Genomic DNA, 144,179 nt, shown 5'->3' with positions numbered 1-144,179 from the left:
ACCTGAGAGTGCAAGCCACATTTAATTCAGTCTTTACATTGTTTAGCAGACAGATAATTTTTTTCTTCTATTAACTTTTCAGCCCAGTGTGCACTATGCAAATCTAATGTTAATCAAGAGGCTCGAGAGATACCCAGTGAATATGCAACTTTATTTTGGTTGAGGGAAAAGGAAAATTAAACAAAGTAATAAAAAATACAAACTGGTGAGTGATCCATGAAGTTTACATGGGGTCTGTAACACAAATCTAATACAACTGTACCTTCCCATAATATTGCCTTCTTGATGTTTAACTACCTCTTCCATAAAGTAGAGCTTTATTATTTCAAGCAGTTATTAAGATTTAAATAGTAACAGAACTTGGTTGGTATTTCTATTAGACATTATATACTATCCAAGTTACAGGGGACACAAATACATCAAAACCTCTATCAAGAAACCCAAATATCAACATTTATGTAAATTTGCTCATTTCCAAGTCAACAGCTCACATCAGACAGCTAAAAAGAAGTTTTCTGGAATAACCTAGGCAATCAAAGCATCTTTTAAGAAGTCACATGTGTATGCCACATAAACATTAATACACAACAGCTCGGTTAAAAAAGTTCAAACTGAAGAAGCTTTCAGAGAACAACCTTAAACTACCAAGCTTACTACTGATTTCAAAAATCAAGAAAAAACCCTTTTAGCATTATCCACTTCACTGCTACAGCAAAGAAATAAAGTGTATAAAAAGCACATGGTAAATCATAGTAATAACTAAATACTAGTTTTTTAAACAAGGGCACTTTTGCAGACTTGATGGTGTCTTTATTCCTTTGTATAATGCACAATAGAACATATAATGCTGAACAGATGTGTCACATTGTCAAAAGGTATTGAAGTTCCCATATCTTATTCCTCCAAACTACACCTTTTGTTAAGAATAAAAAAATACATTACTGTTTTTTAGCTTTTACTAGGAGGCTTTTTAATGTATCAAGACAGAACACTAAAGAAAGCTGCTCAGACATTTGAAAAAACAAACTCAAAAAAAGTACAAATGCTAGGAGACTACTCATGATTTACACTGCATAATGCATCTAGTAAAAATGAAACCTACTTAGCAATCAGTACAGAATTAACATCTACCAAAATGTGCTCATGAAAACACAAGTAAAACCTACCAACACTTCAACTAAACTGTCTTAGCTTCTGTATTCACAACACACAACAGATCAGAAGTTCAGGTCTGATGCTGTGAAGGTAGAAAAGCACTTCTGAAAGTGACAGTGACAGCTGCAATACTGAATAACTTAAAATAGATTTTCCAAATATTACACCACTGTGATGAGCTTATCTATGTACTTCCTGCTGCAGATATCAGTCTTCAGTTCACAGATCTACAGATTTAGGCACTTTTCTTGGCTCAGAAAGAACAATGCTACATTTGAATGCATGAAGATGCTACCTGGAGCAGACACCTGCATTGGGCTGAAAGGCTCAGACTAAACACCAATGTAAAAGTTTGCTGATCTGTAAAAATGTGTTTTGAATGACAAAGTGGTACGTGCACTATGAGTCAGGCACCAAATCATAATTCTTTATAGGTCAGCTATTCTTCCTGTCTTGTAATCTCCATGTTTATTTAGATTGCCTTTAAAAACACAGGGCAAGACTAATTTCAAATTCATGACCTTTTACATGCAATTATGATCAGACTTGGTTTTAAGGCTGATATAAACAATGAACAACTAAGGTAAGTAAAAGCCACATGGAGTAGGGGAACAAAGAAGGAGGAACAAGAGTGAATGGAAAAGGTTTACTATATGGACAAGTGTTTCTTTAATGCTTGGAAGCTTGATGCATTGTAACTGTCACTGTTATACTCTTGACACACAGTGAGAATTAAGACTATGACTGGGACAAAATAGGACTACTGAACGTGATTTACAAGGAGACAGCTTGGATTAGCTCAGGCCACACCGTCAACTTTGGCCCAGCAAAATCTTTTTTCTGTTCCATCAGCCCCCAGTGAAGTGGAAGTTTAATACCTTTCACTTACTCAGCATTCAAGACAGTTTAGCACTGCCATTGCTATAGACATATATTAAAAAACAACACAAACAAAAAACACAACAAAAAAACAAAATCCCAAACAAAAAAACCCCAACACAATCCTCCTCTGACCTTTCCATTCCTTAGCTCTTTGCTCTTTACTGCATTAGTAAAAGCCTCTACCCACAATACAAAGTAGTACACATGATCTTTCATGAAACAGATACATGTTATTTCCTTCACCTCTCATAGGCAGAACTTGAAAGTCATCACCACAGTCACAACACAGAACCACCTGCCTCTCTACCACATGTGCAACTGGAATGTAACTGATTCTTAATGGGCAATTCCTGGCAACATGGGAATAAAGTTACAGTGATATGAATATCAATGTTCTTTGTGCCTATGTAGTATATATATTAAGAGTGGAGTATATTAGATGTTTCAGAGACTCCTCTGTGCCCTTCTGAGTCCAAGAACACAGGCCATGTATCACGCAGAGAAACCTATGGACTTCAAAAAATGCCCTGTTACACTGTACATCCTACTTCTCTCTCACCACCTACTGCTATGTAAGCTACAAGCACATGAGATTTCATACTTTGTATGAATTAGTCATGTCCCTTCTGTGCAAGGATTATTTTTTTCTGTATTGCCATAAATGAGTAGATTTATAAAAGATTATTTAGCACATCACGTGTTGGGAAACATCAACTCGACACTGCATACCTTCTTAGACAAGAAAATTCAGAGCTTCCTGAACCTTTCAGTATCAGTTTCATACCAGTTACCACATTAAATAATCATTCTACAGGACTCCTGCATCATCCCACCCCTTCTCCCTGCTGAAAACAAAGGACCAGATAGTAACTGATTAACAGAAACCAAAATCAACATTATAATGCAAGGTGAGAGAAAATAAGGATAAACATTCTCTCCATCCCTGGAAATTGCATTGCTGCCAAAAGCTGCTTTAGGGCCTCAAATTCCAATTCCACCTCTGCAGACAGTGCCATCTGCTAAAGTGGTGGTCTGACTTTCTTCAAATCCCCTGTAATTAACACTGGCTAACATCCTCAGGTAATGTGAACGTGTAATTAGTATTTAACAAATTTGCTACAAACCAGAGGGAACACATCCCAGCTAGCATTTAGCTCTATGACTATATAAAGATAAATTACACCACAGCATGACACATATGTGCATGCCCACTCCCCCTGTAACGATGGGAATAAACCACAAAGACAAGACAAACATCCAGTATAAACACAGAAATGAACTGCACATACACCCCTGACCACAGCGGAATGGTCTGAGAGAAGAGACTCACTCCAGCAAATTTATTGCTAAATCTTCCCTTTCTCTGTTAACCAAAAAATGCTTCTTATCCACAGTTCCCTTGAGCCCAGGCCAAGCAAGAGGACAATAATAATATTAATTGGAAGACTAACACTGAAAAACACTTTTCTCCCCCAGAGAACTATACCAGAGAAGTTAAAACTTAATTTAACACGAGTCAAAACAAGATGTCAGATAATGCTGTAATTTGAAAAATTGAAGACATGAGATAAGTCAGCCACTGGACACAACATTTTATAACAATCAGGTTACTAAATGATGCACAAAGACCTTCCTTACCTGTTGATATGAATCAATAATGAACAAGGCATTGGCTTTACAGGACTGATATTTTGATAGGCTCCCAATTTATCAATTAGAATATCCATTAACATTTTCCTATTGGTTCCAGATCACTTTGGAGCTTCACACTCCCCTGCCATACAATGATCAAACTGTTACCTTCTGACTGGACTAGTCACACAACATACCCTTGAAGTTAACTCAAAATTATAGCTAGAGGACATTCTGTCCTCATTACATAAACTTACTAGGAGCATTTGAAAGTTGCTCTTCCCTCGCCAGCTTCTCCAGATTTTATTTATACTAAAATTTTCTCTTTATTTTTAAGACACTCTATAGCCTGTACCCCAACTACCTAAAAGCCAGCTAAAGCTCCTGCAGACAGCATTTAACTACCATCATCTACAAGTTCAAGGTCTTTCTACAGTAAAAGTACAGATAATCTGGAAAACCAGGGCAGAAATAAGGGTTAATGTATTAACAACAGCTTTCTCCCATAAAGCCCTGGAGATTTTAAAAAAAACCCCACTGCTTTCTGTTCCTGCTCAAGAGGTACCAATGTTTATCTACTATTCAGGAAATTTCTAAGCATTCTCTCAAAACAGGTCACCTCAAAGGAAATACTTCTCCTTCAGAGGAAGACCATGAAAGTGAATATGCAATAGAAAATTATACTAGTCACTCTTAAACCTATAGCTCTGGTGAAGGTCTTATAAGAGAGGCACTTCATTAGCATGCACATCTCACTTACTTCACACACTTTTTTCACACTGAACAAACCTTACATTACTGATAAAAAAAGAGGAGCTGGCTTAATTTGGTTTTGTTCTTTCCCTTCATACAAACTGAAAGTCAGTTTGACTTGTTTGTTGAAGTTTTAACTCAATGAAATACACTAGTTGCACAAGACTGGATGTATTTACGCTACCTTAATTCCTAACATTTGAGCACTCTAATACAGTATTTGGCTTATTTTAAGACCATAGCATCCTCATCAGAAAGCAGAGCTAGTGCACTAATACTAATCACAACTTTCTTCTAAGAAAGCAGAACATAATCAGCAAAAGGTCATAATGTTTGACAAAGAACACATTATAGTTAAAAAAAAAAAAAAAAAATCATTGAGAAACAGAAGAGTACATAAACTTATCCATAAGCACCTGAAGTATCCAACAGTTTTGTACAAATATACCACTTAAAGGATTCCAATACCTATACAAAACTTCTGCAGGGCTCAAACTCAAGCTGGCCCTTAGCTGTATAAACTTCTAATAAAGCCACAATACTGTAAAATCTGAAGTCAGTTCCTATTTTCTGACACCCTTTTCAGAATCCTTTTTCTTGTACTTCAAGTAGTGAGAAAAATCAAGTATCAAGAAGGCACACAGGACACTTTCTGCTGAAATACTAATGCATGATTTGGGGCAGGGGGACATAGATTTAATACACAGTGAAAAGCTGCATTTCTTAAGCAAAACCATAAATGGATAGGGGAAACCAGGAATACAATTTTTATCACCAGTGTTTAAATAAGTTTGAGAAAGGTGCACAAAACCTTTGACACAAATCTATCTCCTCATATATAAGCTTAGGAAGTCTTCCAGTCAAGCTACAAGATCTCTTAATTAATTTCTATTCACAACTAGGAAGGAACAACCTTGAAGCCATTAAAATGTTGTCGAGGTATGAATGTAAATAGATGTTGGAACACACTCCCTTCCAACACCACCCTCTTTAAAGCTTCCAATTTAAAAAAATACTTCTTAACTCCAGATTAAATATGAAGGAAACAATTCTTTAAGAATGGTACTTCAACCTTCAGTGGATAGTTTCTTCTCTTACTGAAACTACCTGTGCTTGAAGAGACTGACAAAACAAAGTCTTCAAACTTTTATTTAATCCTCATTTCATGCAGTTCACTTTCCTCACAGAACAGTTAATCCTGGAATGCACATACAACTGAATACACACACCAGGTGGAAGGGAGAGCAGTGGGTAAAGGCTCATTAAACAGAAAGAGGATACATACAGGTACAAAAGCAGCAGCCAGCGTTTTTATTTCACTGCATTAGTAATTTGATATATTTCTTGATATTAAAGCTAGCTTTCTCTCGTAAGCAGAAATTGGAAATTAAGTGAAAAAAGAACCAGCAGATTATATAGACCTAAGGCCAGCAAATTACAGTATTCTATTCTAGCAGAGTAAGACTCCCACAGACACACATTCCTTTAAAAAGAAAACTTGAAAAAGTAATGTATTCACTTACAAGTATTCAAAACTCACACTGATTACTCTTTACAAATTGCTACTGAATAACTGCACATACATTGCTGAGAAGTATGATCATACAATTAAGGCACAGTAATTGAGACACTGACAAGCAGAGTGGTCTACTCAAAACATTTACAGATTTAAGGCCTTGCCACATTGCATTTTCTTTCTACATGAAACAAATTAGCATTAGGCAGGTTCCTGTAAACAGTTTAACTGGAACAAAACACAGGATGATACCTATTAAAAGAAAAATAAAGCCATGTCACCTAGATTCTCAAACATTAATCATCCCTTTCCATTCCTAATGTTATTAACACAATTAATACTCAATCCTTTGCCAAAATCCACTATATGATGGATCATATCTGAAAAACAGTCAGGAAGGCAACCTTACAGGGCTCCTCAACACAGACTCTGGAAATTCCCAGAACATGGTCTCCCCACACAAGCCTTAAAGTGATTATTTCTTTCCCTGACATGAGCTCTTCTTTACCTCCAAACCCCTGCCAGTTGTATTCCTCATTGTTTTATTAAGACTACTGCTAATAAAGTTATTTTTTGTGGGTTTGTTTTTTTCCTCCTAGTAAATTTAAATAATTTGAGATATTTTTAAATCTCTTCCAATGGTTAACCTCACTTCAAATAAGAGAGTACTGAGGGAGTCTAACCTTTTTTAATCTTAAGTGCTAACATGAATAATTTGTCTTGCTATAGTTTCCTATGCATAAAGCCAAGTTGTTACATGTCATCTCTTTGTGCAATTACTAGGAAACCAAGAAAAGGTTATATATAATTTGATTATGCATACAAACTAATTCCTTGGGAATGGTATATACTTAGCAAAAAGCTAAGTGGAAAACTTAGCTAGGAAACAGAACAGCTTTCTTTTAGGATGAATTAAATGACTTTTATATACATCTCTAACTTGTATAGATGATAGCAAATTAGAAAAAGAACATTGTCCACATAGAACACAAATGTCCTGACTTGAAATTCTTCCAAAGTGAACTTGCTACTTCATTTCTTCCATCATTTCAAAACAGAATTTGGACCTACCACAGAAGCCTCTGACCTGCATAAGGCACTTACAAACCAGCAATACTTTTCATTATGTTCTGAAACCTGAAGTATTTTCCACATTACTTTAGAGGATAACACATACACCTTCACCACATGTTTAACTGACACTATACACAAAACTAACATCACATAGTCAATCCATTTTCATGGCAGTTCCCTGTTCATGACTTCAAGTTACTGCCTGACTTCACCATAAGAGGCCATCTCATTTTTTAAACTTTTACAGAAAACTGCTAGTTTCTAGGAATGCGTCAAATCCCATGAATATTATCTGTACTTATTGTTCCTAGATCAGCGTGTAAGTTTTGCTTCTTCTGATTTCAAATTAGGATGGGCAATCTCATTTCAGCTTCAAGCAAGCTCCCCTGCTCTGTGACAAAAGTCTATGCCACCGCTATCCCTCTGACTTCAGAACAAAAACAGTGTCAGTACAGGCGAGTTTCACACCACAGAATTGACCTGGTCTTTAGGTAATCAGACACAGTGCATAAACTGCTCACTATAGAAACTACTTATCATCAGCCAGGCTTCCTAACTTGTATGACTGCTCAGGTGCACAGAACACCTCCCAGCATTAAATCCAACAGAAAAGAAAGCTTGGATGTACCTGATGGTGAAAGAACCAGTAAACTGTGACTATTACTAAATAGTTGGGACCTGAGCATGGGGCCAGAAGGGCCAAAACACTTTTCATCTGAGTATTTTAACACTGCACAGTAGTTCTCTTAAACTTGGAATCTGTCCTTTTGTGCTGCAATGTCACTTTCTTTTCCTGTCAAGTTTCTCTGGCTAAGGATCTTCGCTCTTTTTCACACTAGTAGAGCTGCAGAAAGTTACCAAGCTCAATACCAAACTAAGGGGCAAAATCAAGGCTGTCATTTGAGCTCACAGAAAAATCTCTTTCAGCTCTGAACTGAGGTGTTCATTGACTGAAGCCTTAAACAAAACTGCAACAAACTTGTCTCTCTGTTCTCCTTCTATCAGATTATCAAACACATATGCTCTTAGGCATCTAATCTACAAGTTAGATGTGTTTAAAGTTAAGCACAAAAGATTTATTTAATTGGTATATAAAATTAACACCTCCTACAATGAGTGAGCAGAAAAGCTGGACAAAGGGGAACACAACATAAATAGGAAGCAACACTCTCCACTGGAAACTGCAGGACTCCCAAACCAAAGAGTATGCAAAAAAACCTGTCTTTACTGTCCCCATGTACTTCAAGACCCTTTAATGTTTCAGCTCTCCTGGACTAAGAGACTGCTAAAGGAGTTCAGTTCAGCTGCACTTGACTCCTACAGCTGGGGATGGGGGGAGTGCAACAGATAAGGACATGACAAACACCAATTCTCTTGTTAGAAAGCTGAGAACTTTGAAGGGACTTCTCTGACCCTACGCAAAAGAAAAAATAAAAGTCCAGACCTGACACTTGTAATTCAGTTACAGTCTAATTCTAATTGCCCCTACAAGATCCAAAACCACTTAATATCACTAAATATCCTTTATCACTAAATATCCTTAACCAAGCATTGGTTACTAAACAGTATTTAGACACCATGTACACAGTTGATTAATTAGCAGAAAATACATGCTTCTATTTTATAAAAAAAAATACAGTTTCTTAGGCAGGAAAGAATTTAAAGTGCAAAAAAGACTACAGAATCTTTAGTAAAATTTACATATGTAACTGAAGACCATTCACACATTTATTGCTACACCTCACCTATACATTTTCACAAATTTTCAAATTTACCACATCTTAGACAGTGACATATGTATCCTCTTTTGTATATTCCTTACCAGCTTTTTTCCTTGATCAGGTAAAAATAGCTGTTTCAGCAGGAAGAGAATCTGGATATGGTAGCTTCCCAATGTTTCTAGTGTAGATTTGGGAAGAGAAAGGCATATTTTCTGTGCAGCTATTGCTCAAAGTAGATCTATGGTAGCTGTGCTCAAGGCAGTTTTATGGAGAGGATGAACCTACCCAAAATGGATAAATGAGAAATTAACCAAATAGTGCACTGCTAAATTGAGACACATCCTATTAGAGAATACATTTAAAGTGTCCCAAGGCCTCTGAATGAGTATTAGGTTATCTTCATCAGGTCTTCAATAGTTTTAGTAAATACTGACAGGTCTTGCTGATATTAGCAGGGAAAAAAATTACATCTAATAATGAAATATGAATAATGAACCAAATAAGGCTTTTTTAAACAACCTAATGTCAAGGCAGGGAAGCTAACTACAAGTATAGATTTAAAGAGATAAAAAAGACACACCTTAAACTATTTCAACAGTTTGATCAAGCACCAAGTAACAGAGTATGACAGTATTTACAGTTGACAATTGTACGAACTTAATTCTGCCTTCTGTGCAACCTTTTAGTTACATCATTACTGATTTCTTTTCCAAATGTGTTAACTGGATGAACATCTGTACAGCTTAGAATTTCAGACTGGGTGTTGAATTCTTCTATCTGCTACTAGCAACACTAACTATATTAGAAAGCAAGCTTCAATTCTGAATTCTGAACCTTATGAACAGAAGTCCATGTAGTGCATCAGTCTGATGGAAATGGACCACAAGAAAGCTGCTACTCCCATGTTACAATGAGGGCAAAGATTAACCACAAGATGATGTTAGTTAGAAGCAATGAAGAGTAATACAGTAAAATAGCAGGACTTCTCAGCACTTGGTACCCTCTCCCCTGCCTCAAAATCATGGACAGAGACACCAGGATTTAGACAACTTACTTGATGGAAAATGTACCTCTATCCCATATAAACTTGAGCACACACAAGACCAAATATAAATACAGAACCCAAAATTTTAGTATGACCAGTGGTATCACTATTCACATTAGGGTAACAAACTCAAAAAAATTAAAAATGTCAAACCCATGACAATTTCCATACCTACAGGACTGCTATCAACTCAGGAAATGTCACTAACATAGCCATATTTTCCTGATTAAATAACATAATTCTCTGATGTATACCAAGGCACTTGATTAAAAAAATCTCTGCTTACACACCAATCCTTGCTGAGGCAGCTTCAGTTAACATTCACACTTTCCAGTATTTTAAATACACCTTAAAACTACTGATATGAGATGCTTCAAATGCAGAGCTACTTAATAAAGATTTTTTTAAAAAATATATATTCACAATAATCTTATGCAAATGTATTTTTTTTTTAATTATCCACAAAGTCTCAAAAAAAAAAACCCCACCACCCTACATTTCTATTTTTTAATCTAAGATAGTCTAGAGGCTGGGGATGCAGCATGTGTCCTATCTCCTTTAAGAGTAAAGCAGGGAAAACAAGTGTAGTTGTAACCAGACCAAGACCAGCCTTGGGTCTGGTTAGAGGCCATCAAACCTAGGACATCTGTCAAGCTACACACACTTTCTTTCTCAACATGTTCAAAAAGATTCAGTATTTTTTTTTAGTAAAGCATTTTATCTCAAATAATGAGTTACTTATCTTTCACAAAGAATGGACAAATCCAACTCATGTGCAATTTTATTTATGTAGCTGTGAATTAAAATGGACTTGGACAGACAAATGTGCATCACTATTACTAACAGAGGCCTCTTGTTTGGTTCTCAAAATTACAGCACTAAGGTTGTGGTTTGTTCCAATTTTAGATAATACAGGAGGTGTTTAATGTTACATAAAAAGTGCCAATGCATTTTGAAGGTTATTCTTTAGAGATGCATGTTTCCTGATAGTTTTTAGTTTCTTAGATTTAGCAACAGACTTGGCAACAATCACCAGGTGTTTACCCTAGAAACTTGAGAGCTCAACCAACTGACAGAACACAGTATCAGTTGGTAACTTCAACTACCACTGCATGCCAAAGAGCTTTTCACTTTTAACTCCAAACAAAACCACTAATTGAAGTTATGGCTTACTAAACACAGAGGTACACTTGTTAACAGAATTAACATCACTTTAAGACCCTTAGTTGCCACTTCCTTTTTAAGAGTAGTCGGGTCAACTTAGGCTGTTTTTACTTTGTAACACTGGCAGAAAATCATTGCTCCACTCAAGTTTTCAATTATAATAATGAAGATTTACTATCTTCCATATATATTCTTTGTAGGAACAGTATGGGAGAAAGATAAGATGAAAGGTAAGCAAAATAGATTCCTTTTTGTGCATCAAAACACTAATTAGTCATTTAAATATCTTGTGACTTGATGCTTGAATATTAAATCTCTTTGATTGCATTTTTCCCTAGGGAAAGTTATTTAGTCAAGAGAAGTTCTTAAATCCAAGTATGTGTTCATTTAAAATTACATTTATGCAAAACTGAAGGCAATGCTAAAATCCTATCTATGAAATAGTTATAAATGACTGTTCACACTAGTTTTAAACTGCTTCCTCCCCTCATATTCTTAAGGACTCTTTGCCATCTGTTTATAAAGAAATGCACAACACAAAAATATCTACTGCTTTCCTAAGTATTAGGAAAAAATTCTAACTCAATTCTTCAACTGCTACATAAACGTGTGAGGTCTGCCACATCTTTAGTCAACTACCATGTCTCTCTGTTGTCAACATCAATATAAAACTCAAGAAAAAGCTTTCTGGGGCAACAAGAGCAAAGGAAGGAAATTTATCAAGTTTTAAGAAAGAAGGGGGAAGACTTTAACATAAACTATTTTATATAAGAAGATCTAAATGGATCCAGGAAGACACCTGTGTTTACTGATGGCAAACTTCTGACTGTGGAAAGTGTCTACTTACACATAAAGCTTTGTAGTTTAACTCTAAAAGCTAGATTACACAAACAAAAGCATCACAATAGCCACAGAAACAAGTTTTATAACTAACATTTCCAATTTTTCCCTTACCCATGACTGCATCTCCTTAGCTAGGACATACATCTCCAGCTTTATGGAGGCCATATAGTTACCCTATGTAACTTTCTAGCCTGAAAACTTTCTAGCCAGGCAAACAGTGAAAGACAGCAACCTGACAATTCTACACAAATAAATCAAAGCATGCACATTTGCTCACTTTAACTGGAAATAGACTCGGCAAACAAGCATCATAGTAAACATATCAAGTTTAAAATTCAGGTACAAATGAAAGTTGCTGTCACTCATACTCAGAATCTACTGTATCAATTCAGAATGCATCTACTGCATCAAAAAGCACTCCACAAGCACCCAAGCATAAATACATCCTGCTTAAGTACCACTACTAAATTGGTATCTACCTAGCTTTGAGCACCTTCACTTCACAAAAATACAAACAGAACTGTAAAAAAACCAAAACAAACAAAAAAGACCCCCAGCACACCAACAACCCCACCTTTCACCACTTCATATGAATTTTAGTGGATGTTTTAGCAACTTATAACTTGCACAGAACTTAAAAATACTGTATCATCTTTTAAATGGTAGGCAGTTACACTAGAAAAGCCTCGGAGAGTAGTTACTGAAAGACCAGAACATCTAAAGAGTACTACTCTCCAGAATCATTCAGCCTGAAGACATTTCATAAGAATTCAAAGAATCAGTTAACTTAGAATACAACAATGCCAGAAAGGAACTACATTTAAAAAAGTCGTGTATTTTAATCTTTAGAGAAGTAATTAAGTTTGTTGCCCCTAGAAATAAATACAGGAACTTTACAGCCTGTCACCTCGCAAAGGACAAGGGAAGCCTGACAGCTAGCATAACAGTTCTATCAAACTCTTTTGTTCTGATCACTAGATTTCAAAATGGACTTACATAACTGTATTTCTACAGTCCTATTTGCTGTGCTTAATGCACAAATGGGGAAAACTGCTTATGTTATTAAAAATCTGCAAACACTGAAAATAAGCCACTTCAGCAGGCACCTTCAGCAACAACAGCTACTGAACGTCATATCTTAAGAGTTTGCTGAGTGAATGGTTAAATGGTTCTAAAGTTCGAAAAGGTTTAAGCTTCATTCTCCACCGAGACAGTAAAACTGAAAGGAAAGTAGCAAACTTCTGGTCTCCTAACTCTCATTTCCTTACTTTGTGTAGTACTTCAGGCCTGACTTCAGTAATTCCACGTAGTTAGCATCGTATTTTTACCTACATCACGCCTGTTTCTGAAGGCATTTCTCGGCTCTTCCAATAAGCCTATAAGGAAACCCTAACACTTCCTAACTCTGGCAGCAAATAAAATACAAAAGCGGCACAGAGCTAAGTCCACGCTGGAGCAGCTCAGCCGCAGCCCCGGGTTCCCGCCGGGTTCGCGCAGGCTGGAGGCAGCCGGAGCTTTACTGCCCGCTGAGGAGGCGGCACGCCGCCACAACACGTGCGCGGAGACTCCAGCAAAGACAGCAACAACGCTTCCGCAGCCGGAGCCCCGCTCCGCTCCATTGAGCTCAGCGCAGCTCGGCTCGGCCCGGCCCAGTCCCGCACCAGGGCCCCTGTTTCCCGCCCGCTGCTCGCGCTCCCCCTCCCGCCCTACGCCGGCGCGCGCTCCCGCGCCACCAGCCACAACTTCCGAGCGCCACCCGCCACCGAGCGCCCCCTGCGGCGGCAGCCGGCTCGGCAGCGCCACCCGGTGGGGCAGAGCGGGCACGGCGCCGCCGAGGCCCCGCTCCTCTCCTCCGCTCCTCTCTTCGCCGTTGCCGCACCAGGCCCGGCCCAAGAACCAAGAGACAAAATGGCGGTCGCCCGCGGTGTCACGTGACCCCTTTGTGCCTTTCGGGGCCTCACGAACGGGCCGTCAACCGCGGAGGGGCGCGGGCGGGGGAGAGCGGGGGCCACAAGACAGCGCTAGGGGAAGGTGCGGGTAGGGGCCGCCGGGCTCGGCACCTTCCCACCTCAGGTCCCGGCCCCCCCACCCCCCCCTTCCCGGCGGGCGGGGAGAGCGGGGAGAAGATGGCGGCCATTTTGTGCTTGCGCAGAGGCGAAGGTGGGGGCCCCGGGTGCGGGGGGGATGGAGGGACCCGGCCGAGGGGGGGGGGGGGTCTCACGTACCGACTCCTCTTCCTTCTCCATGCCCGTGGGCATCTGCGGCACGGCCCGGTTAATGGAGGCATATTCGGCCAAGTCGGGCAGGTCCTCGCAGCGGAAGACGGGCAGCGGCTTGGACGCGTCCAGCGCCCGGGCCCGGAACGACAGTTTGCTCATGTTAGGCAGCGATGGCGGCTCCGGCTGGGGAGGGGGGGGCGACAGCAAGAGCGCTCCGAGCTGAGAGCCGGACCCCGCCGAGCGCTCTCATGGAGGGACCGGGGCTCCCCCGGCAGGGCGGGGCGCACTCCGACACGGGGCCCGGCGGCGCCGGCTGGCGCGGCTGGGCTGGGCGCTGGCTCCTCTCCTCCGCCGCTCCGGCTCCGCTCAATACGCCACGGCCAACATGGCGGACATTAAACCTCGACTGGCCGCCTCTTTCAGCCAACCCCAGCGCCACAGCCATTCCCACACTGCATCGCGCAGGGGCGCGGGCACAGCGCCGCCCGGGGGAGAGCGCGCGCAGCGCGGGCACGAGAGCGCGGGCTCGGGAGCGCGGGAGAGCTCGGAGCAGCCGGGCAGCGGCACGGGGGGTACCGGCGGGAGGACAGACGGAGCGAGCGAGGGACGCAGTTCCCGGGGGACGCGGGCCCCGACTCGCGGTGACGGGGAGAGGAGGGAAACGGGGAGGGCTTTTCCTCAGCCTGCTGTCGGGACCGCTCCGCTCGCCTGCCTCCGAGCTGAGCCGGGGAGACAGTGCTCTCCGCTCCTGCGGGGGTAAGGAGGTTCGGCTGGCCCCAAATCCCCGCGTCCCCCCCGGAGTGGGAGAAGCCTCCTCGAGGTAAAGGCAGCAACGCCTTTCCCTGACAGCCCGCTACCTACGGGGAACAGAGGCGGAGGAGACCTGACAAATGCCGGCCCGGACCTTTCCGGTCGCTTAAGGGCCGGCCGGGCGCCGGTCCGAAGGACAGACCGCCCCGAGTGCTAAACTTACCCCGACCCGCGGCCGCCCGGTTCCCTTCGAGCGCGGCGCCCCTCGAGCAAGGGCCGGAGCGGTGCCCGGCGGAGGGGTCCGGCTGAGGGGCCGCCCGGAGAGAGAGAGGCTCCCGGCCTCAGAGCTCGGCCCCGCGGAGACGGCAGCGGCCGCTGTAGCGGGCGTCCCGGGGAGCGAGGCGGCGGCTCTGCCCCCGCGGCGGCACCTGCCCGCCGGACTCGGTCCCTCCTTGCATCGCCGGACCCAGTTCACATTTGTGCTAAACGAAGTAGAAACGCAGACACCTCCCTTAAAAAGCTGAAGAACTCTTAAGACCGGCCACCTCCACAACACCGTTTCCAGCCTGTTTCTCTGAACCTTTCGGAAACTTGGTCCGGTAGCTAAGTGTAGACACGTGAACTACCGTAACCCTCGCTTGTTACCGGTTACGCGTTCAATCGATCTCATTACAGGCAAAGGTGAGAACTAATCTGAGCGTGTCTCATTAGGTAAACTCATTTACGTCTCAATAGTTTGATTAAACACAAGCAGTAGGCTGCTATAAGCAAGCAATAGGAACTGAGTCTCAGTTGGTTCCACATGCTGCCCCAGCCATAAAAATGTCAAAGCCCCATCTCCGACAGGCCCTCGCTAGGGCTGTCTGCTTGAGGAACGCTTCCCGCGCTAATTTATCTTATGCTCTTGCATCAAATGTAATTGTAGTACTATAGTTAAATAAATCTACCTTGAAGTAATGTTTATTTTCATTAAAAGTGACAAAATTCTGTTTTGTTTGAATTTAAGTATCCCTTCACTTTTAAAGTAAAATAATGAAAACTTGTTCTTGTCACATATTGCTCCTGAGAAATGAAACGTTCAGAAATAAAACTTAAATGTAACAAAAGCATTAGAAAAGCCTTATCTTACTTATTAAGAAAAATCTGATACATCTATAATAAAAGCAAAATAATTTTTGTAATTCGCATCACCTCTTTAATAACAGTACCACTGTCCTCAGCTTTAAACACCTCCTAGCCACTGGATGAAATAATGCTAGATGCAATTGTTAGCAGCAGTTTCAAGCCAACTATGTGCATGTCTGAGTTCCCCATAGTTCTGTTTCAGCTGCAAGTCATTTAGCTTCACAGCCTCTGGGACAGGAAATTCTCAATGTAATGCAAGTGGAAGGCAGCTGCTAGTACTTTTAAGAGAGCTTGGTTTTTTGTTTTTCTGGGTGGTTTTGTTTTTTTTTTTTAGGACAGTGGCATGAACTTAGAAACATCATTGTATTCATTCGTATTTCAATAGTTATATCAGAACCAAATGATCAAAATTTGTTACTGCTTTTTAAGCCTATTCTAAAGCTGGAAGCACACACTAGCTAGAAATAGCAGTCCTAAACTATTCCTACAGTAAAATGCACACAGAACATCTACAGATTTTTCAATAAATACTGAATAATTCACTTCATCCAGATAGCAGATGAGGTGATGACAATAAATAAATAGCAACGCATGTCATAGATTGCCTTTGCCTTAGAATGCTAAAGGAAAATGAAATACCTAGCAACTAAGCAAAAAATACAACTCTCCACTTCCACCGATGAAAGAAACACAAAAAATAATTAAAAGCAAAGTATAGAAAATACTCTGAAATACAAAGAAAGAATTTTCAAGTTTAAACATATCCTTAATTGACCCTTGTATTTCTAACCCTACCACAGGTTTAAGAAAAGTGCAGAGCAAGCAGCAAGGACAATAACATTTGGATACAAACAGGACAGTATGCATTGAGGAAGAGTTTTGGCCAGAAGCTCTTGTACTCATCAGCTTTTAATGTTTTGGCAATAAAAGAAATTGCATTTAAGTATTATTAAGTAAACTGAAACTGATTAGTCCTTAAAATTGCCTTAATTAATTTGCTAGTAAGATGAAAAGTGTGATGTTTGAAAGCAATGTGACACCAGTCTTAATTTCTATTCTGCAAAGGCAGTAACAGGAAAAAGTATATAACATACTAATGTTTCTTTTTTGCCTTCCTTTCAGTTAATATATGCAGATATATTTTAAGTTTTTCCTTTTTGCAGAGATCACCAAAATGCTCACATTACATTTTAGGCGTCAGTGCTGCACTATGACAGTAGTTGATCTAAAATTGAAATATTTTGCATAATGACCAAAGTATTCCCTGCTAGGTCTCACTAAAAGATCAGTAGGTGTAAACTCAGTTGTTGTACCAAAAAGCTATGTTTTTCCTTAAAGCCCGAAATAGTTCATGTATTTATACTGAATTTTAACATACAGAAGATGTATCAGTTCATGCTGTGTTGTTTGTCTGGGTTTTGAAGAGGACAGGCACCAACATGACAGGCAAACATGATCCAGTCTCTCTCTACTTTGAAAGTGTACAATGTCCATTTTAAAAACTGACGGTTAATGAACTGCTGGGGTTTTATTCTACAAACTGCTGAAATTGGATCTCTAACTTTGAGCATTTCTTTAAGACTCCATCTTTTATAATCTCAAAATAATTATAAGAACAAGCTTCACTAAAATGAAAGAACTTTGTACATTAGCTATGTAGGTGAGAAATACAGCCATTTCAACAGAAGCTCAAAAGTACTAAATGCAGACTGAGCATTACCAATAACTTGATTCATTGAGCTGCAGAAAGGGGTCTCTCTGATATCATCTAACTCAGGTTGTGAAGCCCAAAAACTTAACTTGTTATTTTGATTTGCATATTCTATGTACGATTGACAAGTTTTATACTAATTTTTGTACTTACTTAGTTTTGTGGCTTAAAACCTCACTGAGTCGAAGAGACTTTCAGTAGTTTCCTTAAGCATGAGTTGTAGTCTTTTGAACAGGGGTTTTGTGTTGTGTCCTATTTAAACCAATCACTGGTTCTAGTCACAAAATATATATGCATACAGGTTGAACTGTGTGTCATTTTTGGTGCTTTTTGGAATCAAGCAACTCTGTATTTTAAGGACATAAAATTCTAGGAAACAGTTGTTCAATTTCTAAAGAATGTAGATTTCGTTTTGGTTTTTAATATTCTTGTACCTACTTAAAACTGTAGCCAACAATTAAACACAGAACATGTTAAAGGCAAAGCAAGTTTCCCATTTGTCAACCATTTAAAAATGGCTCATGCATACAGAAGATAATACCACATTTTGATAAACTGGGGAATATGCTAATCTATGCACTAACTTGCATATCCATAAATATTTGCAATTTTTCTCACTTGGGACAACTTTACACTCTGCTTCTACTGTTGTAGATCTCACTAACTCATTGGTTATTTATGTAGCAATTCTGTTGACCTGTTTTTTGCAGTTTATCTCCATATATACGAACTTGTATGAACTGATGAAAGGTATCACTGGTTGTTCACCTCTCCCCCACACCCTTCAATAATCAAATACTAAAAAATGACACATCATGAAGTTCCCATATTCTTGTTTCTTCCCCGAATGACTTACTCTTAGGGATATTTGGAAATATATAGGTGGCTCTTCTGTTCTCAAGTAAACTATTATGGATTCTGTGTGCTTTTTCCTGTTTTACATTTGCTAGTGATGTTTCCATTCAATTTGCCCCTAATGTATCTTTTTGTTGTTGATTATGCTTTATAATATTACAGATAGCTATATTGTTTTAAATAATCTCAGTGAACTACCAGGAGTTTGGTGTAAAATGAGATAAATGCAGGCAACTATTAAACTAGAAGTTGTTATTTTATAAAATGTGAAATTACAGTAGTAAGTAGAAGCATACAGAAAGTATCTTAAAGAACAAGGACATAAACCATAAATAAACTGATGTAATTCACAGCCAATTTCACTTAATTCACTGGCGTTAACTGCCTGGTTTGAAAGAGATAACGGAATTGTCAAACCTATTTGAAGAGCTCAGCCACTATACTACACAAAACTGGTGTTAAACACCTCTGTGATAACTTCTGCCATTTTTTAGAAAGATAATTTAGTGTTTCATAGTTTTGGTCTCTCAAAGAATGGTACGACAGAGTCAGTTATTTTAGGGGTTTATGGTTGAGATGCAAATAGGCACAAAGCCTGTTTGAAGTTCTTTCTGGATCAAAATTTGAAGTAGTGACCAAGAAAATATCTTCTTCAATTCTTATTAAATGAGGGGAAAGTAAGTTGTCTTACATATACACAAACTTTTGTTTCTGCATTGGGCAAGTAGGTACATGTAGCACATGGCCAGATCTTTTTGTTAGCTTTCATTTTTTGTTAGTATTTCCAATTTAACTAAAAAGAGATGAGAAGGCATACTACTGCATTTAATCTCCTATTTCTGTTACTGTTCAGCAGCTAGTAAGTAAATATAATCCTTTAGAATCCAAGGCTGCAAAAAAAAATTAAATAAATAATAATTTAAAAATTTTAAAGCCTTGTAAAGCAAGAAGCTCAGAAGTGTTAAACATGAGCATGTTATTTTTCCACTATAAAACCAGTGATTGCTCTTCTCATAAACATTATTTTACTAGAAATGACCAGTAAAGTAGCATTACAAAACTAGTTTTGTCAGTAACAGGCAGAACTAAAACACTTTGCAACAAAGTCTGGAAGTCAAACAGTTTGTTGCAAGTGTCCATACTTAACACTGGGGGAGGAATTACAACCTGATGGGTTTCACATTTTGAAACTTGAGGCAGAAAACTCACACAGCATTATGTTGCATTAGGTATGCTAATGCTAACAAAACCAAGATAGGATGAAATAATGAGCAATATTTCTGTCACTTCTCAGGCTCTCTGTGGGAACCTGGCACTAAGTAAGGTGTTGTCTTTAACAGCACTGGTTTAAGATATTGTGGTCACACGTTCTGCTCTGACATTTGTTCTTCCTTCTCCATAGCACACTGTCCCTTCATTTGTATCAGCACAGTTGTCTATGGAGCTTCACTGAGTACCAAGTGGGAATCCAATCAGATACTTTCACAGCTCAGCAAAAAAAAACAAACAAACAAACAAACAAACAAAAAAAAACCAAAAAACCACCAAAACCCAAACCAACTACATAAATCAGAATAAAAGCCCATGTTAGAAGTTATGTTCCCCCAGCAGGTACAACTAACTACCACTGTCCTCTTCCTTCACATGATCCAGTTTGTGAAGACTGCCTAATACAGTCTGGAATTATAAGACATGTTCAAAAAGGATTTTAAAATTATAAAAGTGTATATGCAATTTAATGTGCACTCAAAAAGTAATGCACTATAATATGTTATCTTTGAAAACTTTTGCCAACAAAACTGGTGTCTGAGCTAATCTATACATGAAGGATTTCTTGTATTCTTTCATACTGATGACATATCACTGTGTATGGGTGGGGTTTTTATAGTTCCAAGTACATATATAACAGGCAAAATTTTTCCACAGGTGAAAGAAGTTAGATGACAATTTAGTGGTGTAGTCTTACTTGAGAAATGTGTCATCAGCCATACATACTCATGGAGTCCAACATCCTCGGGGAAACTTAATTGGAAAGGTGTCATGCCACTGAGCTATAGCCAAAAGAGGAGGAATAGACACTAGACAACAGTATTCTTGCTGAGAAGACAAAGCTGAGAGAGGAGCAGTGAAAGCTATTACCACATCTCTACTTTTGCAACTATAGCTAAGTTCCTAGAGATGGTGGAGGCAGCTGCAGAAGCAGCATAAAGACTGCAAGAGGAACCAAAGATATAGGATTATTATTTTACAGAACTGACATTTGTCTGAACATCACCTGTACAGATAGAGCCCCTTTAACCATTCTCTTGCCTAAAATGTATCTGAAAGGACAAAGAGTTTGTGGGAGCTTTTTGCTACTGTTAGCAACAAGTTTTCTTTATATGGCTTTTGTGGGAGCCTCAAGTTTTTATGTGCATAGAGAAAATATGTAATAGTGGAGGCACTCATTCTGTTATATATAGGGGTAGCAAACAGGAAAAAAATAATTCTAGGACTTCTGTATTGAAATATATCTTTCCCCACTTATATTTTACTGGCTTCAGAGTAGTTATCCTACAGGTTAAAAGGTTTCTCCTTTACTCTTCCATATATGCATTCCCTCCGAAATATCATACTAGAGACAGCTTGAATTCTTGCTCTAGTCATCTTCTCCAGCATCTCAAACCTTAAAAGATTTTGGGGAATAAGTAGTAAGACAGACAAAATGTTCATATTTAATCTTTTCACAAAGTTTAAGAGGAAAAAAAACAAAGAAATAAGAAAAAGGAGGACCAACCCTCCCAAATGTCTAACTTTATGGTCTCAGAATTATTTTTGTTTTTAACTTTTATCCAAAACATGTTGTATTCTGAAATACAAAACAATAATAATAGTAAAATCACAATTTATTTTTCTCTCATGCTAATTATTCTAAATACTGTGGTAAATAAAACCTGATCTGGGCCAGCAGGGTAGTCGCTTCTTTGGCCAGACCTCTGCAAACATTGGTTTATAAGGCATAATTAATTTCTGACTCAAGTGAAGCTAATCATAGGATTATCTATTGTCTTGGGTTAGTGTAGTAGTGTTTGGAAATGGAGACACACACTGCTATTTCCAGTAGAAGAGCCAGCCGCAGAAGGGCAAAAATCTTATCCTTTTCACATTGGAAATACAAAGGAGTGGGCATTAAGACAAAACCAAATCATTAAGATCTAATAAACCAAAACAAACCCCACTGCAATCACATACAACACACCACCAGGTAAACCTTAGGTTGCCACCATGTTTACACATTGTGTTTACTCCTGGGATAAAGGAGCATACAAGGGGTAGCATAGTAGGGGACAAGCTACATCCCTTTGCATAACTTTGTAAAGAGTTTACTACGTTACTGTTAATTTCATGGCTTTACATATGTGCAAATATATAGCAAATTCAATGCAGGTAGGCTTGTATATTCTAACTCTGTAAGTTTAGTTTTTAAAATAAATAATTTACTTTAATATCCAAGATAGGATTTCTGTCATACAAGTAAATCTACAAAGAATGTTTCAAGTAGTTCAGAGCTTCTGGATAGTATGGTTCAGGTATTTGCAGAACTTCAAAATTATATTGCTGATGGCATATATATATATATATATATATTGCTGGCATATTAGAATTAAGAGGTATTTTCTACATGGATGTGTTTAGATTGGGATTGGGTGCAAGCTTTTTTTTTTTCCCAACTTTTTTTTTAATGTTAGTGGGATCTACCTACCTACCCACCTCATGAATTCCAGACCAAATGAACAGGATTCTCTACTACAGGCTATACCATCTTTACTTAGACTAAATACATTTCTCCAAAGAAAGGGAAAACAAATAACTTAGATTTTTGAATTTCAGAAGTCTGATGTTAGTAGTTTTCAAGAACAGGAAAAATCTTTCAACCTCACATGTGGATTCCTTTATATTACACACTATGGTTTGATATATACTTCTAAATAAAGCTTAAGATAGAATGTTATGGAGATACTATTTGTCGTTTGGGATACAAATTCATCATGACCATATCTATAACCAAACTCTTATATATACACTTCAGAAAACTCTAATTAATAACACTGGGGTTTGTGTGTGTGTATGTGAAGAAAGGCAATGAATTAAGTTTGAATATTTATATATATATCCAGCAGAGGAGGCTAGATCTGAATACAAAACTGCTAATTTGTTTTGGTTTGGTTTGTTTTTCAGATTATAACATAAGAGGCATAAAAATGGAAAACTCTGATAGGATTATCCTGAAGAAGATACATTTTCAGAGGTATTTTAACATTTAGAGAATGCAAAAAACTTATAAGAGTTCAGCAGATGATGAGAAGAAAATAGTTTTGGTTTAGATGCAAATACAACATTTCCTAGAGAAGAAAGATGGAGAGCTCATTATATTAGGTCATTTTCTCTGTGTCTCTAATGCAAGTGGTCTGAGTAAACCCAAACCAATGTGGTATCATTGGCATTTTCTTCTACTGCCCTCCCTCCGGTGAAATCCCCAAGTCTTGTGTAAGGGCAACCTGAGAAAAACAATGCAGTAGAAAGTAGTTATCTCAAATGATTTAGAGTAGAAGCAGTTAAGGCTTTCACCTCCTCACCCCACTCCACCACAGTCACTTCATTCTCATTCTCTTGTTAAGTAATGTGTTCATTTTACTGTTGCCTGGGACCCTGTTCTGTCCAAGAGAGGACAACAGACACTGCCATGAACACAGGGGTCTGTGCACAAGCCAGGTACTGGTCACAAGTTAACTTGATTTGTAAGCAACTCAAGAAAAATATTAGAACAAAAACACATGACCTAAGTAAAATAAAACTAATAATCATGGGAGAACATAGAATATAGGAAGGAAAAGAGTTTCTCACATTAGAGTAGCTCATCTGAAAGTTTTTATGACTACTCCTTCCAAATCCCACAGATTCCTACAGGACTCAGTTTTGAGTTGGGAAATTGTTTCAGAGATGACCAAAGAAATCAGAATATTTCCTTATGGAATCTTCATTCTTTATGTGATTATAAGTGGACATAAGCTAAACAGAATGTGTATATACAGACTGAGACTTTATTTCCCCTATGTTATCCAGCATGGTTTCTCCTTAAAAGATGCCAACTGTGACATTTGAATTGCAAATACACTGTCACATTGACTAAAGGTATCAACATAATCTGTCTTGTGTAGATGACTTTAAGACCATCAAGTCACCAGGGTAACATGCCTTGTCTTTGCCTGGCATTACAGATGAAAAGCTGTGAGGTAAAAGGACCCTTTGAAGAAATTATTCTTTAAATTATCCTTTTAGTCATCAGGTTATGGCAGCACCAACATTTCTAACAGATATAGGACATAAGGGATGCCTGCAATGCTGAAAGGCCCAGATCTGAGTCAGCTTTTTCTTTTTTTTTTTTTTTTTTTTTCTAGGCTCTTTGAACAAACATGGAAAATTGTCTCTTATTTGTGAATATTCAAGATGCACACACCTGTGAGGCCATGGAGGTCTTGCTTCCAATTAACAAATGCCCCAAAGCTCTGAATGGGTGAGGATTAAGAACTAACTTTTCATTACCTAAATCATGCTCTAGTTGGTATTTAAAAATTAAAATATGGTTTATCTCACAGTAGAAATACAAAATTGGGGTGCTGGGATGTGCTTTTTTGTTCTTTGGGGTTTTTTAAAGATGTAATTTATTTGACCTGTTTCTTTTCAATTACTGGGATGACAGACTTAACACTACTCATCTAAATCAGGTAAAGCAAGTTCTACACTAAGTGTTTACAATCACAATAAGTGATTTCAGTTTACTCAGAAGCATAGCTACAGTTAATCCACTGAAATATGAGATAATACCACTTTACGGGCTCATTACCTAGATACCTGCCTTGTAGGCATGGGTCCCAGAGAAAAAACAAAATGGAACATGACAAAAAGAGGACTGTGCTGGGAGAGATAAATCCTTGGTTCTGCTCACTGCTCCTGGGGCTTCCTACATTTTGCATTAAAACATTATTCAATAAAATCCATGAAGTAGTCCCAGAAACAGGTACGAGATCCAGCCCATCTCTTTCATTTTTCCTCTGGGAATCCCAGTGCTCAACACATTGTACAATCTAACTCCTTCTTTTCCCATTTCCTAGCATTTTTTACTCCAAAGTGGTCCAGATTGTCTCGCCCAACAGAAGATGGAGAATCAGCATTACAACTTTTGCAACCATTTATTCCAGGTTTGAATTCATGAGGACTGAGGGAGACCTAGATTTTAGAGCTCTTGATATTTTGCTAGTGCTCAAACCAACAGGCTTTGGCATCCATAACTATTATTTTCTGCTGGATGGTATTGTGCACTTCTGAGCAACTTTCTGTTTACCATCTGGGGCCTCCATAATGGCATCTCAGCTCCCTGCAGGAGCAGTGCAGACCAGTACTTGTGCTATTTGGCAGCTGCCATCTCTCTCTGTTGTTGATACAGGGAGAAAGGCATACAAAATAATATTTTAGCAAACACACTTTTTAAGCATTGCAATACCTGCTTTAAGGGTCAAATTCTGACTACCAGTTTCAGGCTGTAGTTATTATCATTAGGGAATTTATGAACAAAACATCCTACTAAGGAAATCTGTAGTATTGGTATCTTGCTCCTGGGGCCAAATGACAGTTCAGTGGTAACACGATATACTGGAAACATGACTTAGCTAAGAATCTAAAGAAGTCTCTGAGAGCTGAAGCCACTGGTATGTGGTCATATGTGTTCAAGGCATATTTTGTTGCTTATGAGAACAAGCCAGAAAAAAAGTTGTTTCAAAGCACTGATATTTCCCTCCCTGCACATTTACTAAAGCATTTAAAAATCTAGGATTGTCTCAAGGATTTGGACCTCTTCACTACAACACCTACTATAGATGGTAGAGCAGATTATTTCATAACACTGAAAAGTCATACAGATATTATTTGGAAGAAGTGTGGAGGAACTTAAATTTTAGAATAACAGTCTGAAGCAAGCAAGAAATGTATCATCCTTTTTCACATCTGTGAAATAGGTGACTCTTTAAGCAAGACAGAAAAAAAGCTCTAACTTGATGCTGACATGAATGATATGATGTATTACAGGTAAAGTCAGGAAGGGTGAGAAACAAGACTCCATGTTACAATGTTTGGAACATGAAGAAAACACCTTTTCCTCCCTTTCTTGCAACCTTGATGAGTACTGAATCAACTCATCTGAGTAGTGATATATGAGTGAGTGAAGCAGCAGTTATGGCTTTTATTTGAGCAGAATCCCAAATAATGTTCTTTTATACCACTAGAACTCATCTGGGGAAAAGTCTTCACATTATTATTGGCTAATTTTGGAAGCCTGGGATGTACACATTACACTCCTGTGACAGCTGTAGACAGCCAGCCATCTTAACTCTGGAGCTCTTACTTCAGTATAGAAAATTGGCACTATCAGAGGAATGTTTTGAAGGCATGCAGAACATTTTGGCCATTCAGGATGAGTTAAGATCTTGGACAAGATTATTTCCTTTGTAGTAGGATGCTAAACTTCAAATGGCTTTAAGTCAGGAGAGCCAAATATTTTTGAGAGGAGAGTCTGTATATAGAGTTTCTAGGCAAAAAGGATGTTGTATTGGGAAAAAATATATTTGTTTTGCTATCTTAGAAGGAAGGGATCTATACGGGACAAAAGTAACAAATTTACCAATAGATAGGTAGGTAGGTGGGTAGATAGATAGATAGATAGATAAACTCTTATGCTTTAGGTCCTGGTATTACAGAAAGGCATTTCAGATGGAGCAAGGTGGGTAAAACACATAAGCAACACAGAGCTACCCCTAAGTAATCACTCGTCCAGGCCTTTCTGCAGAAGATGCAAGAGGTAAATTAGTTGCTATTTGGCCTTGAGAGGATGCTAAGCCTAAATCAACTCTTATTCCATTTTGGCAACACATCTGCTGGGAGATATTTCATGTTCAAAAATGGCTCAAAAAGGAAGGGTGAAGTGAGGAAACCCCTGAGTTGTAAAACATCAGCACTTCACTCCTGTCACAGTAAACTTCATGGTAGGAGTGAGAATTGACACTTTCATCAAATGCAGCATCCAAGTTGAAAAACCATAACCAGTGTTAAACAGTGGCCCTAACTGGGAGAAAGAGAAGCAAATGTGAAGTTTCTGTCCAGCATTCCTGTTCTTGCTGACTTCACAGACCTAGAAGGTTCCTCTGAGCAGCAAGATCACTAGCAATCCTGTTAATTCATGGCTTGCATGTATAGGCTGCAGTCACAACAAATCATCATTGTCATGGTCCAGAATGACAAGAGGAGCAGAAGCATGAAATTTCCATCAGTAGTTTATAATTTGCTCAGTACTGTTGTCCATGGATGAGCAAACTGAACACAGGTCTACACGACGTAAAGAAGAAAAATAAAGTTGTACCTGGATTACTCAGATGTAGATAACCCAGTGATTCCCTAAGATTTATAAGTATTGTAATAGATTCAACAATTTGCTCTACTTCAGTTGGCATAACCCAAAATATCAACCTTGTGACCTAGCGATTAAGTCTCAAAGATGGAAGATATCCAAAATCCACACTTTCTCAGAGGACCCATATCTTGGCGTTGTTCTCAAGACCTGAGAGTCATAGCAGAACACTGAAGATGTAATGGTCATATTGCACTGTCATAGGCCAACAGGTCTCTGCTTCAGCCAAGGCTTTATAAAAGATCTTGTCTGACATAGGAGAGATGATAAAATCTGACTGCTTTCTTGGATATTGATGTCTCTTATTGGAAGAAGGTTACAAGATACATTTACTAAGAATATTTTATTTTCCTTAAAAAAAACCCCAAACAAACAATAAAACAAACAAAACCAAACCTAGGAACAAACAAGACATTAACAAAATGCCAACAAAATAAAACAGCAACAAAAAAGTAAAGATCTGCTTGAAGCTGTGGATCAGTTTCCATAAAACTAAATAACTTAGTGAAAAAATTTTACTCAAAAGCTAAATCTAAATGCATTTTTGCAGATTAAAATGCTCATGAGAGGTTTAGAGACTGTTTCAAACAGTCCAGTATTTGTCAAATTTATTCTTTGAAAATATTGAAGACACTGAAATGTAGAATAGATGTGAGGGTCTCTGAAATTGTCAGCTTCATATCACTCCAAAACAATAGGCACATAGATTCCTTAAAAAAGTGTTAATCTTAGTGTTAAATTTATTCCTGAACTTGTCAAGTTTTCTAATACATGCTCTGATCATAGACTTGACTATGTTTTTCCACCCATCTTCTTAAAACATTAATCATTTCTGTTTTCTTAAGCACCTAATATGGATGTTAGCAGAAAGTCTTTTAAAATATTTGCACTTAGAACCCAGGTGATCTGTAGGTTTTAACAAAAGAAAACAAAACACATTAATATATATCTATTTATAAATATATGTAAAAACGCATGCTCCAGCTAGCAACAGGAAAGAGAAAACCCACCCACCTCAGGTGAATCCTGCTACCATCTGAAGGGCTGTATTAGGCTTTCCTTTCTTTCTAATCTCACCTTCATAAGCAACCCAAACTCCTACAGACCTCCACGAGAAATTTGCATATGCAGGGACACGAGCAAGAGGGACCTTAAGGTGTAATAACCAGCAGTGAATGTAACCTTAACTTCACAACAAGCAAACAATGGACTAGTTGCACAATAAACGTGTGCCAAAGCCTTCCATATTGTATGGAAAAATAATTTTAAATCCTTTCATCTGCAGCCACCGTAAAATAATTTTGGGGGTGGGGCCGAAAAATCTCATTACTGAAGAAAGCTGGTCTCTAGGTACAGGATTGGGGGCGGAGGGGAGGGGGAAGAGGGGGAATAAATAAATAATAATAAAAAATCAGCTTCATTACACAAACCACCGAAAGGGTGAGGTCATGCCTGCTCCGGGCGGTAGTTCACGCAACATCACAGTTTTTCAGAGATACAATTCCATCGTCTTTCTAACACATCTGCGGTTACTTTTGATACAGAGAAAAGGGAAAGATACAATAGATGAAGCCGTGCCCCACCTTCCCCCCGGCCCCCCCGCCGCGCCGGGGACAAACCCGCGGAGCCGCGCAGCGCCGCCAGCGCCGGGCCAGGCAAAACAAAAAAGATCTCCCACCGGGTGGAAAAAAATGCGCCTAGAAAAATGCCAGAAATTACAAAATGTCTCCCAAATGTACCTTCTTGGAGGAAAAAGAACAAACAAACAAATCACTCGCCCCCCTCCTCAAATCCCTCCCTCCCCCCATCTAAATGAAGTGTGGTGAAATAAGAGTCTTTATATAACTAATGCTTTAAGCTAATTGCCACAAGAGCGCTAATTTGTTAATAAAAAGGTCACTGTTTAGTAAGACGCATAACTTAATATAAACCCTGTTATGTCAATCTCCACCTTCACCGTACCAAGGGCAGTTTTCTCCCGTACTTTAGACCAGAGTAATCCATCAAGAGCCATCACAAATGGCATTGTAAACTCTTTTAGCCACAACCAGACCATATAGCAGCAACATAATACGCTTCTTTATATATTAGAGCTGGATTAGATTTATTAAGACAATCACATATTTAGTCCTGGATCCGCTTATTACTCGGCAAAGAAAACCCCCAAACAAAAAGCCATAAGCAAAAAACACCAAGTCTATCTCAAAAATATTTTGGTTCTCATGCTCTTAAATTGAACTTAAATTGCTGTTAAGCTTCGCGTGTATAAAATTTTAAAGAGGAAACAAAACTGACTTCAGTAATTGTCGATATTAAGGAGACATCGCTGGGTGGGATACACAGGAGATCAAAGCTAAGAAAAATACAAGGCTACGTTTTGTTCATCAACAAAACGAAAACCCTCCCAGCACTGATATACGCCAAAAAAATGCAGCAACGAATATTTTTGGTCAAAATTACAAACTTACCTTTGGAGAAGGCAGTCCTTGAAAAAAGGCTGTAACAATATGGACTGAATACTCTCTCTCCTACAACCAGCCACCTCCATGCTGCAAAGGGCTCTCCGAACATCCTTAAAATATTTCGCAAATGCAAAAAGTGAGACTTTTTTTTTTTTTTTTTTCCCCCTTTTTCTCCCCCCCATCTCTTCCAGGATCGCCAGGCGGGGAAGGAGGCGGCTTCCCCGGGGGTCTGCGGGCGATGCCGGGGGCGACCGGGAGCCGGGGCGGGGGAGCCCGGCGCCACCGGGGTCACAACTTTGCCGGGGCCGGCGGTGGCTTCGATGGGCTCCGCGGGCAGCGGCCCCCCCGCCCCCCCGCCGCCGCTGCTACCGCTACCGCCGCCTGGAAAAATGCAGTGTGCCATTTTACACCCGCCTTTGAAACACACAGGACCAAAGTCTAGCGCTGGTTTTCGGTGACACTGCAAAACTACGGCTCTCTCCACGCAACCCCCCCGCCCGACTCATCTCTCCCTTCAATGAGAGCAGCCGCCTCTAGAGAATTAATAAAGAAAGACAGATGGAGAAAATAATTCCGAGACTTTGCGGTTCCCCCAACCCCCGCCGCCCCAGCCCCCCCTTCTGCCTCCCCCCCAACCCCGAAGCAAGTTTCTGTCCACCAGCGCATCCCCCCCGCGGCTCCCAGCCCGGCCGCACTTGGGCAGTCTCGCCGCATCTGAAACAGCCAGTCATGCCTGAAACAAAATCCATGATTCCTGGAAAGTGGGGAGGCTCTAATCCCAACAAATACTCCATTTACTTACAAATATAAATACCTACCTTTGAAAGAGCTAAATTAACACTAAATTCAACAGATACATCCGTTATGGCAGGAATAGTTTTTCCATAAATACTGTTTTAAAAACCCCTCCTTATACTGAGTGACAGAATTCTACCATGCTGCCCACAAACAAAATGGCTGTGGCACCGAGTTTTTTGGTTCCTCCCACTGTGCCTCCCCCTGGCCTCCAGGAAGTGGTAGAAATCCAAAATAAAATCCGCACGAAAAGTACAATGCATCGTCTAAACTCCGCACGGCACAACCAGACATCACGAGTAGTAAAGCAGATTTACCAACGTTGTACTTTCTCGAGGATTTTTATTGTTTTTAAAAGGGCATCAATCACTGGGAATTTACATCACTGTGTAATCTGAACTTCCTGCTTTACATATTTATAAGGTCTTTCACCTATCTTGGCAGGCTTTCAAATTAAGTGGGTTGGGAAATTTGACGCTGTGGCTCCAGTTTGTGAGCTGAGTCAGGTAGTAACTGCTGGAGCTGTGCTGAGAAAAGACGGGCAAATTCTAACACTTTCAGTTTTCATCGCGAAATAAAATTACCCCCTCTCAAATATCACAGTCTCCTAAGTGAGCACGTAGGCGCCGAGAGGACACTGGAATGAGGATTCTCAGCGGTAACTGAAATTTAGGCCTTTTGCCCATAAATACACACTGTAATATTTATGTTTTCTCATTTGTGCTTCACAGTAGTCTGCCTGAATAATAATTTCTGTGGAAATAATCTTGGATTTTCTCTTATTATGACTCTGTACCGTGTTGAATCCATTTAACTTTTTTGACATTCATCTTGAAAAAGAAACTAAGTTGAAAAATAAAATATTTAAATTAGAGTTGATCATAAACATGTCGATATGTGGTCTTCTATCTGAGCCACCAGTTTTGCTGGGCAATAGCACAGCTCCTCTTGCACGCTGCCTCCTGGACTCCATAGGATCTGGTTCATTTCCCATCAGAGTCCTTTTCCTGCCTTTAGTAGGAGTTACAATGGACACAGGCTGCCAGACCTGCTGAGCCTGATCCAGTGCTATATTAAAAGACCCGAATTAATATTCCCATCCAGTATTATTCTAAACCTTTTTCAGAAGCCCTGAAAAAGTAGTGAAGTTGGTGATTGTTTTTCTTGGACCACCACATATTTCTGGGTCTTAGATTTCAAAATTTTGTCAAATTTGTTACTATTATTATTTGTTTGTACTATCACACTGTCTAGTGGCTTTAATCCTCGACTATGACTATAATAACATAATGTATAGAAACATGGAGCAAAAAGAGAATTCCTGCCCTGAAGAACTCAAAAGTGTAAGACAAAAGACAGCAGATGGCTACAGACAGATGAGGGAAACAATGAGCTGGTATTGATCAGTTGGGAAGGCACAGTTTGCAACACCATCAGCTTGAATCTTGTCTCTGGGTATACATGATATACATCATGGCAAAGAGGATATAAGGTGGGATTTGATGAAGAAAATTAATTGTTTTTCTGGCTGTTGAAAGAAAACTTTTCCAAAAAGGACAGCATAGAAGAACACAAATGTGTTTGTTAGAAAAAGCAGCAGCAGGACTAGAGAAGTTTAATTGAATTGACTTTTTTTTATTATTATTATTTTTATAATGACAGAAAACAGATAAGGGGCAAGTAGTCCATGAGAGTATTGAAAATAGAGATGTAAAGTGTATGTTTGATACAGTAGATGCAATGGAAGAATCCAAAAGGCAAGGAAACATGGAAAAATCATTAACCAGGCTTGCTAGCAGTTAGTAAGTCCTAGGAAGAAAGATACACAGAAGTTCAAATTACATGGGCCTGAAGAGTTGCTGAGTTACATTAATTATTTTTTTAAAATACTCAGCATGTTTTTATAGAAATAAAAGTGTGTTCCTGACCACTAGCTTGAAGACCATGTGTTGACTATCTGAACTTTTCCTTCCTTCCTTCCTTCCTTCCTTCCTTCCTTCCTTCCTTCCTTCCTTCCTTCCTTCCTTCCTTCCTTCCTTCCTTCCTTCCTTCCTTCCTTCCTTCCTTCCTTCCTTCCTTCCTTCCTTCCTTCCTTCCTTCCTTCCTTCCTTCTCCCTCCCTCCCTCCCTCCCTCCCTCCCTCCCTCCCTCCCTCCCTCCCTCCTCCCTCCCTCCCTCCCTCCCTCCCTCCCTCCTTCCCTCCCTTTCTCCCTTTCCCACCCTTTCTCCCTTTCCCTCCCTTTCTCCCTTTCCGTCCCTTTCTCCCTTTCCCTCCCTTTCTCCCTTCCCTCCCTTAGGCCTTGGTGAGTTTCTGCAGAAATATTACTGTGTGGAAAATGTGGAAGAATTTGACTGGGTTCTTTTGTTACAGGCTAAACTGAACTGAGCTATCTCAAATTTCCTTCTGCTCTAAAGCTTACTTGTTGAAATGCACATTGTGGCTTTTTAAAATCTGAATAAGCATTCCAAGAAAAGATGAACAATCTGTTCTTCTGCTTTAAGACCAACCCACACTTGGCTTGATGTCAAATTTCCCTAAATTTCTTATTGTTCAGAGTAACTCCAAAGAGCACCACCATCCATTCTGCACTCTTTTTTTCCTTAAAGTTTTGTCCAATGCTTGATGTGATTGTTCATCTTGAGATTTTACTTTAAAACAGGGAAATATAATATCTGTATGGAAGTAAAGAAAAAAGTAGCTATATTTTAGGATTTAAACTAACACAATTAGCCAATAAAAACTGATGTCATTAAAAAAATATTTTCATACTCAAATTAGTGAAGTCCCTTTTTTCAATCTACTTGCTGTATAATTGCTTTCATTATTCTTTATCTTTCATTTTCATTTATCTTTATCTTGTTCATAAAGATTCACCTGTACTGACATATCTTCCAAGTAGCTCTTGGTCTGTACACTTATAATAAACAAATTACACTGATATTCTTTTGACAAGCTTTTCTTGATATCTTTGTGAATTACCAGTCCTGTTTAGTCAGTAAAACATTAGGTAGATAGCAAAAGCTGAAGGATATCAAGGTGCTTTTGCAATTGGCATGTAAATGATAATTTGTTTTCTTTTCATAAAAATGGCATTGAATATTTTTCAGTTGAAAGATCACCAAGTGCATAAATATTATGCATTTTTATTCAATTCATAATGTTCACATGGCTGCATAATTGCTCCTGAAGAATCTAAAAAAACTGATTCGTTGCAATGTGAAAAATTAACAAATTATAGCATAACAATAGATCATTGATGCCTGACTATGTCATAAAGGAGAATGTAGACTTCCTCAGCTTAATTCTTGTTTGACTCAGGTCAGATATTTTAAAAAAGCCTCTAGTTTTCACTGAAAAATATAATGATAAAAATCCACCACAATTTTCACTACATTGTTACAGTGATTGCTTAACCCACTTGAAATTTAACTTTAAATTACAGGCTGTGTAACTTATTAAACCTCTTCTTTCCACCTCTTTGTCCAATTCTGGTTTTGTTTGAGTATCTAAGACTCATAAAATGTTACTCTATGTAATGGATGTTATGTGATTATACTGCTTCTTCAGTTTATCAGCAATCTTTATGCTTCATGAGTCATGGACATCAGAAACAGATGCAATATGACAACAACAGCACAGCACTTGCTACATGTTAAAGTATGGCAACTCCTAATATTTTTTCTGTATATCCCAAAATTTCATTTGCTTTCTTGTGGCAGTGTCAATGCAGATACCTCTGTACAGCAAACCATCCTTTTAATTTCTGTATCCTTTGCTGTAACCCCTTCTCTGCCATAACTTCTCACTTCTGTCAATGGCACTTAATGCTTTTGGAATTTTGCTTTTGCCTTTACACAGATACACAAACTGCTGCTTGTGCCCATCTTACTAACCTGATCCAAGTTGCCTTTTGCCAATAACCCATTCACCCTTATTTTCCTCACATTCAAACTCTGCAGTCCTGTGAGCATTAATAAGGATTTATTTTCTCATTAATCTTACTTCAAACAGTGTTTTTCTTTGTTTCAGATACAGAAGTTGCACTGCTGAATTTCTTTCTCTGTGCTGGGACCTCATCTTGAAATAATTTGTGATTAGACCAAGTAGACCAAGAATTGCAGTAATCATCAGGTGTCCCACTAATGAAAGTTCAGATGGTTTTAGGATGTATTCAGTAACAAAAACTGCAGAAAAAGAGCCAAGTCAATATAGGTGGAAAAGCAATTAATTACACAACATGCATGGGAGTCTTCTGAAAATAAGTATATATATTAAAAAAAACAAACAAAAAGCCCCAAACAACCAGACAAATAAACCTCCAAAGTATCTGTTGCTGTTGATTGCCAAGGTATGCCACACATCTCTGAGGACAGATTTATTTTTCCTTACTATTTCTGTTGTATCCTTGTATGATGGTCTGAAAGTACCAGATCCACTGCACAGATTGGTAAGCTCATAACCTACATCCTTCTATGCATTAACAACCCTCATGAGTTTTGTAAAGTATCTTATTTTGAATTGTTGTAGAAATCAAAATATGTCATAATTTCACAATTAAATTCATGTCCATGTGAGAAATCCTATATGGTAATACACTTATTAAAAGTATACTTTAGCCACATCATGTTGTCACAGATGTATTTTAAACACATCTGGTCTTTCAGTTCTCTGTATTGAATTGATTGAGGCTGGTGGGGAGATACTGGGTGTGATTTCACAACAAACTTAGGGAAAAAAACTGAAAAAAACAAGCTCACAGTGAAATCTTTCTTTTAACTTCTGCAGCTGCTTTACTGAGATTATTCTGCATACTTTCCCTGTTATGTGCTGATATTTGAAAGAGAATCATATAATCTTTGGTCCAGGTCTTGGCATTTCAGGGGGAAATTGTTTCCTGGTTGTTATATGTAAAGTGATGCTGAGTAAATATTCACTAATATGTTTGCAATCAGAAGTAACTGCTAAAGCATATTTTTCACTTGCTTGCATTCTGTCTGCAATGGTTTTTGTGCAAGCATTGTTCCCAGACTGTAAGATACAGCTGTTGCCACTGCTGTTGGGTTGTTTACAGTGTGTTGAGCCAAAACAAGAGGATGTGCAATTGATGCTTCTGCTTTATTAAATACATTCTGTTGTTTTCTCGCATTTTAATTTTCTGACAATCAAGGAGATCCCTTATGGGTTTTATTAATGAGCTACTATTCAAGACCATTTTCCCATATGATTTATTGTACTCAGGAAACTTCAGCAGAAATGCCCTGGGTTCAGATAAGGTGAGTTATGGCTGCTGTCAATCTGTGCTCCACTGACTTATCTCTTGAGTGGTTTATGTGCTCAGCAGATTTTATCTGTTCTTTTCTGAATTCATGTTTGTCATTCAGAATAAAGGGCCACTGTTGAAAACATCTCAGGATTGCTCAGAGTCACTCATGGTGTTCACTTTTACTGCTGCTACAAACAAATGTACCATCTGTATGGCAAAGGCAATGCTGTCACGATTCAGTTTTCTTTTTTGAAATGTTCTGATGCTGGTGACACGCTGAATGGAAGTCAGGTCAGTCAGCAACAACTTGATGAGCACAGCAAGATTATATAAAAGTAAAGAGAGAAAAACCTACAGCTGTCTACAACTTTAAGGATATGCATAATGTCTGAGATGAAAGAATCAAAGGCCTATACAATTCCAAATTCAAGCAAGACTGTGACTGTAGTCATAAAAACTTCTTCTCCTTGTTTCTTACTAAGTTTAGCCTTTTTATAGAGAATACTACTTCAGTATGTGCACCTTTCACTAGGAGACTAGAATCAGGCAGCATAAAGTCTGTTTAGCAAGCTCAGTGCATTAACTGGTCAGCCCATCTGAAATTTCAGGATGCAAAAGATAAGCCATTTCAAGATATCAGAACACAGTTGCTGTTTTTTCCTACCACTAATTATTGCTGTTGGAAAACAAAGTAATTAATATACATCCTCTGATTTTATTACATCATCCATCACATTCTCAAATATGAAATTGCCTATTTGACATATCCGCTCTTCTGCATTATTAATATAAGCTATAATATTTCAAACAATCCAGGGACAAATACAATACTTATGACCTAAAATTTTACCTTAGTTTTGTTAAATTCCTTTTTGTATCCCTAGCTTTGCCAATGAAATATTGTTTTTTTCACAACCTTATTGATTTTATAGAGATTCTGACTTACAGGATATATTTATTGGCAATTTCCATTAGTTTAAACAATGTGTTTTCTATTAGCCTTTCTATTAATGTTAGAAAAAGCTCTGAAAGCTAAGCTGACCAAACTTCATTAGCTTGACTATTTTAAAAGTAAACAGTTGGCAAGAGAAAGTCAGTAGTAGTAAACATACCATGTTGCAAGGACGCAGACTTTTCATTTAATGTCTAGTATATCTTACGTCACCCTGGTCCCAGTTTTGCTCTCCCTACCTGTGCAGCAGAGGCAATAAAAACCTGTGCTGTTTGTGTACAGTAAGAAATGCTCCTTGCGCTGCTCTTGCCACTCAAATGGACCCATTGGTAGCAGCAAACCTTAGTAAGGGGCAAGAAGAGTCTCTCTTCTGTCAAAAAAAATCTCCATAGTTTACACAAGAAAAAAAAATAGCAGAAAAGAGGAAATATTTTACAGGCTATGTCCAGTACACGCATTGCCATTGCCAGCTGTATCACAATGTCTTGTTTGCACAATAAACTTCCAGCTAGTATTTTGAAAAAATCTGTATTGATCTCAATAATTTATATTTTAAAAGTTATTTGCAGTTGTATTTCCTGCTTCATGTCTGGATTTTTAAAAGGGAGCAAATGACAAGATACTAACTGTCAGCAAAGGTGTCTATTCTAGTATATGTTCATCAGGAAATGGAGCTCCTTGTATTAAAAGCATTCTTAGTTTTGTCATTCCATACTTAAATTAAAATATCAAAACATAATGTGTAAGTTCTCCACTGGAACTGAATTTCTTATAGATGACATCTGAGGAGACACTGAAATACATACCATGAGAAAGTTATGCAAATAACTACTTCTGTTTTGAGCAGGCAAAACCTGTAAGAGTGAACCTGCAATCCATCTTTTCAGGGACTGTGGGCCTAGCAAACCCCAGTAACAAGGAACTGGGCAGTGATTTAACTTTTTCCCCAACGTAGCCTCAGGCAATAGTTGTCTTTCATTGCTCAGAGTACTTCCAGGCTATCATATACCATGAGGTTTTATTTCTGCTCCTTGACAGGTCTCTCTCCTAACCTGACGTGAGTCAGTGGTGGGACACTGCATCATGAAAGGTGAATTGGATCCTGGATGTATCTGGAACATTACTGGCAGAGGCAGAGATGCAATGATCCTACTCAGCACTTGTAAGGCCACATCTAGAGTACTGTGTCCAGCTCTGTTTCCCATGATTTAAGAAGGATATGGACAGACTAGAGAAGGTTTGAAGGATGACCACAAAGATGATCAAAGGTCAGGAGAACGTGTCCTGTGAGGAAAGAAGAGTTAGGTATTTTCTCCCTGGAGAAGAGGAGGCTCAGGGTGACGACATCACAGTATTCCAATATTGAAAGGGTGGCTACAGAGGCTCCCTCTTCACAAAGACAAGGGAATATGTGTACAAGTTGTACCAGAATAGGTTTCGTCTTAATATTAAAAAGAAACTTTTTACAAAGTAATAAAAATCAGTCACTGGAACAACCTGTGTAGAGTCTACATCACTGAAGGTTTTCAAGATGTGGTTGGATAGGGTGCTAGATAATCTCATCTGGGCTTCTTTTCCCACAAAATGTTGGACCAGATGATCTTTTAAGGCCCCTTCCAACTTGAGCTATTCAATAGCTCTATCACATAATCCACTGCTATACTTAATCCTAGGAACATCTTTCCTTCCTGATTTTTGGTCTTGCCATAGGCTGCATTCTTATCCTGTTCTTTGGACTGGTTCATCCTCTGGTTTTTAATGCAGTCCTGTCTCTATTCCTGACTCTAGTCTGGCAACATTGCTTTAAGCTGGCCTTCCTCAGTGTGCTCAGTGCATATGCAGAGAATCTCTCCAGTCCTTACTCAGAGAGAGTTCAATATTTATTTATCTTAGGAATATTCCAGATCTTTTCCTATGACACAGGTACACGGGCTCTCTGGTGAAGGAGATGTCCCTTATCCCTCCAACATTGCTTTACATCCTTCTGTTGCCAGCCAGTTCATCTTTGTATTCTCAGTCCTTCTCAGGGCTACTGTTTGCCCTGCACATATGAGGCTCTGCCATTGTTCCCATCTTTTGCATTGCCCTTTATTTTACTTTTCCTGTCATGACATCCATTCTTCACTCTTTTTCTCCCCATTCCAGAGGCACTGCCTGCCTTCTGTTCTTTCTCCATAAGTTTCCTCTTTCTTACCATCTCCAACACTTTAACTATAGCTTCTCTTCTGTCAGAAAGATAAGACTTACAGCCTAGTAGAATTTTAAAACTGTAGTACTGGGCAGATCAGCAGGCTTAAAGTGTAGGATAATACTTCATTCAGAGCTTCAAGTTAGGGAGAGGAGGAAAATAGTGGAGAGCTGTTGCAGGATAACTGAAGCATTCTTATTTGTTCTAAAGTATGAAGATTAAAGCTCTCAAACTAATAATGTCCCCTAAATCAATAACATATTTTTGGCCGTTCTTGGTTCCATCTCCTTCTTTGTGCTATGCAAGAATAAGAGGAAGAAAAGCAAATGTGACTGCTGGCTAGAATTATCCTTTAAATAAAAGTAGCTGAGGCTCAGATGTAGAACTGTAATTTTCAAGGCTCTGCATATGCTGGACCGTGCCCTGGGTATTGCCCTCGTTGTCCCTAGATGGCACAACAGCCTTACAGCAACTCCCACCAAAGATGTTGCTCCAGCAGCCCTGAAGCTGGGTTATCTTCCTCTGAATTGGGTCACAGCAGACACATTCCTCCTCAAACCTGGTTCTTGCTCTGAGCTGCTCTGAAGGAACTTAATTTTAATGTCTTTGGTTTGGAACTTCTGTCTGTTATTTCAACTGCTGTAGGTTTCCTCTGAGTTAATTGCTTAAAAGGCCTATGCTTATAACTTCTCACAGTGCTTTTTCTTGTACCTTGAAGGAAAATTTATTTGTCTAGGGGACTACTAGTTTTAATGAAGAGGAAAGAGGAAAAACAAATTCCAAAACAACCCTTATAAAGCTTTTTGTGCAACTGAAATAAAAAAGGTGAGGAATAGTGCTGGCAATCTAAGAAGGACCTGAAAATGGATTCCACGCTAACATAGATAAGTAATTCTTGTCTGTTCATTCTGCTACAGACTCTTTAAATCAATAGCCCTGGGGAAAATAAGCTAAAAATTCTTCCATGTCTCTAAGCATGCACAAAAGCACAAAACAATCTCAGGAGTTTATCTGGAGAACTTTTTCCATGACATATCTCAGTAACCTTTAAATTTAACCCAATGATACTTTTAAAATTGTAAGTAAGACATTATATGTCTTTTAGGCTATCCTATTGCCTAGTAGCTTTAAGGTCATTCTAGATAGGAGAGTAATATCTGGTATAAAGTCTTTTTAATACATGTCCTGTAAAAACTTGTAAAAAGAACATCTTCATTAGAAAACTGTGATCATAAACCAGGCCTTTCAATTCCACCACTGTTTGACAAAAAGCTCCGCTGTGAGATACCTTCTATACTCTTTTGACATGTATCACAGTAATTGCAGATTTACTGAATATGTTGAGTGTTGCAGCTCATCTCCTGTGCAAATATTGCCTACTGCAACAGGTGTGAACCACACATATTGATCCAGGGTAGTATCTTTAAAACTTCAATTCTTGATCCCTTTTTCTACAGTGGTTGCTTTTATACCCGCATAATGTATTGACCGCTGAGTTGTAACTAGGCTGGAGTTTTCTCATCCTCTCAGAATCCAACACGAGTGCTGATTTTTACTCTCCTGTATTTAGCAGCACACAGTGGCATTACTTCAAACGGGAATGATCAAGAAAACTTTCACAGGAGAGCCTTGCAGCTGCAAGGAAGTGGATGATGATACTCAGGTGCATACTAGAGTTACTTCAAAACCAACATGTTAAAGAACAATGAAGTATCTTGTGTATATTTACCACATGAGGTATCTAGGACTAACATAACACTTACACACAGAGTTATAACTTCTCCATGGATAGGAGAGTACTGGTAGAATCAGCAGCAAGGCTGTGTCTACTGTTAGTCAACAAGTTATATGATTTGATATGAGTAACAACACAGCAGTTTTTAGAAGTGAAGAAATAATGATGATGAGGCCTTGCACAAAAATACGCTAGTTTCACCATCATTTAATTTATTCATAATTATGGTAAAGTATTAAAGTGAACTATGAACTAAAGTATTTCATATTGCTTGGAAGTAACTTTTAAGACTGATAACAATTTTATGCAAAAAGTACTTCACAAGCATTAAGAACTCGCAACTTTATTTTACACAAGATAGAGCTGAGCTCCCACATGCTTCTCTTGGTTGTTTTTTATAAAGCTTTACCATAGAATTTCAAGTAGACTTAAGCACTCTGTCAGAGAGAATAGTTATAAATGTTTCTGTCAGGATGAAAAGAAAAACAGCTTATTTCATGAGTTTACTTGGTTTTAATCTCCTTTACTTTCTGAGCCAGCAGTCACTGTCCCCACTCTTAACACATTTTTGTCATTACTTACTGGATATCGAATTATCACCAGTTAACCCACTCATGCTTCATTGAATTTCCTCATTTATCAACACAACACACCAAATAGACTTGGGAGACTATTGAGCAAATGTAAAATCAAATAGACTTTATTATTATGGTATTAATAGACAAACAGATTGAGGAGAAGAGAAAAAAGGAATTAACACCTCTAAGCTTCATAGCATGCAATCTCTTGGGGTTAAAAAATGGAAGAGGAATCAGATGCTTTAAAAAACCTGTGAATAAAGAGGTTGCTTTCTGGAAATCTTAAGAATATTCTTTTTACAGGCCTTAATACCCATACTGTAACTGCTAATATTTCTTTGGAAATATTAGGTGAGATTAAATATTCTAAAAAACACAATATGTTATAGTATACTTTTACTGGGGATTTACTGACTTGTGAATTTGCCCATAAACTAATTTCTTCCCTCTTTCTAACCTTTCAGATCAATGATGCCTGACAGTTCACTGACACTTTTTTCTGTATACCCACCTCAGACACAGTCCTTTGTGTAAGTGTAATATTAGATCCTAATGAACCCTATAAATTATATGCTTACATAATTAATGAAATATTAAGCATATTTAAATTAAAAGTACCTGATGAACATTAGCATTCTAATTGTTTGCAATTTCCATACCTTAAATCAACACTTTTTTTTTTCAGTGTAAATTCTTTGCAGCAATAAGTTCAATGAATAATTAGGAAAATTCAGGACCTGCCGATCAAATTAATAAAATAATCCTACACTAATTTATTCCCAATATCTTATTGATATACTTGCTTGACTTATATACTTGGGTGTAACATTTCTAAGAATATGCTGTTTTTCTCTAATTAAACACTTTAAAAAAGGAAAACAAGTAACATTTTTAAAAACAAAGAGCAATTTGCTCCACTTTTGCAGTCATCCAAATCAGTACAGACACAAAGGACCTTATTTTCAGATAAATTTGTCAAGAAAATAAAACTTAATTATTTTAATACAGTGTGTAAATGAAGTATCATTACTAAATGGCTATGCAAACCTGCAAAATTATTCTTTTATAAATTTTATTATGAATCTGTGCTTACAGAGGCCTTCTGTCTTGAAGCTGACTGCTAACTGGACAGAATCTGATGATTAAAACATTGATTCGTTGTACATGTTGCTTGCTAAATTCATTTGATACTTCAGAATCTCAGAGACCTGTTATATCAGCAAACTTCCCTTCCTATTCAGGGTAATGCCACTTTGAAATGTACTTTGGAGTACAGTCTGCTTTTGTATGCATAATTGTAACTACAATCAGAGAGTTTTGTGAGCTCCTAGGCTGACATGCATGTATATAAATATATTCAACTCTTATTAATTCCATTAAAACAGAGTGACATCACATTAATACTCTCCCTTAAGAAAATCTTAAAATATAAGAGGAGACTCACCTTCTGTCATTCCACCATTTTAAGTTTTTATTCTTTACATTGTTTTTTAACAAACTGCCATCAGTTACGGGGGGTACCTTTTTTCTGGCTCCATCACCACACTGACAGTTCATCTGCCCAGCTGGGACCATATCCTGAGCTACCAAAGAATTTGCATAAAATGAATGCTTTCTCATATGCACTTCACACAATTTGCAGAAGACTAGTTGAGTTACTTTAAGAAGTAAAATGTATTTATTTTCTGACAGAGCTACCATTCAATTTTGCATAATACAAGTTAATAATAATAGTATATAATATTAGTATTTCAAATATTTGCTTCAAATAACATGGAATAATAAATTTTAATTTAAACATGTTGGACAGTACAGTGCCTCTATAAACTGATAGTTCTATGTTGCAGGGGAAAGAATTTTCATGATATAAGGGAAACATTTCATTTGGTGTGAAAACATAGCAAATATACAATTAGCAGAAACTGAAAAAAACACAGGAATCTAGGCCACATGCAGACTTGGTAAATGCTTTTGCTTGTTTATCTGGCATATGCTTGCTATGCTAATATTGCTTAGTAACATAAGAAAGTGAGAACAGCCAAAGACTGAAATGAAATGTCAGGCTGCTGCTGCTAACAGTGGCAGAAGCCTGGGGAGGAGTATAGAAAACAGGTCAAGTATAGCATGATCCTGGCATTGGTACATGAGCTTTCCTTCTGCCAGGGGGTGAGTTAGCCATTCCTGGAGCTTGTTTTTCCATTATATCACAACACACACTTGCTACCAGTGGACATACACTCCTATGATTTGTACAGTATTTTTAAAATCCATTAGTATTTTTTAGTTTCTTCAGTATCCAGTTATATCCAGTTTTACTTAATTTGCAAATGACTGACTGATTTTCAAAAATGGTGAATAATAATACCCAACTCACATTCTCCAGTCACTAATTCTATACCTTTGTTGTATCTGTTGGATGAGAAATATTCTGTTGCATCTTGGGGGAAACTACAAGCAAGTTCTTTACTTGAAGTGAAGCAGTTCAATGTCTCTTGCTATCTTTGTCACCTTTCTCTACAGTTCTTATACCTTTTTATCTTTCTGAGGTATGACTGCCAGAGGTAGATGTAGCAGTCAAGGTTGGGCACACCATTCATGCACACAGCATACACAGCAGGATAGTATTTCTTCTGAATTTTAGGTTTCTTTGCTTATTATTCTCTGCTTTTTTTTTTTTACTTTTTTCCCCCCCATGTTCAGATAGTTTTTAACATGATTTGCTTAGCTCTAAGAGGAAGTTAACTCTGGGAAACTAATCACAATAACTTTTTTTTTTCTTTTTCAGGAGAGAGAGGAAGAATAAATAGCAACATAAAATCCATTTTTATATAGATGTAATTGCATATTATTTTACCAATATGCATTATTTTATACTTAAAGAAATGATAGTGACTCCTCCACAGCTATACCATATTTATCCATCTGCCCTTCAGTATTATATCTATAGCAGTTTCTACCAGTCTTCCCTATATGGAGGTCAGTCTCAGAGGTTGAGTTCCCAAGATATCTTGGAAGTCCTTATGAAAGGATCATGTTTCTCATATTTATTTTCCCTGGTCTGAGGTCTTAGAACTATCCAGTCTAGCGTTGCCATATTTTAGAGGAGGTGTTTGGAATTTAGCAGCAGAACCTCTCTGTCATTAGTGAATTCGTTGTTCTTATGACTGCAATAAAATTTTGGCCAAATAAATAAAATTTTAAAATTTTCCATCTGTTCAGTAAATACTGAAAGATTTATCTTACCTACAAACTATTCAATTTTATTGTTTTTACTACTACCTGAAAATCTTGTAGAGTTTATAATTTTTAGAAATATTGTATCTACATGTAGAGTTCTCTATGCCACAAAGCTACTATATATTAATTAAACTCTTACTCTGCTGCATCTTGTTGGTAGTGCAGTCATTGAATCCTAACAGCTGTTGCTACAGGCTTGCCTCCCTGCTGGGCAGCAAAGATGCAGCTTTGTCTGAGGACTTCAGAGCTCAGCAGAACATCTAACATTTCTGTTATGGCACTGAAGGTTACCATGATCCTAAAATCGTGGGTGATATCCATGATTTTCCTTGTTCAACTGCTAATGTGTGGAGAACTTGCAGATAGAGCCTTACTGGAATACAAGTCTGCTCTAGGGTAGCTGCATAATATAAAGACAAAGAGAACTTGATTAAGAGGAGAAAACAAAAGTAGCCTTACTAAAGGCTCTTCTGAGAGCCTGGAATGAAAATACGGAGCCAATGCATGCATCTGCCATCATCAACTAGGTTTGAAAACAATGGAAGTGAGACTTCTAATTTCTGTGTGGTAGACAACAAGAAGTTAGTGGGCAGTTTTCTGTGCTGCCAGTCTGAATGGTCCAGTAATATTCAGACTCTGTATGGGTTAAATGTATTTCCACATGATGACATTTCTGGAGAGGCAGGACAGAGTAAGCACATGTTTATCTCCTTCCCTTTGTTTTAAATTTTGATGTTTGAGAAGTTATATTCTTAATAAAGCAAAACAAAAAGCAATACATTAGGCCTAATTTTAAAGGTGTGCTAAAGTTGCAAGAAAATTACACCATCAACTAATTTGTCACACAAAGTGTCTTTGAACAAGCATAAACTAATGTTTGTACTCACAGTGGTGATATCAGTGTGTTGTGAAGTTAATAAGAAGCCACAAGGAAATAATAACCCATTTCCAAAGTATGATTTGAAAATTTTGTAATGCACATTGATAATTTAAAAATAATGTCATTATCAATATTTACCAGTTTTGTGATTCCCATTATGGTAAGGTGAAGATGTTTCAGGTACATGATAACTTGTTAATTTTTCCATGACACCTTAGGATGCATAAAGCATCCTAAAAGAGAAGAAGCAGTGAAAGTTCTATGTGCAAACTTAGTTATGGCATTTCAAGCGCTTGACCATGCAACAATAAACATTTAAATACACTTTATGCGAGTTCAAAACTTATATTACAGTCTAACCTAGCAGTCTGCTCAGGATTGTGCTCCACGTTGTATTAATTATGAAATATGAATACACAGTTCATGTTCTTATAAGCTATTCAGCAACTACCTTTCTTAAAGTGAGCATTACAGTCATCTGGTTGCATGGTTTGTGACTTAGAAAAGACATGGTATGACAGAGAATGGGTGAAAGAAGCATACAGTTGCTGAGTTTACAAATTTTGTATTTTAAAATCACTATCTGCTCTTATCTGCTCAACAGTTTTGTATAACTGTTACTCTATTTTATTATGAACACTATGAGAGGGATGAGGTATCTGTGATTTCTCAGATATGATTTCTCTCTCACTGGAGCTGGACATAATGAAAATGACGTGTGTTTCAAGGGCATTTTTCAGTTAAAAAATTCAATTTTCAGTCAATACATTTATTGGAGTATATCACTGCATCATATGCTTTCCCTTGAATTTATATTTGACCTAAGTACATTGGATGCATTTGCAGAATTTTCTGATTAAAAAGTTCTGTTGTCTACTTAGCACCCTTCCCCTCCTCTTACGTAGTGAGAAGGAAATTCCCCTCTCCCCTGCCTGAGAGGAGCTCTTCTGGTTCTTGTAGGTACTCGGTGTTAACACACGGCCTGTTGCCTCTGTGAAAACCTGAAGTATTGTATTGAGGGGCAACATACAGATGCCCACGGTCGCTGATAACTTTAATTAAAGCCCGAACCTCCAGGCACAGTGAGAACTTTAATCTGCTTCGTACCTTTTTGACACCTGCATTCATCATTCCTTAGTGCCAAGGCCCCCGCTGGGGCTGTATGAGGCACCCACCGTGCTGCGGGTACCCGCACGGCGCAGGACGCCTGAGGAGCGCTGCCCCGCACCGCCGGGGTGCCGGGACACCGCACGCACCGGCCACACAAATGTCATTATTTTAGCTTTGCTTTACTAAAATCTGTTGTTCTAAAGGAAGAGGCACGTCCTATGGAAAGGAAGCCCCTTTTCGCCGGGTCACCGCCATCTTAAATGCTACTGTGGTTATTTTTATTTTCAGGACACGTTCCTTCCAGCTGTTACTCACCACGGTGTGGGCTGAGCCGAGGCGCTGGGCGGGCTGAGGCGCAGGCCCGGCCTCCCGCCCCGCCTCTCCCTCCCCGACAGGCGGCGGCCGTTACACAGGCGGCGGCGCGTGCCGGTTTGAACCGCCGGCGGGCGGAGCGGCTGGGGGAGGGGCGGGGCCCGCGCCTTTCGGCCGCTCCACCTCTCCCGCAGCGGGACCGGGGGGGGGCAGCGGGGACACTGGCACCGGCTCAGCACCCGGCAGCCCCGCTCCGGGACCACCATGTTAACCCCGGCTTCAGCACCCGGCAGCCCCGCTCCGAGACCACCCGCTCCCCGGGAGTCTCGGGGCGGCCTTTGCTGCTGCTGGCGCCGCTTCCACCGCCTCCCTGCCCTCCTCCACCCCTTTTCTCTGGCAGTTTCACACGGAGTTGTGCTGCTGGCGTACCTGGCAGGATCTTCAGACCTGGAAGAGCTTTCCCCGTGATAACAGCACTGTTTTTAGCAGGAATCCAAAGCGTAGCCCCATACAAGCTGCCATGGAGAAAATTAACCCTTCTGTAGTCAAAACTAGCACAGAAGTGAAGGGGCACAATTTTTATAGTGGTGTGGTTGTCACAAAAATGCATTTAAATTGGCTAAGATAAGGGACTGCAACTAGGTACTGATTTACTTAAGCTGGCCATTACCTTTCTTTACTTAAACCTGTAAGGTACTTACTGCTTGAATATTTTGTTTTTAATTTTTTTGAAGGTAGGCAAGAGTTCATTGAGAAATGGGAAAATCTTAGACTATTTGTTGGATTTTTGTTGTTTGGTTTCAGCAGGTTTTTGCTGTATTGTAATGTCAAAGTGTCTTTAGCTTTCCTTCAATAGAACCGTATTTTAAAACTGATGAATGCTTGCAACTATAGGGAGGTTTTCTGCAAGTGCAGAAATAGAGAACACAACAGTGGCAATTAGATTCACACCGTGATTCATGCTGATACAATAGAAAAGAATTATGACCAACCCCTTTTTCCCCAATAGTATTTCTCGGGTTTCTTGTGATTCTTAATTTAAGAATCAGAAAATAAAATATTGATAAAATTTAAGCAGAAAAAAAAATCTTATCTACTTAGGATGAAAAATAATAGTGACAGAAAACTTAAATGCGCTCTGATTTGCATGCTGAAGACAAAGAGATGGGAGCCCAAATGTGTTTTTATGCTGTGTTCTGTATGGTGCTCAGAAGCAACTGAAGCCAGTGTTGTGCTGCTGAACTAGCAAAGCCTCAGAGCTCTTTCACTTTTACTATAGCAAACGTGATCATCCTGCAGCACTGTGGAACTGTATATTTGCCTCTAATTTTTGACATGGCAATGAAGTTTTGTGTCTATCCCGAAAAGTACATTTTACTATTGTTGTAACATTTTATTTAGTGCTCAGGAAGGTCTTGCTTTTAAACCTATATATTTTGAACCTACATGAAAGTGCATAATCTTTATTCTGTGTTTCTAAAATATAGATAAATAAATGTCTGATGTACTGATATTAACTACGTCTAGTAGTCCAGCCTCATGCTGTTGTTTCTCATGTTTGCTACCTGAAACAGTCAGTATCACATTGAGACTTTGGGGAAGTAAGAGGATTTAGATAATTGGCTCTCAGCCTTAATAGTATGCATGGGTGAACTGGTTTTGGCCAGGGTTTAATGCTGGGCTTGCAATTAAATGAATGACAATGGGGCTGAAAATCTCTTTAGTTTCCCACAGCCCTCAGGCACATCTGAGAATTTTTACATCCCTGGATAGGTTTGATTGAAAGCAAAATAAAAATGGAGAGATTTGTTCATGAGCAAAGTGACAAAACCTGCAGTTTACCCTAATGGTGTGGATTAGAAATAGTTTTGTTACATTTTCCTATGGGACTTTGATGGTGCATTAATAATTTCAGCCAGTCACAGCATTTACCCTTACACACCTGTGGTGCACCTTGGCAGGGAACAGCTACTATTACTGGAGAAAATGTGATTATAGTCACAGATTTCCTTCCCCGGTTCTCCTTCCTTTTCTACATAGCTTTCATTAACTGCTGTGTGGGTATGCAGCTTTCTTTGTTTTAAACATCTGCTTTGGGCAACTCCTGACAGCACAGAATTAAAATATTATTGGCTGGGTGAGTCTGCTTTACCATAGCACTTTTGGCTTCCCCTAGTCTTCCAGGAACTGCTTATATATTGAAAATGTTACAAAAGTTATTGTCCTTCTTGTGTCCTGAGCTTTCCTCAGATCTTTCTTTCTTTACATGAATAAGTACTACTTAGCTATAATTTCACCGTAGTCTTGTTTGTTTACAGAAGTACATACATCTGCCTCCCTGAACATAACAGAACACACTTCTTTGTTCACTCACACTAGTGATCTTTATCTTTTGTTTGCTATCAGGCTTTCTGCCTTCAACACAGACTTTAAAATGGCTATTCTAGCCCTTGCATTTTCAGTGAGGAAAAAATAACCCTCTCCAGCTGAGTTGATTAACTCGTCTGAATCCTGGCATTGCATTTTTTATTGCCTCAGGTAGTAGCTGAGAACTCTTTATAGCTGTTTCAGAATAAACAAGCCTAATCATTTCATGCTTTGAAGCTGAAGGAGCATATTTGGCACATCTGTAATTTAAACTAGATCTGTTATAATTGTTTTTTGGATCGAAGGCAGCTGACAATGGATATGCTTTCAGGGTAATATTTCACTTGCCAGCAGTGAAAAATGCCACCTTTACAATTCACTGTCAAATTTTTGCTGTGATTTTCTTCTCTGCTGAAACAATTCTTATCCTTTTATTGCCAGATCAACAAAAATTGCTCTCCCCTTTATATTTTTAGTTCAAGTTAAAAGGGTCCTCTTGTTTTGATTGTACAAATGCAAAGAGCTAAGAAAGGCTTTTTTGTTAACAGTAGAACACTGGACAATCATACCATATAATGCCAATCAAAGGAAACTGTAGAGTCATAGAATGGTTTAAACTGGGAGGCACCTTAAAAATCGTCTAGTTCCAACCCCCTTGCATGGGTCAGTACACCTCCCACTAGACCAGGTTGCTCAAAGCCTGTGTCTTTAAATTATGTGTATCTTTAAAGCCTATCTGTCTTTAAGTTAGATTGGAGAAACAAAAAATGAATTTGATTAAACAATAATTTTATACTTAGGAAATTTCCCTGAAGTTCAGAATGTCATAAGTCTCTTGATCCAGTTAAAATATCATGACCCAGGTTACACAATCCTTTGGTTAATAACCAGTTTTGATCAGTGTTTTGTCAGAAAAATTTTTCATAATTGCTCTGAAAGCAATTATTGTCTGTTGTTCAATGTATTGCTTTTAGAATTCTTCACCAATAGCCTCAGATTCTTATCCTTATGGCTTTTTACTAGAACAGCAAATGATATAGTAGAGCATAATTATATGCTTATTGCAAGAGCAACAATCAGGTACGTTGTATGTCATGCAAATTATTTTTTACTGTAAATTAACTATTTGCCTTCAAGCAATGGATATTTGTTAGACATAACTATTCATCTGTTGACTCTTAGTTAGTAATTATGTGTATTTCCTGCAATGATTCTGCCCTTTTAATTTGTAGGGTCACATCAGGCTTCTGTCACTGTGTTTTCAGAGGTGCCACAAACTCCTTTGATTTCTTTCAGCTTTGTCAAAGCTGAGGTGGGTCTATTGTGGAGCTGGCTGGAACCAGCTGTATCCTCTTATCTCCTTCCACAGGGAACATCTCTGCAGCACCCCTGTGCCCCTTCTGCTCCTATCAAGACCTTGCAATTCACACACAATACAAATATAGTTATTAATAATATTACTTTCCTTACATATTATAAACAAAATATTTAGAATTATAAACCTAACATTTATAAATGGAAAATATAAGCTGAAATGAAGAAAAACACAGTAAGACTCCAGTGTATGTAACCATTCTATAAATTGGGGATTTAAAAATACATATTACTTAGAACTGCTGACAGGTCTGATGTGTCTAGGGAAGCCCATGTTAATGAAATCTGCAGTGACAACAGTGACATTTGTTACTTGCAGGCCAGTGTCACTTTTAGAGTTGCTCTTCTAGAGCTTCTCCTGTACCTATGAGGGCTGAAAATGCAAGTGGTTGCTACCTAAACTGTTCAGTTGTCTCTCTTCTTGTCAACTCAAGTTGATGGGCAAGAGAAACAACAATGCCCTAAGAATCTGAGCCCTTCTTTCTGGTAACTTGCTTGTATCATGAAGTTGGTACTTGGAACCATCTGCATTGTTAATAACCATATGGACAATCATTTGGAGAAAATTAATGTCTAGATATGTTGCCAAATTTATGTAGGAACCTCTGTACATTTCTTTTGTGTAGCATTTTTTGACAGTATATAGTAACTTTTTGCTTAAACAAGGGCATCCTAAGGTAGAAATAGATTTAAAAGGTGGTGCTCTCCCCATTATACTATAGGTATGACACACAGAATGATGAAAAAGTGGATCATACCTGATTCCTGCTATGGTTAGAACCTGCAAATTTTTTTTTTGCTTGGAGAGTCACTCTTTTATTGTAGATATAAGCAGTATTGCTTGAAAATGCTTTATTTACTGTTTGGTTCTTTACAGGATCACTTCCCTTCCGTGAGAAAAGTGTTCTCATACAAGTAGTGGATCATCTCTCATTCTATTTATGTTCCATATGTTTTAAATATGTTTTTAATTTGTAGCATTTATGTTTATAATTGTGATTTATGTGCACAGCAGTGTGCTTGTGTTATTTTTGTATAAAAGCATAGATGGTTTTGCATTGTGAGCTTGTAAAGTGTAATTCACTGTCATGCCATTTTTCTGTGAAGGCATTTCTCATTATCATCAGTTTATGAACATTACAATGTTAAACTAGACTGTAATGCTTTTTATTTATGATATATGTAATTTTGAGTAGCTTACAAATATTAATTGAATGTTGCTGTATCTTGTGAAGTGGGAGACATATTCAGTTAACAGATGTGGAAACAGGCAAGGAGATCTTACGTGACTTACCTAGATCACTTGGCAGATCTCAGACAGTAGAGGTCTGTAAAATAGGATCACTTTAAATCCCTGCAACAGCATAGCTGCTAATTTTACATGAGGACAGGCATAGATTACTGTGAGTATATGTTCATCCTACTGATCCATTTACCTACAAAATGGTTTCCAGCCTAATTAAAATGTCTCTACTCTAGGCAAAGCTGTTTCTTGTATTGCTGTGAAACAATCTAGACGTTCTGAGGAAATTAAGGATCCAAGTGAACTGCTTCTCAGTCTTCAGAGAGGTCTGAATCTGATTGTCTCTCTGCATTTGACCAAAATCTCATTGAGAAGTGGCCCATGCTAATGAATTTGCCCCAGCAAGCTGCCTGTAGTGGAAGTCAAGGACTGTGGAGATTCCATGGGATTTTCCTTCTCTGTCTGAAAGTATTCTCTCTACCCAAACTACACTTGCTGTTGATTCATTTGAGATATTGTATGCTTATAGCTTTGGCAAGGAGGTATGAGTCTTCTGGGCCTCAGAACCTTCTCTGAACAAAAGGAATTTTACCACAGCATTCATGACTCAGCCTGATGCCAGCGACTCAGGGTGCTGGAACCTGCCATTGATAAAAGTCTCTTCCTCTTCCTGCATTTCACTAGCACCAGTTCTTCAAGGGACACCCTTATTGATGATGTCTCCAGCTGTCCACATACTCTTGCCTCAGATGTCCCTTTCTGGAGCATCAGTCTGTCCCTGTCTGATTAGACTGGGGTGATGAACTATGAGGTACTCACAAGTAAGGCAGTAACTGGGGACATGTCAGGCACAGGCTCCTTGTATTAGGAATATGGGTACAGTCAGGAGTTGTGCCTGAGGCAAAGGAGTGGTGAATGTAGCTCATATTTATGTGTGTGTGGGGGGAGAGGGTGTGTTCCCCCCACATGAACACAGCAAGTGTGCTCTGAAGGATTCTAGGTTTGAATGGATTTGTCTCTATTGGCCCAGGGACCACGGTTTGTTCCTCACCACAGATGATAAAGATGCTGTGGCCATGGGCATATTGACTTTTGCTTCATAGCTTGATTTTTGGTAATGGTCTAGTATGAAAAGTATTATTTCTTTCCAAATTATTAAGTAATGTTAAAAACAGTTATACTGAAAGCAGACCTTCTTTTCCCCCTTAATTTTGTCACATTTTTAACATCAATAACAATTATTAACAAAGTCAAGTCTTTAAAGAAGATCCACCCCAACTAATCTCAGAGAGAAAAGACAAAAGTGCTGTATCTGCACTCCAGTTCTTGGGCTTTTACAGAACCAATTAATACAATATTTTACATCTCAAATTATAAAAATTATTTATAGAGACAGATAAACATTATTATCTACTTGCTGCAGATTCAGTCTGATACAAAGAGGTAATTTTGCCAAAGAGCCATTGTGCCAGATCTCCTAGGAAGCACTTTAGGTTCTGCTGTGAAAGTACATTTTGTCAGCATATTTTACAACATTTCTAATGATTCTTCTGAATTATGTCAGTATTCAGCAGCTGTTTTATTTCTTTCCTCTCCACCTGAATAGAGAGCCTTGTATTTCACTCCTTTAAACTCTAAATCTACCCAGCTTTCAAGCAAGTTTCCTTCATATTCTTGAATAAAAATAGTGCTTTTGAAGGCACTTGTAGGAGGGGTGGGAAATTTGTGGTTGTAATTTTCCAAGGAAGAGTCATCCATTTCTAGGGCTCTTCCCCCCACCTTGCCTTTGGGTTTTTTTCTCCCTAACTCAATCTCAAGAATCAACCATCACAGCTCCCTTTGTTTTTTGTCTAGAAACTGAATACTGGAAAACCTCATCAAATTATCTAGTTCAGTTCAGCTGCTGCAAGCAGTATGTATTTTTCTGCTGGAGGTAGATGCAGTGCTTTTCACTGTGCCTTGGATACCAGAGTTCAGTGCAGTAGGAAAAACATACCTGAATTTAAATACAGATCACTTCAGGTTGCAGCTTTACAAATCCTTTTATTGGTCAAACTGAGAAGATAGTGAACTGAAGTATGCTAAAGGTAACACTGTCTGGAACTGTAGTACAGTAGAAACTTTAAAAATCAGTTTTGATGCCAAATATAATACACTAGTGAATCTCAGTCCAAATAGCAATAGATGATTTTTAGAAGACAGAACTCTGAAATATTTATTTTCCAAGATGTTAATCACCATAATACCTGCAAATTTCCATTGCATTTTGTCTGTTCCAGTCTTCAAGTCTGTTTTGTGAACTCGATATAATACTGAGATATTTCAGAAGCAGCAGAGGCAAATGAGGACAGATTTTATTCAGTTCTCTCATCCACTGGGCAGGTGAATTGAACAATTTTTTATTACTACACTGTTGCTGTTTCAGTACTCTCTGTGTTAGCAATTGACACTAACTATAGCTTCATTTGGGGAGAAAACCATCTTGTTCATAACCTGATTTGCAGCTGCTTGAACTTGGAGAAACTAATTGAAGTAGAAGGGAAAACAATGAATCTGGAACTACATTTCTGTATAAGGTTCTGTGAAATAGATGTGTAAATCAAAATGAGAAATAAAAAGGAAAATATTATGCAGTTTTTTGCTTAGAAACTAGTTTTAGTAAATTCCCTGATCACTTCCTAGTGGTAACTCATTAATTTGTAGTTTGAGTTTATTCAGGACTTGGATATATTAAAATACAAACATTTATCAGTTGACTACTGTTGTAATAATAGCAAACAATATAATGCAGTGCCATTGTTTTTCTTTATCGAATGTATCCTTGAAAACCTTCTTACCTGAAAAAAAAAGTCTTCCATGGACTCTGAAAAGAAGTACTAGATTTTTAAAGATAAATCTTATCTCTGCTTTTGAAAGAAGAGTGCCTGACTGTAACTACTGCCATTGTACCAAAGATTGCCAGAAACTTTGGAATATGCTTCTCAAAGCTGATATTTTAATGGTATTAATAAGCATTTCTCTCTGGTACACTGGGAATTTGTTATACAATTAACATATTCCTGTCTGAGTTGATTATATATAAAACATTCAGTCACATGCTTATATGCAAAAAGTATAAATTTTAAATTATTGTAAAAATATAATGGTGAAAACTGTACGAAAATTTATGTGCATTAATGTGTTCTGATTATCAAACATTTTTGCTGCATGGGGAATATTTACACAAGTGAAGCTTGTATTATTCTAGCAGTTGTCAAATGAGAAGCCTTATGCTGTAAGTAGAAAACAATCATAATTTAATTAGATCCAGACAAACAATAATGTAGGATCCCTGTAAGAACGATGATTATTTTCAAAGTGACTCCACAAATTATTTCAGGTTATTTTCTGTGGCAGCCAGGCTTTCTTGAATGACCAGAAGATGTTTCCTTAATAAATACAGGAACCTGCAGGGTTATCAGGAGGAATAAGACATTCCTGGCTTTGCTAAGGTTTCTGCTGCAATTCCTGAAGCAACTGTCAGCCTCACATACTCACTATGTGGTAAGAAGTATAGCAGCAGAAACACACTTTTTAAATTAATGACATTGATAAAATAATCTTTGATATTTACACAAGAGAACTGGGGTTTGTCCACGTGTGTTTACAATCTTTTTAGACAGAAAGTGACATTGTTCAGATGTGGTGCTGATTTTTCCAATTGGCAATTAATTTACTTCTTAAGGTTTTGCAAACCTATTCTCTGCTGTCCCTTGAAACTTCAGTTTTTCCTTCTGATAATGAGAGAGAGATAATGAATCTTATGTCTTTAGGTACCTTTGCATGGTTTGGTACATGTTCTTAGCTTGGAAATAATTTTCTTACAAAGTAATAAAACTTAAAGCTTTGGGTTTAAGTAAATAAACAATAGCAGAAATATGATACTTATTAATATTTTTTTTAGTCTTTAGATTAGCAATAATCATAAGCCTGAACATGTTTTGAACTACTGGTGCTTCAGTGATTTTAAAGCTTCATTACATTAATAGGAGAGTAAGCAGTGGCTTTAACATAAAGGCTGCTTTGTATTATGCAGCCTTTATAAATACTAGCCTTATAAATACTAGATATAGTATTTATATCTAAGATACTACAGTGCAAAAAAATTATAGTATTAAATATAGAACACAGTCTTGAAGTAAAATATGTCAACTCTGTTTCTCTGTCCCAGATTAAGAGTGATGTGTTTTCCTAAAGCAACCTTTTGTTTTTGTTTCAATCTCAAAGGGACAGAACATTTCCTCAAGATGCTGACAGTTTGCCCTTAAGTGAAGTGCTCTTTTTTCTTACTATTTTGATTTGTTTTATTTCTTCTCTATGTGTTCCTAAAACTGGACCAAGTCCATAAAATCCTAGGCTTGTGCCAGTTCCTCATCATTAGCTGGAACAGGTAGTAAAGATAGTAAAGATAGTAAAGATAAAGAAAAGTATTCTACAGCAAAATCTAAGCTCTTCATGTGGGGACTGAACTACTTGTCTCGGTGCTATGCACGTGCTTTCCAAAATGAGCTGAAATGCCTGTGTCGGGACTGATGCATCCATCATCTATCACTGAATGAAACTACATTGAATGCACTTGCCTACAGAAAGAAATGCTGTGAAGTCTATTTCTAAAGAATTATAGAAAGTTCACTTCACTCTTCATGAGATAATACTGCGTGCCAGTTTCTAGATGAAAACCATGAGGCACTGTTTAGCTGGTCTGTCTCTGGAACATCTTTCTGAGTGGCTTTTATCTTTATGTAGGGAAGAAAACAATGAGCACAGTGCTTGCTAAGCTGTCATCAGGTACAGAAGATCTGAAAGACAAAGAAGCTTTTGAAACTAGTGAAAAAGGCAGAAACTGTGGTAAATGCAGAATAAATGTAGAGATCTGTATTTTATTATTCAGGTCCCTGATTAATTTGCTCTAACACCCCATATGCACTTAATCAAGAAGTGCTACTGCTGTAGCAACTCCCATTCTCAAGATTAGGATACAGACATTAGTAAAAGTTACTGGAGACACCATGAAATTTAGAATTATTTTAAGAGGAACTTAAATGCAAATAGGCTAAAATACTTTACATTATTTGATATATAGAAAGCAGACCGTCAAACAAACATGACTGGGAATACTGTAAGAACATACAAAATGTAAAAAAAAAAAAATTTTAAAATGAGAGAATATGCTATGAACTTGTTTAAAACCAGCTCAGATATTTCTTCAACTTGGAAACTAGATATAGTTTACTTAATACAGGTAGTTTTTTGGTTTTTTATTTTTGTAAGATTTTGACTTGTGTGTTAACATGGACAAAAAAAATGTAAATTTTATGTTGAAGAGAACTTGTGGAGGAATTCATATGGGATGGTCTTGTGTAGCGGGAGGAGCCATTCTTGCTCCTGAAGCTCGACGAGCTGCTGGTCTCTTCCAGGACTCCAGCCACCACACAGCGCTTCCAGGGTAGAAGTGTAGCGGGAAGAGCCTTTCTTGCTCCAGAGGCTCGACGAGCTGCTGGCCTCTCCATGCCTCGCACCAGAGTGAACTTCCCCTGTGGGTGTGTGTCCCACCTTTATTGGCCCCCTGGTAATAGGGGGCCTGCCCTAACCAGGCACAGGTGGACTCACACCCACTCTTTGGCAACTCGAGGCACCTGGTTTATCTTGTTTCTCTACAGTCTTGAGTCAAGGATATTATGTGAACAAATTTAAAGGGTTTTTATAAGGTTGTTTATGAAATTTTATAGGGATTGAAGGGAGGCCACTTCTTTTTGGACAAACAAGGAAAGAGGTTGTAGAGTAGAGCATGATTCCAAAATGGCACACGGGGTTTTCTTATTCAGACCAGTGTGAGGGAAAACTTTGATAGTATCCTGAGATTACGCACTTGAGTATTCAGAAAATTAATTCTGGGAAGTAAGGATACAGCAAGTTTTTGGATAGAAAGGTATCATCTCTTTTTCACAAGTTTAGTTAAAACTTATAAAACCTTGAAATGACAATCTGAGAGAAAGACATAGGGAGAATATTACTAGAAGAACAATTAATGATGCTGAGCTTTATTTGTTATTCATCATCACTAAGATAATTTAAGATGTCAGGTGATTAAATTGCTTGGAGAGAGAAGAAAATGAAGATCTGGAACAAAAAACCACTGCACCTTCAAACCTAGGGAATGTAGAATGACAGGAGGGCAAGAATGATCAATGGCATCAACAGGAAGAAGGGACCAGAGAGAGAAAAGATGGGAGATGAAGGACAGTGAGCTTACGTATGTCAGGGAGCAGCAAGCATGGACTGCTCCACAAGGGAAGTCCACCTGGGAGATGATGATGGCAGCAAGATGGTCAGGGGCAGTATCTTCACTGAGAAGGGCACAATCCCACAGGAGCTGGGCAAGGCAAGCAGTGTCTGGCTGTGGTAATTAGGTTCACCTGATAGTCCGGGTCACAGGACAAGTTCAAAATTATGAGATAAATCTGAAGTCAAGTCAGCTTCAGGGCTGGTGACAGCAATCAGTTTCAACCAACATGTTCTTTTTGATGTAGCCATTGCTGGTTTGGTTCTACTGAAGCTGCAGGCAATTCTTACAAGCTGAATTCACCTGTTCTACTGCAGCTATTTTTTTTCTGAAACAGTATTCTGGTTTAAGGTGTCAACTACAATGTTTTGTATCTAAATGTAGATCTTAATTTAACAACTGTGCCATTGTTAAGTGTCTAGTGAAATTTTAATATAGAATCTGAAATATTTAAGGTTATAACATTGCAGGAAACCACTTTGGTAAAAAAAATGCAGACACAAAATTCTGAGAATGTCTATGGAAATTATAAACTTTGAAAGATTTTCGAAGAGCAGGAAAACTTCGTTCAACAGAGTCTTTTGCACTAATTTGTGTTAGATTTTAAGGTTTTATAAAACTCTAATGAAACAGACCCTGTACTATATATATGGGGAATAAATATTGATCTAGACTGAGCATTTTTTACTAGAAGGGCACAGGTAGTGTTCCAGTCTGTCCATGCATTAACTGATGACATATTTGTGAGCTGAAGACTATCTCATTAAGGTACTGAATAAATGGGCTGATCAAGGAGCTGCCTGGACAGTTAATTTATAGTAAACTCTTGAAACACTGGAAGATTTCCAGAAAGCTGTAATGGAGCTACTGTTGTGCTAGTGTTCTAAAAGTATATAGGGGACAGTATCAGCTTGACATTGATCTTGGATAGAATAATTTAGCATAACATAACTGGTGCTACTCAGTATTGTTTAGGGAAGATGGCACACAAACTCAATTAATTTATTAGTATTGAAGTTACCATAGCTATAAATAGTAGTTACAATCTTGTCATAGCTCTACAACTCACAGAAGTTTTGCAGAAATATACTTGTAATAATAAATTAGATAAATATGGAATTAACTGTCCTGTTAAATGTATCCCTGCCACATACTTGTTAGCTTTTGATGTGTTCCTTACCTCTGTAACCTAAGAACGGGCAGTTATTTTCATTTTAACTAAAAATAAATTAACTGAGGAAAATCTGATGAGTGGTGTCTGATGAGACGAGAGTGATGTCCCTAGGGAAGTCAGACCTTAATCTGACACTTAAGGGAGGCACCTCAGTTCTTCATGAAACATCCAAAGCCAAAGAGAGAGCAGTTCAGCAGAATCTGCATGGGTTAATGTGGGAAAACAGTCTGCGGAGGCTTAAGGATTCCATGTGCACATTAATATGATTGTATGAAATCCTTTATTAACAACTTGCACTCACTTTACATAGAGAAGCCTTGTTTACACCATCTTATCATGCAGGTGGCTTTGTATTCCAATTACACGTACCATTCTCACGGAAAGATTCTTCTCACATAATTATTTTCCTCTTCTGTTGCCAATTAAGTTATCTCTTTCCCAGTAGCTCATTCTCAGAAAGCCTCTAACTAGGCCTCAATAACCATTAACCCAATGTGGCCTAAACTGAAGTAAGTCAGGATTGCTCAGAACCTGTATATTTCTGAACTGTTTCCCCAACAGGTTAAATTACCTGTTATACAGTATCTTGCCTTCCTGGTTGTCAATAATCCAAAAGATTTCTGGTTTCTGACTGCACAATGATCCAGTTCCAACAGAAAATGGAGCCCAATAACACTGTTACTTGAAGGTGCCACTCCAGCCACTGTAGGGTATTACTTGCTCACACTCAGAGGAGGGCTCAGTGCTCTGGATCATGAATGGATGAAGATACCAGTAAAGTGCCAGTGAAATGCAATAATTGATAAAAAACTGTATTTTTCTCATTTGCTGCCTGCAGATACTTTCAAACAGATGCACAGAATCATCACACTTTAGTTTGGGGATTAAATTGGTTGGCACTTGGTTCATTTCACTAAAACCTAGGTTCTTATAGAAATGTAGATAAATTTGGATGCTTCCAAGTTATAAGTGGCTTTGAGAATCAGACACTATATTGCACCCAATGTTGAGATAATAGAATTCATGTACCATATGAAAGAACAGAATATAAAGGAGCTGACTGATGAAATCTTCCAGGCCAGGTACTTCTAAGTGCCAGCATATTTTCTGACCTAATGAACTGAAGTGTCTCTTTAAGGGCATCTTCTGCAACAGCTCCCAGAACTTGACATACACCCTTTTCCTATAGCTGTTCGTGAGATTTATGGAAAAGTGGTAGTTTTACATCAGTGAGGAGTCTTGAAATAAAGAGCTTTTGATGCTTCCTGTTCTGGGTAGGATGAGGTTTTTCTGGGCCCATTAATGTGACACAAAGTAGCAGGCCAGACAGTATTACTGAACTAAGTCTATTATTTCTTTTGAATCAGATTTTAAAATAGTAAATGTAATTTACTTTTAATTATTACTACAAAATATTTCACTTATGATAGAGAAGAAAATGCAGGAAATAGAGAGAAAAAAGCTTTTGCTTACTAGCAAATGGAAATCAAACTTGAATCAAACTGGAAAGGTCTGCAACAAGCTCAGGCTCTTGCAGATGGCTCTTTGGCACAAAAATTAAATATACAGGTCATAAAGGTTTCTAACCATCTTGGATCAGATTAAAAGGTTTGTTTAATCCAGTGCCTTGTATTCATCTTTCAAAAGCAGATGTGTAGAGAACAGGACATGATCCTTCCCAAAATACTCTCAAATATCAAGCTAAGCTGTATTTGCTGTATTCTGCAGCTAATATCCCACAGTGAATTCTTTTGTGAATTTATCTCAATTCATTATTTATACACCAGGAAAGTTTCAGAAGTACTTCCACCTTCTCTTTTTCTCTTAAATATCACCATATTCTAACTACAGCACCTCTCTTACCTGTATCACCCAATCCTGCTTTAAAGCAAACTGTGTTCTATGTGACACCTGTAGCATCCTGAGTCAGACACTGTGGGAGGACAGCTGTGCTCTCATGTAAGCCACTGCTCACTTGGACATACTAAGCAGCTTCCATCTGGCTGGAAGTGGCTACTGGAAACCAAATCAAAACAAGGATGTATAAAAAGCTCTCTCCTTCATCAGGCCACTTGAATTCAAAGCCCTCAGGAATATCTCTATGTGAAAACCTTGCCTACTAATCTATGAAAGCATTGTTAAAACCAGACTAAGGAAGCTGTAGAACACGTTGCATAGCTGAGTAGACAGAAACAGGCTAATGCACATATAAATAAAAGTTTCCTTAATTTAGAAGGACTGGTAATGCTTTTTAAGGATTGAGGTTCCTAAAGGTCAGTATCCTGCAAGTTATGCAACATCAGCTCTGGTTAGTTCAGGATTCCAGTGTTCTGTGCAGACTGGGAAAGACTGAAAGTGAGAAGAGATCTGAAGGGGACTTTGATACAGTCTGAAACAGCAATTTGTGATTTATTGTTCAACAATACTGAAAAAACAACAGCCATAGAAGTCCTTTCTATTTTAAGTTGCCTTGTCTCCAAAGATTTTTCTTGGAGAAGTAATATGGAAGGTGTCAGGGAGAAATTTCTGGATCTTTTCCTACAGAGCTACGGAAAATCCTCAGTATTGTTAGGGAAGTGATTGAAGTGCTAGGAAGGGAGGGAAATAAAAAGAAAAAAAAGAAAAAAAAATCAAAACAACCCCTTGTCTGTGGGGGCCACAGTCCTATTACAATTCTGTAAAGTCAGTATCAGGAGGAAAAGAAAATACAAACTCTACACACAAGTGCAGCTCCCACAGGTTTCTTATCTTGTGGTCAGGGTAGATGGCATTCTCAGGATGTTTTGGGTCCCTCAGAAAAACAACAGAAGAAAGATCTTTCACAATGTAAGAACTAATCCAGAGCAGTACTGTGAACTTTAACTATGAGGCAGAGCAGGCTATGATTGCACAGCTTCTTCCCATCTGTGAACCTGCTTGTTTGCATCAGCCAACAGAAAATGTACCTGTCACCAATTCTGGTAGCCCAAGGCTGCAGCACCACCACGTCTCCAGGTCCAATCTGTAGGGAGCCTCAGCATGTAATCCCAGCCAGCATTTGCAGGCACACGTGTGCACAGACAGACATACAGGGAGCACCACAGAAAAGAGCACTCACAGGAACAGGACCAATGTCTGCCTCCCCTTTGCCTCCCCCACTGATCAGAACAGAGCCCATTGATGGGGCACACAGACACCCATCCCATCCCTCCAGACCTGGGCTCGGGCACTCTGTCCAGCAGCTCCCCCTGGGTCTCTGCTCTCTTCTGCAGTTCCTACCTGCACTCACCCTGCTCCAGTGGTAGCTGCAAACCTCTCCCTTTGCACACACATACACACACCTCAACACCACATGGATCCCTACAGTACCTGGGCTTGGACAACCAAGTTGAGCTTTTAACTGGCCCTTGGATCTTCATGAATCCGGTTGCTTCCTGCACAAAGATGGAGACAGCCCCACACAGCCCAGCCTCTCCATTAATACCCCCTCCAACCTTCACTTCATGGAAACCAGGCTCCTTCTGCCCTCAGGTGGAGGGACTTTTAGAACAGATCCCCATAGCTTCTCAGGATAACAAAATCAAACCATACAGATTCCATGAATATCCTTTAGGAATGTATTTCATTACAAAGTGGTTTTGATAATCTATCAAACATTATACTCTTTTAAAAAATTATGGAAGACTTTCTTCTGCTATAAAATGCAGTAATTTTTCTCATTTGTTATTTGCTATGAAACCAGACAGTCCATTTGCTGGAACAGTTATTAAAACGACAGAACTTCCATAGCACATGCAAAGGAAGGCCCAGTCAATGTGCAAGGCAAGACAGAGCACTGTGCTGCACCTTGCCCTTTGTGCATTTTATAATACAGCTGACATGTTTGTTACCCAAGATACTTCTGCTTACCTTGTCTCAGATTTGATCTAAAGGACAAATTTGGTATTACTGACATGTCTATTACCTCTTTCCAAACAGACAGTTATCAAGTTTTTTAATAGAATCAACTTCTACAAGATAAAGAGACGAGATTCAAGTATTTTAAGGTACTTTTATTTAATAAATAACTTCAGTAATAGCACTGTAAAAAGTGAACATCTGTTAAAATAAAAAGGCACTTAAAACAAGAATATGACTATGATGCAGTTTGAATGGTCAAAGGCAAATATACATGGCACATGTCAAGAATGATGTGTGACTCGTGTCACCTGACAAACTATGCAATCTTAGCTACAGGGTAAAGGCAAATTTACAGCTAAGACTGCCCAAAAAAGAAAACAAAAACAAAACAAACTTGTGATGATACAAAATATTACAAAAACAATTGCAACCAAATAGGTTAAAAAGATTAGGAGGGTGACAAAGCACCAGGCTTTAAACCAAGGAAATATTACAGAACAAAGACACAGTATGATGTAAGGCCCTTATGTGTTTTGAGGATGTCTCGGTAAGGTACTTCATGATACTGCCACCCAGGGCTTGAATTTACAAAGGAAAACAAAGCAAGTTACCAGTCAGCAACTTTTTCAATAATGGCACATGCTTTAAAGCTATTTTTTCTTTCTTAACATTCTTCTCAAACCCATTCATTTTAACCCATTCATTTAACTTGGCAATAAGCAACTTAAAAATAAGTATGCACACACTTTTCAGTCTTTTACACTGCTTGCTTCCAACTTACTCAACTTACCATATATTTAATCACATGTCTAGCAAGTAGACCAACGAACCACCAGCTCCATGCTACATGAGTTTAATTATATCTGCAAACTCAAGCCCTGATATCCCTGTAAAGCTAAAAAAATTAATACTAAAAGGCTAGGCAGAGCCCTCATGCTAACTGCTTTAACCATTTCCCTCCCAGTCATGCCACAGCAGGATTGCACCCTGCAGAAGACTGAGATTCACAGCACTGGAGTAGAAAAGGTCAAGAAGGCACCATGTGACCTTAGCTGAATAGGCTACACAGTCTCAAGTTTTTGTTTGTTTTTTTATCAGACCCCTGGCACTGATTACTTTTATTTGCAAAAAAAAAAAAACAAAAAACAAACAAACAAACAAAAAAAAAACGAAAAAATTACATATGGTACATTTTCAAAACCTGCACAGGAAAACAAACCTATATGTAATGAAATTAGTAAAATCACTGCAGTTTGCCCTAAATCTATCTTACTGTGACTACAAAAATCGCTATGCTGCATACAGTGTTGTGAAGTTAAACAAGCAGTGTTCATTTTCCCTCATATTTAGGATTGACCACAGTTGTCACTGCACTCTTGTAAATAGGATTTTCACCCTAGAAAAAGAAAAATATTTGTATTAATATTTAAAGATATTTTAAAAAGCACTGTTTGCAAGAAGTGTCAAAATTAGCCTAAGAAATTAGCTGAACAGATTATCCATTAATGGTTGGTTTATACACACAGCTTAAGTCAAACTAGTTTTCTCTCTAGCAACTTGAACACAGGCATGCTCAGCTAACACAGCAAAGGGTTAGGGCTCAATCCCATCCAGTTTCCAACACATTTCCTTCAAAGCTGCTGAGCCTTGTATAATCATCTCAGGGCTGAGCCCGAGATGAACTGAGATAAACCTAGGGGTCTGCAGCCCATTGTAGTGTTTAAGGAAGAACAGAATTGTAAACAACATTGTTTGAAGCCATGACAGATCACAGAACACATTCTGCTATAATAAACATTTAGAGAGCTTATCATGTATTACCATTTAATTCTAGAAACAAAGTGGAAAGACTTGTATGATTTTAATAACCACGTTCAGTATTTATATTGAACGTTTAGTGCCTGCATTCTCCTTTTATTCCTGCAGGTCCTCCCAGCCCCCCATACACACAAAATGCACAATTAAAACTAAAACTTCTGTACTGGTGCAAATGCTGTAATCAAAGCATTATTTCTCTTAATATGAGAAATGCCTACAGAACAAACGCTTACATCTCTGAGATTTGAAAACCTCTACATTAAGCCTATTTTAAGCTTCCTTTGTTGCTGGGTTTCCTTTTAGCTCAGTAAATGTTACTCCATTTAAGGCATCCTTGCACACCTAAGATGAACAGCTTGAACTCAAAATCAATAGATCAGTCTTTGTAGCAGAAAGGAATACTGCTGGGACTCAACTGATTGAAGCCTGCATCTGCAGTACTGTACTCCTATCACATCCTTAACTACAACCTAAATAAATGTTGTTTACCACTATGAAGCTGTTCTGTGCATATACAAATAATTCCTGAGGAAATTCAGTACAGTGCAGATGGCAGCCTGAGTGCAGTTCTGGGCAGAACTGTATCTGACCTTCATCAGCAGTAGAGAGACTGTCTTCCCTTTGAAGTTCCCCCAATCTGAGATGGCCTATGTAACCATATTAATTGAGTTCTATTCTATTAAATTACACAGCATTTAAAATATTTCAGGTTAAAACAATTTTTCCTACAGTTAATTAAAGGAAATTTTCTCTTAGACACACAAATACAGGAGGTGTCTGGTTTTTTCAGGGTCATAAACCTGGAAAGTCAACTGTTAGTACTACAGGATGTGCCAAAAGATGAGAGGGCAAGCAAGAAACCAAGTTAGTGTGAAATTTTTGCATCAAAAATCCTGAGAAGTTTGTCACCTTCTATCTGCAAGACCTGGTAAGGGACAAGTAACTGCCCTGCCCCAGCAACAGTAAGGTTGGTTGTTGCTGCTACAGAAGACCACTTAGGTCCCACCTTTCTGTCATGGTTACTTTCACTGCAAAAACAGCACTACTTCTTCAAGACAGCTTCTCTACATGCAAAGATCCAGGAGGTGTGTCCAGTCCTACCCAGATGACCTCAGACTCCAGCCTACTTTCCCAAGTCCAGACAGAACCTGGGCTGCTGGACAACAGAAGTTACGTTTCTCTCTTCACTCTTCCCAGGATTTGTGTCAATGTCACCTGGCTTGAGGTGAAAGAGGAACCAGGTGTCCAGTGCTGGCCATACTTCACACATACACAATAACAGCAAAAGGCCCTTCTATGAGTTCACCAGTTCCCAATTGTCTTAATTTAAAGTGTACTGGCCACTGGATACATTTGGAAAAAGATGGGGAGTTGAGACTTTTTTCTTCACTTTTTTAATATAATGGAAATGCACTGTTGTGGCAAATTTATCAGTGCAAAATTACTTCCTCTCACAATATTTTTCATAAAAGCCATTGCAATACTAAGATGTAAAATGTAACTGGAAAAAATATTCAGTAATCAAGAGATTTAATTTGTAGCTGAAGTATCTCATTATACATCAAAGTTGTTGGCAATGTACTTTGTTTCCTCAACAATTTTTTATGGAGAATTCTTAAAAATATAACTAGAAATCAGTAGAAGTTTATAATGCAGAGAAAGTCTGTAAGCTGAATTGTCTGTGTCATATGTAGACTAGAAGATATTGCAGAGCTTTTCAATGGCAAGGCATAACAGTAATTGTTATACTGTGCTTTTAACCTTCAACATTTACTAAACAGAGTACCCCAGCACATACAGGGAGGTATATGTTTACATTTTTTTTGTTTGTAAAAGATAATTTCTACCAGGTAGCATAGGAATTGGTCTAAAGGTTAGGTCTAAAACTTGGAAATTTGCAGGGTGCTGCTCATACAATTAATTTGGATTTGGAATCTGGTTTAAAATGCAATTTGCATAATTAGATTGTGTATTTTTACTATAATTCTTTCTCCAGAGAAATCAGAAATTGAAATTTACATGCTCTTTATTTAGCAGAAATCCTATTTACAAAGAAATTGAAATGCTTCTTCCCTTGTATTGTCTTCCCTTGTACTTGCATTTTATGTTCAGAAGAAGTCTCAAAAGCCCACAGTGGGAATTTAGCTAACTGAATAAACATTTACTTAGATGTCAGCCCGTGCCAGCTGAGTCTCTCTGTTCTGTTACAAGTAACACAGATTTAGTCAGCACGCTCAGAACTATACAGCTTAACACAAATGTACATTGCATCAGCTACATGGTGCCTGATGCATTTTCAAGTCCTTCCCTGGTACCTTCTGTTTGACAGGCAGCAACAGCCCTGGCCATTCCAGTCATATTCCATCACTGTGTCCCAGCTTGGCAAAGCCTTCTACAGACAGTCTGTCATTACAACTTACATGGAAGCAGTAAATAAATGTCCCCTAGTCCAACATGACTCTCACCTTGCTTAGGGGCCCTCCACTGCTGGCACACTGTGGCACATTGTTTTTAACTGGCAGCATTCCAGTTTTTAACTGGCCACTAAAACATGGTATTCCAAACTTCATGTCTTAGACAAATCCCACTGTTTTAAAATCAACTTACTTTCTTCACACCATTGCACAGAATACAATGGCTTAAGCATACACAATTAGGGAAAACACTTTTGTTACATGCCCCTGTAAAATACCACACACACTTAAACCAAAACTAACAGACAATAACTATATACAAGATTGAGTGAAATATCAAAATAAAGATGGAAATATTTTTTAAAAGTATCATAGAATCATAGAATTAGCCGGGTTGGAAGGGACGTCAGAGATCATCTAGTCCAACCCTTGACCCAGCGCAGCAGTTGCTAGACCATGGCACTGAGTGCCACATCCAGTCTTTTTTTAAATGTCTCCAGGGACGGAGAATCTACCACCTCACCGGGCAGTCCATTCCATAGCCTAATCACCCTCTCCGTGAAGAAATTCTTTCTAATATCTAACCTAAACCTCCCCTGGCACAACTTAAGACTGTGTCCTCTTGTCTTGTTGAAGGTCGTCTGTGAAAAGAGTCCAGTTCCCACCTCGCTACAGCCTCCTTTCAGGTAGTTGTAGACAGCAATGAGGTCTCCCCTGAGCCTCCTCTTCTTCAGGCTGAACAGCCCCAGCTCTCTCAGCCTCTCCTCATAGGGCCTGTGCTCGAGTCCCTTCACCAGCCTGGTTGCCCTCCTTTGGACCTGTTCCAGGACCTCTACATCCTTCTTAAACTGAGGGGCCCAGAACTGGACACAGTACTCGAGGTGTGGCCTAACCAGCGCTGAGTACAGGGGAAGAATCACCTCCCTGGACCTGCTGGTGATGCTGTTTCTGATACAGGCCAGGATGCCATTGGCCTTCTTGGCTACCTGGGCACACTGCTGGCTCATGTTCAGTTTCTTGTCGATGCAGACTCCCAGGCCCCTTTCTGCCTGGCTGCTCTCCAGCCACTCTGTCCCCAGCCTGTAGCACTGCATGGGGTTGTTGTGGCCAAAGTGCAGGACCCGGCACTTGGCCTTGTTGAACCTCATCCCGTTGGAATCGGCCCAGCTCTCTAGTCTGTCCAGGTCCCTCTGCAGAGCCCTCCTGCCTTCGAGTTGGTCCACACTTCCTCCCAGCTTGGTGTCATCTGCAAATTTGCTGATGATGGACTCAATCCCTTCGTCTAAGTCGTCGATAAAGATATTAAACAGAACTGGGCCCAATACTGATCCCTGGGGGACACCACTAGTGTACCTTCAACAGAGCATAAGGAACTTTATTCTTGCAAGAGTTTTCATTTTCAACTAGACTGGGCTGTTCAAAGTGTAGCAGTTCAGTTTAGTGCTGCATAAAGATGAACCTATTACATAGGATGTTTTATTAACCTCACTATCCCTTTTTTTCCATGGACTTACTGTTTTAACAGTCACTTAAACTGCATCATAGCAGGTTTAAGTCTGAAGTTACACAAGAAACTGCACTCTGTAATATTTAAACTCATCTACATACATTGTTCAAGAGCTGGTTCTTGCCATTTGTCAACTCTCAGCAATATCCATCGTTTTATAGTAATATTAAACAAGGTATCTCTCAGCCTGTGAACAGGGCAACTGCACTGGAGGATAAGGCAAAGGCCAAGGCTAAGGGCAATGCAGACAACTGAGGGTGTCAGCTACCACCACTGCACTGCTGGAGGGAGGCAGATGGACCCAGATCAAGTGAGGACTTTTAATGGCACAAGTCTAAGCAGGGCAGGCAGTGAAGACAGAAGGCTTGACAGCAGTGAAGGGACACGATGCTATGCTGCAGGCCAAGGACAAACTGAACTCTGCTTGAGCCAGCTGGCTGGAGCATCAACTGCTCCTGTACTGTGGTGGGCAAATCATCCACAACATCACAGACCAGCACTGGTGAAGTCTTTGGGCACCTGGCCCATGAGAAGCTTCCTGGTGCTGCAGTTCACTCACTGCAAAACCAAGGCACATGCTAACTGCATGCCACAGGCTTTGGGAGGGAACTTCTGCAGTTTAGTTTTCTTGCAACGGGCTTTCAGATTACTTTCTCACCTTGGCAATACTAGACAACTCTTCACCTAAATGAAAGGTTATTTCAAACAACCTAAAAATCCCAGAAAATCCTAGTTGTAGAGGAAAGGAGGATTTTTCTCCTTTTACTTCTTGTGGGGTCACCTATTCTGGCATTACTGACCTCCTCCTTTTTGGTGGCCAATAAAGCTAAACCCACTTCCCTCTCTCCCCTAAGTTCTGATATTCCTATGAATGCCAAAAAGGACAAAAGTCATGTTTAAAAAAACTTCCACTCTTTCATACTTTTAATCTTTATAGTAAGTTAAACAAAAAGGCAGAATTCAATCCCTCCGTTTACACAAGAGGAAAGTTTTCTGCAAGAAGTACATTTTGAAGAGAAATGGCAGCACTGAGGAAATTAGATCCTGAAAGTCACAGGGTAGAGAATGAGAGCAGAGAATGGAAGTTACACACTGTATGGTTTGTTAGGTGCTTGTCCTGCATGCAACAGAAAGTATACAAGTAAGTGAAGAGCAGAAGAGCAAGTAACAGAAACTTAACCGGATGGATTATGTGAAATGTTAAAGAAGAACAAGAACTCAATTTCCTCCCCAGAATAGTTGACTCTGGGAAGAAAAGGGAAAGGTGAATGTGGTTGGTGTGACAAGCAGAATGAACACTTCTACAATCAATTTTGGACACATGGGAAAGCTAAATAATTACAAAAACAAAAGGAAAAGGATTATAAAGATATATTTCCATCAAGGGCTCAGAATGCTAGACCAAGTATTTGAAATTTTTTTACAGTAATGCCAGATAGAAGCTTAAATACTCTTAATTCTTGCTTTCTCCCTCATTTTTCCTTTATAAAATACTTTGAGTGCAACACTAAGAAAAGGGAGACAGCGGACAGAATAATATTAGAGATACAGATCCTTTCCATTTACAGACTCTTGAAAAAATGCCTTCCTAACTTCTTCATTCCCCTTGCTGTGGTCGGATCTCTTAACCACTGATCTGTTGACATTATTATGACACCCATTCACTATCTCATTCCTTTCCCAGCAGTTTGAAATCCCAGGGAAAAAAGAGAACACCTAAAGCAGTCAACAAAGTGAAACGTCAGAGTCTGCAGAATATATCTATCCATCACTTCTGGTTTTATCCTTCTGGATACTGCTACTTCTTGCTCGTTTGGGTATGAAGAAAACTGAGTAGCATTTAAAAATACAAAGGAGGTGTTCAGGCAGAAACTAGGAAACTGGGGGAATATGCATTCTGAGGGGACAAGAACATTTCCTCCCCTCATATTAATGTTTTTTTTTCTATGGAAAACGCCAACCTTGTTGGGCTACAAGGACTAGGATATTGCCTGATGAAACAGAAATAAGGATAGAAAAAATAAGATGCATATAAAAGTATAAGATCAGCAGAGTATATGCACTTCAGACTTTAAATGCAGGCTAGTTCTATACTAGGTTAATAAGCCAAAACAGAAAAAAGATAATCTGTAAAAGACCTGAATGTTCCCAGAGTTATTCTAATAAAAAAAATTACATTTAAAGGCTTAGATATCTTTGAAATATCTAAACTAGATTTGCAAGCATATCAACTGTAAACAAACTGATTACTGATTTGAGGAAACAGTAGACAAACCTTCCTGAATGCTGTGTCTCCACAATCCTAATAGCTCATCTATTACATACCCATACATTTACCCACCAAGAAGGAATAGAAAAAGACAAAACTCAAACATCCCACTCATACAATAGTTTAGGCCAGTACTGGTGATATTAGTAAGCAAGCAATCTTGCTGTCAAAACAAGTTAACAGTTTTCAAGCTGCACTCTTTAAAATCCCAAAATCAAAGCAGCAGTAGATAAACTGAGAAAGACTCAAACTGGTTAACCGTGACACACAGGGAGTATGAAGTGACATGCAAAGGAAAAAGACAAAAAACAGGAAGAAAAAGAAAGAAGATACAAACTGAGACTTAGAGACCAGCTTTACGTCCATAGTTTGGATTCTTGAAATTGTTAATAGGGCTCTTGTATATTGGATTTTCTTGCTGAAGTAAAAGAAATGGTCAATGTCGAATAACTCAACAGGACAAAAAAAGAAAAGTAACATTCTCAACTATCACTGAAAAAAATCATGCTATGTACAAAGAAAAGTGTTAGTAAGTTTTTCCAAGCATAGAATTAATTGATTTTCTTCAGTAAAACAAAAGATTTCCTAGATTTTTTTAAAAAGTAAAGGGTTTTTGATTTAGCAGATTCCTAAAATTTCAAAAAGGCAGTGACCCTATAGCCTATGTAGCCCTCTATAAGACCATAAGCTTGTTATTCTTCCATAGTTTTCTGTTAACAAGGGACTGGGAAGATTTCAACAAACTAGTATCACAAATAATTTTGTGACCAGTTACTGAAACTTCCCATTTTTTTTTGTTTGGGTTTTGGGGGTTTTTTTCATTGTGGTAAAACATAGGATGTTTTAAAGTCAGCTTACAATAAGCTTATGTTCCTCCACAGTATTAAAGACAGGACTACAATTTGAAACATTTTAAGGCAAAGGAACAAAATAATTCTATTCTTCATGAACTATTGTAGCTTTTACACAGACATAAGCCTCTGGACTTACCGTATCCCACTTGGCATTCATCTTCTCCTTTTCAAATTTAGCAAATTCTCTTCTGTCATGAATGATCATGAGTAGTTTCCAAATCAATAACAATGCAAGTCCAATAAGAACAATTCCAGCAACCACACCAGCTACGATGGGAATGATGTCTGGGCCACTGGGGCATTCTAGGGAACAAAGTGAGGGAACCATGATTTTACAAAACAGTACAGGTAATGTATATCCAGATGCTTTTAAAATTTTATTTTGTACTGAAGCCAGTGTTCTGAGCACCAGAGAGATGCCAATACTATTTTTCTTTTAAATAAGTGAAGTCTTGGAATGTGTATATCCTGTGACAACATTCCAGCTTATTTTTATCCTCTGAATTTGGGTTTAATCTTAGCACTAGAACAATTAATGTTCTGATGATGAAGTCCACGTACTGCTAACCTCTTAAGCCATTTATCTAGACTATCAGAGTAACATAGCTATCAATTGTATTTCACATATGCAAGAGCTCCAAGTCAAAGATGGCACTGGAGGGACAAACCAGCTTGAGTACAAATGCAGATTAGCAAAACAGTGCCCATATACCCTATCAACAGTGTTACAGAAAAAGGGTGTTCCTCCTTATTTTACTTCAGAAGGCTGTTACTGTTAGTAGCTAATATACAGATAGTAACTTTGATTCTGAGAGAGTTTTTTGAGGATATTTTCTCATCTTGTGAATCGATCTCTGCCGAAATAAAAAAAATAAAAAAAAAAAAAAAAAAAAAAAAAAATTAAAAAAGCACGTCTTCTTTGGATAAAAATAGCATGTTCTTTCAGAATAAGCAAACTACGTGCTTGAAAACAATAATACAGATACAAAATTATTTAAATTGAGTGGCATAGAAATAATCCTCCAAAATAAAACCCAGCTCTTCTACCAATATAAAATCCTCATAATCACAAAAAGAAAAAATGGCTTTTGCTGAGCTCAGTGCACAGACCTGGGGAGTCAGAAGCAAATAAACACAGTTCCTGTGCTGTCAATAGGAACACCACTTATTCCCAGACTGCAGACTTCTAATCTTGGTAGCTGTTTCTGCAGGAGTGAGGGAAGTGGGATGGGACATGACAGGAATTCCTTGGGAATTCCTGTAAGGAACTAGTGTCTGCTCCACCAAATACAACTCTACTAAACACAGCCTGTTCCTTCAGCACTTTTATGGCACAAACTTCAGGTGCCTTCTGGGCACCTAAAGCTTGATTCATCTCTTAACTAAGGCATCAGAAGTTTATCCATGACAAACAAAGGTCAGACCCCAAAAGTATACAGCATGTGTTGACTTAAGCCAAAAAAGGATGGGGCTTAAGGTCCTCTGCTATACTCTGAACTATATTTTTAGAGAATTTAAAAGACTCTGAATGGAAGTAGCATTTGTTTCTAAGAGCCACTAACCACTGATCTGCACTAAGTGATGATGACTCAAATGATCAATTCTGAAACCTGTTTCTGTCAGCCTAAGGAACTAGAACTAGAGACTAGAGCCACTCAAGTTCCAGACATCCAGAGAATAGGTACCTATTTCCAAATGCATTTAACTCTCACAAATCAACCAGATTTACTGTGTAATACACAACAACTGCACACATTAACAAAAATGAAGGCAGAATAGACAACACCATGTCCATACCTGGGGTCTCTACCACATGGACATTGGGTTCACCATTTGAGTTGACAGAATACGTGAAGTAGAACCAGCAGTCATCAACATCCTTCTCTTTGCAGTGAGACAAGGGATCTGGCTGTCCAGGCTGTGGCAACTTGTCTCGACTTTCTACTCGTGTCATGTTGAAATGCATACATTCCTGAGCACACGTTTCCTTCTTTTCTCCCTTATCAAAAGCTCTGCACTGAACACAGTCTCTGTGGAAGTACCAATCAGAAAGAATGATTTAAAGTACGCTCTTGATAAATTTCCAGCATTTAATCTAAAGAAAGCAATGGAGAAAATCTGGAAAAAACCCAGATCTTTGCAGTAAGACTAGGAAAAAAGCAGGACATGGCTTTTTACCATTTATCTACCTTCTGATTACAAAAGGCCCCTTCAATAAATTCCTCTTTTCTTGGATGAACTACAAGCTTCAAGGGCAGAAAGAAAAAAACCAAACCTACATCTCTAAATAGAAATAACTTTTAATAACTTAATAACTTAAACTTTTTCAATGTCTTCAACTGGAAAATGAATACTTCTGAATACAGAAGACAGTGTAGAAACAGTAAATTTACAGTGAAACAGTATCTGAGAGACAGACAGATTAAAAAGAATAAATTGAGTGACAAGTTTTACAGCAGGACATCCCTCTGAATAACTCATTTTAAAAAACAGACCAAGCACAATTTTTATACTAAAAAGACTGTGCTGACAGAAAACCTTAAAGACAGCTGCACACAGCCAGGAATCATCCCAGCTGCTAATCATAAACTTATTTCAAAGTTTCCATGCAGAAAATGCTTGGCTTCTAAAAACCCAGATTTCCAAGGCAGGAGTTCAAATGTCACTGGCCCACGCAGATCTAGGTTTAGTTTTCAACTGCTAGGATAGTCTGACTTTCTCAGTAGTATTTCAGAACAAAAGTTTTAAGCAAAAAGCTTAATTGAAGTTCAGCTATTTTGGAAATTGCACAGGACATGTTTTTGTTTGCTACATTAATTTCAAAAGAGCAAGATTACAGGAATTTACAGCCTGTCACATTACAGAGCTGCAAGAGCTTTGCTGTCAACAATGTCATATGAAATAGGGGAAAGCTGTAAACTTCCCAAGTCAATCCAGTTGACTAAAAGTGACTTATATAATGTATGTATTTCTATGCCTAATAAAACATGGCAGGGAAAGAATTTAAGAAATAAAAAGCCTACCTGGAAGCAAGTAAAATACTGTATGAATACTTTTTTTATATATAATTATTGATCCTCACCCAACAGCTTTTACTGTTAAAAGGGATGATATGATATGATTTGATTTGATGTCCCTACGTTTCAGGGTAGAAGAAAGCACAGTAACAAAAGCCTCATTTTAAAAATTCTGCATGTTTAAACATCACCAGCTCAGATACGCAGAGCTGGGACTTTGTTTTCTAGATACTTACTTGTGCTCTGCACAGACACCGAGGCAAGTCTGACACATTTCACACGTGGGGCCTTGGAATTTGGGATCTGTACAATTACAGGTGCCACATTCACAGGTTCCTCTTCCATTGCAAATCTGCCCATTGGATGCCATACATGGAAAAGTATCCAAAGAACAATCGCAGGCACTACCAGTGAAGTTGGGGAAACACTCACACACTCTGCATTTGCAGATACCATTTCCTGTGCATGGGAAAGATATTTCAGTGAAACGGAATCTAATACGAAACATAAAATTAGTCACAGTAAGAAATAAATGTTCACCATCTCAGGACAGATGCAGAGAAAAAACCCTGGTGGAGACATAATGAAGACACCAATAAATTTTAGCTCCTTGAAAAACTACTTGCAGGTTGTTTCTTATCTTCTCCTATTGTCCTACATTTGGATTTCCTTCATAAAGAATATAACAAGACTAGGGAAAGTTGATCAGGAACAGTAAAATGTGATGACCATATCTCCTGGGTGGAAAGCGTTACAGCTCCCTCAGTTCACAGTTTTATATGTATACACATGCACTGGCCACTACAGTCTTTGTATCTATCACTATGTAAATTTATAAAGCAACATCTAAAAAGATGCACTAACAGACTTCACAACACATTAAAATGAAACACCTGAGAACACTACCATTTAGCTGCTATACTTCTGACCTCATCCACCCAAGCAACTTTACACCCCTTAAAATTCCTGCACAGGAAACAAGACACCTGTATCTCCAGCAAAGTTATCTGAATGAAATAAAAAGAGCTTTGGCTACACTCTTTCTTCTTTATTGAGAATGTTTAAGTCAACATTTTTCTGCCAACTTGTACTTTGGAACACCACGATTGCCCCGGATCCTTTGTGGAGCTGGTGAGCAATAGGTGTATTCTCACCCTCTTGGGCAGATGAGGTAGTCTCATAATTAAGTTAAAGCTTGGTGGCTTCTCTGTCTTATTTTTGTATCAGAGTCAAAACTGAGGTAGTAGTTACACTCCTGCCAGGTGCTGCCATGTGCAAAGCAGCCTAGATAAGTTACAGGATAAAAATACATGCAGCAAAATGATTTACACTGGCTGATGGTGGATGTTCTAAATTGCTTTTGGTTTGGGAAATCAACTGTCATCAGCGACTTGTTTCAAGCACTTAAGGTGTTTTTCTGGATCTTGCATGTTCTGATCTTCACTTACCTTTCAGAATAGTCTCAAGATAGCATCTCACTGGTATCTCGTCAAGCACTCACTATTACAAGTGAGTTGAGGTCATTATCTCTTTTTATTGACACTGAGCCAGTATAACATTATAATCTCAGGCCAGTTGTCTCAGCATTCTTTACTATAATACCTGAGGGTAATTCTGTAATAAACAGCAGAAGTGAAGTTCACTTTACATCCTTCTTGAAGCAGTGATTCAAGGAAGATGAATGGTGTATTAACACACTACATGTTCATGATCACAGAGAGTTAATAGATGTTAACCACTAAATCTGTGATAATCTTATTGCTGTTATCAAGCAGCTGATATATAAGCTAAGTATCACTACAGGGCAGAGCTGACAGACTTGTAAACTACTGGTCAGTTTTGCCTGAAGAAAACTCTGTAGTAGTTTCTCACCTCCACAAATCAAACCATTTGATCGATCACAGTTGAAGTTATCACATTCACAATATTTGCCAGAATACACTTCATTAGTGTTCTCTCTTTTCTTGCATACACATTGCCCACAAATGCATTCTCCATTATTGCTGCATATTTCTGTACTGTTCTCCCTCCTGCAGTAAGCATCCATATCCTCACTATTTACTTCATCTGTACTACATTCACATAGTCTTCCAATACGACCTTCATTACACCTGCAAGGTAAAGACACAAAGGAAAATATAAACTTAATTAGATGACTACAAAAACAGCACAAAGAACAGAAGTAAAAGTGACTACTACCTCAATGGCTATTCTGAGTGAAACTTCAAATGACATTTATAGTTGACATCAATGGAGACATTCCTGAAGCCATTGGAGCAAACTGCACTAAGTTGCTCCTATGCAGGTTACTTGTTCCATGTGAGAAACTACAACACCTCTAACTGAACTGTCACATAACCACTATTAATCCCTCTCTCATGTGACAGAACAGTAATTATTTTAAGTGACAGTGACTGTTCACTGTAGCTGCTGTCACTTTTGAAAAGATTTCCCATGAACAGCAATTATGCAGAAGAGTGGAATATCTCCAGCGCTGCTGAGATGACATCTTTGAGGATCAGTCCTTCTCATTACTGAGGTTAAAATACAGATTTTAACAAATGGAGGTTGTTCTTGCTCCCAGCTGAGATTGATCAACTGCTGTGGGATGTCAATCAGAGACAACACTTCCATCAGGGAACTGCTACAGCTGCAAAAGCAAAAGGCTGTTCTTGCCCTTGGGGTCTGTTCTCCCCTCTGTCAAACAGTGGGGACACCAGTTACAGTGATACTGAGTTTAAGTCTTTCTACACAAAAAGGAGCAAAATTGCTTTTCTTATTTAAAGGGAACATCAAAAACTGACTGCAAAATGGAGCAATATATCCAGTACTTATGGAACAAAGTGGCCTCAACTTAGAGAATCCTAAGTTTGAGCGCCATATCGCAGCCTCTCAAATGCCCCATTAACTACCACTAACAAATTTATCAGTCAGATGTTAGTCAGATCTATGCCAAAGGACCCCTAGGTTTCTGCTCAATAGCTTCTGTTTTATTTTTATTTATTAATAGTCATATATTATATTTATTAATAGTCATATATTAAACCATGAGGAATGAGAGGAAATTTTATTAGGAAATAACACTTCATTGAGAAGGAACCACTATTGTTTTCCAGAGTCCTGAATCTTGTTTTCCTACAGAAGTACTCAAATTGATTCTGTTCTTACCATTCTCATGCCAAGTTTTCACTTTTGCTACAGGCTTCTTGGAGGAAGAAAAAAAAAAAAACAAAAAAAGGCTAAAACCTTGACCTACTAAGCTGGTCTTCAGTGTCCACTGAAACAAAGATTTTGTTCTGCTTTCATTGTGTGTCATCAATTGTGTGTAATTCCAGAAAATCCAGTAAAATTTACCTTAATTTTCAAATGAGTAATAAAGAATATACACCTAAGCTAATTAAATCCCTGTGATGGGCAGTAATGGTCATTTCAAAGGCGTATGTATACAAATAGGTTTTATATAGTGTGAAGGGCAACATGGTAACAAGACAGCAAAATGAAAGTATGCAGAAGAGATTGTGGATGTAATTAAAAATAAAAGTTTGTTCTTTTATGACTTTTTAGAGGTATTTAATTAGATCAGTATAAATACTTGCAAAAATCTCAGATCAACTCCATTCGTTTTGTTCCAAAAATCCATAATTTTTCAGTATTACATGGACATCAAAATTAAAGGCAGACACAGAAAACCAGTAAGACCAGTATCATTTAAAGAACTGACTCGAAGGACAAATTAAAATTCTGGCTTGAAGTATAGTGACAAGCTCATGATCAGTACTATGAATTCCAGCATATGGATTATTTGCAGAGGTAAGACAGCACGTTAAAATATCCTAGAAATAGGTGTGTATTAGTAATTCTTACCCCTTCACTAAAAAAAGATTAAAATAAAATAGTAAAACAAAATAAACCCTGAGTAAGGAAACAAAGGTCTTGCTAGCATTTCCCTTTTGCAAAAATAAAATTTACTTATAAATAAATAAAATGTGTTTACCTGCATGCACCACATTCAAATGTTCCATTTCCTTCATGGCAGGCAGGACTATTAGGTTCTCCTTCACTTTGACACTGACATTCACAGACAAACTGGAGATTAATTTCCACCTCTTCCGTGAATCCCAGTGGTTTAATTTTAAATGTTTCATTTTGTTCTTTTTTTGGACATTCATTAGCTGTTACATTAATCTCAAATATAACCTGCAAAGAAAAATAAATGGGAGTCCAACATTACTAGAGGTTTTGTCTATATAAAAAAGATACTGAGTGTTGGACATTTTAAATGAATTTTGAGTTGCATCATGTATATAGTAAGTTTACCTCATCTCCAATTGAAATATTAGAACATTTCCTTCCATCTTCTTGTGTGCCATTCACTCCATTCTTGCAGAAGGACTTATAACTGATTGTCACTCCTTTTGGTAGCTTAGTATTTTCCAGGATGACCTCTGAAGAAAGGGACTAAAACAATAGACATTTGCTAACTTCAAACTAAACTGCATAAACATTTTGCTGAAAGAAAAAAGACACTGCACCACTACACACAGTCTATGCATCAAAACCATGGAAGCACTGGAGTTATTTGTGTTCCAGTGTGGTGAGAAACACCAGCCCACAGCTGCCCATGGTGACCCCCTCCCACAGCTGAACACTGATAGGCAGAGTCAGGTCAGGTCTCCACAGACATTCCTGGCCCCATGTATTCCTAAGGAGAATTGGGGATGGTTTATGCATCACAGCCATGAAGAGAATTTTTGGGGCCCAACCCAGGAGTTGAGAGGTTGCAACATGGTCCTTTTCCTTTCCATGTGGAAGGAAGGAAAAGAACTGAAGGTGCTGTAGAAACAGTGTATTATTTTCAGTGGTTTATTTGTTTTTGAAAGGGAAAACACAACTAATAGCATTTAACTGTGTTTTAAGCAGCTTTAAGAGCTTCTTTATAGTCATCTAACCTCCTATTGCTGTAGTGTCTATATGTCTAATACCATATTACTGCAATGGCAGTGTACTTTTAACTTAGTATACTAATTTCCTATTTTGTAGAAAAAAATAAAATCCACCTTGAAGCAGCTGTCGGAAAAATTCATAATAACTTAGAAATTAGAAAATCAATACTACCTAAATAAAATCTGAACTTACGTTGTATGCATCAATGATCAGCTGAATCACATTGCTGGAGTTTGAAGACAATGTTCCCACTGCTGATTTTGGTATCAGATTTTTCAATTCCTTTCAATATTTACAAAAATAAAGAAAATTACAACCTTATTCACAACGTATAATTCGTCCTATAAATACCTGTATGGTGATATAACACTTTAGGGGATTAACCTGCCAAGATAAAGTACTTCAAAAAACAGGGCTAAAATGTTGCCAGTGATCTTCCATGATTGTTTAGGTTACACACAGCACTACTACATGAAATTTGGTAGTAGAATACATGGATCTTCTCTTGTACAAGTTGACTATGGACAGTTTATCCTCAAGATCTTAAAGAAGCACCACACTTCTAGTGCTTTAAAGATATGTATGTAAAAGATGATTTCCAGACACAAAAGAAAAAAGGAAAAAAAAACCCAACAAAAATACCTTCTTAGGTTAAAAGAAGGGAAAACATGCATCTCCTTTACACAGGCATTTCCTATTTCACAATCACATCCAGCAGTTCAGTTAACTTTAAAAACAGGGAATATAAATAGACCACAAACTACTAAGAACAAACTACCCTCTTTCATAAGCATGTCTCTTGATTCACGGTCCACACCCCCTTCAGCTATTTTGCTGTAAAAATGTTCATAAAAAAGGGCACTGCAACTATGTTCCTCAATCCCTTCACCTATAGAGAAGAGCAAGGAAGAGGGGCACTTTCTCTTTGGAAACAATACCTGCAATCAGTATCAGTTTGAACAAGCGAAAAAGCAAATACATGAATAGCAAAATGTTACTTTCACAATCACTTCAATACTACTTTTAATTTCAAATCATCAATTCTAATGATTTCAGAGAAAATCTGACTGAGTCAGTCTTAGCTCTTGAAGGGAAAAAGCAGAGATCAGAAATACATGCTATTTATTTTTACCTTATAAACTGCCTGAAACTCTTCAGTAACAGCAAAGATTGTCTGAATATTGTTCTCACTAAGCTTCTGTACCAGATGAGCAATAGAGGGATAATCCTATAAAAATCAAGCATAAAATACAATTCAAAGTTGGTACAAGTGCTAGAAAACAATCAGATATTTTGACATTAGAAATACAAATCCCTTTTAGGAACATCTGTAAGACTTCTGACTAGCCAGCTTATATTATAACTATAAAAGAAAATAATCCCTGCACACAAACAAGTACTGAAAAGACTCCATATATGCTCCATGAAGTTAGGTCTTTTAGAAGACTACAATAATATTATCTTATATTCCTTGCCATTTAAAGTCTCAAAGTTAAATTCCTAATCTTAACATTAATTCAGTATTTTTCCCTATGATTTACCTGGGTGAAAACCACTACCTTTTGCAACGTTTCATAAAGAGAAGATCAACTATAGCCAAACTGATTTTGGTTTTTTTATTAAACAATTCACTTAACTTTAGGAATGTATAAATACACTAACTTTTTTTATTGTGTTTACCCCATCCAGTACACATGTTTTTTCCATTTTTAATCTGATTTACCTATCAGTAATCCATGAAGGTAATTTTGCTAGGCATACTTTTATCATAAATTTTGCTTCATAAGATTTCAAGCAATCTTAAAAAACTGGCCAAGGAGCTCTCTGTTTTACAGTAGTAAAATACTTCTGAATTTACCTTGGGTAAGCCAGCATCAACTGATGTAATACAGAGGTAAACAGGTAAAGTTCAAAAGCTGTATCAGCCTGAAACTATACATAATGAAGTTTTTTTGAGCTTAAGAACCACAAAATATTAATTTCCCTAGAAGATGATGTAAACACTTACGTAATAGTGGCTCATTGTGTACATATTATTTTCCAGGTGACATTTTCCATCATTTGGTAAAACAATTCCACCAAGTTTACCATCTCCTGCAAAGTGGAATCCAGCATCTGTGGAAAACACTAGGAGTCTTGTAACATTTCTCCAGCCAATTTGTTCCTTGGGAAACAAACAGATTTTTGGTATGTTGTACCAGGGACTGACACTCAAGAGATAAACGCATGGAAAAACAGACAGACTTAGGAGAAATCATACTGCAAAAATGTCACTCTTTAAATCAATGTAATTCACTCAAACTTTAAATGCACTTGCATTTAATTAAATGTCTGCTCTGAAACATCTGCTCTTGGTTTTTTACCAAAGGCACAAAATGTTGTTTTTTGAGGCGTATTGGTTTGTTCAGTTCTCATTAGAGTGTCTGAAGAGCAAGAGGGATTCAGAAATTGAGAATACCTGTTCAGCTCTTTAATGTCCCCAAGTGCACCTCTACGTCACTACCATGCAGCATGAGTACAGAGGGCAATGTCAGTGTGTGCAATCTTGAATTAGAACATATTGGCTTGCTCAGCATTAGGCTCTATAGACTCATCAGGCTTTGACAATGTAATTCAGATTCACACCCAGTGCAGTGCTGGCCTGGAGAACTGCTCTTTTACACCATGTCATTGGCATCCTTCTCCACAACTCCAATTCCACAACCTTCCCCTTTCCCTTTTTTAAAATACTCTTCCAAAATTGAAGCTCTACTTAATTTAAGGGAAGAAGGCCACACAAAAAGGCCACATACATAGCAGTTACCACAAACCCCAACTCCCACCTGCCACAAACCTAAAAAAACCCAAGACAACAAAAACCAGACGGCTTATGATTAACACTGTACATTTAATGTGAAACTCCAGGTTGTTTCAGGAAGTCATGACTCAGTTGATAAAAGGCATAATATTGTGGTAACAAAGCAGTAAAATCAGGTACAACTTTTTAGGAGTCTGTGATGCACACAGATGCACAGTTCGTCAGACTATGGAAACATCAAAGGAATGCAGTGATCTGATCAGATCTTCAAAAATGAAGAAAAATCAGGTTTCCACCTACTTCTGAGAAGCTTTTAGAAGTTACAGTTGATTAAAGTATTCCGAAACAACTACAAGGAGCATGTAAAGCTTTGAAATAATTTGAAAATGGTTGTTTACTCAGAATTTCATCCACTTCTGAGGAGAATTTAGAGTCTTAGACCAAACTTCAGAACACATCTATCTGTTGTGAACATGACCTCCATATCAACACCTGTGCAGTTTCATTCACTCACTAGAGATCTCTACAAAAGACAAAGCTTGTATTTGTGCAGCCTGCCTAGTCTGCCTTGCCTTGCTAGCATGAGGTGTCACGTAGCATTAAGTGAAACATTCCAATGTCAGCCACTATAAGATGCTAAGGCTGTATTCAAATGATTTCATCTAATAGAGCAGTGAAGAAAACTAATACACACTTACCCCACAAACTGCAACCTGCATTATTGCATCAAATCCACCTTCAGGAGAATCTAAATTCCCAGAAATGTGCTGTTTACCTACAAGTTCATTGAATTTATTGCCTTCACTGGTAAGGCTGAGCACATTTTTATAGCTGAATGGACTTGTACAGTTCTGGTCACCTGTACAAGGATTTCTGAGTTTGGCTGGTGTTGTACTTATATATGGCATCACAGTTTTTTCCACAAAAGATCCAAACCCTAAGACAGAAAAATAAACACTCTATATATTGAAGAATGTCTTACTTATATTCTGACACAATAGAATACAAATGCATTACAGATGAACTAACATCATATATATATTTCATACTTGTTTGCAGCTTCTATGTATTAGAATATCTGCCATAATACTGCTAATTAAAATAAAATAAAAGTACTCTTCATACATAGCCATGGGAAAAACATCAGGCAGGAAACTAGATTTTTTGTTTTGTATTGTTTTTTCAGAATAGGCAAATCTTTCTTACCAATTCGAAAGTCTGAAGTTATTTTTTCCATTTCTAACATCAGAGCTGTTCCGAGACTTTTCACATTCTCTAAATCATCTTTCATGGAATAGGAGAGGTCCATAAGATAATAAAGGTCAATGGGGTAATCTTCAGCTCTCTTAAATTTTAATGAAAACGTCTGGGGTTCCCCTGTTTCAGAGATTAGAATAACAAATAGAAACCATTAAAAACTCTGCAAATGTACTGGCAAGAATTAAAGTCTTTGAAAGAGCTTTGGAGGTTTTGAACTAAAGTGAGTGATTTTTTCTCCTGTCAATTTAAATGCTTAACATCAAATTAAGATGAAAAAAAATTCAACAAGTGTTTATTTCAAATACCCAACTTCATATTTCCAAGGCAATTTATCTTCAAAAATACTAGTCAGCCAAAAATGAAGCCTCTCTTAGTTGCTGCAGTTTTAAATCTTCACACTTGCAATAATTTTCACATAGGTGCTGTAAGATCTAATAGAACAAATTTTCAATGTCTATTTGAATTCAAGATGACCCCTAAAATTCCCAGGGTACAGTTTAAAAACACACACTCTGTTTAAATAGGTTTATAAAAGAAAAATCAATTCTGGATGAAAAATTTCAAGCTACTTTGCATGCAATACACAGAAATGGCAGTGAGATGATGGCAAGTTACTACTTGTTGCAATTGTAAGCCCAGATCCCAAGTTTTGCCTATAGAAACATGTAGTCTCTCACTCTAACATTGAAAGACACTGCAGAATTACACCCACTTTCCCCCACTGCAAAATGGAGTATTCTTTTGCACATTATATATGAAACTGAATTAGAAGGCTTTTTCCCCTCAGTCTCTGAAGTCGAATGGTGATATCACTGCTGATTAAGTCTGCTTAATAATTAGTTAACAGTTGCTTAATATTAACAAAATCTAAGAACTGGAGAAACAATTCAATGGCCAAAGTGAATAGCATACGGGTCATGCAGCTATACAGCATGTTTTTTTTACAAAGCACCTTAGCAAAAACAAAACAATCAAAACCTAACCTAAAAACTTCAAATTTTCTTTCAGTACTGATTAAAAGATCCTGTACAGAAAGCAAACATCCTCTTACGCAAGCACACAGTCTCTCAAAGAACTTATAACCAAGAGCAGTGCTTCAAAACAGTAATAAGCTTTAGGTAACTAGGTTCTGGTTGTCCAGGTCCATTGTATGTTCCAATGAAAAAAATCTGTCTCAACAGTGGGAAAATCTGGTTCAAAGCTGAAAGGGTCAAATTAGAAATAAATAGGGGCAATAACAAAATAGCTAAATTATTTTTATTCCTTTCCTCTCCTCATCATAAGCTACTTCAGATCATGTATTTATTAAGACAATCACCACCAAGCAGCTGACCCTGAATAGAGGCTCTTATCCCAAGTAAATACAAGGTAGCTGTTGAATGTACCTGCAGTGCACCTAGGACAATCTCCATTATGTTCAAGTACTGTACAAGCTATTAGCCCAGCTTCCCCCCCCCGCCTCATCTGAACGAAATAAAGTTCTCTTTTGGGGCTAGAAATGGTACACAACCACTTTGTTTTCATTACTGTAGTCCTGTGTCCACTCCTTTAGCCTCTGGAAAGTATTCTACACTGCAGTGTAACGAGGCAACCAGGTGCCACTAATTGCCAGGGAGCGAGCATGAGCTTGTGTCAAGCCCACCTGTGCCCAATTAGGGTGAGCCCCCACTGCGCATGAGCAGGATCAGGGGGCCAATAAAAGCCAAGCTCATGCTCACTCCCTGGCAATTAGTGGCACCTGGTTGCCTCGTTACACTACACTACACAGCAGTCCAAAAATCTTGCTGCATAAATACAAAACCGTTCCATTCAGACACACAGACTTTAGGCTACAGCAGCACTTCAAGGAAAAGGAAATGTTCTCATAACTTCTGTAAGTTTTTAAGCACTCCTCTACTTTCATTCTAAGAATTCACACTGTAGAGAAGCAAGTACAAAATACCAAAACCAGAACAACCTTTCTGATAGATACAGCGTGGATTGATGCATGAATTTTCTCATAAGTTTTATTTAGAAGAAGCAATAATACCTAACTTTTCATAGAAAACCAATAAGTATCTGGAATATCTAAACACCTGGGGGCTAGTTTGAATGTTTCTGCTGTCATTCAGGTCACCTGAACAATATTAGTTTCTGTAAAAAAACATGAATATATTCAATATTAAAAATGCAGATGTGGTGGTGACAGAAAAAGTATCTGGAAATTAGAATGAAACTGTCCTTACCAACTCTTAGTTTCAGTACTAATTTTTGTGGCTGGATCTGTGTAATGGCCTCTGGTTTCAGCTTCTCTGCAGCACCTTTCTTACGATTTGTCACTTCTCTATTTTCAAGCACCTCTTTGTCACCTCTGGGATTTTCTATATCTTCCATAGGACAGCCTTTACTCTTTAGTGCTGCCAAGTCATCACATCGAGCAGATGTTGGCTCTCCTTCTTGCAAAAAGTCCTAGAAAACACAGGTAAAAGATTATCAAGTTTACAGCTAGATGCCATTTGTTATAATCTACCCATAATAACACTTTTTACAACAACTCCGTATTTTTTTTTAAAGTTCAGTAATAAAACACACAGTGTTAATTATGTTAAACTATACTAAACACACCAGTGACTACTATTTAGTCCAGGAGCTTCCATCTACTTATACTTATCTGTGTACAAGATATCAGCAAGATGAGACAGAAAAAATGCCTAATGCTACCTCCAACAGAAGCAAGATGTCCTTTTTAACTGGCTTCTCTAAAAGTGGTATCAGGTGGAAAAGCTCTCAGCTTCATGTAGCTGTCAATAACATGAATCTATTTGTAGAGTCTACTTGGCAACTACCCTCCCTTCTAATTTTTTTTTTTTTTTTGAAAGGCTTATTTAAAGTTCATGTAAGTGCACCATGGCACAATAATGACAATATGCTGAAAGAGCAGGGGAAAGGCAAACAACAACTATAATTTTGGGGAAATTCCATCACAAGTAAGATCCATAAGCAAAACCAGCATGTAACTTTGTTCTGGACAACAGATTACCATTATCTAACACCTAAAAAAAAGTCTCTAACCTCAAATACAAATAAACGAGGCTTCTAAATGAGGAACTTCCCAATCCTGATTTTTTCCCCCAAAAAGACATGCCTACAACTAAGTATACCTTAAAGCCAGTCAGTTCTTGATGACTAGGACTTAAAAAAAATCGGAAAGCTCAAGGCCAAATTTTAAAATTAGGCATTTAATTGTTTAAACTTTACAAGCTGGTTTGGGGACAGGTACTCTATGGAAATAAATATACATTATCATATTCTGGCAAGAAACAGGAAAATTTCAGAGTTTCTATTAACAAACATTTTCGTCTCTTTCTAACTTGAAGATGACACTCAGAGTATACTGGTTCTCTCACATACTTTAAGATCATATTAGAGTTTGCATTTCCTGAATTTAATTTTAATTACATAAGAAAGCACTCTTTTTATGTTCCATACTGGAATAAACAACTCACCCACATAAGCCAATCTCCTATCCTCCTTCCAAGTCTACCAAAAACAGAAAACTAAATTTTTAACATCAGTCCTTTATAAAAGAAAAAAACCCTTCAATCTCCTCCCCCACTCCACCTATGTCTAAAATTACCTCTTACTATAATGTCACTGGAAGAATATAACTAAATATACCCAGACAGATTCCATGTTGGAATGATTTAAAATAACTTAAGACAGTCTGTAGGGTCTGTACATGCTTGTCATTTATAGAAGTAGAAGTAAACACATTGTATAAAGCAATTCTGTTCAAACTAGGACAGCAGGAAAATCACAGTATCTGAATTTTTATGTACAATTAGTAACACATTGAACAGCTACCAGAAAGTATTATAAATGAAAATAGACATCTCTAGACATGTATTTACCAAAATTTGAAACCAAGAGGAAAGAGAAAGAAGCAATAAAAGGAATTTTGCAACACTTACTGTTTTTTTACACCAACCACAATTTGGTCCTGCTTGTATACATTCACCACATGATTTTGCGTTAGCTTTTATGCAGTCACTTCCACCTAGCAAAATACACAAATCAGTCACTTCATTTACAGAAAAGGTGCTAACTGTAGTTTCCTTTGTTCTGTCTTTGTAAACTAACTACAAATGACTTATTCCCATGAGATATGATTGACATATTACCATAAAGCTGTGAAAACTGTATCTATATAAAGTTTTAAAGCAACATTAAACCACCGCAATGAAATCCAAGTGATTTACCTTGCTGAGCAAATCCATTCCATAACAAGCAACAGACGATGCCAGCCCAAGTGAGCAATTTTAAATTAGTCTGAAATACAAAAGCAGAAGACCAAATTGTATGATTTTTCCTAATGAGTAAGCAAAAAAACAGTTGCATGAAACCACAAACCATGTTTCACAGGAGACAATGAAAAAAGAGCAGACACAAATTAAATTGTTTTAGTTGTACCAGCTGCTGGATAGCTTTGCTCTAATACAACCATGTCAGTAGGCTACACTGTATTTAGAAAACATCTTACAGGGTAAATTCTTAAATTATGTTGAAATACTCTTACGTTAGGTAAGCCAGCAAGCTACAAGAAATTTGGAAATGCTGTTCAGTCCCAGTGGGGGCAAGAATACAAACCAATCTGTTAATATTTTATAAAAAATATTTATGCTCTGAATGTTAAAGAGACTTCTAGAGAAAGGTATCACAGAAATACAAGATGGAAATGGAGCTTCTTTAATGAAGTCTCTGTTTTAAGATAAACGTCCTTTGCCTAGAGGTTTATTTTCCTTCAAAGGACATTTTACAGCCTAATTTTGCACCTTATACTCCTAACTGGAAATTTTGTCTCACAATAAACAACATAAAGCATCCTCAATGTAAATGCAGTCCCTTTTTTAATTTTTAGTTAATGGAGACTTAATGGGTACCATCCTAATTAAGGAAAAAACACTCTACCCTTTGTTTGATGCTATAAATCCTAATTAAAACCTGGCAGAAAAAATAAATGCACACAAGCTGTATTATCTAGATGTTTTATGAGACAAGATCTGAATGCTTATAAACAACAATTGAGGGTTACTGACTTGTCATTTTCCCTAATTAGTGGTGAGACTTCAGTTAGGACTCCAGAGACAGTATTACATCCTAAAACCAGGTTTGAAGTAGACCTTTTTTATACCCAAATTTTCTTCTACTCTAATAGCAGGTAGCCAGCCAGGGTCAGCAGTCACATCTTTGAAATTTCAGTACTATTTTAAATTTAATTTCTCTTTTACTCATAGGAATTCTTAGAATTTGGACCATGGCTGCCAATTCCCTTGGTCATCCTAAAATATTACTGCAAACCAAAGCCTTTCCAGTCATCCTGCAAACAATATTCTTAATACCTTTTTGTCCTAAAAAATATCTTTCAATATAGCCAAGAAGGATTTGGCAGCCTCTTCAAATGAACCTGTCATTTTCTAGAAGATGTACTCTTTTAAATTAGCTGCAAAATGAGTAATGTTTAAATAAGGTCAGCAACTGAGCTTTGGTTTTCCCATACTGATTTTGAATCATTCATTATTGGTACTTTGCACATCTGGCCAGACCTAAGAGAGAAGGGACAGCTGCTCTAAAATGTGGTGGAGGGAGTTTCAAACAAAAGCCAACCCTTTGCTAACAAATAGTATCCAACAACAGTTATTAGATGGTTCACATTTTTGTAATAAACTACTCTGGCCCACTCTTTAGTGGATGCTGTAGCCAGAGGGTGGGGCCAGGAGAACTTTAGACATAGAATTAAGAGAACTTGCTGTGGAATTACTTTGCTACATACTATGCACGTTTGCATAAGAAATTACTGATTAAAAGAAAATAAAATTGAACGGTGAATTATATCCTACTTAATTTTTGAGCATTGTTTATTGTACATATCTAATTTTTTCCTCCATCTGTTGCTGAGCAGGCGATCAGCCCTTCATTCTCAAAACCTCTTTCCTGAACACTCTTTACTCAGTCCCCTCCATAAACAATTACCTAAGCCAACCCTGAGCAACCACCAATCTTGATTGCAGGGGAACCACGACCCAACAAATGTAAGTGGAAAACAGATGAAGGGTCTGAATCAAGGTTAGAGAAAGACATGAGCTACATGGTCCTACTAGACTAGGATCCTGGAGTAGAAAGCTTGGCCAGGCTGCTTGACTTTTAGATATCTCCTTTTCTGGTAAGTAAGTTCTATGTTTAACAAACCTTAATTCCCACTAATGAGGGGGCATTTTGCTACTCTAGAAGTTTTGTTTCAAGTACAACCCAGAACATGGGGTAGGCTTTTCTGTAAGAAAAAAACCTGAGCTGCTGACACCAGTTTAGTTCTCTTTTCTGTTAAGGAGAACGAGAAAATTATAAACATTTCACCTTTTTAGGGCAGACCAGCAGCGGATGCACAGCAAGACCATGCAAGCTATAAAAATAAGTCCGCAAAGATGTGACACAGTGCTAAAACTATGACTAAGACCGTTTGGAAGAGAAATGTTCCTGTGGAAATGCATCTGCATGATGAATGTAGTTCTGGGCACAGACTCCCGGTAAAGTTAACAAGGAAAATGTCCTCTTCCATATAAGGGCTAAGCCAAGGCCTCTCCTGAGGCCCGAAGCCTCCCCTGACACACACACACACACACACACACATAGAGACACAGACACACACAGAGACACAGAGACACACAGACAGAGACACAGAGACACACACACAGAGACACACAGACACAGAGGCACACAGACACACACACGCACACAGACACACACACGCACACAGACACGCTAACTCCCTTCCTTTACCTCCACTCCTTAACATCTTTTCCATCTGCCAAAACACTTGAGAAAAAACTTGCCAATTTGGATTAAATTGTGATTGCTCTTTATTGCAAACTCCTCCTCAGCACTGCAGCAGTCTGGTAAAAACAGTGTCAAACATCCCACTGCAAGTCACTGGTTACTGCACTGTTGCAGATTTTTCTATTAAGGGAACAAACCAAAACAAATGATGTCTAACTACGCTAGGCAGCTAAAGGAAGCCTTTGAAAACTTGGTGGAGCTGGAAATAAACCCTCTGTCTGTATTCAACCACAGATGATGGGAACAGAAAAGAACCCATTGTTACAAACAAGAAATAAATGAAATTTTTGGGCAACATTTACATATTTTCTATTATACTTGTTCTCCCCTTTGTAATTCAATCTTTGAAAAATATCCGAATTCTTTTTAACAACTGTATCACTGGTTGAATCTTTTTTAAAAGGCTGCTAACGGTGTGCTATTGAAACACTGATTAAAAAATTTATTTCTGCACATTTCCAAACTGTACTCTATTTTTGTTAACTATATTAAGATGACAAACAGGGACATAATCTTGAATGTTCGGACTCATTACTTTCCAAGTTTTTTTTCTTCTGCCTCAACAAACAGTAGTGCTTAAAAACCACTTTGATTTAAAATCAACATTGATTTAAAACCTCTGGATCTTCTAATTTGAAATGAGAGATTGACAACAGGAAAAGGAAGGATTAATTCTCCTTAGTGAGACTGATTTTAAATTCACAAATCAAATGTCTAGCACCTTTATGTTCTGCTAATCATCAAGATTTTTAGAAATTAGGTTCACTACTCCATAGCAATTTTTCCAGCTTTTAAAATTTGTTTGTTAGGACACCAATAGCATCTGTGCCACATTTTGTACCAACATTAAGGCAAAATTAACAACAAGCCATTATCCCATGGCTGTACTGTTCCACTCAGCTGAGCAGCTCCTCATCTGACCCAGGACTTTGGCATCCACCAAGACAATGCCAAGCAAAGGAAAATACTGCAAGGCATCTGCCTCTACCAGGTACTAAGTGTGTCTTGCTGCAAAGGTTCCTAATGAAACACATAAACACGCTTCAGACCACAGAGGAAACATTTAAACATACATTAAGGTTGAGTTGCTGGGCAGAAAAGACCTTTTTGAGGCAATAACCAGACAAACTACTTGTTTACGTCCCCACACACTGCTCTAATTGCACATAGGAATCTAGAAGGTGGGTAACAAGCTCACACTTTTGGACTAGCATTTGTGCTTCCCACAGACTGACACTTCTTTGCATCAGCTGTATTTTTACCTGTTTAAAAGCTTGATTCAGAAATTAAATCAAGAGCCAAGATTATGCTTACAGCTACTTTCATCTGGTCTAAGTCACTTATGAGTCACTGCCCCATCTTCCTTGTTGATAATTCATCCTTGCTAGTCAACCTCCTGCCTGATTATTTTTACTGCTTTCCTTTCTGCTATCATCAGTGCAGCCACTGAGCTCCCACCTAGAGCAAGAGAAAGATCTGTCTGAAACACTAATTCGAATAAGAAAGTGGTGAGTTTCAGGCATCTGGGTAGACAAAATGCTCGCCCTGGCACGGTCAAGGTGGTGAGATGGGGATGGGGCAAAAAAGCAAAGGATGCTGCTTCTCAGCCACAGTCTATGGCTCTATGCTGGACTACCATGGTCACACAGCCCCCACCCCCAGTCATCAGGGCTCAGATCATAAAAAGCAGGAAGAGACATGTTTCTAAAATAAGCATAGAGTCTCTCTGGAGACGCCTGCTTCAGGACCTGATGGCTACCCTGCTAAAAAAGCTTCTTTCTCCTCCACTCTAATAAGGTTTACCAGCTTTAGATGAAGGCCATGTTTTTTTCAGCATGAATTTTACAGACTGGCAAAGCAAACCCACTCACTTTTCTAGAAAAAAAATTTTTTTGGAAGACAAAGTTATTTTCTTACCTGGAGAAAACCAAACAACCTTGGTGACATGGGACAGCAATGATATGCACACTACAAACCTCTAGCAATGACCCACATCTTTGTCAGCACTCCTAATGGTCAGAACTCCAGCAACAGATGTTGCCAATTAAATCTCCCAAATTGCTTACACTCAGCAACTCTGAGCACCTTTGCCTCTACAACAAAGCAGCAATACAATTCACTATAAAGGAAAGGGGCAAGATGGCATCCTGTTGCACTGCCTTGAGAGAAGTATACTGTTCAGAAACGCAGAGGTACAGAAATTAAAGCATTTCACACCAAGGAGCTACTTTGGATCAAAATTTCCAAGTCTGTGGTACAGATTTGCAAATTAATCTTACACGGGTAATTCCTCATTTGTGGCCTTACCAGCTATCTCTATTTACCTAATCAATGGGAATGTTACTGTAATACTGAATTATAACTGGGATGCACTGCTTTATTTATTTATTTATTGCACAATAAATTCCAGGACCACCAGATCAAGAAACTACATGATGCATTCTTCCTCAAAGAAGTGGAGATTTGGGGTAAACGCTGATGGCTGAAAACCAAGAAACGCAAATCAAAGAAGCAAAACATCCCATCCTGCAAAACTCTTTGTTCCCTGGATCTGATCTGAACCAGTCCTATGATGACTGACCTTCACAGAGATGCCCCGCTCCCCATCTTGCACCATCAGACATGAGCTAGCAGAGTATCCCCATGTAGGGAAAGTGAATTTGATGGAAACAGTCAAGAAGAACAATGAAAGTTTAGTCTCAAAAGCAGGACTCTGCAGTACCCCAGTTCAAACTGAAATGCTAGAAGTAAGCCAGCCTATGTATCTACTACTGGCCTACCAACAGCATGGTTCATCAAGACTCATCATGTTCTTCCTCCCCTGACAACTTCACAGACATAAACAGAACATATTTTAAACTGCTTGAAGTAATATGGAAAGAATGGGCATTAATCCAGATTACTATGCAGAATAATAAATTCTTTAGCACTGAAACAGCTTTTACACAAAAAATTACATCACATCAAGCCTGCTTACTCAAATTGTTTTCTGAAAAAGCTTTAAGGCATAGCCACTTACTGTTGTGTCTACTGTTATGCTACAGGATAAAAGATTTAGAAGTATTCACACTGGACTTCATTTCTGTCAGTTATTATCTCCAAATAAAACAAGCATAGTGACCAAATAATCATAAGCACTTCCATAAGCACTATTTTACTGGAGCATAGTACGCCATTATATAATAAACCAGTTAATACTTAAATTTTAACTACAAAGAATTAAGATACAGGAAACTAATTTTCTCCTTATGTTTAAGAAACCAGAACCTTTGTAAACCATACTGGAGGAGATCTGCCACAATTAGTGTATGACTGATTAGTTCATAAGATCTTCAAGAAGAATCAAAAAAAAAGGGGTAACAGAATTAATGTGCTAATAGTTTATAATTTATTCATACGTACAGGTCTAAAATAATTTTGAACAGATCAAGTCAGGTAAAATTTACCAAAAAGGGAAGGATTAAATAGGAAAAATCAGTGTTAGTTTCTAAAATAGTAGGTTCAAAACCACTTAAGAAAACCCAGCATGAACACCTGCATCACCTCTTTCATTGAATACATGAAAATACTGCTGTACAAGTACCAGCAGGCTGAGGCCACAGCTCATGAGAACAGATCTGGAAGGCTGGGTATGGTGTTAGCTTGTGCCCCCAGAGTATGGGGTGTTCGTTAGTCTATATAGGACACACCTACTTCACAAGCATTCACATGGTTTGACTTTTATACAGACTATTGACACTTGTTCCTGGATCTCATAGGAACAACTCAACTTACTGACAGGTCTAAATAGTGGAATAAAAATCAATTATGTATTTTTCCTGTAAAATATATTTTTGCTCATTATTTGAATTACAGTAGGAACAAATCCACTCACATTAGGTGCCTGGATTCAGGGATGTCTGTGGGGTAAGAGATTTTTCTTGATAAACCACACAGGTTTCCTCTGTAATCAGAACAACAGAGGTTCCAATTTCAGAATAACTGCAGATTAGAAAGTTTCTATATGTGACATCTCTCCACCTTGAAAAAGATAAAATGTGGCAGATTCAGTTGTGACACAGTTTGCATAAGCGAGGGTGGTGATGGTTCCCAGATATTTTACAGCACAAAGTAACTGCACTCTGCTCCCTCCTAAGCCCCAAAAGGCTTTGAGTTCACATCTCCTGTGAATGCTCTGCCATCCTATAGCATATAGTAAAAAGAGCACTTTCCACCACTTTTAGCAGACCAAAGCTGCTATTCATTTAAGAATGAAAGGTACAGAGATAGAAAATGAGTTGATGAAGTTTTGACTTCTTTTTGACTTTGTACTGAAGCACTTGGATGGTGGGAGGCAGAAGAAATCTGGGGTTCCAGATCCTGTTCCTTGTAATACAGAGATTTTACAGCATACAGTCAATGGATAAAGACAAAGAATGTCTTGGAACATCATTCGGAGTACGAGCTTTATTTCTTTCTCATCAAAGGCTCTGAACTGTAGGAAAGTGAAACATGTAGGTTCACACTCAGACACAGAAGACAGCCTCAGCTACAGCCTCCTGTATCATGCATGACAGTATGAGTAGTGCACATTGAGCTGAAATACCTCTGGAACTGCAGACCTGACCAATCTTAACCATATGGGAATTCTCTATGGACTTCAAGAAGTTATAGTGAATATCCTCCAAAAAGCAACATAATGCACCTAGGGAGCTTCTAGTAAGCAATTAAATAACTACTGGATTTAGACTTCTATGGAATACATCTGAACTGTTTCGGCAGGACATACTACATACATGACGCTGTACATTTTCATTAGCAAAAATCCATTGATAATTTCACCTAATGACAAACTCCTTCAACTGGCTGCAAATCTTTAAGTTTTCTTCTTCAAAAACAAGTTGTGTAGTAAATTGTAAAGAATACTAGTGCTGCTAAAGCCTACTCAAGTTGTTTCTTCGTAAGATATTTCTATTTAAGAAGTCAGAGAAGTCCAGGTTTCATGCTGATGACAGTGACAGAAAATAAAAGAATGAGAAGAGACACTGAGGGATACGAAGATGCTACCACTGACAAAGAGCCTTCACCTGTCAAGTCAGCAAACCTCGAATGCAACCTTTCCTTTTTTCTAATGCCTTTTGGAGAGCAGCACAGTGTGGACAGACTAATGTTTGTTAGTCAACAATACTTTTGAAGAAAAGACCCTTTTCCAAATAGTACACGTACAGAGCACCGTGCAGAAGGTTTGTAATTCACGACTAGACCTCCTTAGTACTACCATATCACCAGTAATTATGGATTTAAGAACAACACAGCAGTATTAACCATTCTGGTCTCTAGCTTGGTCCTAATGTGTGCAAAGAGACCATTTGTATATTTTGTTGACCTGTTGAATCATCATTTGAAGCCAAGATTCCAGAGTTTAGGAGTTATTTTGGAAAGAATCTTGATGCCTGAAGGGCCAGCAGCACTTAAGACACAGCTCATGTGAACAACCAACCAGTGTATGGTTGCCACACACAGGAAACTGCTGAAGAGCCAAGTGAGATGCTCATTCTAATGAGAATATTATTTTTTCCACATAGGTTTATTTATATTTTTTACCAGGCAACTTATGGAGTAAACTCTGACAACTGAAAACTAGGCTAACAAACAGGTGCACTATGCTTCATGTTCAATATTAAATTAGAAGAAAAATACAACTCTGCATAGTCTCAAGTGAAAGAGGCAGGGGCCTGCAGCTGCATCTAATTAAACCATCAGTAATACACTTTTACTGTTTATTACCTATGGTTTATACCTAGTTTCAACTAAAACATTTGCAACTTTTTCTAAAAAGCCGGTTTATAATAACTTCTTGCTACCCTATGCCTCTCAGACTATTGTGTACTAAAATATAGAATAGAAAGTCAGAACTCCCCATCACCACACATGTCCACTCCTTTCTTTTGGTAAGAAATACCATGTCTGTGCATCCTGTCCACAGAAACCTGAGACTCCTAGAAGGCTATTAAGAAGCTCCTTGAATTTTAAACAATGAAAGAATATTAAAACCTATTCATGCACTGCTTATGCTAGCATGGAAGCACACCACAAAGATAGTACCTCTCCAAGGATAAACAGCAAACACACCAAGCCCACGGGTACTGATATTGCGGTCAAAACTATTTTCTGTATCTATAGCAGCTTCTATACATCCGCACATTGAACACTTCCTCTTTAAGGATATATATATAATGAGGACATGTGTTAAGAAACAGCACCCTTTCCCCCCCCCTTTAAAACCATTACCGCAAAAAAAAAAAAAATTATTCTCCATACTCCTGCCACCAGAAGTTTCCAGTACTTCAAGTCCATCATAGCCTTTATGACTTAAAGGACGCTGTCTCCAGAAATTTGTAAGAATTCTCCGTCCCCAATCTTACTATTATCAGAAGGTATTTTTCCGTAACAAGTATTTCAGTTTACATTACAGGCGCATCTTTACACAACTGTGATTAAAACAGACAGAAAAGAAAAAATCTGTTGTTTCATCACTTTTCAAATCCTTTTTAGACCATGAGTCCTTTTCTCCACTCCCTTAAATGCAAAACTTCTTTTCGCAGGCAAGACTGTGAACTGAATATTTACCTTGATTACTTAGGCTTTGATAGTCTACAGGACTTCTTGGCCAACTTTAGCACTTCCATCTCAGACAGAATTAAGAATGCCACACAACGATTTAAATCATTCTAGTAGAAAATATGGGTGTCTATTCCTTGTGGTAGAATTAAGTTCCCACACACTTTGCACTACTTATGACTCCCATAAAGAGACTGTTTAATTTTGTGCAACTTAAACCCCACATTCATCCACAGAGGGTGGAATGAAAAGTTTAGTTCAACATACAAATATAGCTCTTACACAGCTGACTGTAACTGATACTTCCAAACCAGTACATAGCCTTGGTAATATCCACAACCACCCCAACATCTGGATAAACTTACTTTAACCCAAGCTTTTCTTTTAAAGGGAAAAGCAGAGAAGAGGCATTTACATTCTTAAGTAAAAATCTAGAGTATGTCAGTAAATAAAATGCCTTGTTAATTTATTATATTTATATTTTTATATTATTTTTAAGGGAAAACTATTGCAAATGTCTAGCTGGTTATTGCTGCAGGTGCTGCAGGAAGCCAGAAGCTGCAACTGCAAAGGGTGAGCCCCACAGAACCACATGGCAGCACTCACCCACCAGCAGTTATCACCAACTCTCAGGGTACAGTTTCAGCAACCAAAAAAAGATGAAATCTAACTGCTGCTGAAAGGAACATAGTGCTACAGCATCCCCTCCGCTGAAAAAGCAACCTCTGCCCCTGTGCAGAGGACCTCAACACCATGCCATGGCAGCTCTGCTTGCCACAGCACTAACTTGAGCCACTCCCTTCACCTCTACATGAAAACCTGCTCTCTTTAAGCTTCAGTGAATTGACCCAGACCCCCCATGGACCAAGCAGTGTTGAGAAAACCACTATGAAGTGGCAGGTGGCTGTCAGACTGACACCAGTCTAAATGCTCCTGCCATGGACCCACCTTCCTTCTCTGCTGGCCTTGGGTGAATTGTGTGTAAATGCTCTGTATTCAGCCAGCCAGTCTGGGGAGCTATTCTCATTTCATTTTTTCATAAATTGGTTGTCCAAAGGAATTAAAGACAAACAAAGAAAAAAAATAACACTGAGGGCTTGTTGTTGTCTGGGGTTCTTCTGTGCTTTTTTGCATTTTTAAAATTCTAATTTGGGATTTGAATGGCATGTAGACAGAATAATGCTTACGATTAGATATTTGGATACTACCTAAGTTTTTTTAAAAAAGATTCACTATTCCAACATGATTTAGAATAAGACTTGTACTGAAACAACTCCCATCCTCAGCATGCTTCAAACATTGCATAAAGTGGTCAGGATGATGAATATAAAGAAATTTTAAAAGACAGAACTACATACAGCCTTACAAATCTGTATCTAGCTATAAGATTTTAAAACATATATTTAATTCTATAAATAATTAATTTTACATGTGCATGTTGTATATATTTTACACATAACTAATGATAATACTTCAATGGCAGTGATAATGTCTGAGTATAAGCATGCAGTGAATCAATCATTTTCCTTCGTCCAGATTTTAATCCTGTATTTTGAGCACTTGCATAAAGCTAACAAATAGCAGGAAAGAAAGGACTTCAACCTTGTAAGACTTATAAGACAAAGACTCATCACAAAGTACTTTATAAAAAGCATTATTTGCCCAAACACCTGCCTATTAATACAATTTTGTTCTTCAGAGCAGGACTTGAAGCCTTCAACCCTCCCTCTAAAAGGATTGCAGAAGACAGTAAAATACACAAGTAGCTAAGCAGATGCACCAGTTTGGCACTACTGAGCAGAGACAGCTCAATCTCTCCAGCCCCTAAAATTCCCCACTTTGCACCCTTCATCTACCTGATGCCAACTGTTGACAACACTTTCAACTCTTAACTGAGACAGTGGAACAAGCTGAGCAATAACTCCTTGCTGAGTTATTTCTCACCTGATCTAGCAAGCTAAAATGGATTACTCAAGTCAGAAGTGTACTGAAGCATGCAAGAGCAGATGCCATGAGGTTCCACAGCAGTTTATGCCAACCTATCTCTGGACTACCACAGTCCCTCACTACTCTCACTATGAGCTGCACATTTTCCTACTGTTCCTTGGTCTGAAGTGTGTCACTAGTAACACTTCTGGTCACCCAACTGAAACAGATGAACTATCTGAAAATTATTTTTTTGTCAAGCTGTTTTTCAACCAGATTAACTACTTGGATGACTTACTCTACAGCCTTAAGACTTCACTGCTGATGCAAGGAGGATGGCAAGGATATAAAAGCTATACACAGCATTGGTATAAACTGCAGCAGAACCCTGTTCATACAAAAATAAAATACATTTTTAGTTGAATTAATGATTCAAGGGTCACTGGAACATTTTATGATACATGAAATATAGGTAAATATTAGAGCTACTTGTCCACTGCAGAATTTGGAGTTATTTTTAGGTTTTGTTTTTTCTTTACAACAGCAGAGAGAGTATTAAAATTGCTTCCATTGACAAACAAATGTTTATCACATTAAATACAGACATTACAAATTTAGAAAGCAAAATGGCATTGTGAATTATGCACCAGAAAGAGTCAGCATCTGTGAAAGCTTTTTTATTACTATCTAAACACTCTCCAAACTGGTCAGCTCAGCTTGTAGTGATAGAAATGCTGGCAGCAATCTTAAAAACTATAGTTACTCTTTAATCATGCTAAAGTTTAGTTTTTCACTGAAACTGGTAATATCAGAAACATGGCTATGCAAAATTTTATTTTAGCCTTTGAAAGGTGATGTAAACAACATCTGTAACAGAGGGAGGCAACAGATACATGGGAAAAAAGCATGGTTATCACTTTATCGATTTTACGATGAATTTTGAGCAACCTATAGCTGGTATGTAGAGTATGTTCTTCAAAAAAAAAGGAAATTTGCTGTTTCCTTTTATATACTCAGGTCCACACCCAGGAAAAAATATACTGAAATTCTTGAACACTAATTTTTCACACAGATTATTTGTATAGAAATTACAAAAATGGCACAAAAATACTACCCATTTTTGAACTGTATAGTAAAAGCAAAGAACGAATGTTATCTCCCAAAATGTTACCCTTACACATATTTTGGAAATGTATGTAGGTTACATTCACCTAAAACTGAAGGAGATTTTTAATTTATTCTGAAACAAAACCAGCAAACTGACATTTCAAGAACAGTTCAGCCTTGTATTTTAGGTAGATGGTCTACAGTTCTTCCATCAGCATGGGGACAATATTTACCTAGCACCAGAAATCAAGTATATTAACATATACTAAATTTAACTTTGCAAAAAAACAAAAGGAACCTCAGAGAAGGTAATTCCCAGTTTTATCCTACATCCACCAAAACTGATTTTGTACTATAAAAGAAAATAAAACATTAGATTAATAAGAAAAAAACCCCAACTTCTGAAACACACTGGCAGCACATAATAAACCTTGCTTACTCTTGTCAGTCTTGGGTATGATGCTTGCAACCTCTCTTCATTTCTCCTTTTTTTTATCAGAAGAGGGAGCCTTTCATCTGTTGACTGGACAAGCACAGTGTCTTCAGTCACTCCACTATCAGATGCTGTAAAGAAGTCATCTTTACAGCATGATCAGAAGTCATCCTGATGCAAACTTAACCACAATTTAATGATAACAACTATTGGATGCATCATCTCTTGATCCCTGGGAGAGTGCTTTATATTTTAAACTACCTATTTATTTTACTATACTTTAAACTACCTACAATTTATATTTTAAACACTGAGCTACTTGGATGCATCATCTTTTGATCCCTGGGAGACTTTATATTTTAACTTCATAAAGATACTTATTTTGTATTTGTCTCCACTTCAGAAATAGGTTTCCCTTGTACTCATCTGTACTCATCTTCACACAAACCCCTTTTTTTTAAGATCTGGAAAATCAGACAGCTGAGCACATAGGCAGAGCTTGTATGCTGCCCAATTTAATAATGTGGCAATGGAATCTGCAGAGATTGCCAGCCAAGCTAACGTAATGCCAGGTCCTTCAGATGACCTCCTATTGTCTCTGATAAGCTCCTGACACTCAGGTTACCCCACAACTGACTGGGAGAGCATTTCGTGCCTTGTGGCAGCACAGGACCACAGACCTCTCCCAGCAGGTCCTGCCAGATGACCAAGACACAGAAGAGATGACGAGAGATGAAACAGCTTTGAAGAGCAGCTACCTGCACAAGAGGCAGACACAACCATCAGTGCCCATGCCTGAGGTTAGCACTGTGTTCCATGCACACAACTACAATTCCACTAAAGAAAATTAACAAACCCTAGGACGACATCTTATCCTCCTTCTTCCTTTGCAAAAGTGAATGGCCCCCACATCCTTATCAATAGTTACCTCAATGTCAAGGTTATGTCAAACCAGACATCCCAGTCACAGGTTTGCTTTTCAAAACCTCAACTGTAAGGACAAAGTACACATTAATATCCAAGATAGTAACTTCAACTCACAGTATCACCATTTCTTAAGTGAAATGATGACCTTTTCTAAATTGATCTAACACAATTATCTTTCTTCTCTTCTAAATAACCACGGATCAGTCATCTTTGCATTAGGGTAAGTTTATTGTTTCAGTTCAGCCCAGTATATAATTATTGTTTTTCTATCACAAAGGACAAGAAAGAAGCTTTCACTTTTTCTGTTCAGCTTCCACATCAAAAGTGTCTTTACTCGTGCAGCTCTAAACATAAAACATTTGTTTGTTAATAGCCGTAGCAGAAAATGAGCTACATGTAAATACTTGTATGCATACTACACAGAAATGTATAGTTTAATACAGTATGAATCCACAGAAACAATAGTTCTTCTTCCTACTTATACACTAGAATGTACCAAGAGCAAAAGTTAAAACTAAACTAAAACAAAACTAGGACTTAACTAACTGTAAGTGATCTTGTACAAAATAAGAATCAGAAATAAATTAATTGATCTCTCTCTCTCTTTTTTTTTTAGAAAATACTGGCAATAGATATTGTATATGCTACAGCTTATAAGCATTTTAAGAAGCCACTTAAATATGGCCTTGCAAACTAGAAGTTTAGAGAAAACTACTATGAACAGAAAACAAGTGATTTGTTGGCAGGTGAGAACTGCATTAACTTAAAGACACAAAGAACAAAAAGAATAGAACAAAGGATAGAGATAGACCAAAAGGATATTGAGAAAACACCAATATCTTCTGAGCTCTTACTAGTGTAACTTTAGATTCCACTCAACTTTGTTACTCAAAACTTCCCTCTTTAATAAACCCCACAAGAATACTAACATTATTTTGATGCTGCTGTTGGAAAAGAGAGAAAGCACATGAAACTGCTTTTAAGAGAGAAAACATATTTCATAACCCTTTTTGCATCTCACTGTAAAAAGAAAATGAGAGACAAAAATGTAATTTGAATATACTGAATGTAATTAGAATATATTCAAGAGCCTTTACTTAGTGGAACCTAAAAAAGGACTATGGGTCTTGTAGGAATCCTATTACCCTTCCCAAAAGAAAACATGAACATTGTCTTCTCATCAGGCTACTTTGCCTACCATATGCTTGGTTATGTGCAATTTTGTGCTAAATAAGTGATTTCCCCATGTCTGTGAGAATCTCTAGCCTGTGGGAGTATAAGATATCCCAGAAGCCCACTACCCACTCACATTGGTCTGAGAAAAGTAAAAGAAGGTGGTTATTACTGTCTTTACTATGAGAATGTTTATTAAGAACATTCTTGTAAACAGAACACTCTTAGTACTACTGAAAAAGGCAACTGTACTCTTAAGTAATACATAAAAGAGGTGCCCAGTCTTTCATTTTCATTTGGAGAAGTCAAAATTCTCATGCCCAATGCAAGCTATTCAGCAAGCCTGCATGCATCTTAAATGGGACTAGGAGCCCACAGTCTGTAATGAACAACTAAAGCAGGTGACAACTTATCACAATGAAGCTTTATATACTTCCTACAGGTCCCTACACTACTAATCCACATGGTGGGTAAGAAGAAAGTTCGGAGAAGGGTCATATCATAGATTTATCCTGTCTTACAGTTTTAACAGTTCAGGTTACTGAGCCACAGCTATGCAGAACAAAATAGAAAAAAGCAGAATTTGTGCTCTAATTTGTGGGTAAACACAAAAATGACTTTGTAGGCCACCTGAGAAACTCCAAAACCACAACAACTGGCAGATACTGGTCAATACCTGGGTCCGCTGCGGTTACTGCATGGTATGTAACAGCATCCTTTTCAGAGTGTTGGCAACAGAATACACAACAGAACAGAACAGCACAGAACTATGAGGAACTAAACAGAAAAGATATTTGCCACCACAAATTACAGCATTAGTCGGCATTAGAATTAAGCAAGAAATTTCAATTTTTGATACAAGAAACAGCCTTAAATTAGACAGAGATATTGCTAGTGTCTGTCCAGGAGACCAAACCCCACAATTTGTTCATTTGTTCATTTGCTCATGATTTTGTAACACCCCCTCTTGAAAAACAAACATCCTCTTCAGAAATAACACCTAACTCTCTCCTACACAAAAAACTCATTTTCCTGTAAAGCCTTGAGATGCAGGTGTTTTCACACAAGCACCCATGCACACACCAGAGCAGAAGCCTAAGAAAAAATTAAAACAAGATATGAGAATGCTACTACTAGTATGTGCCTTCAAAAAGTTAGTAGAGCAAGTGGGAAAAATCTGTAAAATCAGCAATATTAAGACAGATGGCAGATGAGAAGTAGAAAGACCCATATTTAATTCAAAGTCTTCTGTAATTGGAGACAGGAGATTTTCTACAGGACATGGAATGTAGCAAACAACTTGAAAATCCAGTCATAAGGCACTACTACACATACTGGCAACTACTTTTTAATGACAATTCCAAAATAAATCTAACTACACATTGTCCTAATTACATTTTCAAGTTATTTAATTTATGTAACTGCTTTATGAGCTCTACCAATAGATCCTGAGAAGCTTAACTGAAAAAAAAAAACCAGTACTACTGAGAAGGACTCCCTCTCAGAAGACTTACAGCAGCTCTCAAGAATTAAAAGGATGCCAAGAGGATTGGCCATATAAAAAAAAAAAAAAAAAAAAAAAGTTGGGGGGAAAACCAAAAACAAAACAGTTCAAGTTGTGCCATATAAAGAGGTATGAGCAACTTAAAGCTACCTAGCTTGCCACAGTTAATACTGACCAGGAAAATCCCTTCCTGCTTTACCTTTAGTTTTGCACTGTCTCACTGATTATAAGAGCCTCTTGCATGCAAGTGGTACAAAAGATACTTCGAAAGGAGTGGGGAGGAATGGGAGGTAGGGCAATACAACTGCTGGCAAAGGTCTATCCAGCCTCTTCTTTCCCCCTAGAAATCCACTCCCCAAGCCATGCTAGCAGGTGCAATGCTTCTGCTGAACTAGCAGGGAACAGAAGGTGGCACAGCTAATTCTATGTGCAACCAAGACACAATCAAAGCCTGCACCAGGCACGGTAAGCAAGTCCACACTCAAGAATCTCAGGCCCCCAGCCCACAGGCAGGAGAGGAGCAGCAGTGACCCTGTGTCTGCTAGGAGGAAAGGGAGCAGGAATGGAGCTCCTCCAACTACAGCCTTTGATGGGCTGGGAGAACCACAAGCTAAGTGTACATCACATAACTCGACTAAATCAAGACTGGGTGGAAAGGTAGGCATGACAACTATTTACAAACAACTGAAGCATTCATACCAGTGGCAGCAAGGGAATTATATTCAGGGCAGTTGAGCATGTGTCCACCCCATGTTCAAATCACCCTCCAAGCCTGCCTTTCTGATGTTCTCTGCTTCCTGAACCTGTAGCAAATGAAGTCTTTTCAAAATTGCACCATACTAGAGTTACCCTAAAAGGGGTAAAGGGTGGAAGGTTAAGAGCAGAGGGATGAAATAATGAATCAGGAAGAAAGAACAGCAGGAAGTTTCCTGACAGTTTGTTTTCAGCTGCGGGAATCGCTTCCCAAAGGAAGTGGTAGATGATTAACCATTTGAGTAATTAAAAACTCACGACAGAATACTAAAATTCCGCATTGATATCAGAAATGCATGCATATTCTAAAGAAACTCATCCATCCAAATCAATCCTTCACAAGGGTGGGCTTAACTAGGAACACGATGCAGATTAGATGGCCAAATGTACAAAGCACAATGAGCTTCCTGGCCGAATACACAGAGAACATCAGACTTTTAACTGCTGACATTTCATTTTTAAATAAATCTGGTTCATTTATCATGTGGCTGGCAAACAGAGCACTTACCACTCCAACTTTGATTAAGGTAAGCCTTCATTCTGCATGCCTGTCAGGTTTGTACCTTTCAGCTGAAACATCCTTGGGAAGGACAAAAGTTGAAGATGTTCACATCCTAAACTTGTCTTGTCTTGCCTACCTATTGCCAATGTCTCACTGTTTTCGCAACCCTTATAAATATAGCCTTAGGCAGGCCTGCAAAACGCTACTTAATAATTGGCCAGAGGCAAGTAATATTTTTTGTGGCACGAGAATGAATCACCAGTTTCAACACCAGAGTGCATATGGACAGTGAATGTCTTCACTACTTTAAAGTCTTGATTAATTTGGTCTAATTTATACACATCTAGTAGCACAATACTTAGTTTTTTAAAAAGCTGCTACCAAGTAATCTCGTTTCACAACAGCAAACTGATTTTTCTCACTCTACCACCATCACCTACCAAATGATTAATGTGCAGGGAATACAGATTATCTAAATCTGTTTTCATGTAAAGTCCTGCTTAATTTCAGCATTTAGGTATGCATGTAGCATTGGCCATGAGCGGTTCCACCAATACAAATAGAGAGAATCCTTACGCCTAAAGGTGTCTTGGAACAAACAGGACTGCAGCACCAATGTCAAATCTACCAGAAAAATCAGTATTTTCACCCAAAAGGTTATGTGTACATCTTGGCATGAAAGAATGGACTGCTGTATTATACCACGGACAAATGCAAGGAATTGAGAACACTGTTCAACGTTTTTTCATAAAGCAAAACAGTCACGATGATTACTTGATGAGTCTATCAGGCTATCAGACACTTATTCCATAAGACAGAGACATCTGACATGGGCTGAACAGTGAGTCAGAAAGAATTTCCTATCACTTCATGTTTCCTTCCAGGGTAACATTAAATATAGGAAGGTGATAATAAGAGACCAAATATCATGCTCCTATTGCTGGAAGTTATTTCAGAGATCTCCACGTGAAACAGATCACAAACAGGGGCCTCACATTCCCACCTCCACCCCGATACAAGTTTATAGCAAACTATAAAGGCTTAGAGCCAACTTAGAGCAAAAAGGGCAGAAACTCCAACGCCTCGAGCAGTCACACCGCTGCACTACGATCACATCCATTCAAACACTGCATATACCCCGTTCTTAGCGGTTGCTTTCAGAAGACATGAGCAGGTCAAAAATCTGGACACCGAAGTTCCTACACTGCCTCACTCTTTATATCTCGTTCCTGTAACTCGCTTTTCCCTAGCGCCTGCTGCCCGTGCCAGCCCAGCCTTTCCCTCTGCTCAGCCGCCGCCGGAGTGGGCGCCGAGGGGGACTCCCGCCCGCCCGGGGAAGCCGCCCAAAATTTTACCCCGCCTAGTGCTGCCCCTTTCCCGGGCACCTCTGGCTGAGAGGCCGCGGAGAGCACACGGCAGCTCTGAGCGGGACACCGGTGCGGACTTCCCCCTTCTTAGAGAAGGGTAGGGTCGGCCGGGTACGGGCGGACAAAGGCCTGGGCTGGCCCCCACGGCCATGGGAGGCCCGAGGCCCCCGTCCCGCCGCCACAGGAAGCCGCAGGCTGGGCCCGACACCTTCCCGCCCGCCGCGGCGACTCGGGACGCGCATACCGGGGCAGGCGCGGCAAGGGGGGAGGAGAGGCGGCCCCTCCTCTGCCCGGGACGGGCGGCGGCGGCTCCCCGTGCGGACGGGCGGCAGGAAGCCACGCTCACCGCTCACTGTCCCGGCACCACCCGCCAGAGCCAGCCCGAATAAAGGTGGACGCGCCCGAAACGAAGCGCCCCGGGCCGGGCGGGCACCCCTCGTCCGCCTCCCCGCCGGCTCCAACCCCCGCCCCGTCGTCCCGCTACCTCGGCCATGGCCGCGACGCGGCTGGCTCCTGGCAGGGGGCGCGCTCCGGCCCGCCTGACTGACTGAAGCTCCCCGGCGTCCCGGGTGCGGGATGGGCTGGGCGCGGCACGGCGCGGCGGGACGCCCGGCCTCGCTTCTCGCTCTCCGTCCGGCTGCCCGCCGCAGCCTCGCCTCCGAGTTGCTGAGGGGGCGCCCGGCACGACGGGGGAGGGGAAGAGAGGGAGGGGAAGGTCCGCGCTCGGCCGCTCTTTCCCCGCCCCGGAAACACATTCCTCCCCGCTGCCGTCAAGCCCGGGCGGGGGAGGTGCTCTCCGCCGCGACGGGGTAGGGAAAGGAGGGAAGGGTTCTCCCTGCCCCGAGGGGAGGGGTAGAGTGGGGGTGTTCGTCCTCTGCCTGTCCCCCACCTCCCTTCGTGGCTACCGCCAGTGCCTTATTTCGTGGGTTTTACTGGCGCCGAGGCTCCCCGTCCCCTCCTCCGCAGCCCTTGTGCGCACCCGCGGGATGAGCGGCGGAGGCAGAGCTGCCCCGTGGCTGGCGTAGTGTCCCTCCCTGCCCCTGGGGTCGAAAGTTTGCTCCACTCCAGGGCTTCTTTTCAGAGCTACTCTTGCTTTTGCTCCCCTCGGTGCCTCTTTCCTCTCGGCTCAGCTCGGCCGGTGCCCGCGAGGTCGGGACGGCTGTGGAGGCTGAGGGGCTGAGGGAGGCGGACGTCCCGTCCCTCTTGCTTGTGACTTTACCGAAGCGGTGGAAGTCGGTAAATGATCAATGAGCTTGGCACGGCGCTGGTACACTGTCCAGGCTAATAAGGAGAACTTGCCAAGTGCCTTGGTCTCAGCCTGCGAGTGTTGAGAGCGCGCCCGTAGGGGTTGTAAGTGCTCCTTAAAGTAGGTTCTTAACCCGATTAAAAAGACATAAATGTGGCATTTCAGACTTATTTTGGAGGTAAGGAATGATGGGAAACACAAGATATGGACTCACCTCACAGTCATAAAAGTTGTGCCTTTATGCGTGGCCACTGGAAATGATCCCAGTGTATGATTTTTTGTATGATTTAACAATGAGTGATGCTGCAGATTAGTAAGTACCTGCATCACTTTTCCTCTGCTTTGTCTCTAGCTGCACTTGGAAATAAAAAGTTAACAAGGCTTCTGCCGTGCTCAAACACAGCCTGGGATTCAACCATATGTTCCATTTGGGCAGTGTAGTTGGTTAAGGTTGTAGTCTCTTGCCATAGCAGAATTAGCAGAAGATTTTACTGCTGGTGCAACGATAATTATGAAACCGCTTAAGTGATGTTAGAAAACGAGAGTGAAAAGTAGCTGCTGCTCCAAGCAGCTTTGTCAAAAGCAAGCACTGGACAGATGAAGTAAATGGAAAATAACTTGGATAACCAGAGATAAGGAAGCTAGAAAACATATATTGCAACAGGTAAATTGCTATGTAATATTAATACTGTGAGAATTAGGGGAAGGAGCTGCCAGAGTTTAAAACCGGTGGAAAATTATGGAGTGCAAAATAAAAACAAATGCTGGAGTGATAGAGATCTGCCAGAAACATAAGGCATTTAAGTACTGGGGTGAAAAAATTACTTTTAGCCAAAGTATTCTTCTCTGCTTCTATATTGCAGGGGAAAAAAGCACATTTTGCCAGAATATGCAGATAGTGAGCAGAAGTTCACTATGCTGTACTGCAGATAAGTGGTGGGAAACGAGTCTCATCTTGATGTGGCTACGAGTAGATAAAAACTGCTCAGCAAACTGGTGCTTCAAGCACTACTACAACACTCAGCTCAGACACTTGTGTGTCAAGTTGCCAGCAGCTGACTGAGCCATGCTAAAGGAAACTGTCAAAAAAAAATCTCCAAAATGGCTGAAAAAAAAATCACTGACTAAGTTGGCTGCTTTCAAGACTCCTTTGGAGAGTACAGATGCATATGAACAGCAGTTGTTATTTTCCAACACTTCTGAAGCACTAAAGGTGCCAGAAGAAGTGATGAAGCTGTATCAGCCAGCAGACTCAATTGCAGGTGATGTCAAAACGTTTAATGTAGCATCTCCATACTGTTATATATGTAACATCTGGGAGAGTGAATGAACATTGCATGGAAGTGCTCAAAAAAAGACAGGTTTTTATGGCTTGAGTAGACACATAGGAGGTGTGAGTGAGTCACTGTTAGGCTTGGGTACCATTTCTGGGAATACACATCCTTCCATCTTACAGAAAATAGCTTCAAAAATGTGCCACTGGAGACAGGAGTATGAATGGTGCATATTCACCTAATGTGTATACTTGTTTGTTTGGTACTGCTGGATTTGCTGTTGTGTTTGCTGTTATTTTTTTCTGTGACTTTGAGGGATTATGGTTCTTTGTTATAGGATTTGGATATAAGTTTTAAAGTCTTTCTTATTCAAGTAATTGCATGTGTCAAATCCATATAGTAATTGGAAAGTATCAGAATTATAATACTTAATTTAACTTAGTTTTCTTTAATTGGCTTACTTACATGAAATTAACACACCATTTCCCTTGATTTTAATATATATTTAATACTTGCGTTATAGTTAGAAGACAATAAGGACTGTCTTTTGGTAATGATGCCTTTTATTTTATGTGTTACATATGTTCATTTTCTATGAACTATATAAGAAGTAAACTTCTGAGCTGTAGAATATGTCATCTTAGAACAGTCAGCAAAGTGATGTCTGCAGAATTATAAGGAATAGTAAAATGCTTTTTTTCATATTATTTGACTATCATATTACTGAAGAATTGATACAAATTAATCTGAGCCATTAGATAAATGTGATTAACAGCAAAAGAGGACTCTGGCCTCACATAAGTGAAGTGGTTGGTGCAGCACCAGTGGTGTATAGATCATGTTAAGAATCTTTGATCTGTAGTCACTGAGTCATTTTATATATATGTTAAAAATATATAATATCAACATGACCTGGCTGTGTTGTGGAGCTACAGCTTGTCTTGCAGACACAGATATTATTATTCTAAATTTTACAGATACACCCAGGGATCCCAAATCAGGTTTTGGTGTGTCCACTGTAGCATGTGTACAGAGAACAGCTGTGTCAATCAGGGGTGCGCAGCTGCAGCCCTAGGGCTGGGGATGAGTGTCCCTGTGCCAGGCAGCCCAGCCCTGGTAACCTCAGGGATGAGTGGTCATCTGTGTTCCTCAGGGACTGCTGCCTCTTGGTGAGCAGGAGCTGGTTGGTAGGAAGAGGTGCAGCAGTTCCTTCCCAGTTACTACCAGGATGTTTCTTTAGCAAAAGTTTCCCAGTGGCCACATGTTGCTGCTAAGCCACTGAGCTCTGAGTTACTAAAACCCATGCAGTGAGTGTGGGCTGTCCCCTGTTCCTCACCAACTGCTTCTCCACTCCTGAAGCTTGTATAGGGCCTAAGGGGAATGCTTTGCAACTGGAGCCACAGCAAGGAATGCCATGGTTTGCACATCTGCCCTTGAATGCCTCCCATCAGAGGACCCCACTGGGCAGTTTCACAGTTTCACCACTCACTGACACAGATCATTTGCCCTTCACTTCTTCATACAATACTAGATACCTCACCCACCTCTGCCTCAGGAAGTATTAATTTATCTGTACTGCTTGTCTTTCCCACCAAACTATTACCAAGGGCAGAGTGCTTTCTCTTTCTCCCCCTCATCTTCCCGTTCCTCTTCGAAATGCTCCTACTCAAGGTAATTTTCCTCTCCAAACTAAAGAAAACCGAGTCATAAACCTGAGGTGAAAAATCATAGTCTAAATACAAAAGACAGATAAGGGGTGAGAGAGAAAACAGAGCGTCAACATAATTTTCCCAAGGTTAGCAATGGAGCCAAAAACAGAAGGCAGTTCCCCTGGGACCACAGCAAGCTGCAGCCACCTGGGCTGTGCTGGCACTGGGAGCACTGGGTTTGCCTGGCCCGGCCTTGGAGCAGAGCAGCAGCAGCAGCTGCAGCCGCTGTTTTATTCCAGCACCATCTGTGCAGTCGCCACGGGGCACAGAGTGCTGAGGCCTTGCTGGCAGCTTGTCAGCACTGGGCGATGCCTTCCAGTGTAGAGGATGAAGGAGATGTTAGACATGGACATGAGATTAATACAGACAGTATTATTAGAAGAGATAGGTTCGCTCAGTACAGGAAGTGCTGGTGCTAAATGGTTGCAGTAATTGCTTTTGATAGCAGCCTCTCTGTCTCCTCAGGAACAATCAGAAACACTTCTCTGGAGGCAGGCAAACCTGGCATCTTGTCAGCCACGTACAATATGCCCATTATACAGAGTGGTACATTTACCTTGGAGCGAGGTTTTTCTGGCCGCACAAGGGCTGGAGTGAGGCGAGTCAGAGGTAAGTCCAGCTTGAAGATTGTGGTAGATTGTAGTCTGTGGGCAAAAGTTTGGTCTTCAATACTGTCTACTTGCAAGACTCTGAGTGACATTGCTGGACTTGCTTCCGGTTCACAGAAGCAATGTTTGGCACTTAGCCATCCTCAGCCTGATACTGTAACACCTGGTTTATGATCAAGGCTTAGATCTCTGCTTTGTTCAAGCAACAGTCCTGTGTCTAGCTTGAGCCTGAAAGGTCAGAGTCCACCAAGCCCTTCCTTCAGCTCACCAGGTTGAGCTGTCAGGCAATACGAAAGGAGAGGTCAGGCACAAAGCCCTTCTGGTGGGACCAGGCCATGCATCCATTGCACGGGCACGGAGCATACTGGTGGGTGGAGAAGCTGGAGGACAGCTTGTGTTAGAGTTGTGCTGAGTCTTGTGATCCTACTGTCTTCCTCTGACTTTTTCTGCATTTACTTCACCTGCAAAGCTACCCTTCTCTTTTTGTGCATAAGTTTGGATAAGCTAAGCCATTGTTGTTACAGTCCCATGTTTTCCTTGCTGCCATTAGCGTACATATTCCTTGTGGTTTGTCACATGGATGTATTTCTTCCAAAGTGGTTTTGTGGGACTCCTGTGTCATTGTGAAAATAATTTATTTTAAGCAGAAATTCTATAGTGTATCTTGACTCTCAATAAACAAGGCAGGAATCCTTTTTCATCCCAAGCCATGAAGTACAGGTTCTTCCTGTGTCCCAAGGAAAGGAAATGAGCAGGAGTTAAGTGGGTAGAATAAAGTGTTTGAGATTTACTTTTGAAGAAAGCACTTATAATTGTGGTAACACCAGGCAGAGAACTTCTGTTCTCGTGTTGGTGTCACTAAAGCATGTTTTCTGGAGGACCTGATTTCAAAACCTCAGTCTTGAAGATATTTAAGGTTTTAATTACCCAAGAAAAGACACCTACGGGAGTTTAGAAATATCCCCAAAGGATGACAATTCTGAATGTACAATAAATGTCTGAGATTAATCAGTTAGTTAATTCTTACCATGTGCTGCTTTTATATTGTGAGGCTCTAAGATTATGTGCCTACGTATTTGATTCCCTTCTTCTCAGGGGATTCCTACTACTTGGTTGAACAACTTGTACTCAACTGGGGGAAAAATTCTGCTGCCTCCAAAGAAGTGTGTAAGGTGGGTTGTGAGAGCTTCTGTAAGCAGAACTCTTCTGCCTCAAATGTGCTGTGAGGGGCATGCTGCAACATTTTAAACCCAATGCAGTAGAATCAGTGCATGAAATTACTGAAACTCAGACTTATGTAGAGGAGGGGAGAGATAGGAATGAGAGAGGAGGATTTTGATATTATCTGCTGCAGAAAAAGTAGGGGAGCAGTAGGAATCTTCATATTGTGAGAGCAGGAATAAGGACAGATTTTATGTTCATTGGTATATAGGGGAAAGAGGAACTGTGGAAAACAGCAGATTTTAAGCAAGACTAGAAGGAAAGAAACAACAAATAAAATCTGAAGTAAATAAATAGAAATGGTACCTCTGAGAAAAGAGATGTTGGCAAATAGAATCACTGTGCCTGGTCTAATAGAAGACAATGGCAAAAAAGGCAGAACAAAGTATTTCTGTCAAGTAGAAGAGAGGCCTATATTCAGATTATTCTGAAACCCCTGATTTATCCTCTCTTTTCCTACATGCATGGACTTATTCTCATGATTGTATTTCTCCAAATAAGTTCTTTCATGGACCATTTTTTAAAATTCTATAGACTCGTATCTAAAACTCTTTGGCAGTAATGATGTTTGGATAAAGAGGCCAGTGACTTACAGCCAAAATCTCTTGATTTCTAGCAAAAGTGTAATAAATTTTATTATTGTTAAGAGGTTATGTCTACATTAATAACAGTTTTGCCTAGATATTGACTTATCCCACTGCCTTGACATCTAAGCAGCATCTAATACAAAGCAATTACAATTTTCTGTTGCAATATTCACCTAGCTTTTCTTCCCTTCCTTATGACTGCCAGCAGTTGCAATATTTTACGAAAGTAAACTGTATAACTCACGGGACTCATCAAGAAAAGAATTCAGTTTCTCAGTCTGCAGTTGCAAGCTTCTAAATGAAATACATCTTAATTAAAACCTAGATGTGAAACTACAGTAAGAAATATTGCAGTTCACTAACATCCTTGGCAGTAGGATATTCTGGCCACAGGTGACATTTTAATTTATAAAAACATAGTTTCCTTCTTATTTCATCTGAGTGTAATAAACCAGCAAAGAATTAAAGTGAAAAGATAGTTGTCAATGAACTAATAAATGATGGAAAGATTCACAAGCAATTTTTAGGAAAGTTCAAAAAGAATGAAGTAAAACATTTCAAGAAGGTGAATTTATCAATCCAGTTCTTGTTTAAAAAGTATTTTAAAGTTACTATGAGGATAATGCATGTGTAGGCCATGCTGGATGTCCCATTGCTCAGCTGGTGGAAAGGCATTTGGCTTTTGCCTCACATCTTACTCAGGATCTGTGGTATTTTCTGTAACCACACACTTGAACATGTGGCATTGCCTTTCTGCTGTAGCTGAGGTTTAGCTAAAATTAAACTGTCTTTAAACTACTAAATGTGAATCTTACTTATCTTTGCTTGGGTTGTACCTATATCATAGAAAAACTTGTTCTTTGTATAATCTGTTTTCCATCTTACCCTGACCTTCCTTTTCCTCTTCCTATCTTCATCTCTGACCCTCCAGATTTCCTCATGTGCTTTGAGTTTCCTCATGCTGGTCCATGGTGTGGAGTCTGAGCTGTCCCTTTCACCAGTGACACCTATGCCTTCATGCTTCATGTTCTGGCTGCACTGATCTGTTCCTCTCTTCTCTTCAGGAAACAGAAATTTTGAGGGCAGTTGATACCCCTAATGGCTCAAAGGCCTTTGCCCTAAGAATGGAAAGTTATAGGAATTATAATACCTTTATTTTTTTGTGTCCTAGTTTTACACTATTGGAAATATTGAGCCTAGTTTTACTTTCCAAAGGGAAACACATGACTTCTGGAAGATGATTTTCTTAGTTGCCTGATACATAAATGTAGCAAAGCTGTGTAGTAATTAAAAGACTGTTATAAACAGAAATTTGTCCTTGACTGGAGGCAAAGATACTTAGACATTAGTTTTGTAGGTCTACAAGGATGCTGCTGATGGGATATTATTAACCTCAAAGTACTGCAGTCCTAACATTGTAAAAAGCTGCGAAATAGAAAGATGCTATTTAATTGAATTAATTCTCTCTGATGCCATAGCACTGAGATGATTTCTGAACTCTAAAATTATATTGGCCTGTGTAGTTTCATTGTCTAAACAGATCCAGTATTGCAAGTTTAAAATGTGTAATTAACAGCAAATATTAAACTACCTTTGAAACATACACATTTTTATAGTGGAACATTATTGACACTACTGGCAGCACAGGTCTTTTAAAAACTACAGTGCAGCCTTTTTGTTAAAAAACCTTCCCTTTTCAAACTTTTCTTTACAAAAACATCCTGAAAGATTAACACTTTATTTTAAATTCAATCGCTTTCTTTTATTATTTTTTTCAAATGTCAAAGGATAAATGTTTTACCGGTGTAAACATTTATTTGTGTACTATAAAACTATTCTGCAAGAGCAGTCCTCGAGAGCAGTTCTGTTGCACTCAGGCTGCTGGATTGTAAACTTGGCAAAGACTTAGGAGCAGATCTTTGCCTCTGCTTGTTTTCATAGCTCCACTGGACCCATAGCTATTGACAGGTTGAGAAAGAACATCAGCTGATGATCCATCCTACAAGAAAGCAGCACCAAACTTTCAGTGGGATCTATCTCAGAGGCAGCTAATTAGTTTCAAGGCTAATACTGCAGTCAGTGGACAGAGTGATTCATGCTGCCTGAAGATAAATGCCCAAAAAGTCTCACATCTCTCTCCACTGACTGTAATAATCAGCTTGGACTTGGCAGCTAACTTTTCATTGGCAAAGTTAAGTGCAATGAAGTGTCCTTAAGTTTTATGTTCCATAATGACAAATACTGGGGACTCTTCTGAGGACTGGAAGAAATGTGTGTGTGCCCAGTGTCAGCACTCACAGGAAGTCGTATGCTGTCTGCTAAGTAGATTAGAGACTGTTGGCCACGTCCCTTTTATAGTTTTATAAACGTCTTACTCAGTTCTTATTGGGCAGTGCTCTCAGTGAAGCATTTCCACTTAGTCACAGGCTGTTCAGCATGAATGATTGATCAGAAACATTCCTATCATGTTTAAACATAAATGTAACTTCTGACCAGCCAGGATGTTGTGCATACTGGGAGGGGGAGGGATGCAAACATCTGGACGCATTCCCTGTTTACTGAATCCATATTGCCATAGTGCTTCTTTGCACAGTTGGAGAGTGCTGTGCAGAGGGAAGAGTTCACAAAGAATTTCAGATTGTTTGGACTTAAAAGCACGTGATGTGCCTTTCATTTTATGCCTTATTTTCAGTCCCCCATTTGGGCTAAAAATAAAGAGGCAGAAATGTTAAGTATGCTAGCATTTTATTTATTCCACTAATTTCATTGCCAGCATATAGTAGAGAATGCCTTCCCACCAAATACTTGTTCCATATTTCAGAGACCTCTCTTATGCTGCTGAGTGTTGTATTTTCTGACTGTGATAGTACCATAAAAGTACACTGAACCGACTCAGGCTGACTCATGGTTGGGGCAGATGATGCCCACAGCCCAGCTGATTCTGGATAGCATCACAGTCTATTTATACAAAATGTTTAAGGCTTTCCAGTTTATCCTCCCTTATTTCAAATTTAATTTTATACCAGGCAGCCCCTGGGTGTTTCTGTAACTATTTAATCTGTGACACCTTGTTCTTTTTAGTGGTGATAAATTAAATGCAAGTATTTTATTTTTTATGTGCTTTGAAACTTTTTGTTGGGAAAGGGCAGGACTAAATTGAAAATGAAGGTTGTAATTCTTGTTATCTGGACATTTTCATTTCAGTCATCCTGTTAGGAATAGCCTTGACTTCCAAGTGCTAACAGGAACTTGATTCACCTATGGGAAAAGGTCCAGACTTGCTTTTGACACTTTACCTTCAACAGAAACTTTGCCTTCTCTCTGATTCAGTTGCTGGTGTGAAAACAAATGACACAGCACTGATAAATCCACATACTGAGCTTGTATCACCTAACTCTCTTTTTCGTATTGGTTTTGGTTAAGAGCACTGTATATTTCTGGAAATAAGTTTTTTTCCTGGAACACAGAAAAATGAGATAATTCAACAGAATTATTTTCTTCACTAGGTAATTTTTGTCGTTTTATCTTTTTATTTTTTTATCTTTTTGAAGAAAGTATTGAATCACTTAATAAAAGAGATGCTCAGTTATGAGATAATTGCATGTTTTGGCATTAAAAAATGGTTATTTTTTACAATTTGACTCTGCAGTACTCTGAAATGTGATTTAGTCTTCTAATCACTAGAGGAGGAGTATGATAGACTGGTGCGAGGAGCAAAATAGCTCTTAGGCACCTATTTAGACATAAATTATGTCTGAAAGGAAATCCCAGGAAAACTATATTAAATGATCTGCTTTATGACAGGAGAGGTCTCATCCACCACACTACACAATATGCAATTAATTTAATGTAGTCCACTGACTGGCTTCTCACTGCAGGTGGTATTTGAAGTTCTATTTGCCAAGCTTATATCCAGTGATAGAATGTCCTCCCAAAAGGAACAGAGTACTTCCTAGCTGAGGAAGGAATGTGAATTCTTGCATCTGATTCCTTAAATTTTACGTCACCCTCTGTCAGCCTCTTTTTTTCCTAACACTGGTAAAGTAAAAGACTTTTTTTTTTCTGGTTTTACATTTCTTGACAGAAAGGACAAGAGGTGGATTAATTACTGTGTGAGTGGAATCTAAAACCTGATCTGTTTATGTCTTTACATATATATAAACATATAGGTGTGTATATGTATATGATTTGTAAAGATTTTAAAGTTTTCTGCTCTTATCCTCTTGTAGGAAGCAAGCGGTTTTGGTTTTGCATTCAAAAGGCTTCTTTTAAAAAATGTATCAAAGTGGTAGCTGTCTATATTATCTGTTTTTAATATTGATTTGGAACATTTAAATAACCCATCTAAATGGAGTAGCTATTTAATGATTTCTTAAAACTTAGTAGGCTAAATGTTATGGGCTTAATTCAGGACAAAAATTACCCTCCTTTTGATTTGCTTAACAGTGTTGTTGCAATATTCTCTGGGAAGAATGACATGATTCATATCAGCATTTAAGTCCCCATGTTTCTCATTCCTCTGGTTCCCATTAGTTCTAGAAAAAAGTAAAATTTGTCACACTGGATTTTGGATAGATAATTAACTGATGCTAATATATATAGCCCTTGGGTGCCTCTGCTACTCACGATTTTTCTAGAGAAGACAGGAATTTTAGTGAGCACATGAGTTCTTAAGGAACTAACAAAGCTGAGTACACCTATCCTTGCGATTTCCTTGCTTTTTAAATGGGCTTTGGTAACATTTCAGTTTCATATTAGCATATATTCTACAACTAAATTCTTCTTCCCTTCTCCCATGCAGTGTCTGGTCAGGATTGTGCCAGATCTGAGGGCAGCGAAGGGAGACATCCCTCAAAAGAAAATAGAAAGCCAAAATAGTTCAAGATACATTCGTCTCTAAAAAGTATTCCTCAGGCAACCGAAAATATTCATATCTGTTTCTTTCTGCATTTGTTGGAAATCCACTAAAGAGTCCAAATACACTGAGGCAGAGTAACATACACCTGTTTCTAGTGATGGGATGAAAAATAATTCATTTTTCCATATTAAACTGAAGCAAATAGTACAGAGCAAACTGAGCAAATAGCCTAAAAATATACTTTGGCCATACAAAGTAGAAATGTTGCGTATATGCTACTTTTTTAAAGGACTATCATTGGCTTGGAATTATTCATACATGCTAGTTGGGTAACCTTAGCCACTTGATAACTGTGGATTGCTTAGTCTGTTGTTCCACCATGAGCTGAAAATTATTCTCTTAAAAACACTTTTGCAGGCTAGCTGGCTGTTTTCCTGGAAAAATAGCTTCTGAATAAATAATAGGGCTTGGTGGAAACTCCATGGAAACTGGGGGGAGGAGGGAGGTTGTCAGCTCTCTTTCCAGCTGCTGTCATCATCAACACCTCTGTTGTAACCACTGGATCTATTGAAGTGTAAATCCAGCTGTTTCCACCCTGAGAGGCTTCCAAGTCTTTCCCTTCACATTTCTGCAGTGCAGGGGATTTTTTTTTTAGGTCCTTTACAAGCCCATGAACTTCAGCCAGAATGGTTAAATATCAGAAATTGCCCATTTGTGATAGTTGGGTAAGCCAATTTAGTCAGCAGTCCTTTGGCCTCATAGACTGACTTCAATTGCAATACTGAAAAGGGAAATCAGTTGAAATCAAGCATGGTTTTGGTTTTGCAAGATATCCTGAGCAGCTGTTTTTGCAGCTGCTGGGCTCATATTCTTCTGAGCTGCTAAATCTACAGTTCACTGCAAGGTTTGGTATTTTAGCCAGAATAGATTTTTAAGGTAGCAGCAGTATAAAGAACAAAAATGGAAAATGCAGAGACTATAGAACAATTACATTTCCCATGACAAAACTTCTTTTTTTCCCTAATACCTTAAGTAACTATTTTGTTTTATATCTTATTCCAATTTTCTGATTTACAGAATAAGTTTCTTCGTGTTACTCACTTGCATAGACAATGAAAGAAAACAGCACCCTCAAAGTTGTTCTGGAGGCTTCTGAAGATAGAAACTGTACAATAGGTGTGGTTTGCTTTTCCTCTGGGTAATAATTCTGCAAGGCAGGGCAACATTGCTTCATGTGGGATTGTCTTTTTAAAATACTGTTAAGTGAGTGATTATACGATGATTTTTTTCCACTAAATGTCAGCAAAATAGTTTATAATTTGGATCTCTTCAAAACAAGTCAGAAGTCTTCACACACAAATAATTAAAAAAAACAAGGTAGCAAACCTTTAAAAGTGAATTAAATATACCTAGGTTTAGTATACAGAGACAATAATCCTCTACATGAAGATGAGGGAAAAAGCACGACTGGTAGTAGACTCTCCTCTTGCCTTTTTTTTTCTTGGGCAGGAAGAAAGGAAAAATGTTCCTCCCATAGTTTTCTGATAACTGGAGTAGTGCCAACAGACCTTCAACTCTAGTATTCTTCTTCATCACTGCATTGAATTGAGTTCAGTAGAGAAGAGCTGTACATCAGCACTGAGGTAGTGTCAGATGAGTACTGCAACTTATTAAAATGAAGACTTTCCATTCACAGCAAATTTATTAAAAAAAACAAAACCCAAAACATTTCTATCTTAGTCTGGAAACATATTGGTGAACCAGAAGTTGCTGGACATGCCTGTCTCCCAACTCAGAGCTGTACCTGCTCTTTTCCAGCCCCCATCCATAGGCCTTCCTCATAATCATAGAATCATAGAATCATAGAATTAGCCGGGTTGGAAGGGACGTCAGAGATCATCTAGTCCAACCCTTGACCCAGCGCAGCAGTTGCTAGACCATGGCACTGAGTGCCACATCCAGTCTTTTTTTAAATGTCTCCAGGGACGGAGAATCTACCACCTCACCGGGCAGTCCATTCCATAGCCTAATCACCCTCTCCGTGAAGAAATTCTTTCTAATATCTAACCTAAACCTCCCCTGGCACAACTTAAGACTGTGTCCTCTTGTCTTGTTGAAGGTCGTCTGTGAAAAGAGTCCAGTTCCCACCTCGCTACAGCCTCCTTTCAGGTAGTTGTAGACAGCAATGAGGTCTCCCCTGAGCCTCCTCTTCTTCAGGCTGAACAGCCCCAGCTCTCTCAGCCTCTCCTCATAGGGCCTGTGCTCGAGTCCCTTCACCAGCCTGGTTGCCCTCCTTTGGACCTGTTCCAGGACCTCTACATCCTTCTTAAACTGAGGGGCCCAGAACTGGACACAGTACTCGAGGTGTGGCCTAACCAGCGCTGAGTACAGGGGAAGAATCACCTCCCTGGACCTGCTGGTGATGCTGTTTCTGATACAGGCCAGGATGCCATTGGCCTTCTTGGCTACCTGGGCACACTGCTGGCTCATGTTCAGTTTCTTGTCGATGCAGACTCCCAGGTCCCTTTCTGCCTGGCTGCTCTCCAGCCACTCTGTCCCCAGCCTGTAGCGCTGCATGGGGTTGTTGTGGCCAAAGTGCAGGACCCGGCACTTGGCCTTGTTGAACCTCATCCCGTTGGAATCGGCCCAGCTCTCCAGTCTGTCCAGGTCCCTCTGCAGAGCCCTCCTGCCTTCGAGTTGGTCCACACTTCCTCCCAGCTTGGTGTCATCTGCGAATTTGCTGATGATGGACTCAATCCCTTCGTCTAAGTCGTCGATAAAGATATTAAACAGAACTGGGCCCAACACAGATCCCTGGGGGACACCACTAGTGACTGGCCGCCAACTGGATGCAGCCCCGTTCAGCACCACTCTCTGGGCCCGGCCCTCCAGCCAGTTCCTAACCCAGCACAGGGTGCTCCTGTCCAAGCTGTGGGCTGACAGCTTTTTCAGGAGAATGCTATGGGGGACGGTGTCAAAGGCTTTGCTGAAATCCAGGTAGACCACATCCACCGCCTTCCCCTCATCCACCAGGCGGGTCACCTGATCATAAAAGGAGATCAGGTTGGTCAGGCAGGACCTGCCCTTCCTAAACCCGTGCTGGCTGGGTCTGATCCCTTGCCCATCCTGCAGGTGCTGTGTGATTGCACTGAGGATGATCTGCTCCATAACCCTGCCAGGCACTGAGGTCAGGCTGACGGGCCTGTAGTTTCCCGGGTCCTCCTTCCGGCCCTTTTTGTGGATTGGCGTGACATTCGCCAACTTCCAATCGTCTGGGATGTCCCCCGTGAGCCAGGAAATCCTGGCTTTGGCAAAGGCCTGCCAAATAAAAGCTATTCCAGACAGACCATTTCATATTCAATAGTGCAGGTTATTTTATTTTTTAATTTTTTTTAAAAAATAATAATGAGTTGCAGAAATAATCTAAACTTTAGTTTAAATTCCTTGGCTTTGAGCATGGCACCAAACACAACAGAAGGAGATCCTATCTTTTAGTGTGACCTTGAGCTAATTTTAGTTTAAGTAACAATTTGAATAGAGTTTGTAAACAGAGTTTTGCTTTTCCATCCCTTCATAAAAATCATGATGCAGGTATTGGCTTGCTGGAGCTTCCAGCATTCTTTCCCTGGTGGGAGTAAGAACAGGAACTGTGACCCTGGGCTACACAGCTCCAGAGGGAGACTTCTGGGGAAGTGGCAGTGTCTGTTTGCTCTGGTTCTTCTTGATGCTACAGATCATTGCTGGGGACACAGCAATAGAATAAGTGTCTGTGGTATAATGATTCTGACATTTTTCAGTGTACAAGGACAAACCCTTGTTGAAGCCTCTTCTGTTGTCAAGTGATAATATATTCTCTGTTTCTGTAGATTTGCTTCCAAATACAATTTCCATCACCTACCAACACATCAGATGATCTGGCAGCTTTTGCCACTGTGAGGCTGACAGATTTCTCTCCACTGCCCCTTTTTGTAAAATTTGTAGGTACTTAGTTTTCTGAAGAGATTTCTGTCCCTAATCTGAGTTTTTTGTTGTTTTTTTTTTTTTTTGAAAACAATGTAAGAAGATTAAAAAAATCTAAATATGCAGAATTTGACTGGAAAATGGAGGGAGGAGGAATAGTGCCTACAAATATTCAAAAGACACTGACATCAGCAAGAGGGAATAATTTTCTAGGAGTATCCAAGACCTTATGCTGGAATCAAGAATAACTAAAGTGGAGCAAAAATGTATTTTTGGACAAGTACGAGGAAAATATTTCAGAGGTTTATGGCTTTGTAGAAGAGACTGCAGAAATAAAACCTTTATGCTTCATCATGTACAGAGTCCTCTGCAGTACTCTTGATGGAATCATACAGTGGAAGGATGAAAAAGATAACCCAAGAGTTATGACTGAAATTCTCCACGAACAAACATACTTTATTGGTTTTATTTATGTGATGGGAGTCTACAGACAGACAATAAAACTAACAGGCAGGTAGCATCTATACCCTGAGAGAATGACAGCCTAAGGCCCTGATCTTGCAGCAGCATCTGTAGGGGTGGACCCTGGAGGCACAGCACTATGGAAATCCTGAGTCTCCTGGCTCTGCAGAGCTGCAGATTTGGCTGGAGGATAAGACCTTAGTGTAGGGAGACAACTGCAGCTTGTACCCACGGGGTAAGTGTGTAGGTAGCACAGCCCTGGTTGTTTAGACAGTTTATCTGAAGCTCTGGGAAACTTAAACAGCTGACAGAAAACACGTATCAGCTTCAACCGTCCCAGTTTCTAAGAGTGTTTACCAGCCCAGGTTGCCAGTGCGTGTTCAGACATCCTTATGAGCTACTAGAATGAACTTGTCCACCTGACTAACCTGATCTGTGAGGAGAAACTGCTTTTCCCTTTAATTTTTGGAGTGGCTTCCTGAAAAAGGTTGACTCTTGAAAATGTTTGTGGCTTGGCCTCCCAGTCCCTTTCTAGGAAAATGAGCAGCTTTTTCAAACTGGATGATTACAGGACAGCACAAAGTGAGTCCCAGTCCCATGTTTGTGGATTTGTTATGGGAGTTAGGTACAGAAGCTGTACAAAAAACTGCTTCGGGGGCACATTATTTTAGTTTTGGACACTTTCTCATGTATAGAAAGCTTGGGTTTTCTATTTTTAAAATATGTATGTGGAATATCTCAACAGCATAGCTTATTCAAGGAGCATTTTTGAAGCTATATGAAGTCTGCACTGTTGAGATGAAGATATGAGATCAGTATCAATCTCTGTCCTGCTTTCTAAGACAGTCTTAAATGAACAGTGGTACAAGTTCAGTTTCTTCACTGAGGGATCAGAAATGCACAAAGTGTTGGAGGTGCAGCAGCACCATAAAGTTACCTGTATTTAAGATGAGAAATTGTATCATACGAGGCTTTCTTAAGACCTGCACTCACAGCTTTACTCCTCAGTTACTCATTAAATCCGCCTCATAACACCTGCATGCACAGGGACATTTTTTTCTAGCTACCAATGTAGGATCAGAGTTGGGAGGATTTTTCTGCATCACATGAAAATGCCACTTCAGAGAGATTTATGGAGAAATTACCTGGTTTAGTTTTCTTACCAATAATGGATATTAAAGTGTTTATGTTTTTTCATTCCATGGAATTCATTCATTCAATTCAGAAATTATGGAAAACAGCAGAGCCTTCCTTTTGCTCTTACTTTGTTGTTCACCATGCTTATTATTTTGTTTATTCCTGTCCTTTCTTCTCATTTTCCTCATTTCATTTATATCTGCCCTTTCTGTTTCCATATCTTCTCACATCTTTCTCTCTTACTTCTGTTTCTGTGTCTTGTTCCATGTCATCTACCCCACCATCTGTCCAGTTCAGGGCATTCTCTTAGTCTGAGTGGAAAAACACTTTGAAGGAGTGTAAGGAGGCTTACTGGATGGAAGACGCAGGAAATGATGGAGCAGAAACAAAGAGGAAGCTCTTACTCATGAAATGGTGTCAGCGAGAGGGGAGAAAAGTTGTGAAAAGAGAAGGAATGTGCATGCTTAAAATCCACCCAGAGCTGGGACTCTTCTACTTCTCCCTACCTTTTGCCTTGATGAGCAGAAGATTTTGGCCTTTATCACTAATGTTGATGAGCTGGAGGAACGTAACACCCACAAAGCTAAGCTATATCAAGAAGGACATATTTCGTATGCTTATTTTTGAAGGTCATCAAGAAATAACCTTTGCAGTGAAGTTTACTCCAGTAGAATTTGGGTTTTGAGAATGGACTGTGAGAGCAAATATTTCTGCTTGAGATGTTTTTTACATTCCAGAAATAACTGGTGGATTATGTGAGCTGTAGATATGCAACCCATTCTAAATTAGTATAATTTTAATTTCAAAATGTACTGCTTATCCCTCTTCTAAATCTTTAATACATATTTTAAGACTTATAACAGTCTTCCTGTTGGACATGTACTCTTCTTTCTCCCAGCTCAGAATTATTTTGTATTTCATGCCCAGCCACTCCGTTTTTGTCTGTGTTTCAGTGACTGCTGTTACTACTGTTAAATGAAAAATATCTGAAATCAGTTTGATTACTGATAGCTGAATGGAAATGGCCAAATGAAACTTAGAATGGTTTTCAGTACATGCCTAGGAGGGCTCTGTGGTTAACTGAAGCTGAGCTCTGTGGTGTCATGGTTATGTTCATTGTAATATCTGGAGTAGATGGGGAAGAGCTAATTCACCCTTATTTGTATAGTAGCCGAAAGCACTGCAGAAGCTACAGTCAAGGTATACCTGCACTTTCTTCAGGCCAGCCTGCATTCACCATTTAAGATACTGTAGTTACTGTTACAAGTGCTTCATAAAATCAAGTTGTTGCCATGTACATCCATGAAATTGTTTTAATTTATATAATAAGAATCGAAGTGTCTTTGTCAGATGCACTCTTTTATTTGTAACCCAGCTCTTCTATTGTCTAGACACTAGTGCTTGTTAGTTTGCATTAAGTGGAGCAATTTTTCTCTAATCCGGAATTTCAAGTGAACAACCCGTCAGTATTTCTCTTTTGCCCTTTGAGAAAATCACTTTTCTGCTCAGCTTTTGAGTCTGAAAGATTGTCTTGTAAACCAAATTCAACTCTATTCTGAATTCCTTCCTTTTCTCTCAAATGGTAACGATTACATGGAATGGGAAAACAGGAGACCTAAATACCTCTCACCAGTTTTGGAAGACTTCATAGTTGTGCATCCATAATATCACATTTAATGGGACAAGGGGTATGTCAATAGGAGGGATTCATAACATGAGGATAGAACAAAGATACAGTAATTCTTTGCTCAGCGCAGCTTTGTACTCAAACAACTGACCTGATGGGGCACTGAAAGAGCTTCTTTCACATACTTGTCCCCTGTTGTGTTCTGCAGGGGCCTTCGAAGCCTTAGAAGTGTCTGACACAATTCCTGCTTTGTAGCAGTCCCACTAACTCCAAGTTGGGTCCGAAGTAGCTGAAATACTGAGTCTGTTACAGTGAAAGAGGCTCTTTATTCATAGACTGTAAAGCCATAAGGGATCCTTGAGATCATCTAGTTTATCTCCTGCATAACACAAGCCTTGCATAAATGCTTGTTTGAATAAAGCATATCTTTCACAGAGCTTTTCACTCCTCTCTTGAAAGCCTCAACTGATGGGCAATCCACCACGGCCATTGCCTGTTCTTTTAGTGTTTGCAATTTACAGGCTGAAGCCTGGTGCCAGTTTGCAGCCTGGATGACACTGCTCCCATTTCCAAACTGCTCGTTTCCTCTGGACTGTGACCAAGTCACAGTTTTTACTTTTTCTTATACAGTAGATAGAACAAAATACAGAGTAAAATCATAAGATATGTTTTGATAAAATGCTAGCAAAAATACTAGCATAATATATCTGCGTAGTTTTGTTAAATATGTTACTAAGGTCCTAAGACCAATTTTCAAGAATTACTCTAGACTGGTAGCAAAACGAATTCAGGTGTTTATACATGAAAAATGGGGGTGCACCACAAGGACATTTTCTGACAGACTTGTAGGCATCTTAGATCGCAGTGTCTTTGTAAAAGAAACATGCTTTGTTACATCCTGTCAGTCCAGTACAATTGCATGGAACAGGTGAACATGATGTGGAGGTACTAATGTAGCTCTAAAAGGGATAGAACTGTGCTGGCACACAACTGCACAGGATCCTGGCCCCTGAGGTTGCCTCTCGCCCCCTGTCCTTTTGCTTGGGACAGGTGTGTTCAGTCATTCCTGTGCTGTTAGGAAGCTTGCAATCACACTTCATTAATTTGCTGATATTAAGTTCCCATGTGATGCTGTTAAAAATCTGTTTTTGAAGAACTGAGGATTGCATGAGATGAATACATAGCCTGGTATAGAGGTGAAAGAAATACAGAAGTGGATATGTAAATGGCTTAACTTTAGCTAGAATCTTGCCTGAAATCTTTTGGATATATAACAAATCCAATAAAAATGCCATTCATTTCCAGCAACAAACAGAATTTGCAACTACAGTTCCAAGTAACATAAAAAATTATGACTACTACAAAAGATGGGAGAACTGTTTGCTTATACTTAGTTCCTTTCCATCCTTTCACTGTAAGCAGCTGTTACAACAGATTGTCAACACACACTCACAACTTTGTGATAGTATTTTTGGAATTGTATTTCCTGTAACATGGAATGTGGAGTTACATAGTACTAAAATATTTTCATCGGTTTTCTTACCACAGCATCCTTGAAACAGACATTACTTAAACTGACTGGAGTGTTTGGTAAGAAAGGAATTTGAAAACTGAAAAATAGATAGTAGTTATTATTAGGTGTTCCTAAAAATTCTATGAATTTATCTAGGCTCCCTCACTCTGTTTTTCTCCTAATGCTGGAGAACTTTCTAGGTTAATGATACTTGCAGACATAAATTCTCCTTAGGTATCTACTTTTCCATTTCAGCCTGGTCCCTGCAGCTATGTGGAAAAATGCATCAATGTATGAGGCAAAGAGAAGAAGCAGGGGAGAGATGTCCAGGACCCTAGCTTTTTAAATTTACCCAGGGGACTAGAATTCCATAAGGTTCAGCTAGTTACACTGAAGTTATTTTTGATGCAAAAACAGAGTAAGAGAGTAAGTTTAAACCGAGTAACATTACTTACACAGTTGAAAACAGGTAACATGAAATGCAAAATGCAAAAATACATGAAAGGAAATGAAAGTAAAAAAACCAAAAAACCAAAAAACCAACACTCATCTCTGCCAAGGACTCTGGTTAACACTGAAGTTCCTTTTTCCCTGGCTGAGTCATCTCTAAACCTGGTGGGTGCCTTCTACTGATCTTCACTCTACGGCATGAGGCTGCTTTCTCAAGTGAGTCCCCTCCTACAAGGCCACTTGGTCTATTTCTATCTCACTCCTAGGAGGAATCATTCAGAGTCAAGCCTCCCTTCTTCACCCCTGTATCAGCTAGTTTTTTATTAACATAAGCAAGGAACTATTTACACCCTTCTGCTATTAAATTCGTGTTTACAACTTTCTGCTTAGGTGAGTTTAGGATTGGGCCTCTATCAGGAAATCACAGACATGGTTCTGTTTTTCAAAGGAGCCATGCCAATTGCTAGCAGTTCTCAGGAAGTTGAAAGTTCACATCTTTACAGTTAAATCATAACCTCACCCATGGGGAGAAGTTGCACCACTTTATGTTGATGTGATGAACCTGTAAAGTGGCACCAGGAACTGATAGCTTCAGTGGTGTGGAAATGAAGTGCAAAAAGTCCTGCAAATAATTTTCCTTGTTATAATCTGTGTTTTTATGAAGAACAGAATGTGGAGGAATCTTTTGACCAAAAGAATGTTATTGGGTGTTTTTTGTTTTGCTTTGTTTTTTTCCTTAGAATTATCACTGACTCATATTAAGCATTGATACAGTAAGGTGGAAGAACTTGGAATAGTAGAATGTGTGTGTTTCACTGGGTTTTTAGGTCTCTTAGGACAAGAAAAAAAACCAAAACAACTTCTTTTTATAAAAAGAGTGGAAGGGGGACTTGATTTTACTTAAACACTGAAACACAGATCTTTTCACAGAATCCATGTGGTAGGTTGTTATACCATTTGAATCTTGTCCCAGCAGCTGTCTGTTGAATTGTAGATGTTGCTGAGCCAGGCAGGCTTGACTTTGTGTGGCACTCTATTATTTTGTATTGCACTGAAATGACAGTATTCTCCTGCTTCTCAAAAAGCCACTAAATGAAGTCTGTGTTCTTTCTGAAGCTGCCAAGTTAGGCAGAGTTATAAATAGAAAAAAATAATAATTCTGTTTTAGGAAGCAGGGTGAAGTTTTATTGGAAAGGTTATCATCGCACTGGATTTTTATAGTGTAATTGGGCTCATGTTTTGCACTCAGTCCTTTAGTCACATTCCAGGCTGATGCTTTGAAACAAATTTCTGAACATTTATTAAAAAAGAAAGAAGAAATAATATAGTGGTAGTTGTGTGCCATCTAGTGTTCCTCACATGAAGCAGACTTTCTGGGGAGGTTTGCAAATGTTCCCACGGGAACGACATCCCACATCCTGCGCTTTAAGACCATCCCAGGCTTTACTTTGCCTCCTCTGCAAAACGCTTGCAGGATGAGAGGCTGTGAAACCTCGGTGGCACCGGGGGGAAGAGAAGGAAGAAAGGCAACAGCAGGAGGGGAGAGAGATTTCAGTTTTAATACCAGTTTAAAACACTTTAAATATCACCTATAGGCTGCACTAGAGCATAACAAGGATCACATCAATGCTGTGGCAGTCCCTGAACTTGAAGAACAGAAGAGCAGGATATAGCTTCAGTCTCAAGATAGATTCAGTGTAGTTCAGACCCTGTTTTGGTGTGTCATGGACCTGGTATCCAGGGACTCTGCCTTCACGAGAAAAAATGGTCTACATGCTTTATCTTTCTAAACTATTCTGGTGTAGTATGTCTCACTTCCAGTATGTCTGTTTTTATTGATCCCAAAATAACCAAACTGAATACCTTGAGATGGGTGTCACAGTTAGTAACAGGCTAATTTTAAATGGTGTAAACAAAATACGACTGGAGAGATGAGAAGCTTGCAGGGAATGCAGTAACACCACAGTGGCTTGAACTTCACCAAGGTAATAAAGAAAAGTCTGTAAAAATGCAGAAAATTGAATCCACATGGCCCGGGCCTTAGACAATAAGCCTTGGAGATTGTCATTTAGCTCTGGCATTGCTTATGTGAGTTTTGTGGATGACCACAGGGCAAACATTTGAAACCACACATTGTTCTGTGCATTAATGAGGAAAGGAGGTGTTGAGAAAGGGAACATTAAATGGAACTGAAAATATTTGAATTAGAGAGAAAAAATAGTACTGGGTATGGGGAGGGAAGGAAGCAGACCTGAGCAGAAAGTCTTAGTTCAAGTTGAATTTCGACAGGCCATATTTTTATCAGGCACTTTTGCTCCACTTTAGGTAAATGTAAATTACTAGGAGAGATACTATTTCCAAAGGGAAGTCAGCATAAGAAAATGTAGATAAGCAATGTAGAAAAAAGGCTGAACTAGCCTCTCATTCTGTGGATATCCTGTGGTTGTGCGTAAGGTTCAGGGTAAAAAAATTAGAACACTTATTAGTATTAAAATAATAAAATCACTCAGTTTTTTTATTGGTCCTTGCAAGCTTTGCTGATCATCTTTCTAATACTGTAGTACCTTTTTCTCCTTGTACTTACCTCTTTCAGTAGTTAAAGCAAAAAGGCTTTGCAAAAATTGATTAAAAAAATCAATTAACTTGAACTAGCCCAGGAGGTATCTTGTAGACAAAATAATAAGAATCTGCCTCCTTTTCCTAACCAGTTATGTATTCTTTGGATTTAAATCAAAATCTTATTGGAAATTCAGGATTCTTTTTCTCTTAAACATAACTTCTCTAAATCATGGACTATGTCTCTGACTTTTCCAATTAGTTTGTTATTGACCAGAATAGCTAGTGAAAGATTCATGGGTAACCCCCAGTCACCTTTGCTGCTTTCATGATCCATCGGGTGAGTCACTGCTTCATAATTCCTCCCCTGGAATTCAAACAGTGTAAAACTTAAGGAGGAGTTATTTCTTTCTAAGAGCACTCCAAGTGAATAGGAGATCATCATCTGCTCTGTGCCAAGGGCAGGAGTTTCCTTGCCACATTCTGTGCCTTTTGATTTTAATGGGGAAGTAAAATACTGAGAAAATACCAGCAAACTGCAGTCATGGTAGTGTGTGAAGGACATAGCTGTACACTAACACTGTTAACCAGAGACTGTCTCTGACATCAAAGGGACTTTGTGAACTATGTATGTAGATTTCCCCAAACTGTTACACTAAGTTTGCCTTTCTATGTGTGTATGGTATGCACAATGCAACTAACAGCTGATGGGGTTGGGCACATCCTCCTATACAATGTTAATAATAGGGAAAAAATAAACATTGCACGCAGCAGCATAAAATGATAAAAGCAGCCAGTTTCCTAAATGAAAGATGAGATAAAGCTTGGGTCTGTAACTCAGGAAACACATCAGCATTTTCATCACACACAGCCTGGAGTGCTGGCTATGAACAATAGGCTGGCGATACAAGGGGAGGAAAGGAGAGAATTATTTAGTCTAAACAATTTATCTAAGAAAAATTTAATGAGCTACTTCTGTGTTTCAGTACAAACATTGGTTTTCAGCTCAGATGAGCAGATTCTTTAAAGCAGCATCTAGAGGATTATTAGCAGGGGTGGAAGGCAGAATGCTGAGAGGGTTGAGCAGATGAGTTTTGTCATCACTTCGAAGAGAGGGACAGGATAGGAAGATGCTCTGAAGATGCATCCACATAAGGGAATGCAGGATGTTAAAACAGAGAACATTTCCATGAAAAAGAGCACTAAAACTCTCAGGATGAGTTATAGCGGCCAGTTACATTTGCGTGAGAAGGAAGTTTCTCTCTGGAACAAATATACATAGAAGAAACCATATGACAAACATCTGAGTGCTGTAATGTGAAGCAGGACAAAAGCTGCCCAGATTCTCATTTATTTATTTTTGTTATTTTAGAGCTTAGCAGCATCCATCTTGGAACAAGACTCCATCATAGCAGTCCCAGTTTGAAATTACAAGCCCTGCCACAAAATCTGCAGAACTGGACTGCAGAAGCAGTGGTGGGACACAGTAAAGGATAGACAACCAACCAGAAAATAAAGCACGTAAGCTGAGATGACAGCTGGTGCCCTCTGCCCATCAGCAGTCACCCTGCTGGGATGGTGGAATTTGCAGCAAAGAGGTGTTTGAAAGAAAGGATTAATTTGGAAAGATGCAACAGGCTTGAAGCAGACAGGTAGTTATGAAATTATTGTGAAAAAGAAATTTGGGCTTGCAAGTGAATTCTTCAACTATTATCACTGTTATCTGGATTCCCTGTTCCCTAAAATTGACTCTTTGCAGTGGGAACCAGGAGGCAGAAATCCAGAGTATATACAGCATCTCTATGGCAATCTTGCAGGCATATCAGAGAAATGCTGACAAACCTCCTTGATACAAATCTGGCTCTCATTCATTTGATTCAGTAGGAACCTGCTTCCTCCAGGCAGCAGAGAGTGAATGAAGGTGCTTGTTCCCCTGGATAAAGTGAGGGCACCCACATGCCCAAACTGAACCCAAGTACAACTCTTTACTTTGAAAGTTTTCAGGATATATCAAAGGAGATGTCTTGGTTCCATCTGTCTTTCCTTCTTGGAAGGCTGGTCTCATTTCTAAGTACTTATCAGGGGAGCTAAAGAAAAATCAGAACTATGACAACATTTTAAAAGCTGGCATCCTTCCCATGCTTTCAAATGGCTTTTAAAACATAATGCTTTTCATGTACATATTGCTAGGTAACACTGAGGCTGAATTTTCTATTTCAAGGTAATTAACTTATCTGTTCCTCAACATCAGGATTTCACTGGCAAGGGCTAAGGGCCTCTGAGAACCAGATATCACAGTAGAACAATTGAATTGCAATTTTGGAAATTTCTGGAGTTCTGTTCATATTTATACATTGGTGCTTACCAACTATTTGTTTTAAGGAAGTGGAATCTGGAATGGAAACAGTGGGTCTGAAGTCCTTGCTAAGTTGCCAGAAACTCAGTGGTGTCATGCCAATTCACAGGACCAAGCCAGGTAGCCTGAAAAAATATCAGGAAATTGTGAGGAAGCTGAAGGAGTAAAGAGCTTTCCACCTGGCCTTACACAGACCTCTGCAAAGCTTCCCTGTGCCTCCATGGGCAGCAGCCTCTTGCCTGTAGGAAAATGGAATGCATCTGTCCTTGTCCTACCAGGAGACTTCATGCAGGCCCTGCTGGATTCTCTGGAGGGCATTTACAGGTTGCACATATGCCCTTAGATTGACTTACTGGAGGATTCAATTCTTTTCTTTAAATATATTTAGGGGATTGGAGGGAAAAAAAATAAAGTTCTTTGGAGATGAAGTAATGGCAAATATGTTGGAGATGGAAAAGAGAGGCCAAGATTTAGACCTCAACAAGCTTGCCAGTGGAATAAGCTCTTCTGTGTAGGATACGAATAAAGATCCTCTCAATGTATAACACTATTTTATGATCCCTCAAAAGAGGAAAATTGACTTGCCAGCACAAAAATTCTCATATCAACAATATTGAATGTTTCAGCAGAAAAGCCTTGAAGAAGTGAAAGCCAAGAACATTAAGGATGCTGAGGCCTATTTTCCCCTGCTTTTAGAATCCATAAGAGTTGGTAAAAAGAGACACTTTGTACCAAAGTTTTTCTGGCTCGAAATATCTTCGGAAATATTTTCTAGCTTGTAAGGAGAATTCATATTTTGGGACAAATGCTTTGCCAAGGAAACAAATCAAGAAATTACATTCTACTTTGGAAGGCTCTGATTATTCTGCCAGATGGCAGGACTTCTTAATGTGCCATAGGATAGGCTAAACAGCAAATACAGGAATAGCAGAATATGGCTTACAAATTAAGTGTTATGGAAATCTATCAGCTCAAACCGCTTAAAAGATTTAACAAAAATAATAGTTTCAAAAAGTAACTAATGATCTGATACAGATTTTAATTCATGCTGAATGTATACTTCTGGCCAGATGAAAATAAAGATTGAAGTGCTTTTAGCATATGTGGCATATAGAAATATTTCACCAAGATTCTCCTTAAAAAACAACCAAGGAATGGTTCTGCTTTTTGCCTCCATCAGCCCTCCCCAAACCCTGTTTCCACTCTACATAATTCCACATAAGAATATGTAGCAAGATGTCACAGCTACTCTGTTACTCTGCTCCACTGTGGGTTTTCTATGAAAAAATAATTAAAGCCATATATTGTCAGTGTTGTCTAATGGAGCTTGTGATTGTTACCAGTTGAGCTTAATGAGATAGTAAACAATACTTTTGCCTAAATGCAAAGGGGGGGAAAGCAATGCGAAGACTGTAGAAAAATTAAGGCAAAACATACCAGAGAATGAAGTAAAATGTGTAGCTTGCAACAACCTAACTCCACAAAGGGTCAGTATCACAAGCAAAGCTGTTTTTCCTGCCAGATAATTCAGCTGAATACATTTTTCTTTTTTAACAAATCAGCTACAGAGACTTTTAGGTGGTATTAGCCCAGGTTCTGATCACATTATTTAGGTGGTGAAAAACCTTGTGAGGGAGTGTTTAGTCTTGGGGGGGATAATTTAGACTGCTGAAATTAGGTGCACAGACTTCTGCAGTCACTCCAGAGAAAGAGTAGCCTTGCAGGCTGATGTACAGTATGTGAATTAAATGCTTTTTCCATTGTTTAAATAGGGAGCTTGTAACTTAAGTAGGTTGACATGAGACCCCTGCATGTGGAATGAACATTAAACTACCCCTGAGGATGTTATCTGATGTAAAGACATGCCTGACACTTCGCTCCATTTGGATTTGGTGTCTTGATGATTTGGAATTAAGTACACAATTGTGGTTTTGAGGGTAGCTGCCCAGTTGCTGAGGATTTGATGACATTTGCTTACCTTGGAGCTGCTCAGGACACTGCTCTGAAGTATTTTGTTAAAAATATCTACCACTTCCCAGGCTTGTGCTTTTACCATAAGTCTCCAGAACAGACTGAGTGAGGCAGTGCTTTCCCTCTCTCCTACCTGTGCCGAGCCTCCATGGGAAGCACAAAGCATGGTGAGGAAGGAGCAAAAGAAAGACTATGGATGTGCCATCACTCCCGACTGTATGTTGTGCCCAGTGACTCTCAGAAGGAAGCACACCTGGTCTCTGGCTCTGAACACAATGTGGTCCCCAGAAGTTGTTCTCCCCCAAGGTGTGTTTTGAGCAAAGGAAACATCTGCATTGGGCAGTCCCAACATGCTAAGAAATAACGAGCCCAGGGCTGCCCATAGTCATACCGTGGTGACCCCTTCTTACAGCTGAACCCTGTTATACAAGCTGAGGTCAGGTCTCCACAGACATTGGAGCCACTTCTTTGCCCCATGTATTCCTGAGGAGAAATGGGGCTCATTTACACAACAAAGCCATGAAAACAATATTTTGGTGCTCAAAACAGGATTTCCCAAGGTTGATGTAGATATTTTTATTGAGGTCAAAAGGCTGCAAAATGGCCCTTTTCTCTTTCAGGTGGAAACAAAGCAAAGAACTGAAGGTGCTGAAGAGACTGTGCATTGTTTTGCTTTTGTTGTTGTTGTTGTTTTTTTTAAAGGGAAAACACAGCTCAAAGCATTTCCTTTTCTAATTGTGTTTTAAGTGGCTTTAAAAGATGTCTTTCTATTCATCTAGCCTCTTATTTCCACAGTGTCTGAATGCCTAATGTGAATGATTGTATATTTGTTGTTGAGTGAGATGTGTGAGAATAATGCCTGCAGGATTTGTCTAGCAACAGTGTGTGGTACTAAAGGGCTGAGGAAAAGAAAAATAACTGATGACTTGTTTTCTGTGTACCAGACTTAACAGAGAAAAGTTGGAATGTTTTGGAAGAAAGGACAAAGGAAATGACAATAAGGTGAAGCCAGTTTTCATCAGATTAAATTTACATTGACTGCTTTAGAGATTTTTGCAATTTGTACTGTGAGGAGAAGGAGTCTCTTTCTCTGGCAGGCTCCCCGTACATCTCCATGGGTCTCTACTGCTGTCTGTCTGCCTGCCTGTGGATATTTAATTGAATGTGAATATTTTAACAGGAAAACACAGTGTATGGCTTAACCAGGTCAAAGAAGATTTATTCAGCCTTCCCATATACTTCACAGGAAGACTGGAAAAATAAATACATTCTTGTGTTTTCTTATTCTAAGTGGCTGAAATGCATGCGTTTCTTGCTCCTGTTTTATTCAGAATATTTATGTATGTTTACTTATTAATTAAATTTCTTATAAGCAGACATAAGACCTACTTTCATTCTCCAAACCACTTAGAGAAACTACATCATCTTTCTGGAGCTGTTACTTACTCGGAGACTGGGTTCCAGGAAAAGATGTGGGGGTGTTACCAGGGAGTGGGCAGGGAGAAATATTTCTTTCATTTACATAAGGCAATCCATTTTCCATAGCCATCCACAAGATGGATATCACAGCTCCCCATATATCTCCAGGCTGCTCCAAGACCTCTTTCTGTAGTCTGTAAGGTCGTGGTGTGTCAGGCAGTGTGGCACATGGAGAGAGGAGGCTCTGTGTCAGCTGGCAGGGATCCTGGCAGTCTGAGGCTCTCCTGATCAGCCCATCATGTCCCACACAAATCCACAGCCATCCATGTGTGACCTGTGTGGTCACAGAGCTGGAGAGGGACTATCAGATAGTCCTGAATGAACTGTGAAAAAAATCTCTAAATGTAATGTTTCTGCTTTGCTCTGGTGAGTGTGCTGTGGAGCTGGGGGTGTTGTGAGTGCTCATTCGAAAGCTACTCTGTGATGCGGTACAATCACACTGGCCTTGGTATTTGTGAATTATTGCTGAAATTTTCAGAATATTCTAAGGAATTTGAATAACTAGACCCAAAGCACTCATGAGAGAGTTTTCTATGCTTTGCTTTACAGAATGAACAAAAAACGTTCTTTTCTATATTCTTGTTTTACACAGAAGTAAACCTCTTCAGAGCTGGTTGAGCATGGCAATGAGCTTTTCTTCCAGGGAAGTGTAAACTACAGATGAGCTCCTTTGGGACACCAGGTAACTGAAACATATAAACAGTACACAGGCATAGCAAAACCAGAACTTTGTGGCTCAAATAATTTTCACAGGAATGAGCATGGGGGCTGGGGCTTTAGTGAAAGAGAAAACATCATGGAAACACAGAGAGGGAAAAAGCCACAGAGGAAAAAAAGATTATGTTGTAGGAAAAAAAGCTGATGGAGAGCTTTCCAAGAAGAGAATTGGCTGAAAGGAGGTTTGGAGATGTGACAGAAGAATGTAATTCCTCTTCGACTCTTGTTCTGTTGAGGAAGATGGGCAGTTATAAATTATTATAAATGAGGAGTTTTGCATCATAGGAATACTGAATTTTCTCCTCAGGAAAAAAAAAATCCACCAAAAAGGACCATCCAGTCTAGCTCAAACAGTTCAGGTCAAATAGATAAAAAATATTTATCCAGACTTTGCTACTTGTGTCTATACAGTGTGCCCTTGCTGGGGTTTATCAATGCCAAGAGCACGTTATAATTCTAGAAGAGGGGAGGCAAGGGAGCCCTAATAAATAAGTTACAGGGAAATTTATGCTTCCAGCCACCTGCTACCCAGTCAGCTGTGTTAATGCCTGGCAAAATCGAAGTCCCTGTGAGATTTCCTGTCTCCTGAATATTAGTTTCCCCTGTAGTAGGTAGATACCTCTCTAATGGGTTTCTGGCCACCTGCAGACCTGTCCAGCTGGGTAAATTGCATTGCATTGTAATGAACCTGCTTAGGCAACCAGGAGGAAAGTTGCTTCAAAATTATTTGCATAATGGGAAATAAACCCCTTAATTAAAATATTATGCTCTTAAGTAGCAAATAGAAGAGTTAGAAAACTGGAAACTCTTAATTGTAGCTTGCCTTTTTGTCCTATCTCAAATGGTAATGAATTCAGCTCATAGTACCTATAGCAGGTCACATTACCAGGACATACTAAGTTGTGTAGTCTGTGTAGTGAGACATATGGGGACATTACAAGCATTATCTGGACATGCTGCTAAGATATTTTATTAAAATACGTTTTCCAGACACATTGTTATGCAATGTGAGCCTAATGTATTCATAGTTAATAAATTCTAATGGATGTATGAACGTGCATAGGAGGCAAGGTCAGTGAGAAGGTAGATGTGTCCCATAAATAGCATACTCCAGAGACTTTTGTCTATGAAATGATAAATTTCACTCTCCTATCCTTTTCACCTCCCCTAGAAGCACCCGTCATGGGAAAGGTAGCAGAGGGATCCAATGGAAACATCAAGGAAGAGTGAAAAGGATAATAATGTGCTTTTTCACATTGCCATGTGACTTGTCACAGAAAATGAAGTGGCAAACTCTGATAGAAAAGCAGATTTTCTAGCATGGCAAATGTGACAGGCAGGGACAGCCATCTCTAAGCAAAGCTGAGGTGGTGTCCTTCCTGGAAAGCCCTTGCCCTTAGGGTGGGAAGGTAAATAGCCCAGCCTCACAAGCTAGCTCCTGTGCACAAGGAACTGGGGAAATCTTGATTGATAGGTATAACTTTGAATGATATATTCTAGCCCAGTATTTTTCTATTGCAGTTCCATTACTGCAAATCTCTTTAAATCCATTTATTACAAAATGAAATGTTCTTTATCTTTTATCCCTTTCATGTATGGGAATAAACGGATTCAGTATTACCAGGTAGATACTGGGTACTTGAATTTTGATTATTAAAATTGCTGGATTTCTCCCAGAGTACCACAAAATGAAGACATGGTTATGAATCCCCCCATAGTCTATAAGGTAGCATCCATTTGTCTGCTAATGCATGCTGTGAACTGGTAGATTTCACTATCTAAACTGGAGAGGAAGAGAGTTTTCCAGAGTCTGGATCTGGACATCATTTCATTTGTGCCATGGTACCTAAGCAGGGCTGGGATGCTCACTTATCCCAATGGCTCTCTTAGGAGCCAAGATTATGGGGTGTCTCTGGGTATATGCCCTGCAAGACAGAGAGGATGTAATGTTTGCAAAGAAGAAGCTGTTTTGCTGCTTCTTTCCTAATCATAAGAAAGTCAGAGGAAAGACTGGAACTATGAAATGAGCCTCCTCTGTGGCAGGGTCTCCTTATGACCATGGTAAATACCTGCCTCTTCTGCACATTATGTCACTGCACTGGAGCTTTTAATTTGGCTCTGGTTGAGTGAATACTGTGACTGTCTGGGCTGTCCATTCCTTTATGTCCCTTGAGTTATCAAATGCTCCTCTGTGTTGAGGCATTGCTCACTGGGCACATAGTCTTGAACTTGGGAATGAAATGGTCAGCAGTTGGTGACAGCAACTACAAACAAAATCCATGCCAATTCTGGCTTTCAAAGTAAAAATGTAGCAGCTTTAACTACTATTCTGAATCTCTGCTCATTTTGTGAACTTTCTACTGGTACAAGAAGTGTGGTTAATTAACCTGCCATCACCTTCTTTTCTGTGAATCAGTAGTCACACTATCTACCTGGTATGCTGAAGTTTTTTGGTGATGGATGTTCCTCCCTGTGCTGACATTTTATTTAACCTCTTCATAATCTACTAAGTTAATTCAGATTTGCATGATATTTTTTTTCATCATATGCTAGTATTTCTAGTGTCTTGGTCTTTCTACTAATTTTGAAGTAGATAAACCAAATAACTGGAAGGTGTCCCAGATGGTCACTCTCAATTTGTTTCTTATCCTTTTTCAGATTTGGCCATGCTTTCGTGGAAGGTAAGGCTTCCCTGTCTTTAAGAATATACCTTACAATGGGAGCTCATTACATAGCATTTTCTTTCTTAGATATTTTGTGTGTTATCCTAAGGTTTCAATGAAAAGAAAAGCTACAAAAGGAGAAAATTTGCATTTAATAAAGAAACTGTGAAAAACCGATGCTTGAAAATGTCTGCCACTTTGAGGCAGCCTTAGAATAGTGAAATTAATAAATAAAAATTAGATAAAATGGAGAAAGATAGCTACTACTGCAATGCAGTGAAATGGAATTAAGGAGTCTGAGTGATTCTTTCTTGTAAAGGTCAACATCATCGACTGAATTTTTGTGAACCTAATAAATTCTAAGATATGCTATAAATAGGAGCATCTCAAGGGCAATACTTAAGTCATTCAATTGAAAAATGGGACAAAATAAATAGTAAAATGATAATGAGAAATGGCAAATCAAGTTAAAATGGTACGTTTAGACCTGGCTTTCTTGATAATAGAATTATAAAATGTTACCAAATCAATTCTTATTTATAATGCGTTTTGGAAAGAGATTAACTGACTTTGGATAAAAACCAGGTCTCTACACAGGTTTTCAATAATTCCAACACAATATGTATTTGACTGTTTTTAAAGGCTGTCACAATAATGAAAATCTCTATTTACATATTTATATTTTGATACAAATTTTAACCTGAAAATTCAATGTTTTATGAGAAAAGGAAATAACGTTTTACTGCATTGCATTCAGTATAGAACATTTTATATCAAATTTCACTGATAAAAGTACAATTAATTATTAAGGATCATAACTGGTTGCAGGCTTGTAATAAATTTTGTAAAACTATTTTTTAAAATCAAGGATTCAGGGTTTTCCAATAGTTAATACACTGTGGAAGATCAAATTAAATGACCACAGTGGACCCTTCCAGCTTTAAACTATATTCATATTTTTATAGCAAATACACCCCAATTGTATATCTGTGTACAATTTTTATTTTTATACAGTGAATCAGACTTCAGTCTGGTCTTTTTTTCCTAAGAAAGTCTGTAGTCAATGCTCATCATCTAAAATGTTCTGTTCCGGCTCTATCCTTACTGTAGAAGCTTCAGTTTTGTGCTTTGTCCTGACAGTAGAAATTTCACTGTCCCAAGAGCATGTCATGGTTCACAGATCAATTTTGTCTTTGGCGAAGCTGGGGATGATACCAAGTAATTGTATCATCAAGAGCTGGAGTTGGAGAAGGGATTTGAGCTGGTGACTGATCTCTGCATTAATGCAGAGGAGACAGCTGCCTCCTGGCCTGGCCAGCTCCTCCCTGCATCTCACTGAGGATGCTTCACCAGCCAGCCAGGTACAGACTACCCTTCAGCAAAACACAGGCATTGAGCTGATGAGGTAGAGAGTGAAAATTCAAAGAAAAGGTGGCACTCCTTGGTCTGTAGATTAGTATTTTCCACATTTGTCTCTAGTAACAGTTTATGTAATATTTAGCCACTTCCCTGAGCTAAAGCTCACTGAACTGAGTGGTGAAGGACAGCACCCAGAACTTCTTTCTACACTGAACCTTTACATTAAATTACATCAGAAAGAAAAAAAAAAGGGAACATGTGGACATACTCTCTTATATCTAGTACAATTCTGGTGTTTGAGGTCTTTTTTATCTTCTTGTTCCTCAGATATGTTGTCGTTCCAAATTAATGCATTTTGACTACAGCTTCAGCCTTCTCCCACTTTTGTCTGCTGGGAGCACACACTGCAGGTCAAGGTAAAGCAATAACAGGAAAGCATCTGAGCAAAGAGGCAAAATAACCTGAGGCAACACAGAGCAAGTGGTAAGGTCATGGAGAAGTCACAAAGAGGGCAGAACCTAAAAGAAAAAGAGACCAAAACAGGATACATACACAGAAATGATGCTGATAGCATCTCCATTTTGTGTTCAAGGCACTCTGCCCTCTAACAAAATGAGCAGTGTGACTCGATGGGTAGGAACTAAAGGTTAAAAGAGTAGCAGTAGCACAGCATGGTGGCCCTGGGCCTCTCTAGTTCCTCACTAGCTGAAGTCTGGGTGGTGATGGATAGCTGCTCACCCAGGCCAAAAGTTTGCAGGATCCCAGCATTATGTGTAAGTTGTAGCAAAATGCTTGAGAGCACTGTGAGAAACAGCTGGAGCAGCTGTGGGTGTTGCAGAGGCAGAGGACCAGGACAAACTTCTGGGAAGAAGCCAGCCAAGTGAGGAGCCATCCCTACAGCAAATTGGGCCAATTTAAACTGGCCCTTATTCTTCTTGCTGGAGATCTTTTGTCAAGCAAAGCTGAGGTTATGAAAGAATTATATGTTCTTTCTTTGCACTGAAGGTCATATGAGGTTCACCCTCATATCCTGAAGGTGATCCTTCAGGATCTTAAACCTGGTGAAATGAAGTCAAGGGTGACTGTGACAGGAAAAAAAAAAAGTGAAATAAGTTGTTATAGGTTAACCTTGCCAGGCAGGGTAGGCAGCTCAGCCCCATATGGGCACTCACTCCCCTGCAGCAGCATGGGAGGAAGATCAGAAGGGCAAAAGTGAGAGAACTCATGGGTCCAGTTGAAGTCAGTTTAATAAAGCAAAGCTGCATGCTCAAGCAATGCAAAACATGGAATTCATTCACTGCTTCCCATTGCCAGGCAAGCATTTAGCCTTTTCCAGGAAAGCAGGGCACGGAAGAGTTACTTGGGAAGACACATGCCATAACTGCAAAAATCACCCTGCTTCCTTCCAGCTTTTTACTGCTGAGCAAAATGTCATCCATTGTGGGATGTCTTTTTGATCAGGTGGGATCAGCAGTCCTGTCTGTGTCCCCTCCCAACCTCTTGTGAACCGCCAGGCTACTCTGGGGCAGGGCAGGATAAGAAACAGAGAAAGCCTTGATGCTGTGTAACCACTGCTCAGCAACATCTAAAACATCAGTCTGGTATCAACACTGTTTTGGCCAGATTCAAACACAGCACTGTAAGGACTGCTACAAAGAAAAGTAACTCAGTTCCAGCCAAATCCAGTACATGAGTGCATCCTGGTAGTTCTATTGTATTCATTTTTGTTATGTTTTCAATTGAAGAAATTTTCTTTTGAGAAATGATGCGGCAGAACTGAATTTCCTGCTACTTTAAATAACTCTAATGAAGCAACCCAGCTTTGTTGCAGAAATGAGCACTTAGGCACTTGCAGTTGTGTCATCCCAAGTCTGAGACCTACCAGCATCAACTGGCCCAGCATTATCTGTGTCTAGTTTATTCATTTCACTGTAGTACATCCCAAGTAATTGCTACACCAGTACAACAGACCCCAGATAACTCCAGATCTCAAAGAAGTTTGTCTATTAAATACATATCACAGAACAGAAAATAACAAACAAACCAACAAACACACACAAAACAACCTAAAAAATGGGCTTTTTCACTTTTGTAAACCATTAGGAAAACCTGTGGATTTCTTTGAACATCTTGAGGGCAGTTTGCAATGAGATACTCTGAAGGAGAAAATAACTCAAACTACTAGCTTTCAGCATGTATTAAGGAATCCAACAGCCAGAGCTGTGCTCTATAATTATGGTATCCAAGATAGATGAACCTAAATAGTTTTTGTATAGATTTCTGAAAGATCAATATTGCTGCTTCTTTTTAAAGCCTGTCCTATGACATAGATAGATACACCGGTAGAAAAGTTGTGTATTTGGCTGCTGCAGATGTGGGAGAATTTCTGACAGGCTCCCTGAAGATATTGAAAGAAATAATTAGAGCTTGTATTATAGTCTCTGACATACAGGAGTTTAAAATGTTACTTCTAAATATACCATATTGGTTTCTTTTATAAGAGTGGTCTAGTTTTTTGAGGAAAAATGATTCTGTAAGTGTTAAGTCTTTGGATACCTAAGCTTGTAAGAAATAATTTGAAGGGGTATTTATAATGGTGAGTGATTTCTTGTCTCTTTCATAAACCCCAGGAACAATAGGAGTGAAGGTCATCATGGCTACAATCAAGACCTGCTCCTATTTCTGTGTCCTGCTCCTACTTACATGTTTTCTTAGGTTCTGAATTTTAGCAACAAACTAAAATGCAACTTAAATCCTGCTGCTCTTTTTCCCTCATAAGGGGAATACAGAAGAGCAGAAAACAATGTCAGGAAACCCTTGCATTTATTTTTAGCCCTGTTCGTTAGTGGTTTTTCCTCCTCCCCTCCAGCCAAACTCCTGGTGAAGCTGATGACTAAGGATTGCAAGACCTGTCCGTTTCTTGTTGCCTTTTTCTTTCGGCTGAACTGAAGGCCCAGCAAGGTTCAACAGTTCAACAAAGCAAACAGCAACCCCTTCCCCAAAAGGGTAGTGCACTGCCAGAATAAAATTACGATGGTGATTCAAACAGAAAAGTGGTAGCTGGAAAGAAGCTAAATGCACATTTCTCCTTGTCACTGTATGGTTTTTGCACTTACCAGACAGCAGTTTCGTGCATGCTGTAAATCCATCTGTGTGCCCTCAGGCCAGAAGAGGCAGTGCTGCCTCTGTCTCTGCTCCCAGCCCTGCTGTCACCCTTGGTCAGGCATTAACTTATCTGCCAGAACATTTACCCTACCAAAAGAAAACCCACAAAGAAGTGAAGAAATGGTTGTGGTCTGGCTGACCGTGTGATTGCACAAGTTGTAGTGCCAGTGCCAGCAACAGGGTGAGAACATGCACCCGGGGATGGTGGGATGGCAGAATAACTCTTTCTTGGTGGCCACATGGTCTTCAGGTGGTTTAAACCTTTTATGAAAACACAATCTGCAAAATAATCAGGCAGGGAGTCTTAGAAACTCAGGGATACTTAATCTCAGGGAGACTCTTAAGTCTCAGGGAGACTTAGGAACTGGTGATTTGACTTACTGAGGAGGTGCACACTGAACAAGCA

The 144,179-nt window shown here is 39.0% G+C and overlaps 2 protein-coding genes and 1 long non-coding RNA gene across 8 annotated transcripts in view; 1 reads left to right on the top strand and 2 right to left on the bottom strand.

Annotated features, from left to right (window-relative positions):
* EPC1 (enhancer of polycomb homolog 1) overlaps positions 1–29,628 on the bottom strand; it is a 59,646-nt gene extending 30,018 nt beyond the window's left edge. For 2 of the 5 annotated variants that reach the window (XM_030445231.1, XM_030445233.1), the window contains exon 1: positions 14,011–14,442. In XM_030445231.1, the coding sequence (XP_030301091.1) occupies positions 14,011–14,163 (153 nt within the window). In that variant the 5' untranslated portion in view covers positions 14,164–14,442. Of the gene's footprint in view, positions 1–14,010; positions 14,443–29,410 lie in introns of those variants that run through there. The other 3 variants (XM_030445232.1, XM_030445235.1, XM_030445236.1) reach the window with 2 other exon arrangements.
* Positions 29,629–62,947: 33,319 nt separating this feature from the next.
* ITGB1 (integrin subunit beta 1) lies at positions 62,948–107,585 on the bottom strand. Of its 2 annotated transcripts, XM_030445783.1 has the most exons (17): positions 107,340–107,585; positions 87,932–88,001; positions 87,644–87,729; positions 85,919–86,141; positions 83,640–83,810; positions 83,132–83,370; positions 81,645–81,800; positions 80,769–80,864; positions 79,829–79,918; positions 79,010–79,150; positions 78,687–78,889; positions 76,565–76,803; positions 74,929–75,151; positions 73,473–73,705; positions 71,812–71,978; positions 71,159–71,239; positions 62,948–64,209 (listed from the first exon to the last, which is right to left on the bottom strand). In XM_030445783.1, the coding sequence occupies exons 1-16, from the start codon at positions 107,346–107,348 to the stop codon at positions 71,165–71,167; spliced, it is 2,421 nt and encodes an 806-aa protein (XP_030301643.1). In that variant the 5' UTR covers positions 107,349–107,585; the 3' UTR covers positions 62,948–64,209; positions 71,159–71,164. The 2 variants fall into 2 exon arrangements, with proteins under 2 accessions (XP_030301643.1, XP_030301642.1); XM_030445782.1 differs by lacking the exons at positions 71,159–71,239; positions 107,340–107,585 and having other exon boundaries at positions 87,932–88,070.
* A 26-nt stretch (positions 107,586–107,611) lies between these two features.
* LOC115597901 lies at positions 107,612–143,270 on the top strand. Its single transcript, XR_003987241.1, has 4 exons — positions 107,612–107,664; positions 136,462–136,551; positions 139,245–139,267; positions 143,239–143,270. It is a non-coding gene; the product is annotated as an uncharacterized LOC115597901 (long non-coding RNA).
* Positions 143,271–144,179: the final 909 nt, after the last annotated feature.

Source organism: Calypte anna, chromosome 2 (genome assembly GCF_003957555.1).
Source record: "Calypte anna isolate BGI_N300 chromosome 2, bCalAnn1_v1.p, whole genome shotgun sequence".
Classification (NCBI taxonomy): Eukaryota; Metazoa; Chordata; class Aves; order Apodiformes; family Trochilidae; genus Calypte; species Calypte anna.
The sequence above is the reverse complement of the archived record's forward strand: the minus strand, read 5'-3'. Positions and strand labels throughout refer to the sequence as shown.

Coding starts and splice junctions, on each gene's coding strand:
- ITGB1 (XM_030445782.1), bottom strand. CDS start 88,070: ATGCAACTGTTTTTTTGCTTACTCATTAGGAAAAATCATACAATTTGG. Junction 83,371..83,639: donor AACTTCAGACTTTCGAATTG/GTAAGAAAGATT, acceptor TTTCTGTCTTAG/GGTTTGGATCTTTTGTGGAA. Junction 76,804..78,686: donor TTTGAATGTGGTGCATGCAG/GTAAACACATTT, acceptor TTTACCTTGCAG/GTGTAATGAAGGTCGTATTG.